At 55.6% G+C, this 114,226-nt stretch overlaps 6 protein-coding genes and 1 long non-coding RNA gene across 15 annotated transcripts; 3 read left to right on the top strand and 4 right to left on the bottom strand.

Moving 5' to 3' along the window:
• Nucleotides 7,812-11,736, bottom strand: HES4 (hes family bHLH transcription factor 4). The gene is made up of 4 exons (XM_018060566.1): nt 10,422-11,736; nt 10,217-10,312; nt 10,043-10,130; nt 7,812-9,960 (listed from the first exon to the last, which is right to left on the bottom strand). The coding sequence occupies exons 1-4, from the start codon at nt 10,527-10,529 to the stop codon at nt 9,584-9,586; spliced, it is 669 nt and encodes a 222-aa protein (XP_017916055.1). The 5' UTR covers nt 10,530-11,736; the 3' UTR covers nt 7,812-9,583.
• Nucleotides 19,507-20,623, top strand: ISG15 (ISG15 ubiquitin-like modifier). Its single transcript, XM_005690795.3, has 2 exons — nt 19,507-19,636; nt 20,083-20,623. Exons 1-2 carry the CDS (start codon nt 19,634-19,636, stop codon nt 20,551-20,553), a joined length of 474 nt encoding a protein of 157 aa, XP_005690852.1. The 5' UTR covers nt 19,507-19,633; the 3' UTR covers nt 20,554-20,623.
• Nucleotides 22,724-61,837, top strand: AGRN (agrin). Of its 5 annotated transcripts, XM_018060565.1 has the most exons (39): nt 22,724-23,048; nt 25,220-25,481; nt 43,519-43,566; nt 47,047-47,262; nt 47,591-47,815; nt 47,904-48,128; nt 48,314-48,520; nt 49,581-49,799; nt 49,874-50,068; nt 50,160-50,360; nt 50,443-50,591; nt 50,678-50,783; nt 51,483-51,599; nt 51,686-51,850; nt 52,006-52,149; nt 52,256-52,380; nt 52,456-52,561; nt 52,654-52,983; nt 53,063-53,200; nt 53,656-53,783; nt 53,920-54,034; nt 54,113-54,232; nt 54,424-54,771; nt 54,888-55,080; nt 55,189-55,404; nt 55,868-56,097; nt 56,186-56,317; nt 56,415-56,511; nt 56,614-56,778; nt 56,893-57,004; nt 57,211-57,222; nt 57,454-57,570; nt 57,727-57,919; nt 57,999-58,086; nt 58,251-58,274; nt 58,949-58,981; nt 59,267-59,491; nt 59,957-60,060; nt 60,413-61,837. In XM_018060565.1, the coding sequence occupies exons 1-39, from the start codon at nt 22,842-22,844 to the stop codon at nt 60,568-60,570; spliced, it is 6,195 nt and encodes a 2,064-aa protein (XP_017916054.1). In that variant the 5' UTR covers nt 22,724-22,841; the 3' UTR covers nt 60,571-61,837. The 5 variants fall into 5 exon arrangements, with proteins under 5 accessions (XP_017916054.1, XP_017916049.1, XP_017916050.1 ...); XM_018060560.1 differs by lacking the exons at nt 58,251-58,274; nt 58,949-58,981 and having other exon boundaries at nt 22,726-23,048; XM_018060561.1 differs by lacking the exons at nt 57,211-57,222; nt 58,251-58,274; nt 58,949-58,981 and having other exon boundaries at nt 22,726-23,048.
• LOC106502959 lies at nt 31,402-35,505 on the bottom strand. The gene is made up of 2 exons (XR_001296641.2): nt 33,806-35,505; nt 31,402-33,265 (listed from the first exon to the last, which is right to left on the bottom strand). It is a non-coding gene; the product is annotated as an uncharacterized LOC106502959 (long non-coding RNA).
• LOC102169118 (tyrosine-protein phosphatase non-receptor type 11) lies at nt 69,201-75,851 on the top strand. The gene is made up of 13 exons (XM_018060559.1): nt 69,201-69,415; nt 70,435-70,632; nt 71,308-71,494; nt 71,570-71,689; nt 71,890-72,003; nt 72,144-72,240; nt 72,453-72,532; nt 72,865-73,020; nt 73,231-73,362; nt 74,084-74,238; nt 74,345-74,412; nt 74,543-74,861; nt 75,027-75,851. Exons 1-13 carry the CDS (start codon nt 69,240-69,242, stop codon nt 75,079-75,081), a joined length of 1,857 nt encoding a protein of 618 aa, XP_017916048.1. The 5' UTR covers nt 69,201-69,239; the 3' UTR covers nt 75,082-75,851.
• Nucleotides 76,653-79,932, bottom strand: RNF223 (ring finger protein 223). Its single transcript, XM_013970207.2, has 2 exons — nt 79,332-79,932; nt 76,653-77,896 (listed from the first exon to the last, which is right to left on the bottom strand). Exon 2 carries the CDS (start codon nt 77,885-77,887, stop codon nt 77,138-77,140), a length of 750 nt encoding a protein of 249 aa, XP_013825661.2. The 5' UTR covers nt 77,888-77,896; nt 79,332-79,932; the 3' UTR covers nt 76,653-77,137.
• C16H1orf159 (chromosome 16 C1orf159 homolog) lies at nt 83,823-108,872 on the bottom strand. 5 transcript variants are annotated; one of them, XM_018060558.1, is made up of 10 exons: nt 108,764-108,872; nt 92,855-92,961; nt 92,676-92,764; nt 91,078-91,153; nt 88,870-88,956; nt 88,492-88,557; nt 86,904-87,038; nt 86,241-86,266; nt 86,106-86,136; nt 83,823-85,020 (listed from the first exon to the last, which is right to left on the bottom strand). In XM_018060558.1, exons 3-10 carry the CDS (start codon nt 92,745-92,747, stop codon nt 84,923-84,925), a joined length of 591 nt encoding a protein of 196 aa, XP_017916047.1. In that variant the 5' UTR covers nt 92,748-92,764; nt 92,855-92,961; nt 108,764-108,872; the 3' UTR covers nt 83,823-84,922. The 5 variants fall into 5 exon arrangements, with proteins under 5 accessions (XP_017916047.1, XP_017916046.1, XP_017916043.1 ...); XM_018060557.1 differs by lacking the exon at nt 108,764-108,872 and adding an exon at nt 93,336-97,204; XM_018060554.1 differs by adding an exon at nt 93,336-93,488 and having other exon boundaries at nt 84,937-86,136.

Below are 114,226 nucleotides of genomic sequence, written 5' to 3'. Positions count from 1 at the left end.
GTGCTTACTTTAACCCCTCTATGGGCTAACATATGAAGTAATATTTCAATTGGAGAAGGAGGTGGCAGCCCACTCCAGTGTTCTTGCCTGGAGAATCCCAGGGATGGGGGAGCCTGGTGGGCTGCCGTCTATGGGGTCGCACAGAGTCGGACACGACTGAAGTGACTTAGCAGTAGCACCAATATTTCAATAAACATTTGTCTATCCTTAGATGCAGAGAAACCCATTCTTCTAGAGAATATTCTTATTGCTTCTGTACCCTCCTCACCCTGCCTAAACTGCAGAGGGGTGCCGGCCACCCACAGGTGCAGTCCTAACCTTCCTGCGTTACAATCTCAGATTACTTACTCTTCAGTGTGCCCTGTTCTGGGCGCCACTTGCTGGAGTCCAACTCCAGCAGCCAGGGATTCAACCTGAAAAGATGGACGGTGTCGGCAAGTGAGACAGCCTCTCAATTTTCTTTTGGACTGCCTGTTTATTCCAAGTTTAAGATTCTCTTTTATACTTTTACAAAAACATTAGGCCAGAGGTTTGACATTTTCAGTTCCCCCTCTCCCAGATTTATTATCTCCATAAATCATTATTGCTCTTCAAACAGAGTTCCTGCTTCAGGGATTCTCTTGGAATCAGCCTTATCATCTATTATCTACCTCTTCTAATGTGTCCTATAGTTAACATTGTAACTCATGCTGCATTCCTCAGTTTACTACTTATCTTCCTAAATCCTGTTTGCCCCTAACATCCTGAGCTCACTATCTCTTAAAAAGGCTTGTAGCTATAGTGTCTCTAAAAATTCCTAACTTCTATAAGCTATAGTAAAATATGCTAACTTTACAACATTCCTTAAATCTTTAACTTCTAACTATTTTAATTATTTCTAAGCCCTAAATTCAGTAAACTCCCTTGACATGAGCATTCTCCTCACAAATAGGCTTCAGATATCAATCCCTCCCATGGCCTTAAGCTACAGCCTATGTGCTCATCCTGGAACACTCTTTTGTAAAAGTCCTTGAACAAATGTCAGTGATTAGCTTTATGAATTATTTTCTGAGCAATGCTGCAGAAGGCTTTGTGCCTTCTCATTCTCCTCTCAAGAACAATAAGCACCTTAATATTCCTTTTCAGTCAACTCAGCCGAAGAGAGGAAAAGACAAGTCAGAATTACAAGGCCTAACTCCTTCATCCCGGGATCTGTGCCTGCGGAATGAGGAGAGGGGGTCTGGGGCGGTGCCTCCATTTTGTCAGTAATGCCTAACGTGGCTCCCAACAATTTAGGTCTTTTAAAATTTTTTCTAAATGAATTTAGAATTTCTAAATAATTAATTTCTGTCAACAATGTTGTATATAGGTTTCAAAATATGTTTTGTTCTTCTTTTATTAAATTTATTCATAACATTTCTATTCTTTTTGATGTTATTATAAATTGAATAGATTTTCTTATTTCATTTTCAGATTGTTAACAATGCATGGAAATATAATTGATTTTAAAATATTGATCTTGTACCCAGGAAACTTGCTTAACTCATTTATTAATTTTAAAGGTTTTTCTTAGTGCATTCCATGGAATTTTCTACATATAAGATCATATCATTTGAAAATAAAGAGTTCTATTTCTGTTCTTCAATATAGATGCATTTTATTTCATTTTCTTGCCTAATTGGCCTGGCTAGAACTTCCCACACCTTTTGGAATTTTTTGTCTGTTTCATTTTTGTTTTGGCAGTTCTCTAACTTTGCTGGACAATCAGCAGTTAGTGCTTATCCACATCAACTGTCTGTAGATTTTTTTAAGTGGTGGCATGTACATAGATAACCAATGTATAGAGCTTGTTTGGTGAATCTTCATCTTCACTACGCTTGAAGTCACTTAGTCGTGTCCGACTCTTTGCAACCCCATGGACTGTAGCCTATCAGGCTCCTCCGTCCATGGGATTTTCCAGGCAAGAGTGCTGGAGTGGATTGCCATTCCCTTCTCCAGGGCATCGTCCCGACCCAGGAATCAAACCCTGGTCTCCCGCATTGCAGGCAGACGCTATATGCTTACATCTTTGAATAGAACTGGTGAGAGCAGAAATCAGTTTTATTGCTGGGTTTCAGCTATTTGATTATGATGTTTTAAAATGTAGTTATCTTCCAACTTCTTGTGCTTGGATCTGTGGGCTTATCATTTATGTCAAGATTGTAAAGCTTCCTGTCATTATTTCTTCAAATGTTTCTCACCTCCCCCTACCCCAGAAGCCAATGACACGTATGTCAGGCCCTTAATGTTGACCACAGCTCACTAATGCTCTTTTCTCCACTCCTAGTTTAAAACTCTGTTTTATTTTCAATAGCTTTTATTGTTATATTTGCAGTTTACTAATAGTTTCCTATTCTGTGTTTAATCTCTAATTTGCATTACTTCCACCCAATGTGTTCCTTACATCAGACATCATAATTTTCTTTTATTTGGCTATGCTGAGTCAGTTGTAGCATGCTGGATCTTTCGCTACAGCATGTGACCTCTTAGTTACAGCATTTGGGATCCAGTTCCCTGATCAGGGATCAAACCCAGAACCCCTGCATTGGGAGTGTGGAGTATTAGCCACGGGACCACCAAGGAAGTCCCCCCCATCATAATTTTCTAAAAGTTCATTTGGGGTTTTTTATACCTTCAATGTCTCCAACACATTCAGTCTTTCCTCTAGCTTCTCAAATATGTGAACTGCAGCTCTAACTACTGTCTCAGTGTCCTTGTTTATCATCTGTGACATTTCTAGGGTGCTTTAACTTGATTGAACTTTCTCCTTATCACAGGTCAGATTTTCCTGATTCCCTGTGTGCCCAGTAATTTTTTATTACTCAACGCCAGATATTAATTTCAATGTGTTGGGTTCTAGATATGAATTTTTTTTTCTGCTATGAACAATCTTGAGCTGTTCTGTGTGCAGCGTTACTTGGAAACAGCTTGAGCCTTTCAGACCTTGTTTGTAAACTTCGCTGGGCAGGCCTGGGACAGTGCTTCACCTGTGCTGAGGGTTCCTCACTGCTGGACAAGGCCCTGTCGGCCACTCTGCCACCCGCCCTGCAGTTGCAGGGTTTCTGTTCTGGCTGGTGAAGACTGGAACTCTGTGAACCCAGGGGTTGCTGTCTAACCCTCTGGGGGTCCTTTCCCTGGCCTGGAAGAGTTTCCTCACAAGAGTGTTCTCATCAGGTCTGAGGGTCCCCTGCAGCTCTCTGGAGTTCTGTCCTGGCACCTCTCTTCTTTCTGACCCCTGTGCTATGAACTCCAGCTGCATCTGTCCCTCAGGACTATCAGCTCCATCTCCTCGACTCAGGGAGTCTGCCTGGTTTCGGGCCCTGCACCGGCGCCTGAAAATTGTCTCCAAGTCGTCAGCTGGGGCCATGTAGGGCCCACTCCACTTCTTTTCCACTTCCCAAGGACCAGTCTTTCATTTTCAATCTATGTTTTGGGAATTTCATGGTTGTTCAGTGGTTAGGACGAGGGCTTTCACTGCTGTGGGCCCGGGCGATGCAGTGTGCATTGGCATCACACAGGAACCAGAGCTCCTCAAACAGGCACCTGCTCCGCAGAAATGATCAATTTGTTTTCTTCAGATGTCAGCAATGAAACTTCTTAAAGAGTTCTTCTTCAGCTCTGTAGGGGGTCATGGTGACTTGCTGCTCCTGTGTGAGTGCTTACCTGGACAACGTATCCTTGGTGCCCGTTATGTAAAATATCAGTATGTCATTTTGATATAAGATGCTTTGTCTCAAAAATGTCTATGAGGGGAGTTCCCTGGTGGCCTAGTGGTTAGTATGCTGGGTTTTTCACTGCCGTGGCCCAGGTTCAAATCCTAACCAGGGAATTAATATTCCACGAGCTGTGCAGCGTGGCCAAAAAAAAGTGTAAGACTGTATCTTTGATGTCATTGGAAAAGACCCCAGTGCTGGGAAAGACTGAGGGCAGGAGAAAGGGGCAACAGAGGATGAGATGGTTGGGTGGCATCATCGACTCAACGGGCATGAGTTTGGAGCAAACTCTGGAAAATGGTAAAGGACAGGGAAGCCTTTCATGCTATAGTCCACGGGGTCGCCAAGACTCAGACACGACTGAGCAACTGAACAACAACGAAGGTGAAACAGTCCTCAGAACTCTCTGAGAATCTGCTTCTCAGGCTATAGTCCTCAGTTTGGCTCAAATAAAATTCCCTCTTTTTTTTTCCTTTTTGATAGTTAAATGAAATTTCATTGACACATTACAGGCTTTATTTCATTCACTCCACACAATACTCCCCAGCTCCAGGCTGGGGCAGCTCCAACTTTCCTCAGGACCCTGGGGTTCAGGCTGGAACTCCTCCCAACCCAGGAAGACGTCGATCGCTAGGTTTGCACAGGAGTAAAATCTGTGTGGCAGGGAAGGACCTGGGCACAAGAAGAACCAACCCAAATACTCAGAACTCCTATTCCTGTCCTGGGAGGGACAGTCAGCAGCCCATTCCTGCCTCCTGTCTATGTAATAACATCAAGTCCAGGGGTCCTGGTCAGCCGGGCTGCCCTAACAGCACAAATCAACAATAGGAACGCAGAGGCAAATGCCAGCACGGGTGTGCGCTCCATGAGGACCTCTTCCCAGCGAAAGCCTGCCTTCTGGCCGTGTTCTCACAGGGCAGAGTGAGCGTGAGCTCTCCCTTCTCTTCCCTTTCGAAAAGGAAGGGCACTAATCCCATCCGTGACTGAATTCCCTTCCAGAGGCCCCACTTCCTAAAGCCACCACCTTAGTGGGTAGTATTCAACATATAAGTTAGCAGGGCAACGGGCAGTTTGCAGACAAATATTCAGTCCATAGTACCTGGGCTCTGCTCTGGAAAAGTCTGACCAAAGAGTTTGGGCTCCAAGTGGACAGACTGATCAGCTCAGTCCTGGGACGTCACCCTCACCTCTTAATTCAACAAAAGAAACTTCACGGGACACAGAGAGAAGAAAATCCCATGTATACACAGCCAGATGATGCCCTTTCCCGCCTGGGGTTGGTCCAGAACCAGCCTCCTGATCCAGGTAGAGGAAGAAACTCAGCCAGGTCTTCCCTAATACTTTATTGATCCTGGGCTGGCAGGAAAAGTCCAAGCCTAGGGCCCCAGAGGCCTGCGCTTTGAAAGGCCATGTGAAGGGAGGGTCAGGAGCTGAGGGACCCTGGCTGGAGCCCAGCCCCTGGATATCATGTATGGCCCAGGTCATGGTCAGCTCATATGTCAGGGGATGGACATGGTGGCCAGGAGAGGACCGTGGTGCCTCCCCACACCTGGAGCTGATGAGCCCTATCCCACGTGCTAGACAGAGTAAGGGGTGCTGGGGGATCCTAGCGAAGGGAAGTCCTCCGCTTCACCAGCCTCTGGCCCACTTGTGGGTAAAGACGGGAAGGCAGGAATTGGCCCCCACGCCCCCCACACAGACATGCAGACTTTTTGTTTGAAGCAGGAACCCAGGAGGTAAACCCAAAGTCACCAGGTGGGTGGGTGTCAGGGTCAGGCAAGACACCAAGAAGAGACCTCTGAAGCAACAGCAGCCAGTTGCCTCTTGGTCACCACGGACACCAGGCTGCAAAAAGGGTTGATGTGCCCATTGGGGACAAGTCAGTGTGGCCCTGGGGGCAGGTTGCAGGGTTTGTGCTGGGAATGGCAGGGCAGATGGGAACAGGCCTCTCTGGGCAGGGCGGTCAGCTCCCTGGTTCCCAGCATGGAGCATCGCCCACACCTGTTTTTGTTTGAAATCTGGGGCCCTGGAACCCTCAACACCATGTTCTGATACAGTGTGGCCCCTCAGTTACTGAAACAGAAATGGCCCTCAGCCCTGCCCACAAGCCACAGGGAAGGGGCCTGGGCTGTGGCTGGTCAGCTCAGGATGGGAATGGAAGGGGACAGGGGGCTGGCCTGTCCCTACACGCCCAGCTGGCACTCACAGGGGAACTGCTTCCCAATGGACATGAGTCCAGTCTGCTCTGCTCATCACCACCACTGCAAGGGCTGTTTCTGGGCCTCGCTCCACCCAACCTCTTCCACAACCCCATTATCAAGTGGGCACGTGATACTGGCGGCCCTGGGTGACCGTGGGCACATTAGTTGTATATTGCTACTGTTACTTACAATTACTTTAATTTTACATAAAACATTATTGTTAATTATAGCTGTACAACAAATTAACCTACAATTTACCAGTTTAAAACAACAAACACATTATCTCACACAATTTCTGAGGGGTAGGAGTCCTGGAACTGCTCAGCTGGGTGGTCCTGGCTCTCAGTCTCTTCAGATTGCAGCTGAGATGTCAGCAGCAGCGGGGGTCCCATCTGAAGGCTGGAAACCAGCTTATAAACCCCACACTCTGTTGGCCTCTCCATAGCAAAGGTCAGCAGGCCTCCTCCAAGTGGAGGATGTTAGAGACAGAGAGAGACAGGCCAGGATGCCCCTGCGACCTCATCTTCTACAGGACCTTACTGCTGATGCAGGTCAACCTCAGTACATTCAGAGGTAGAGTACCAGGTCGGGGCTCTTGGCGGGGAGCGGGGTGGGGGTGGGGGGTGGGGGTGGGGTTGCCTCCTGGGAGGCTGTCAACCCCAGGGCCTGTTTCCTTGCCCAGTGGTGCCTCCCAGGATAGGTATGGCCCCTAGAGCTTCAAGGGGCAGAGAGCGGCCAGGCACAGCTCCAGAATACCTCTGGGCTCAGCTTCTTTCTTGGGGGAAAGGGGAGCAGGTCCTGGAGCCTAGAGGTGGCTGTTGGGGCCTGGAAATAATCAGGCGCTCACAGGAGCTCTGGTCGGGAAGCTAAAGACTCTCCTTTCAAAAGTCAAGGCTCCCAGGAGCCCCAGGTCCTACCCCACTTGAAATTCCCAAGTGTCTGGAGTTTTATGGGCCTGGAGAGGCTGACTGCTGTCACCGTTAGGACCAACTCTTTCACCAGATTTCAAACACCTATGATTTGCTGTCTTTGTTGGTCCCCAAGCCCTGACCTCACTGGCAAGAAAGAGGGACCCAGAGTCACAGGGTTCCACAGGGCCGAGACACCCACAGAGGCAGGCAGAGCACCTGACTGCACACAGGAATTCAGCAAACATTCATTGACCCTTGGTCCCCGCCAGGAACTGGGCTGGACGGAGACTACAGAGGAACGCAGCTCCACCTGCCAGTGGAGGGGAAAAGGGGCCACACCCTCCCCCAAGGAGGAGGAAGTTCCCCACCCACTCCGCAGGCTTGTCCAGAGAAGGTGCTTCCTCTATTATTCATCAAGAAAGTCTGCAAGACAAAAGCCAAAACACAAATACTTGGGGGGGGGGGCGGGCGGTGCAGAGGAATTCCCCAGAGCCCCTCTGAGGCAGGGGAGGGACAGGCAATGGGTGGAAGAGCGGGGAGGGTGGGAGGAAGAAGAGTCCACCCCAGCTCTCCACAGACCAGGCAGGGGTCCAGGCTGTGTGTGGAAACCGCCATGGCTCCACCCCTAGCAGACGCCATGATACTGCCCTCAGCTGCCCAGGGGCAGCCTGGGGAGGGGGCCCAGCCTCAGCTGTGGTTCCTCAGACTCCCTAATCTAATCAAGGGTGACACTCCTTTCACCCAAGCTAATTAATGAGGTCTGTATGGCCTGAGCGTCCTTCTGTTCCAAGCAGGTGCTGGGGATAGGAGTGAGTGACACAGACAGGGCCCTGGCCTCCAGAGCCCTCAGAGCCTGGTGTGGCCACCTCAGGTGGGAAAGTGGGGAGAGAACCTCGAGGGGCAGGGAGGGGGCTGAGTAGGGAAGGGACAAAGGGGGCAGGGAAGGGACAGAGACAAGAGGAACTTGCCTGTCTGAGCAACAGTGTGGTTCCCTCAGAGCCGGAGAGGTCCCTGGAGGGCTGACAGGGGCCTCAGCACAAACACCTCTTTGGCGACAGCGTCTTGAGGACAGATGACCAGGAATAGGAAGTAAGGAAGTAAAAGGAAGCACAGCCCAGGAACAGGGGGATCTGGTTTGACACTGTGATTGCCCTCTCCCTGAGGAGTGATGACCCAAGCTCCAGGTGACCTTCCTGGGCAGCCCTCCTCCCTCTGGCCACCAGGTGGGGGAGCTCCCTTTTATTCCTTCAGGCCACATGGAACCCAGCTCTGAGGAGGCCTTGTCCACCCCTCTACCCACCCAACCACCTGGCTTCATATCCCAACATCCCTTGCCTTCCCCTCCTGCACTGAGCCTCCACCCCAAACAGCTCCCCTTCCCCAAACAAGCTGAACTTCTGGCTCTTGAAATGGACCCTCTGCAACTCTTCTGCTGGGAGGTCCTCCGAGGCTGGTCAGCAGTAACTCCCCCATAGTCCTGCTGGTGACCCAGTGCAGCTCCTGGCCCACATGGCTGCCATTGCCTCAAACCACTGGCCCAGACCCTGGACACCCAGGGAGATGGGCCAGGCAGTCAGAGAGCAGGAGGGGACTGGCTTGGCGGGACTTGGAGGGCCCTGCTTGGTGTGCACAGCTGAGTCCTGGAGGGCAGATGAACCTTGCTCAGGAACTGTTGGGGCCATTGGAGGAGGAGATAAGCCTCTAGCAGTGACTCATCCTCCTCTTCCCTGATGCTCCCTGGCCAGGCAGGTGGCTGGCAACCATCTGATGAAATTGGCTGTGGATGGGAAACCCATCTTGCCTTGACCTCAGAGGGCTCAGGATGAGACACTGCAGTGTGAGCCACATGACTCAACCACCTCCTCACTGGCCCTGGAGCACAGCCCCCAGCAGCAGCCTGAGGAGACCTGGGACCACAGGACAGTGGCTTCCCTGCCAATGCCCCACGCCAGCTAGGATCACTGTATTGTGGGGTCAGCACACAGCCAGTGTCAAGACAGGAGCATAGGCCTGCCAATGAACCCCCAGTTCCTTCCTACTGTCGGGGGACTCCCCTCTCAGGGGAGGACTGGACTCTGGCGGGAGGTGAGCTCCAATACAAAGGGCCCTTTGTCAGGCCGGTCGAGGGCCCTGCCTCTAGGACTCAGATGCCCTCTCCTGCTGACCCCATCTGCTAGGCAGACACTGGCTTGGGGCAGGCTTGACCCGCAGGTGCGCAAGGGTATTTCTGTGCTTCCCCGGGAAAAGGCAGGCCGTGCACCAGGTCAGAACCCAAGCTTCAGCCCAGCTCAGCCCCTGAGACAACACGTCTCTGCCTTCTAGGGGCCTCAAGAGAGGTTGCGGGAAGAGATCTGTGCCCCAGGATGATGCACGACCTCTTCTCAGCACAGAGACGCTCTGGGAAAGTGGTAACTGTTCCAGTCCTGCCTGAGCCCCCCAGGACATCTCACACACACCCTCCTCCCTCGAGGCGGTCGGCTTCAGCGCAGAGGGACACAGCCAAACTCAAGGCCGGGCGATAGCCCTCGTGGCGCACCGGCCGGCCCAGGTGGGAGCTGAATAAATCCCCACGGCCCGGCCTGGCCCGGCCCGCCCGTTCATGAGAAGACATCAACCGACTCTGCCGCTGGGCCTCGGCCAAACTGAACCCTTCACAAAGAAGACAAAACAAAATTCCCCACACGGTCTCTGGAAATAACCATTTTCTGGCAGAGTCTCAGTCGGTTCTAGGGCCGCGGCCTCACCGCAGCCACGGCCTCCAGGGCGCGCCCTGGCCCTGGGCCCCGGCCCCGGGGGCGGCGAGGACCAACCTCGGCAGGAAGATGGGTGCCAAGGCCGCCCCGGGGCGCGGCAAGGGGCAAGGGCCGTCAAACGCTGGTGGCGGCGGGCGGCCCGCGTAGATCTCGGGCTCCAGGGCTTCGGTGGCTGGGGCCAGTGGAAGCGGGCGGCGCGCGGGCCCCAGCCGGGCCAGGCAGGCTGCCAGATGGCCGAGCAGACGAGACCGCACGTCCGCAGGGACGCCCTCGCAGCCAGCCAGGAAGCGATTCACTTCGGCCAGACACTCATGGAAGCCGGCGCGATACTTGCCCAGGATGGCGGGGTCCGAGCGGAGGGCAGCTGCGGGGGTGGCAGGGACAGGCGGTCGGCGCCCGCGGCCGCAGCCCCGGCCCCTGAGCCCTCGCCGCCGCCCTCGCCTCACCTGTCACCTGCACGCGCCGCAGGCTCTGCAGGTGCCTCACGGTCAGCTCCAGGATGTCCGCCTTCTCCAGCTTCGAGCGGCGGGAGCTCTGCGGGCGGGGCCGGTGAGGGCGGCGGGCCGCCCAGGAAGGCCGGGATTCCAGGCTCCCCGATCTCGCCCCCACCCCCAACTCACCTCTTTCCTGAGGGCGTCCAGGAGGAGGCTCTGCAGCTGAGCCAGACTCTCGTTGATGCGCGCTCGGCGCCGCTTCTCCATGACGGGCTTGGAGGACTGCGGAGCCGGCAGCCACTGAGTTCTGCAGGCGTCAGCTCCCCTCTCCCTTTCGCGGCCCACCCCCGGCCCCGCGCTCCTGCCAACCCACGCCCGGCCAGGTTCCCACCTTCCGGTGCTCGGCCACGCTCCGGGGCTGGTCTGGGGTCCGGCTGGCGCCGGCCGGCGCTCCCGCCCGCGGCGAGGCCCTCAGCTTCCCCGGGGTGTCCGCAGGCATGGTGCGCCCCCTCGCCGCCCCCAGCCGAGGGTAGGCTGGGCGCGCGGTTTCCCAGGCCCTTCTGCGGGTCCCAGGCTCAGCTACCAAGCGCGTGTCTGCAGCAGCCCGGCTATTTAAGGCAGCGCGGCTGCGGGGCGTGGGAATCCCTCTCCGCGTTCTTTCCCACACTCGCGCCAGCCAATGAGCCGCCGGCGCCGGGCAGCCCGCCCCCGGCCGCTGCCCCCGCCGGCTGTCAGTCACGAGTCAGCTCCCGGCCCACAGACCCCGCTGGCGACAAAGGCGAGCCGGGGCACCCCGCCCGCGTCTGCCTCGGACTACGCCGGGTAGGCGGGAAAATCGCCGCGCCCCGGTCCCCCGTTCCGAGCGATGCGCCGGGAGGGGGCCTCTCCGGGAGGCCGGAGGCGCGAGGCTCACCTTCAGGCCGAGCGGGGACCGCGGGAAATCTGAAAGGAAAATTCGCGAGGGGCACTTATGCCCTCACGAAGAACAGGCGAGCCTCCGCCTTCCGCAAATCCGCCGGGGCCTTGGACCTCCGCGCGGCCTGCGGATCTGACCCTCGCCGCCAGCAGCACCTGCACGATGCCGAGGACACAGTGGACATGGAACAACAGCCGCTGGACAGGAGAGAGGCTGGCTGGCCAAGGTCGTGAGGAAGGCAGGGTGGCATCACAGGGCCAATGAAAGAGATGCCGCAGAGCAGATAGTGACGTCATCACAGGCAGGATGATGTCATGGTATGGAATGTAAGGATGTAACTGGTCAGGCTGGTGATGTCTCCAGGCAATCATAGGTGGTGTCTCAGGTTTAAGGTAGATGATGACACAAGCCAGATGTCATGATGTATGGCCACTGGTGATGTCACTCTCTTCTGGATTACCCAACAGTGATGAGCCAAGCAGCAGCTAAGAAAGTAGAACTCACAAAAAATGAAGGATAATTGTTACATTTCTGTTTGTTATTTCAAAGAAGCACGTGGAGGAAAGAGGGCTAAGCTTATTTTCGTGTTTGATGTTTTCACTTTGAATTCCCTTGTGGGGCACAGTCATCTTTTGAGTTCTGGGATGCCAGCCCATGGTGGCCTGGGCAGTCTTGTCTGCATCCCACAAACCTCTCTGGAGGCCCACTGTGGGCCCGACTGCCCTTGGGGCTGGGGAAGCATCTCCTGGACTCTGAACTGATGCGGGAGGAAAAGGCAAATGAGCAAAATAAATAATGACATGGTTTCCAGAGACAGTAAGAAATGTGTAGGTTTTGGGGGGAGCAGAAAGCCTTCTTTCCACTGAGTGGTCTGGATGGTATTTTTGCAGTGAGCTCTGCTGGAGAAGGCAATGGCAACCCACTCCAGTGTTCTTGCCTGGAGAATCCCAGGGACAGGGGAACCTAGTAGGCTGCCATTTATGGAGTTGAACAGAGTCAGATATGACTGAAGCGACTTAGCAGCAGCTAGCTGCAAGTCCAGAGGAGGAAGTGGCATTCCCAGAATGGAAAGGAACCACAGGACCAAGGGAGGAGGGGCAGGGACAGGTGGGAGCGGGGCTCTAGTGGCTTCAGGTCCCCAGACGGGTCTAGGAGAGTCATGCTTGGCTTTTCTGAGCAGCAGAGAGGCCCAACTGGCATCTCGGAAGGGCCACCTCCCACACTACATTCTATCTAGTGGGTGGCGATGCTGGCTGGCCACCACCTCAATACCCTTTCCCAGGGGTCCAGTCTGGGGTCCATTCTGGGGCCCAGTGCAGACGCCTGTGATGCAGGTTTGATCACTGGGTGGGGGAAGACACCCTGCCCCCTCCCGGAGGAGGAAATGGCGACCCACTCCAGTATTCTTGCCTGGGAAATCTTATGGACAGCCTGGGGGGCTACAGCCAAAAGGGTCGCAGAGTCGGACACAACTGAGCAACTGAAGGAAGGACCCTCCTGTACCTGTTTCCTCACCTGTAAAATGGGCTGCCTTTTCATTTAGCCCTGGGCTATAGTCCATGGGGTCACAAAGAGTCAAACATGACTGAGCAACTAACATTTTCACACTTTGACTGAGAAGATGAGATCTGATTTTGAAAGCCCCCAGCACATGCAAGCGGGACGGAGTCACCTGGATTCACCTCTGCCACATGCCCCACTGTACCCTCTACCCTCTGAGACACCCCCTCCCTACGTGGGGTCTTCAGAAGCCTGTTTCTTGGCCTTTCCAGCCCCAACAAGGAGCCTTCTGTCACACAGAGCAGAGTGAGTTCCCAGGGGTGTCATCTACATCCTTATGTCCTTCCCACTGGGCTGCACCCCCACTCTCTCTCTGGGCCCTCGTACCTCTGGCTGTCCCCTTCCTGACTTTTACATCTGGATTTGATCTCTGGTAGGACCTGGGACTCCTGGGGACCGTAGGGGCTCCCTTGCTCTGAGTAGGGAGGGAAAGTCCTAGGCTGCAGTGGGGAAACTGTGCTGAGAAATACTGATGTGGAACACTGCATTTTCCAAAGATGGCTACAATACATCCACCCCAAATACTCTACCTGTGTGTCCTTGGTGAGATTTTGTGATGACATTAACCAGCAAAGACAGGGGCAGTGGTGAGCTATGAATTCTGACGCTTGACTTTAAAAACGTTCACCTTGCTGTCCTGGGAAACTCACTCCTGGAAACCACTGGCCCCTCTGTGAGGAAGCCTGAACTGACCTCATGGAAAGGCCCCATGGAGAAGCCTAGTATAAGTGTTGAGCTAGGAGCCTAGAAATCTCAGCTGCCAGACAGGTGATCCCAACCTGCCACTTCAGAGCCCTCACTCACACTTTCCCAGCTGCCCCTGTGTGCTCTGTTCCACTCTTGATTCACATGACTGGTGTTACTGTGACCCTTTGGGGTCATTCGTTATGAAACAATAGTAATTGGAACAGCTAAGATGGCCCAAGCCCTGGACCCACCCCCCTCCCCAGCACCCACCTCCCGCAGCCTTGTTCCTTCCTTTCTCTGGTATTCACAGAGTCGCAGAAGCTTCCAGCACTGGCTGTCCATCTGACAAGGTGACTTTTGCAGCTATCCAAGGCCAACTATCTGTCCTCCTAGATCCAGGCTTGAGTTGGCCAAGTCCCAGTAGGCTGATGGTCCCAGGGGCATCTCTAGGGACCACTGTTGGCCAACAGGCAAGAAAGGTAGTGGGGGAGTCTGTGTGGGAAGATAAGTGTATTTTCCAGTCCAGACACTGGGCTGCAGCCTTGGATTGCGGGGCGGGGGGGGGGTCTTTCTCACATCTGGCTCCCATGACAGCATTCCACAACATTCAGACAGTGTCCCTCAGGGGCCTGCCAGATGCTGTCTGTGCATGGGCCCCTCCCAACTTCTGACGGGGGCGTGGCACCTGCACTTGCACCCTGCCCCTCAGCATTCCACAGGCACATGGGTCCCAGGATATCAGAGATACCGTAGAGCATGACCGACAACCCCATCCTCCTATTCCCTCTTCTCCTGCCAAGGGACAACAGCCTGTGGACTCAGGCAGCCAGGACCAGAGTTGCCATGTGACCAGGCTAGAGTCATTGCAGGGTCTCTCCTGGAGCATGGGAGTTGGGTGCTGGGATGATAGAGTGGCAGAGACTAGGGCTGGAGGAACCCAGGATTCAGTATAGAGAAGGAAGCAGATGACCAGGACCCTAATCCTAACCCTGAGAGGCATCTTTTATTTTTACGGGCCAGTGGACCAAGACACCTTCCCTCGGCCCTTGATGCTGGGTAGTTGGAGCATCCCCCCAACACCTGATACATGACAGCACCTCCACCAGGTGGAGGCCCACCTGGTGGACGGCCCACCAGCTCTGGGCATTGTCAACATCTTTCTCCATTATTGAATGTTGACACCTCTCCACACTGGGGAAGCCACGTCCCCCCAGTTCTGTGTGGTGACAGAGCTTCCCACCCTGTCTGCCTCTGCCTGTGATGCCACCTCCCTGTGGGCTTCCAAGGGTGCGTCTGTCCAGTCTCCTTGGACCACCACTCTCTGGAGAGGTACGCTTCGCTCTCCTTCTGCTGGTCACATCCAGACTACTTTCTTCTTCACCAAAAAAAGCCCCAGCTTTGAACCTCATCTTATTAACAGATCTCACCTTGTGAAGTCCACTGCCACCCTGAGGGGGCCTCCCCATACCTTCTGAATGTTCACTCCTGATTCTCTGTCAGTTTCTCCAGCGGCTCCTGTCACAGTCCTTGTTGACTTCAAAATTCACATGGTTGATCTTCTGGACTTCCTGGCCTCCCTGGGGCATCCTGGTATAGAGTTGGCAACTAAGCTTCCAATCCTAGGTACTGGGTGTTGACTGTAGCCCTCAGATTCCCATCCACCCTGGAGGACACGCCCACCAGGAAGCCCCGCCCACAGGGCTCAGGTCAGAGTCTGCAGTACAAGATCCCTGCTGCTTTTCCAGGGTGACCTGGGGTCCTGCCTCCTCCCTCCACACCCTCAGCCTCTTGTCTCAGGTTCTGCCTCCCGCTTCTCCTTGTGCCTTTCAGTCCTCTGGAACTTGGGGAACAAGTCTTCACCCTAACCTTTCTATCCACACAGCTGGAGCACTCTCTGCCCAGTGGTGGAGCCTGACTGAGGCACCAGCCTCCTCTGAATCTGACTGTTCTCAGTTCTCAGACCAGCATTCTGCCATCATCCTTGACCCTCAGAGTTCACTCCCAGTGCTTTCTGGCAGGTCCTCCAGTGGCTCTATCTCCCTGATGTATACACACACCCACTTCTGACCTATTGCTTTTCCACCACTGGCTGCAAGCCGCCACCAGCTTCAGCCTGGAATTTTGTAGTTCTTTGCCTTGGCAAGGCAGCCAGTCTTGGAGCCAAGTGCTCAGTGGGGGCAGGTGGACAGGAGAGGAGATTAGAGGGTCAGCAGGGTGGTCAGAAGAACAAGCCTAAGCTCCTCTCTTCTCTGGGAAGATTATGGGAAGCCATGGGAGAGAAGGTTGTGTGTAGATCACTCTGGCTCTTGGCTCCACCACAGATTATGGGGTCAGCATAGAAGCATAGTCACTCGGCTGTATCCACAGCAGCCTCAGTGGACGAGGCGCATAGATATAAGTGAGGTCGTGGATGTTCTTGGGAGAGTTTTTTGTTGTTGCTACTGCTGTTAGATGGTTGAAGGGCTTAAAAATAAAAGCAAGTATATTAAATGATATAGATACTGTTTTAAAGGTTTTAGGAAGTTTAAGTTAGTTTGTAAATGAAACCAAATATTAACCAAAGACCCCTTTATAAGTGGTCATTGTAACTTCATAAATAGGATATTCAGGTTTTTGTCTAGAACATATGTATTTTGTGATCATGTTGTTAGGTGCATACAAATTAAAAATAATTTCATTTTACCATTGAGCTCAACCTTTTATTGTTATGCAACCTTCTGTATCTAATACGACTATAAGGTTCTTTGTTAATCTGTTAGTAAAATTGTTAATATGGTCACATCTGCTTCCTTTTAGTTAACATTCACACAGTAGGTTTCCTTTCATCCTTTTACTTTCGGTTTCCTGTACCTTTATATTTCATATGATTTATGTCTTCTGTAAGCTGTGTAAAATCAGATTATTTTTAATCAAGCTGACAATCCTGGTCCTTTAGTTCCCCTGGATTTCAGACCTCTGCTCTTTAGACCTGTGAGGGAATACATTTCTGTTGTTTTAAGCCACCCAGTTTGTGGTGGCTTAAAAGCCTCCAAGACACGGAGACATGCTATCAGGGCTATCATTTTGCCTGCCTAAAGCCTTTGCTTCTAGTTCCTCTTGTCCAAAGCAGGTGACATTCAGTGAAGTAACTAAAAGAAAATAAAGGTTCTATTACTGTATATACCATATTTTTGTTATCTTTAAAAAATTTTTTATTACTTAAAGTTTTTTTGAATTGTTGTTTCATTCCTTTATCTTTGTGCCATATTTAATAATGGTCATCTGGGGACTTTCCTGGTGGTCCAGTGGTTAAGACTTAGTGCTCCCAAAGCAAGAGGCATCAGTTCGAACCCTAATCAGGGAACTAAGATCCTGCTGGCTGCATGCCATGCCCAAAACAACAACAACAACAACAAAACACAAAAAACAGAATCAAAATAATGGTTTTTTGAAGAAGACAGGGATTTTCACATTCTGTAATCTTTGTTTTGTTTGTGGCTTTCGTTTTATAATACTAATATTATTTATGCAAGGAATGAGTCAAGTTAGAAATTTAGAATAATATAAACAATATTTAAACTGTTTTTTGCATGTTAACAACTTTGGTGCCCTATAAGATTATTTTGGGGGAATTAATGATTAATTCATATGAAAACAATTTGGTTTCCCCCATTCCTTTCATTTATTTAAAATTTATTTAGTTTAAAATTTATTTTTTAAATATTTAATTATTTTTAGGTATTTATTTTTATTTTATTTATTTATTTTGGCTGCAGCTTGTGGGATCTTAGTTTCCCAACCAGGGATGGAACCTGTGCTCCTGAAGTGAACGTATGAAGTCCTAACCACTGGACTGCCAGGGAATTCCCTAAGTATTTATTTTTATTTTTAGCTAACATATGCCTGAGATGTGCTATTTGTAATAGTAAAAATGTGGGAACAACCAATATTTATTAAAAAAATATGAGACTGGTTAACTAAATTACACTTTATTCTGTAATGGACTTTGTTGCTATGGGCAACAGATGCACATACGCAGCCATTAAAACAACTTGCATAAAAGTATGAGGCCTTACAAATAGCTGAGAAAAGAAGAGAAGCTAAAAGCACAGGAGAAAAGGAAAGATATACCCATCTGAATGCAGAGTTCCAAAGAATATCAAGGAGAGATAAGAAAGCCTTTCTCAGAAGCCTTCCTCAGTGATCAATGCAAAGAAATAGAGGAAAACAATAGAATAAGAAAGACTAGAGATCTCTTCAAGAAAATTAGAGATATCAAGGAAACATGTCATGCAAAGATGGGCACAATAAAGGGCAGAAATGGTATGGCTCTAACAGAAGCAGCAAAAGAGGTGGCAAGAATACAAAGAAGAACTATACAAAAAAGATCTTCATGACCCAGATAACCACAATGATGGTGTGATCACTCACTTAGAGCCAGAGATCCTGGAATGCCAAGTCAAGTGGGCCTTAGGAAGCATCACTATGAACAAAGCTAGTGGAGGTGATGGAATTCCAGTTGAGCTATTTCAAATCCTAAGACATGATGCTGTGAAAGTGCTGCACTCAATATGCCAGCAAATTTGGAAAACTCAGTATTGGCCACAGAACTGGAAAAGGTCAGTTTTCATTCCAATCCCAAAGAAAGGCAATGCCAAAGAAGGTTCAAACTACCACACATTAGCACTCATTTTCTCACACACTAGCAAAGGAATGGTCAAAATTCTCCAAGCCAGGCATCAACAGCACAGGAACCAAGAACTTCCAGATGTTCCAGGAGTTGGTGATGGACAGGGAGGCCTGGCGTGGTGCAGTCTTTGAGTCATGGGGTCTCAAAGAGCCCAACAGGACTGAGTGACTGAACTGAACTGTGAATGAAGCAGGTTTCAAAATGTTGAGAGTAGCAGGAGGATTTTTTTTTTCAATTTTTTTTTTTAATTGAGGTGAAGCTCATGTAACATAAACTTAACCATTTTATAGTATATAATTCAGTGGCATTTAGTATATTTAGTACAACCATCACCTCTATCTAGTTCTGAAACATTTTTATCATTCCCAAAGGAGGCCTTATCTCCGTGAAGTGGTGTCTCCGCATGCCTCCTCCCCGCAGCTCTTGGCAATTACTAATGTATTTCAGTCTCTATGGACTTGCCTCTTGTGGATGTTTCATATCAGTTGAATCACATGCTTTGTGGCCTGTGTCTGTTATTTTTCACTGAGCATCATTCACACTGCAGCCTGCGTCAGTGCTCCATCCTTGGTTATGGCTGAGGAGCATTCTACTATAAGGAGGCACCACACTTCGTGCCTCCACCTGCTGATGGGTTTGGTTCCTCCCCCCATTTCAACCATTCTATGACTAGAGCTGCTGTTAACATTTGGGTGCAAGCATCTGTTTGAACACCTGTTGTCAGTTCTCTGGGCATACTCTAGGAGTGGAATTGCTGGGTCATATGAAAATTCTATTTAACCTTTTGAGGAATGACTAGATTGTTTTCTGCAGTGGCTACATAATTTCACAATCCCATCAGCAATGTATGAAGATTCCATTTTTTTGACATCTTCACCAACACTTATTATTCTCTTTTTAATTATTATTATATTCATGCTAGTGGGTGTGACATAGTACATCTGGTTTTGATTTGCATTTCCCTGGTTCCCATCATTTCCAATGATGTTGAATATATTTTCATGTGGCTGTTGGCCATTTATGTATTTTCTATTTTAAAATGTCTATTTAAGTCATTTGCCCAACTTTTAATTGAGTTGCTTATCTTTCAGTTGTTGAGTTGTAAAAGTTCCAGACGATGCAGATACTAGACTCTTATCTGACACATGGATTGCAAATATTTTTCCCCATTTTGTGTAGTTTTTCACTTTCTCAAGAGTGTCCATGAGTTCGTTTTTATAGAAAAGATACATTCTTTTTCATTAAAACAATCTGAACACACATTGTCATAAACACACAGTGATTATCTCTGAGTAGATTGTCAATATTTTGTTATTTTGGAATTAACCCTGGCAATATTTTTCAAGGTTAGTAATTTTGCAAATTGGTAAATGGAAAGTGAAAGTTTCTGATTCTTAGCTCATGTTATTACGATATGTGTGCATCTTGGAAAGGACCCGAGGTGTGGAACATGCAGGGATTTCTGAACACTCAATCCTGGAGGTGGGGATGCTATCACAGTCCCAGACCCAGCTGGTCAGGTGGAAAGCCCCCCTGCCCAGCCCACCTCAGTTCCTTGTGTCATCGCATGGGGCATGGTTTCCGTTTCTCACTCTGGGGCTGTCCTGGGAAAAGGAAACCGAAACTGAAGCTGAATTAGCCTATGTAACTCTGACGTGGTTTGCTCAGGCTTTTAAAGGGCTGAGCTGCCAGCGCTGGAGAGCGCTGAGAGCGGAGAGGCAGCTACAGCCAACCAGTGTCTGCAGAGAACCTGACACCAGAACCCACGGCCATGGTGAGTGGTGAGGCGGGTTTGACAGGTGGGGCACGTGGGCTCTGTACTCCCCTGCCTGGTGGCATCTCCCAGGAGAAGAATGCCTACATATGCACAGGCAGGTAGAGCTACTCAAAGCATCCAGTTCCCTAAGTTTGAGGGGAGGAACAAGGCTCTTTCTGAAATCAGGGTCTGGGTCCTGAAAGGTGGCTTCTGCCCAGCGGCCAACTCTGAGATCCCTTGGAATCAGCACAGGGCAGGGGGGTATTTTATTGGAGAGATGACATGAAGGTTGTGGGTAGTGGCTCTTCTGCTCCCTTGCATTCTCCAGTGCCTGGGGTCCCCCTCCTGGTGGATGGGAAGGGTGGAGAGGAGGGAGCTGCATCCCTGGGGTCTGACACTCACCCAACTGTCAGTGCTGCATGTGCAGTAGTCCCAGGACTTCTAAATCTGTGTGATGCCCACAGGGCGGGGACCTGAAGGTGAAGATGCTAGGGGGCGAGGAGATCCTGGTGCCTCTGAGGGACTCCATGATGGTATCTGAGCTGAAGCAGTTCATCGCCCAGAAGATCAATGTGCCTGCTTTCCAGCAGCGCCTGGCCCACCTTGACAGCAGGGAAGTGCTGCAGGAAGGGGTGCCCCTTGTCCACCAGGGCCTGAAAGCTGGCAGCACCATCCTGCTGATGGTGCAGAACTGCAGCGCCACCCTGAACATCCTGGTGAGGAACGACAAGGGTCGCAGCAGCTCCTATGAGGTCCAGCTGACGCAGACTGTGGCTGTGCTCAAGCAGCAGGTGTGCCAAAAGGAGCGTGTGCAAGCGGACCAATTCTGGCTGTCTTTTGAAGGGAAGCCCATGGATGATGAGCACCCACTGGGGGAATACGGCCTCACGACCGGGTGCACCGTGTTCATGAATCTACGTCTGCGGGGTGGGTAGGGAAGGGCCAGGAGGGCCTTAGGGAGGGCTCCTCATGCAGCGTAGTGAATAAAGTTGTAGCAAAGCCAAATGTGAAGTGTTCATTCCACCCTGTCCAGCACCCCACGTCATCAGCCCTCCATTCGGCATCCTTCTGGTGAGATTGGGGGAAGGGTGGAGGAGGGACTGGGTGAGGGGACCCAGGGTCACTGGGTGGTCACCAGGCCAAAGTGGCCAAGTTAAGGGACAAACCTTATGGGATCAAAATGGTGACACCACCCCCACCCTCTGGAGAAACTGAAGATGTGTCCTCAGCTCTTTGGGAAATTAACTTCTAGAGAAATAAAAAGAGGCAGGTCTGTTGAAGCCCATCCCTGTCTTCCTGTTGAGCCTCAGTCAGCCCTGCACAACTGGTCCCCACCCTCACAGCTGGGTCAGCAGATAGCACAGGGAGGGAAAAGTCCTGGCTGGGTCCCAAAGGCCACACAGTGAGTGTCCCTGGAAGTGGTGAGGGGCTGAGTCCCTAGGGCCTTCCTTGGCCAGTTGTAAGGGAGGCTCCCCCACACCAGCTGGGGGCTGAGGGCCTCCAGGACCCATCAGAATACACTGTCCAGCCTGCATTGGTCTGGAGGGAATTGCGGACTGGGCCTTGGGCACACACATCACCATTAGGGTGAGCTGCTCCTTCAGAGTTCACTTCATGGCAGGGACAAGCCAGCAGGTGAGGGAGCACCCACGATGGGGGTTCCTGTTGTTCACATGGATGGGAGGGGAACAAACTACACCTGCTTCCAAACTAGATGCTTCTTTCTGTGCCAGTTTCCCAAGTGAGTCAGCCGTGGACAGAATGCAGTGGGCAGGGAGGGGGACATAGAACCTACACCTCTTGGGCCAAAGTCCATGACTCTGGGAACACTCAGACCTCAGCTTTTGGACTCTTCAGGGGCATTTGGCTGGAGACCCAAACCCCTTTCTGATCTGTGGGAGTTTGCATCTGAGCTGGGGGACCCCCAGGTCTGGCTTGCCTGTGACACTTATGTGTAGACACGCAGGTGTGTGTGTGTGTGTGTGTGTAGGGGGACTCCTGGCTCTAGCCTCATTTCCTGGGCCCCCACCCTCACCTCTTTGTCATACTATAACTTAACAAGTGTGAGCACACCCTCTCGGTGACACCCTCCTTTCTTGAATACCTTCAGCAGGGTCTGGGCGAGGTAGGGTCCTTCTCCAAGGTGCCTCTGGGCTGCTCACCCTCCATGGCCTCTGGCTCAGAGATCTGTGGTTTGCTTGGGTGAAGGGGTGTGCAGCAGACTCAGCCCTGGAGGAACAGAAGGGATCTCCTCTCCTCCCATTCCCACCATCTTCAGCTAGGTCAGGTTCTAATTTGCACACTCTGGATCTCGGTTTATCCCCCTGGACCCAGCGGGATTGGTTGGAGAAGTGACAGGGGAGCTGGGAAGGGGGCGTGGCTGGCCGTCCATCGCTGCTGCTATTCCCACCTCAGTCAACAGGGGGAGCCCGCCGCCCTGCAGAGGGCTGGGAACCGACCCGGGATCGCGAGGTGGGCGGGGCTGCGCTTCGCTGCGACCAATCGCCGCAGCTCCCAGCCCGCATTGGTCCCCGCTGGCCGGTGGTCCCGGGCGGCCGAGCTTCCGTCCCCAGTTCCAGTGAGGGACTAGGGTCCCCCGTCAGGTTCCTCTCGCCGGGGGAGGGGCGCAGCCCTTTAGGGCGTGAGGGGCGGCAGGGCCTCGGATCCGGCAGCCCCTTCCTGCGGCCAGGGAGCCCCCGCCGCCCCAGCCCTGGCGCAACCTGGAGCCCCTTGGAAGTCCCGTCACGTCGTCTCCAGATTATGCATTAACCCGATTTCAGCCGCATTTCCTGGCGGGGGGGTGGGGGGTGGAACGTCCGCGCGAACGGGGGAGGGGCGTCCGTGGGAGTGCGCCGCAGCTGGGAGAGCACCCTCTTGCCCGCCCCAGCCCCGCCCCTCGGCCTGGCCAGGCCCACCACCCACCTTGGCCAAACCTAGACCGGCCCCCTCCCTCCCCCAGCCAGGCCTCCGCCCGGCGCCGCTTTCCCGGCGCTTTGTTTGCGGCTGCCGCGGGTCGCAGGGCGCCGGGAGGGCCGGGGGCGGGGGCGGGCGGGCCGGGGGAGGGGGGCGGGAAGGGGGTGGTGCTGCCTCAGGGCCCGCCCCCGCGCCGCCCGCGCTCCTGCCGCCTCCCCAGAGCTGCGTCCCGTCCTGTCCAGTCCCGTCTCCGGCGCGGCCCGGTCCGCGCGCTTGCTCCGGCCGCCTTCCGCCGTCCTCTACCCGCGCCATGGCCAGCCTGCGGCCGTTCAGCCGGGCCCTGCTGCAGCCTTTGCTGCTGCTCCTGGTGGTGGCCGTGCGCGCCCTGCCCAGCGCGGACGGGACGTGCCCCGAACGCGCGCTGGAGCGGCGCGAGGAGGAGGCGAACGTGGTGCTCACCGGCACCGTGGAGGAGATCCTCAACGTGGACCCGGTGCAGCACACATACTCGTGCAAGGTGGGCCCCCTGGGAATCCCCGGGACCCTGAGTCCCTTCAGACCCTTCTAGAACCCCTGGTTGGGGGCCTTTCCCCCACGATCCCGGACCCCTAGCCCGGAGGTCTTCCCATCGCGATGCCGGCCACCCGCTGAGACCCCCGCCCCGGGCCGTGGGAACGAGCCCTAGACGTTCTGCAGCGCCAGCTCCGGCTCCCGCTCCCTTGGCGACCGCCGACCCCCGGTGGGGGGGCGGGTGCGGGTCTGAGAAAACTCGCTAGCGCCGGAGGGAAAGTTCCTGCTGTGCCGCTGCAGTCCCGCTCGCGGTGCCCGGGCCCTGGAGACCCGACGGTGTCTATTCCTTCACCCCAAACCCACTCCCTTACTGGAAACAAGTGCGCCCCGCCCCCCGGAGAATGTTCGGCTACCGCGCCCCTTCCCCACTGGCCAAAGGAAAGGGGACGAGGGAAGGTGACGCTTTCTGCTTGGGGTGGAGGTGGTGATTTGGCCTGCGGTCAGTGCTGTCGCCCTCTCTGCATAGGTGAGAAGGGGTGGTCCTGAGAGAGAGGAGGGGTGCACACCTGTCTCCCAACCGCGGGGGTCCTGGTGGGGCTTGCTGCAGTGATGGGTGTGGGGTCCGAGCAGAGAAGTGGGCGGGGCCGTTGCTGAGTCTCAAGTGCGGGGGGGTGCAAGGCAGGTGCCCCATCCCTGGGAGAGCTGTATATCCCCTGGCCTTAGGGAGAGGGGCCTTGCCTGGCCTCTCCTTCAGCTGGATCTGGGAGCTCCCGGGGTAGGTCTGGTGGTTTTTTCCCCACAATCTGTTCCTAGGGAGGGCTGAAGGGACCAGGCCCCTGTTCCCCTCTGGCCCCTAAAACCACCTCCCTGACCAGAAATCGGATCATTCCTCTTCCCTGGAGATGGGGAGGGGTGGCAGCTCCTTTCAGACTGGCCTGTGCTGACTACAGCTGGGATCCCCCGCCAGGCCCCCTCCCCTCCACCACCGCCAGGGCACTTTGCCAAGTCCCTGCAGGATTTTCCCGACTTCCTCCCCGCTGCTCCTGGGTGTGGCTGGGGTGGGGGGAGGCGATGAAAGCCGCCCAGCCCGCCCCTGCTGGTTATGGGCCTTCCAAAGCCTACTCTGTATCTAGGCATGGGGGGTGGGGGAAGAGTTGGCACCCCCACCGTCCCTGGGCCACTGGGGGGTGGAGGGAGTCCCTGTAGATTTTGCAGACCCAAGGCTCCCAGCAGGAGGGGCCAGGTGGATGGGCCACTGTTAGCTTTCTCTCCCCTTTCCAGACGTCCTGGCCCCCAGAGATCCTGAAGAAAGGGGTGTCTTTTCTCAGAGACAGCATTCACGGGCAGTCCCCATGGGCCTGTTCCTTTAGGGCAGCTCATTCTTCCTGCAGTGCCTGTGGCCCTCCTGCCCCCACTGCCAGTGGTCTGTGGGCACCCCAGGGCTTGGTTTGTCTGAACAGATGCCCTCAGGGCCCTAAGAGCAGAGTGTGGAGGGTGGGGCTGCCCTGTGCTGCCCAAACTTGATTTTGTGGTTCACAGGCTGCCTTGGCAGCGCTCACTGTAGGAGCCTTGCAGGAGGAGGGGTCTTTCACCTCCTGGCTGGCCCGTGTCTTGGCCTACCCACAGGGCTGCATGGAGCCAAGCTGGACAGCAGCCTTGAGCTCAGAGCCCATCACCTTGAAACTTCATCATCCCTGTTAGTTGCTCCTGGCTCTTCCCAGAGGTGGGCCCAAGTACTGGGTGGGTTGACAGGGAGAGTAGGGTGTGGACGGCAGGCACCCCAGGCTGGATGGGTCCCCTTCCCATACCTGAAGTGAGGTGGACATTTAGAACTGGGGTGGCTGGGGTCACCTAGACCTGAGGGTTGGGGGGCTGCTTCTTGAGGGAAGGGGTGTGTTCTCAGGCCAGGTATCCTGGAGTTTAACAAGGGCAGCGGCATCTGTCACGTGTGTGTGCTTCCCTGAAGCTTCCTCCTGGGCGGGGGTGGGGGCACTGACTCCACATATCTGCCCAGGGTTTGGGTATACTCTGGACATCTGGCCTGAGCAAGTGAGGTGGGAAAAGAAGGAAAAGTCCAGGCACCAGTCTAGTGTTTGCCTCTGGCCTCGCCACCTCCCCTGGTCTACCCAGTGAGAAGAGAACCACTGACACTTGAACACCCCCTCATGTCCACTCTAGGTTCGGGTCTGGCGGTACCTGAAGGGCAAAGATGTGGTGGCCCAGGAAAGCCTGCTGGACGGAGGCAACAAAGTGGTGATTGGCGGCTTCGGAGACCCCCTCATCTGTGACAACCAGGTGTCCACTGGAGACACCAGGATCTTCTTTGTGAACCCTGCCCCACCATACCTGTGGCCGGCCCACAAGAATGAGCTGATGCTAAACTCCAGCCTCATGCGCATCACCCTGCGGAACCTGGAGGAGGTCGAGCACTGTGTGGAAGGTGTGTGGGGGGCCGAGCAGAGCACGTGACTTGGGGGCGGAGGAGAACTTGTCCTAGGCTAGGGCACATGGCATCTTGTGGTCTGACCTCCTTTTCTGGGTCCTGGCTCCCTGGTTTTCTGGCCACCTCAGCTCCAGACTCTTAACATAAGCAGCACTCCCCACCCTGGCCCTAGCGATGCCACTATCTGTCATCTTGGAGTCTCAGCCCTGCAAAGGGATAGGCCTCCCATTCTTCCCTCCGCCTCCCCAGCTCTGCACACCCCTTCGTGGAGTTCCCTGTTCTAGGAGAGAGGCTGGGACCAGGTGAATGAACACCGGTTGTTTGTGTTCTGCAGAAGCCTGAACACATGTCTAGACGGGGCCCAGATGTTGAGCCATTGGGGTGGGGCTTAACGATTGTGCTGGAGGGGAGGCTACCCTGTTATGTGTTCCCAGAGGCCTGCCATTTCTGGGAAGGGACAGTTATGTGGAGTGAGCTGCTTCTAGGAGTTTGAGGGGTTGTGGAATCCCCTAACAGAGGTGAAGTATCTTTCCTTGTCTGCTATCCCCATGTGTCTACTCTGAATGGCTCAAGAGCACCCCTCCCTCATCCTAACCTCTGAGAGATGAGCAGGAATCACATGATGGCTCACCCATCCCCTTCACCCCAGGAGAATCCCAGTTGGGGGCTGAGATCCTTGGCTGAGGAATGTAGCAGGGAGAAGTAGGAACTGCCTGTCGCCCTCACATCCTGTCTGTCCCCTTATGGCTGCATGGGGAGGGATGTATGGGAGGAGGCGGAGAGATCGCTTCCTCCCAGGGCAGCAGGAAGGGTCCCTGACTTCCTGTCCTGGGAAGGCGACCCTGTCCCTGTGACTTGCTCTGTTGGCTGGTAGGGAAGTTCCATCTTCTACCCAACTTACTGCTGTGGTGCTGGCTTGCTTTTGTGGGATCCTGGATGGTGGATTCATCTGGCCTGGGGCGGACTATGTGTGTGGGGGGATGGTGTGGAACCTGAAGTGAAGAGCCCTGTAGCATCCTGCTCAGCCTGTAGTCATTTGCTCCTGGGACTGCATCTATGGTCCTGATGCAACACCGCATAGAGATGCCAGCAGGGCTATGTCCCTGGTCCCTTCCCAGCACTAGCTTAGCTGAGGGGTCCAAGCATGGCCCTCCCACAAGGTGAGGACTGGAGACCCTGACTGTGCTTTGGAAGCTTGTACTCTAGGGGAAAGATGGGAGAGTGGCATGGAGAGGAGGCAGGTTGTGGAGTGTGATCCCCAGTTTTGGAGGATGAGTTGGAGGCTAAGGAGAGGTGGGAAGAGGGGTCAGGCTGCAGAAAATCTGTTTCTGCAAGATCAAGAAGACAAGTCATTAACTCCATAGCCGGAAGGGTCTAGTTCAAGGATCTGTGGAGTCAGAGGGCATGTGGCAGGGGGGCCACCCCAGGCAGAAGAGGGTCTGCCATCTTGCCAGGTCCTACTCTACCCAGGCCAGGCCCTGGCTCTGGATATGTCAGGCTGGGCACAGGACCCCTGGAAAGGAGGGTCTGCAGAGAGAGCCCCCAGTGAGACTTCATCTGCTATCTGCTGGCTACCCAGGATAGGGACCAGTCTAGGGCCCCAGCTCCAGCTGAGCCAGTATGGGGATGGTGGTAGAGGGGAAGCCCCCAGGGAGGGAGGGGCCCAGAATGAGAAGCTTGGGGTCCACTGTAAGGCTCTGGGGAGCCCTGGAAGTTTTGAGCTGGTGACACGGATCCCTTCTTTGGAAGGAAAGCAGTGCCATAAGGGGCAGGGGGCCAGGGAGAGGGTAGATTAGATGCGGTGCTTCCCTCTAAGGATCCCCAAGGCCTGAGGGACAAGGCTCTCAGGAGCTGGGGCCAGGCTTGAGGAAGGCACAGCCCTCTTCCCACCTCCCACAGCAGGGAGCAGGCAGGAGAAGGGCCTGCCTCTCATTCTGTAGGTGATGCCTCCCATTCCGTAAGAGAGATAAAGACCTCTGACTCCACCGCAGGCTCTCCAGGGAGCCAAGCCTCACCTTAGCATGGGGGTTAGGGTTAGGGATGGGCCGAGCTTGAGCTCCAATGACCTCTCATCTGACCCTGACCCTTTGCTGCTCCTTGGGGCCCCACAACTGCCCCCGTCCCTTGGGACCCAGAGTGAAGGCTGTGAAGCTACTGATTGTGGAGGTCACCCCAAGACCTGTGTATCTATCACACCTGTCCCCTGCCCCTAAAAGGCCACAGGAGCCAAGGTCAGGGGACACATCCTGGAGGCCCACCCCCCTGGATGCCCCCACCTCATCCCTACCTGGACCCTGCTCCCTGCAGGGGTACCTGCTGCTGGGGGGCATACCTGGTCCCCAGCTCCACTGGGATTGTCTTCCTCAGTTTCTCCCTTAGGGCCTGCAGGGTCTTCCTGGCTTCCCCAGCCTCCAGTCCCCAGGAAGCTCCTCCTCCCCAATCCTCTGCCTGGGGAGCCACATTCCGAGCATAACTGAGACAGGTATGTGTCCCTCCCTCTGCACCACTTGTGGGTGAAGGAGACTGCAGGTTTGCTCCAGGAAGGAGGGAGACCCTTCCGCCCTGCTTTGTCAGGGAAGTGGCCTGGCCTCTTGCAGTGCCAGCTGCCCACGCACCATGAGCTGCCCAGGCTGGCAGCTAAGCGGGCATCTCCTCCAGCCCTTGGCCACTATACCCTGGTCCGGACACCACTCGTACACTCCCACCACCCTCCTCTCCCCCACCTAATGAAGACTGGTTCTTGGGCCCCCCTGAATCCCCTAGGAGGGATGCAGGCTTGGGGCCCTTCCCCAGGCTTTTCCCTCCCCAACTCCGAGTCAAAAGCAGAGAAAGGAAGTGTTGTCTGCCCTCTCCGGGCCTGGCACAGGAACAGGGTCGGAGAGTCTGGCATTAGTCCAGACCAGCCCTGCCCAGTCCTGAAGCCGGGGGTCCTGGTGGCCACAGCCTAGCCTGGCCTGCCTGATTCCAGTGAACACCCTCCCTTCTTCCCTGCCACGCCAACCTTTGGGCCTTTGGGGAAGGTAGTCCTAGGCTATAGCCCAGGCCAGAGAGATTCTGGGTCCCGGGCCGCCGGCCTTGGCCTTGGTGCAGGCCCTGTGGCCTGGGAGCCGTATGTGGACACAGACACCCCCAGACAGGGACTGGCTCCACAGAGCAAAGCAGGGCAGGTAAGGAGCCCAGGGCAGGTTCCAGGGCTAGCTCCCTCAGGGCCAGAGCTGGCTGCCTTTGCTGTCTGGCATTTAGCTTCTGTACCCCCAAGTCCTGAGCCCGCCCTACTCCCCCACATTCCTCCCTGCCGAGGTGGGAGGTGGCTTCTTCCTGTCCCTGTTTCCCTCTTGCAGACGTAAGTTCTCACCCCACCCCCTCCAGACCCGCCCCATTGCAGTCCGTGGCCCCTCCCCCAGGCAGGTCCTTGGAGCAGGGGCAGGCCCAGGCTGGAGGCGGCGCGCCTAGGCTTTCTCCTTCCTTCCAGCCACTGGGGGTGGGGCATCTGCTCAGGTGGAGCGTGGCCTCCTCCTGCACTGTCCTCTCTCACCTAGGGTCCCCGGTAGGAAGTCTGCGAGAGCATGGGCTTGTGGGACCACAGTGGGCTGGCTGATACCCTCACTGGGGTGGCCCCAGGGCTTGGGGCGCAATGGGGGGTGGGGAGGGGGGTGCTGCTGAAACCAAAGGGCTTTGGATCCATCACTTCAAGGCAGTGCGCTCCTTTCCCGCAGGAGGCCTGAGCTGGTAGAAACAGCTCCTGACTTTTTCCAGACCCCACCCCATCACCCTGCTCCCCACCCAGAGAAGTGCCCCAGCCTCCATACTCCCCAGCAGATTGTAAATGGAAAAAAAAAAAGTTGTTTTGAAACTGTCCTCTCCTCCCCTGCTGTCTATACCTGCCTTCCCCAGGGCTCTGGAGAGAGTAGATTCCAGTGGGGCCTGCCTGTGGAAGGAAGGCAGAGCCATGGGGGTGCTCGCAGCCTCTCTGGGGTGCTGGGAAGAACTGGATCACCTGGTCAGGGCTAGCTGGTCTGGGTCTGGGGCTCCAGCCCCCTGCCCCGCCAATCCTTTCAGACTGAGGTAGGGAGAGTGCAGAGGGTGGGATGAGGCTGCCCCAGGAAAGGTTAGCAGGGGAGTGAGCCCAGACTTCAGGGTTGTAGATCTAGCCAACTGTTGCTTGCCCTGCACAGCCTCCTCCAGCCTGTTTTGCTTCCTTCCTAAAGGGTTAATCCCCCAATCCCCTGAGAATCAAAGCCTGCCCCCACCCCATCACCACAGGGGGGTGGAAAACAGCTGGTGAAATTGACCTCTCCCCTGCCCCTGCCCCCCAAGTCCTTTGCCTTCACCTGAAGGCCCAGGCCAGCTGCCCAGAGGCCTGAACTGCCCCAGCAACCCCCTCAGCGTTGGGATAGGGGAACTGTGGCTCCCCACACAGGCCCCTGAGGCCCAGCCCAGCAAGCTGGGGACTGCAGGCACAATCCCTGAAGTAGCCCCAATAGCACTTGACACTCCAGAGTCCCAGGAAGTGCTCACCTCTCACAAAAAGAAAAAGGGATCTTAGAAATGAGACAGTGACAGCTACCCTGATGAGAGTGACCCAGCTCATCAGAGAGCACTGTGTCCCCATAGGCTACAGGGGGCTCAGGAAGGATCTGGGCCCTGTCCTAGGCTATGGCTGGGAGCCGGGGAGGGGTGACCTAGGCCTCTGGGGGGCCTTAGGGGGGCCTTAGGGGGCCCTAGGCCTTCCAGTGGGGAGGGAAGCTCCCCTCAAAGGGGCCTCTCCCCCCAGAGCAGAGCCTGAGAACTTCCTCTGAGGAAGGCCCCCTGCTAGGGGGCTGCTTACAGCTGGACCTGGGAAGGGGAAGATGGTCCCTCCCATTTCCCCTCCCACTGAGGCATGGGAGGGGCAAGCTCTCTGTCCTCACAGGCAGCCGGCTGTTTCCAGCTGTGTGGCCTGCACTTGTGTGTATGTGTACATTTGTATGCACGTGTGCCTGCAATCTCAGGTGTACCAACCAGCACACAACAGTTCTGGTTGAAACTCCAGCTGGTAGCCTGTGGTTCCTGCCACCCTTGTATCGCAGGACTCAGCCTGGGGAGGGGACCCTGCAGATACTCTGCCAATGCGATGGTACCCGGCAACCTTGGCTTGTGTCCCAGAGTTCTGAGAACAGGGCTGTGGGCCCTCTGTGGGTCCCATCTCCTGCCTGTTGCCCCAGTGTCCAGCTTTGCTCCCCTCCCACCACCCCATCCCCAGCAGAGAGCTGGGCCCCTCCTCCTGTGGGCTCTGCCTCTAGGTTTCTCAATGCCAGAGATGGAAGGGCTGCACTGGACAGGAAGAGTCCCTGGGGTCACTTGGGTTCCCTGCCCCCTCGCACGCCTGCTGGACCCTGTGTCTGGCTAGGTCAGGGAGCAGGGCAGGTCAGGAGAGGCGGGTCTGCCTTTGATGTGAGGTGGGCCTGAAGCTCCCTACCTCTCCCCTTAGCAGCTGCCTCTGCACTGCCCCCTTTGCATACCAGGCCCAGAAGCAGGCAACCTGCTGTGGCTCCCTGAGGCACCTGTCCCTCTGGCAACAGGTACATGATTTCTGAGTACACTGGGGAGACATAAAGGCACAACATCTGGGCCAGATTATGGCCTGTCCTGACCCACGAGTGGGGAAAGGATGTGTGTCCACCTCTGTTCCTGGAGGGGGGGCAGTGAGGCTTGCTAGAGTCCACTCATGACTCCATCCATCAGTTCCTTCCTCACCCACCCGTCCACGCAGGGCCTAGCAGCAGACCCTCACGGGGTCTAGAAGAGCTGCTGCAGCTACCCATGTGGCTCTCTCCTGTCTGGTCAGTCTTTCTGTCCCTTTGTTCCCAGCTTCTCTTGGTTCCAATGTTGTAGCCACCCGTTGTGGGAAACACACTCACTCAGAAGGACAATGCAGATAGTGGAGTGCAGTTTATTACATCGGCGGGCCCAAGGCAGAGTCTCTTCTTAGCCAAGGACCCCGACCAGTTTTTCTGAAAACTTTATATACCCTAAGTGTACGTGCCCAAACCCACCTCCCCAAATTCCCTGAAACTAGTCTGAACAAAGGAAAAGAAAGATACAATCAAAGTTAAACCGTGATTCATATGCCTTAATCCTAGGTAGTTAACGTGGACAATTATTAATAGGCCTGTGATCATACCCCAATAAGCATAATAGAATTTATGATTCTATTTGGTTACACAGATAATTAGGGTATTCTTTTAGGTAACAGACAGTCTAGGAACGAGCCCTGAGGCTCTTCCATCCGGGGGTCTGGTTTTCCAGTCGGTATGTCGTTCCCGTAGATACTGGGCATAGAGCTCAAAGTCCATGGTCCAGCCCAAGATGGAGTCCTGCTTTCAAGATAGAGCCTGTTCTGTCTGTTTCCTCCTTCAGTCCCTCTTCTTGATGCTCTTAACTCATAGTATGAGCGACATTCATAGGGGTAAATTGCACCCTGACTCTCCGACCCCCAATTTGGAAGAATGACATCAACCTTTGGGTTACAAAGTTCATAATACATTGTAAAATAAAGGGTCCACAAAGCAGAACTATCAAGGCAACTATAACAATAGTAAATATAGTTTTCCACCAATCACCCTTCACCCAACATAGGACTGAAGTCCAAAAAGGAAGATTATCATCAGACATAAGTTTTACCTGACCTTTCATGTCATCTAGGGTGGCTGATATATAGCCAGATAAATCAGGAATATATATACAACATTCAACTTTAATTATAGCACAGGTCCCTCTTTGTACTGAAACTATGGTCAGTCTCAAGATGATACCAGCAAGTCCTTGTAGCAGCAGTTGATTGTAGAGCTTCATCTCTGTTTCTTCTTTAAGATGATCTTGGCTTCACAGGGATCAGAGGGGTCCCTCTGCGCAGTCCACTAGGAGTCCTCCGGGTCTGTGCGGTAAGCTCTCTTCATCTTCATGTGGTGGATCCAGGGAATGACACCTGCAACTTTAACTGCAGTAGGTCTGGTTAGAACAGCATATGGACCCTTCCAATGTGGGGCCAAGGAGTCATGTTTCCAGTCCTTGACCACACCTGATCCCCGGGCACAAATTCGTGAATCTGTTCCCCAAGGTGGAATGGCACCCTTTCTTGTACAACCTTAGTTACCTAATTTATTACCTTACCCAGTTGTTCCATCTGCTGTGAAATCTCATCTCCCCTTACCTGAGGCAAATTTGTTGACACCTGTTTTATTATGGGAGGGGGCCTCCCATACACAATTTTGTATGGAGAAGAGCCATGGGACTGTGGGGTCATCCTGAGTCTGAACAGAGCTGTTGGAAACAAGTCCACCCAGGAACAGTCAGTCTCTAAGATCCACTTGGAGAGTGTCTCTTTAAGTGTCCGGCTGGTTCCTTCCACCATCCCAGAACTCGGGGGCCTATATGCCGTATGTAATTTCCACTTGATGTTTAAAGTTTTGCTTACTTGTTATACTAAATCAGCTACGAAAGCCGGGCCATTGTCCAATCCAATGCTGGTAGGAAATCCAAATCTGGGAACTATTTCCCTAAGCAGGCACAGGCTACTTTTGATGCTCTTTCAGTCCGGGTAGGAAAAGCTTCTACCCATCCTGAGAACATACATACTATGACCAGCAAGTAATGGTAGTATCAGTGAGGTTTCATTTCAGTGAAGTCCACTTCCAGGTGTTCAAAGGGCAGCGTGCCTTTTACCTGAATCCCTGGAGGTTTCTGTTTGTGCTGAGAGGCAGGATTGACCTCAGCAGGCAGTGCAGTTCTGAGATTTTGTCCTGCATAGGGAAGAGAGGTGGGGAACCAAGAAATAGTTTCAAATTAGCTCTTCCAGTTTATCATGGCCTATATGGGTCGCTTGGTGTGTTTGGCTTACCAGAGTGGGTGCCAGCTCCTCCAGTACCAATAATTTGCCACTTGGCAATTCCCACCATCCCTTTTCAGTCTTGATGGCCCCTTCTGCTTTGGCTAGTTGGTTTTGGGCTTCAGTGTATTTTGGAGAGTCTAGTGTTAGCTCAGGTAGCTCCGCCAATATGAGAGCTTTAATAGGGGCTTCACTTGTCACCCCCAAGCCCTCGGCTGCTGATTTAGTGGTCTTATCTGCCAGTCTGTTCCCTGAGCCCGGGGGGTATCCTCTTTTTGATGTTCTCAGCAGTGTATGACTGCAGTCCTTCCTAGTTCCCAGGCAGCATCTAATAGGGTCTTAATTTCTTATTTTTAATATCTTTTTCACTAGCTGTCAAAGGCCTCTCTCCTTATACAGGGCCCTGTAGTGTGGCAAAAGCATACCGAGCCTGTGTAACTGTTTGTCTTCTTACCTTTTGACAGCTGGAGGGCCTGGATTAGAGCATATAGTTCCGCCTGTTGAGCAGACCAGTGTGATGGCAGAGAGTGAGCCTCAACGATGGGTTCTTCCATGACTATTTCATATCCCGACAGTCATTGTCCTTGTTTCACCAGGCTGGTGCCATTGGTGTACAGGACCAAATCTGGGTCCAGGATTGGCTGGTCTCTCAAGTCAGGGCTGCTGGCATATGTCCTTGCAATCATGTGAGGGCCCACATTCTCCCACAAGAAAGAGTGGCCAGATTCAGGGCCTGACAAGGCTCAGTAGTAACATGGGGGTTCTCACATAATAGTCGCAGGTATTGCGTAGTCCGGGATGTTGACAGCCATTTATGGGGGTCTCCTCACAGGAGAGTGTTGACTTCATGCGGGACTTTTACGAACAAATCTTGGACCAAATCAGCTTGGTTGCCTCCTGGACCAGTAAGACAGTTGCAGCAACTGCCTGTAAGCATCCCAGCCACCCAGTGTCAACATTGTCCAGCTGATTAGAGATAAGTCACAGGTCTGTCCCATGTCCCCATAGTCTGGGACAACACTCCTATAGCCACCTTGTCCTTTTCAGTCACGTAAAGAGTAAACGGCTGAGCAAGGTCTGGCAGGCCCAAGGCGGGTGCTGACATAATTGTACCGGGTTTGAGTTCTATTACCTGTGGGACTTGTTGTGCAAGCCTGGGGGGGCTGTCTTCCGCCCAGACCTCAGGGAATTGTTGAGTTAACTTTCTCTCTCAACTGTTTAGCCTGTCCACTTTCCCTTCTGGGAGATCGTGCAACCTCCATTCATCTTGAGGGGTTACTGAGAGGAAGAGTAAAATAGGTGGTTGGGCCCACTCGAACAGTGGGTCTTTCGTGGGGGGAAAGGTCACTTGTGCCCCCAGTTTAGACAGCAAGTCTCTTCCTAACAAAGGTACTGGGCATTCAGGGATGTATAAAAATTCATGAGTCACTTGGTGTCCCCCCATCTGACATTTTCAGGGTAGGCTAGAGACCAAAGGCTGCATTTATCACCATCTGAGACCCAGCAGCCTCTGGCTGGGTCTATTGGCATATAAAATCTATAGGCCTCGCATAGTCTTTCACAGAACTCAGAGGTTGATTCGCTTTCCGTTTGAATCACTTCGGAGGATTTTGGGATACTCATAGCTTTTCGGGCCCCCCTCTTGAGACCTTGTAAAATAGTAACCCGATAACTTTCCAGGTGGCCCCTGCCTTCCTCTGTGTTACAGTCTCCATTGGGCCTCTCATCGGTGGTGGCTAGCTCTGCCCACCGCTGTGGGTTTGCAGTACCCTCAGGTGCCATTTCTCTTAACCATTTTTAGTTCTCAGTTAGGATCCTGTGTCTGTCCTCAGTGCTGAAAAGGGAGACAAGTAGTTGGATTATGTCATCCTATGTAGGGCGGTGGGTTCGAAAAATAGTCTCCATTAGCCTAATCATGGCTTGTGGCTCCCCCGAGTAAGGTGGAGCATGTCTCTGCCAGTTTAATATATCTGTAGAGGAAAATGGCTGGTAATAATAGGCTACAGGGGGCTGATGGTAGTGCCCCATGCGTCCTGAGCTGGAGGCTGTCGTAGCTCTCTGAGGGGCATCTGTAGTGGGGTTCTTCCCCCTGTTCCTTGGCAGAGCACAGCCTCTGGCTAATTGCTGTGTTTTCTTCCCCCTTCCCATCAGTACTCACCGGATACAATCTAGGAGGTCCAGCTGAGGTGGAATTCTGGGGGCATTGACCAGAGGTCTCCATTGCTGGGATTGGAGCCTGCCGAAACGGCGGCTCTACGAACTCCTGGAGAGCTGGTGGAAGAGCAGGGGCTGCTGCAGGAGCTTCACCTGGCCCCGGATTGGGCAGTAAGGCAGCCTCCGGTCCTGGTGGAGCACTGGGAGACAGGCCCGTCATTATCCAGTATGGAGGAGGGGTCAGGTCATCCCCGTCCAAATCCTATATAATTTACTTTTTTATCATCAGACAATTTTTGTGCCATTAATATTTTCCCCTTTCCCTTCTGGATACAGAACCTTGTCTAAGTAGGAGGGTCTTGAGCTAACCCTAGCCATGAGTCAATATATGGATATTGATCCAGGTGTCCTGGCTCTGCATAGTGACTGAGGTGTCCTGTCCTCAATCTGTGACTACTGTATAGACTGCTTCCACTATTTTTAAGTTCATGGTGTTATCTGGTGGCCATCCTACTCCCATAGGGGGCCATTCAACCTCACAGAGTATGTGGAGGCGGTTAGGCTTCATCTTCACCCAGTTCAGTTCAGTTCAGTTCAGTCGCTTAGTTGTGTCCAACTCTTTGCAACCCCATGAATTGCAGCACGCCAGGCCTCCCTGTCCATCACCAACTCCCGGAGTTCACTCAAATTCATGTCCATCAAGTCGGTGATGCCATCCAGCCATCTCATCCTCTGTCATCCCCTTCTCCTCCTGCCCCTAATCCCTCCCAGCATCAGTCTTTTCCAGTGAGTCAACTCTTCACATGAGGTGGCCAGTCTCCTCCACATCCCTTCTTTAAATTTTTAATCATGCACTCCAACACAGTTGCCTTAGATTCACTTCCCCCCATCTTGCTTACCTTCTCGGACCTTCTACTTTTCCTTTCGTTCTGTCTATGAAGTTCTCAGTAGTACTATGTACTTCCCATGTACTTCTGATATTTCCACTCAATGACATTTAAATTGCCATTCTGCCTCCTTCCTAATTGGGGTGAGATCCCAGAGGGAGAAAGGGGATCAGCGTGTCTTCACCTGCTGGTCAGCACAGCCTAACCAGAACACCATGTGATCTAAGACTGTTTCTCCCTTAACTTTCAAAGTCCATTCTGCCTTGGTGGGCTTGATCAAGTGCAGATGAAAATACAGATGGGTTAAATATCCCACGTCCCAGGCCGTCTCCGGAAAAGCCAATTCGTACTCACTTATGTATCCCCCTCCTAGCCTGACAATTCCGAGGGGGTCGCACAGAGTTGGACACGACTGAAGCGACTTAGCAGCAGCAGCAGAAAGAATTTCATAGCAGATGGGACACCTCCTTGGGGAGGGCAGAATACGAGCATACAAAACCAAGTGTCTTCTCCTAAAAATCCCCTGGCAGTTGGCTTGGTAATAATTTTCCCCAAGATGGCGTGGACACCACCTCCTAAATGACCTTCACAAGTTTCCTTCCTAAGCCCTAACACACTCGTCAACCTGTGTACCAAGCAATTGTTGCCACCTGCCTATTTCAGGCTTCTGTGGGTCTGTGCCCCTTCTAGTCCCTCCCAGGGGGGTGATCTGGCCCCCTCTTCCACCCTGCCGGGTGGGTTCCTCCTCACCTGAGCGCTTAGTTCCCCTGCTGCCATCCACTACCTGCTAACATGAAAGATCTGGGCATTGAGAAGCAGAATCCTTCCGGAAGCCGAGGCACCTTCCCCCTCTAGAAGATTTGAGCCACAAGGCCTCGGGTAGTCTCAAATGGGACTTGTCTCCTCAAAGTGAGGAGTTTCTCGGCCAATGCACCAAATGTTGTAGCCACGTGTTCTGGGAAACAAACTCACTCAGAAGGACAATGCAGATAGTGGAGTGCAGTTTATTACACCGGCGGGCCCAAGGCAGAGTCTCCTCTTAGCCAAGAACCCCGACCAGTTTTTCTGAAAACCTTATATACCCTGAGTCGGGAAGATCCCTTGAAGAAGGAAATGGCAACCCACTCCAGTACTCTTGCCTGGAGAATCCCATGGAGGGAGGAGCCTGGTAGGCTACAGTCCACGGGGTCGCAGAGTCGGACACGACTGAGCGACTTCACTGTATACCCTAAGTGTATGTGCCCAAACCCACCTCCCCAAATTCCCTGAAACTAGTCTGAACAAAGGAAAAGAAAGATACAGTCAAAGTTAACCCATGATTCATATGCCTTAAGCCTAGGTAGTTAACAGTGGACAATTATCAATAGGCCTGTGGCATATCCCAATAAGCATAATAGAATTTATTATTTTATTTGGTTACACAGATAATTAGGGTTTTCTTTTAGGTAACAGACTGTCTAGGAACGAGCCCTGGGGCTCTTCCACCTGGGGGTCTGGTTTTCCAGTTGGTATGTCGTTTCCATAGATACTGGGCATATAGCTCAAAGTCCACAGTCCAGCCCAAGATGGAGTCCTGCTTTCAAGATGGAGCCTGTTCTGTCTGTTTCCTCCTTCACCAATAGGTGTCTGTCTGCCACTCCTCTTCATCTTGACATCCAGCTGGTCAATACCTCCAAGAAGCACCGCCCCCCAACTCAGACCTTTGTGCTGGACTGTGCATCTCTCTTGGCCTGCCTGTGGCCCTCAGCAGGAACACAGGGTCTCCTGACTCACGGGCACTGACCACACCTGGGTGCCACCCTGGCTCCTCCAGCTTTCTGTTTCCTCCTAGACCTGGGCAGGACCTGGCCGAAAGACGTGGATTTGGGGCTGTCCTGGAGGGGAGGGACAGAAGGTATGGATCAGCTACCTCCACCCCATCCCCTACCTCACGGGTCCCCAACTCCTGGGCCATGGACCGCTTCTGGTCGGTGGCCTGTTAGGATCCAGACCACACAGCAAGAGGAGAGGGGCTGGAGTGCTGGTGAACAAGCGAAACTTCATCTGTGTTTACAGCTGCTCCCCATTTTGGCATTACCAGCTGAGCTCTGCCTCCTGTAAGATCAGTGGCGGCATAATAAATGTAATGCATTTGAATCATCCCCAAACCTCTCCCCACCCAACTCCCAATTCGTGGAAAAACTGTCTTCCACGAAACTGGTCCCTGGTACCAAAAAGGTTGGGGACATTTGCGCTACCTTTGATTTCCCTGGTGGCTCAGACGGTAAAGCATCTGCCTACAATGCGGCAGTCCTGGGTTCGATCCCTGGGTCGGGAAGATCCCCTGGAGAAGGAAATGGCAACCCACTCCAGTACCCTTGCCTGGAGAATCCAATGGATGGAGGAGCCTGGTGGGCTCTACCTTTTCTCCAGGTGTCTACTACCCACTCTGTTCGGCTGGCGCCCCCTGGTGGCTGAAGCCTGTCTTGGCAAGCGTCCCGGCCCTGGGTTCCCCAGGCCTGCTGGTCTGGCCTTGGCCTTTGTTTCCCTGAGGCCTCACTGGGCTGGCTTCTCCTGGTCTCGTGCAGTCTCCTGAGCTTGTTTTTACTGGGCCTCTGTAGTTGGCTCTGTCTGCATGTGCAAATCCCTCGACCCCGTCCTTCGGGTCTCCGTACAGACATTCCCCACGTAGATGCTGTGGTCTAGGGCAATCTCAGCTACAGGGTAACCTCCCAGGGGCAGAGAGCCGACCTGACTCGGCACCTGCCTCCTGCACTGAGCCCACCCCCGGAGGAGCTTGGCCGGGCCTGGGCAGGATGAATGCTGAGTAATGAAGGAGGAGAGGTGCCGGGGTCAGCGGCCGCTGCCTTGCGAACCAGCCCCAACTCTTCCACAAGCTCTCACTTAATGCCACCTCCTGACAGCGCGGGGTAACCAGCAGTGTGGGCCCTGCCCGGGGGCTCGTGGGCGGGCACACAGCCCGCGGACTCAAATGGGCGCCTCCCGGCCTTAGCCTCACCTGAGGGGGCGATCGGGCAGGGCTGGACGCCGCCTCTTTCCCAGCGGCTGGCCTGAGTCCAGCAGCGACGTCCCGCTGTGAAACGCCCATTGTCTGCTGAGGCCGAGGGGGAGGGGATGGCCCTGAGACCAGACTCTAGGAGGCTGGGGGAGGGAGCCGCCCTGCCCCGTCCTCTTCCCCTCCCTCACCAGAGCGGCCAGACACCTGTGGCTGGAGGCCACATACCTGCACGCGACTGTTCGATGCACTTTACACACTAACGGGGTACCCTCAAGGGCCCAGGAATGGAGACTGGCGGAGGTCCCCACAGCAAAGGTGTGTGCGCATGCGTGGAGTGTGCCTGCCGCTGGGAGGGCGGTGCCGCCCCACTCCCACCCCATCCTTTTGGAGCGCGCCGGCCCCTCCCCTACGGAGTGAAAGGGATCAGAGGGAGGCCAGTAGGTAGGACTTTCTATTCTCTCTCGACTTCGTTCCCCATCTTCCTCTCAGGGCCAGGGGAGCGTCTGGAGGGGCCCAACTACACGCGTGTATGTGGGGGCACACCCGATGTGTGCTGTGTGGATGAGGGGCAAGTTTTACATTGCATGAAGGTGTGCAGTGTGTATGCACGCAGGTGTGTGTGTGACTGCACGGTGCCTGTGCAGACTTGAGTGAGTGGTTGTACATATGTCTGCATATGGGAGACCTGGAACATGGAGTGTGTGTGTAGCATGTGAGCACTAGCATGTTGCTGTGTTTAAGCCTAGAGGGGGTCTGATTCTTGGCTTGGTTCATCCTCTCTTCCTGGGACCTGAGCCTGCGTGGGCTGGTCAAGGCTGAATGACTTTGAGTCTGGAGATCCTAAAATAGCCGGAGTAGCCTGAGCCCTCCTCCCCCTTGACTGGATCTGAGGCCTCAATGGCCCTTTGTCTCTCTGAAGGCATCCAACCCCCGTGGGGGCTCAGACTGGAGCTGAAAGACACCAGGCTGCATGCGGTTGCCTTTACCCCAGGCCAAGCCCGACAGGGCACCCAGCACCACCGCCATGGGAGCATCTAAGGCCAGCCCATTTGCGGGCAGATTCCAGGCTCTCTGCCTGGGGGAGGCTTCCCCCAGATCCCAGGCCTTACCCCTCCCACATTCTGGTTCCCTCCCATGGCCCACCCATGATGCTCCACAGCTGCAGTGGCAGCAGCAAACAGGGCTCCTGTGCAGGCATGTGTCCAGTGGGCAAGTCCATGGTTTAACTCCTAGCACTGACTGGACCCCTCCCCAAATCAAAGGATCAGATTGCAGTCCTAGGGGGGCTGCAGTGAAAAGTAAACGGGAAATGTGTCACTGCCTGAACTCACCACACCATGTTCTGGGCTCTGGGCCAAGCCCTGCCTGGAGGAGATAAAAAGTCAGACCCTGCCCTGGGTGCTCCCAGTCTGGGGCACCGCCAGTATCAGTGTGGTGTGGGCAATGCCAGGGTGAGGTGAACGGGTGGGAGGCTCCTCTGAGGAGAGAGTGAGGATAGCCAAGGGCAGGGTCTCCGAGTAGCCTGACTGCTGCTCTGGGTGCATTGTCCCACTTTGTGTATTGGCTTTTCCTACAAGTTTTGATAGAACCCTAGGTTCCAGGGCTTCTCTGCCGTGGGTGATGGGGGACCTGGACAGGGTGGGCTGATCCCGCTGGGATTTGGCAGCAGTGTGCCGGGCCGTGGGACGGAAAGGAGTTCAAGGAGATGGACCTGACAGAACTGAGAGCTGGCTGGCAGGTGGTTGTCTCAGCCGAGGAAGGTTGGGAGGCGTGAAGAGCCCACCTGACGAGGAGGTGGTGAGCGGGGTGTGTGTGTGAGAACTCCAGGGAAGTGTTCGTGAGGCAGCTGGACACGTGGTGGGGAGGACGCGAGTGCCAGGTGGGCTGCGCGTCCTGGCCCGCTGTGACGTCACGGTCCCGACTTTCCCGGACGGCCTCTGGGGGGCGTTCCGGGCCTGCGGACCGGGCTTGGAGCCCCGACTATTTGCATAACGCTTATTTACATGGGACTCATTTGCATGATCCTCTCTCCTTGCGGACGCGAGTTGGGAGTGCGGGGATAATTTGAGGTGCTGATGTCAGTTCCTAGGGAGGGGTGGCCCACTCTGAATTGAACCCAGCCCAGTTCCCACCTGTGTATATGCACTTGGAGATGCTACCCCCACAGTACCAGGGTGGGGCCAGCAGAAGCAGAGATATTGACACGCACACGCGGTGACACACAGCCTGCAGCCCAGAACCGGGTCTTTGGTGCAGGCCGAGCCCCGCTGCGGGGACTCAGACCCTCTGTCTTTGGTGCAGGCCGAGCCCCGCTGCGGGGACTCAGACCCTCTGCCGCGCCGTCGCTCACACGCACAAGACAGCCCAACCGGTTGGGAGCGGGAGGGAACCCATCCCTGTCCCGCCCCACTCTCGCCCACCTCCTCACACCCTCTCTGCAGCCCCCCACCCCACCCCCACACCTGCTCTCCAGCTCCAGCCACCGCTCCCCTTCATCTCCCACCCCGACCCCGGCCCCCCAGGCAGACCCTGCACCCTCCCTAGCCTCAGCGCCCCACCTCTGCGCCCTCCCCGGACCCTGCTCCCTTCCAGCCTCGGTTCCCACAGCCGCCCCCCAGAACCCCCAGCCCATGCGTTCCCTTTTGTGCCGCCGCCTTCCAGTCCTCATCCGCCCCATCCTTCTTGCGGCGCAAGCCGTGACTCCCCGCGGACGCTGGGGTCCCCGGAGGCATCTTCCTTTGTCTCTGCTCCCCGCCCTCGCTCAGCGGCGCCCCTCGCCCCTCACTCACCGCCTCAGCCCCGGCCTGGGCGCGGGGAGCGGGCGCGGCCCTCGGCAGCCGGCTCTTTCTTCTCTCCGGACGCGCGCTCGCTCCTCCCGCTCGCTGCCGTCGCCGCTCCCGCCTCTGCCGGGGACTGAGCAGCTGGGACCCGCCGCCCCGCTTAGCTGAGTCCTGGGCGAAGGGCCGATCGCCGCCAGTCCCCCTCGGACCAGCCTCTCCCAGGCTGCCGGGCGGGCAGGATCCGGGGCTGTGGGACTACCGAGGCTGGCTCCGGGAAGACTGAGCACAGCTGGACCCCGGCGGAGAGCTGCCGGAGCCTCTGGCCCAAGCCCTGACCGGTGTGGACAGCAGGGGTGGTGCTGGCCCTTGGTTGTTCCTCCGAGTCCAATTTTGGGATTTCTGCTCCAGGAGAATTCTGCACATCCATTATGAGCCTCAAGGGCTGTGGAGGGGGCTGGTGCTTCCCACTCCCTGGCTGTGACTGGAGCTGAGCTTTGAGAATAGAGCGGCTGTCAACTGCCCCAGGGGTCCAAGAATGGAGAGAGTGGCACGGAAGAGGCCCAAGGGCACCCCGTGAGAAGCCCCACACCTCAAGAGTGGGGGCTGAGGAGCCTGGGTCATGCCTCCACTGCTGCTGGAGAGGGACCGCCGGCAGCGGCGCAGGGTCTCCGTCCTGGTGCGGTATTTCATGATCCCCTGTAATGTCTGCTTGATCCTCCTGGCCACGGCCACGCTTGGCTTCGCGGTGCTACTCTTCCTCAACAACTGTATGTGTCTGCGGGTGTGACTGCCTCTTGGACCCAAGTGACCCTGCCTCTGCTGGCTGAGGTCCCCTGCCTCAGCCAAAAGATTAGGGAACAGGCAGAGTTACAGAGAGGCCATTAGCTGCATCTTCTTGGAACACCATGGGTTGTTCTCTGAATGCCTGAGTCCCCAAAAGCCTGTCCATGGGCTGGGTGGACAGGTGGGAGGATGGTGGTCAGCTCTCATCCTGAGCTGCATTGACAACTTTCTTTGGGATCTGGGGAGTTGGGGCAGCTGGTTACATTGGGAATACGGGCTTTGGAAGGGCTTGGGGCTCATCTAAGGAATAGATGGTGCCTACACCTCTGCCACTGGGCCTTCCTGACAGGTGTCAGGCCAGGATGATACAGCTAGAGGGGCAGAGAAGAGCCAAGGCCTCTGTCTTTGTCTACTGCCAGGCCTTGGCCCGTCTTCATGGCTCTGAGTAGAGCCAGGGGAGGGATGTGTACAGGCAAAGGTGACAACCTCCAGGTTGGACAATGGAACAGGCTAGGGAAGGGTCAGCTCAGGGGGAGCTAACTTGAGGTTTGTTTTTTTTTTCCAGACAAACCTGGGACCCACTTCACACCAGTGCCCCCAACACCTCCAGATGGTGAGTAGGGGTTCACCTAGTGACAGACTGAACTTGGAACTCTGTGCCTGGATGGGCAGTGGCACTCGTGAGGGGGGAATCAGGAGCCATCCTTGGGGTGTGCACATCAGATGTGTTAGGAGTATCTGGAGCAGAGGAGCCTGGAGGAGGAAACCTGAGGAGTCCATAGTAGTGGACAACAAAAGGAACCTGGAGTCTGGAATCCCTGGGCCTGGCTGCATCTTGGCCTCAAAGTTGGGACTGGAGCCCCCAGCTTGTGAGACAAGATGTGAACAGAGGGGTTGGGGGCTGGGGGCTCAGGGGGAGGGTCTCAGCAGGACCAGTGATAGCTGTCTGAGGAGAGATACGGGGGTCTGTCCCCAGACTGAGCAGGCTGGGCCTGGCCTTTTTGCCCTGTTTTGTGGGCTGGGTCCCAGCCCCCTGGGTGCCTCCTGCTGTGCAGGCTGCTGTAATTAAGCTAATGTGAGAGCAGAGGAGAGGACGCTGTCATTGCTGCAGGAGGGCAGGGGTGGATGCGGTCCTCTTGGGAGACAGGGGCGTTCCCAAGTTTGCTTTCAGTGCCTGGGAACCCTGCTGGGCAGGCAGCTGCCCAGGTCCACCGAAGTACACACACAGAGGGCCATCCATAATGGGATGAGCCATGGGAAGGGGCAGGGCTGCACTGGACAGGGAGTTTGGGCCCAGGACTGTCTCCCATAATCTGTGGGCAAGAGGCCTGGAGCTGGTTGGATTTAAGCACCCTCTGTCCCAGTTATCCTCAGTCTCCTCTCCTCAAGCCCCAAGGCCTGCCATGTCTCACCTGTCATGTCTCTTTGCTTTCACACATGCACTGCCCCTCCCCACAGCCTTCTACGCGGGCCCCACACCTGCATTCTGAACTCATTCTGAACTTGTCACACGTTTGGGGACAGCTACCTTCGCCCCACCCCCATGACCATTGTCATTCCTCCTAGGCACACACACTGCACATTCTCGGCCACAGGCAGGGCTCAGGGCATCAGCTCCATCCTCCAACCTACCCAAGTGTGGGGAGAGAGTTAAATATACCCACTCTAACCAGAGGCTATAAAAAGCCACTGCCGCCTCCAGCATTGCATGTTGTGAGGGGGGCCTTGGGCAAGCAGAGAGTGAGGCTCCTGCAGGAGGCCAAGCCCCAGAGGTGACCCTTAAGGGCCACGCTGCCTGCAGGTCTCTGGGCACTCCTCCTGCCCTAAGAAGAGGCAGTTTACATGACGAGGATGAAAGTGTTGGAGGACGAGGAACCTAGTGGTCATACAGAAGCAAGTGTCCTTGGCCCAGGGGCTGGGACCTTGAGTGGTATCTGGCTGAACCAAGGTGACCAGAGGGAGAGTGAGGCTTGAGCCCAAGGGCACAGACACAGAGCAGTTGAGAAGGGAGCCTGTGGTACAGTGAGGTGACCAGGTCCTCAGCCATGGGGTCAGGACCCTGGAGAAGACCTTGATCAGCAGGTCTAGTTGAAGCCAAATAAAGCAGCCAGCCAGCCAGAGGAAATGCCCATGGATTTGGCCTAGGGATCCCCAGGGCCTTGGGCAAGAGAGGGCTGAAGGTAAAAGGAAGTGCTGAGGGGAGAGAGAAGGAGATGGTTGAGATGGAAAGTGAAAGGAGGGGTCAGAGTGGACACAGTAGTGTGCCTGGACAGAGGAGCGGCTGACGTGCTGGGAGCTCTTAAAGCTGTGGTCCTCGGGGGGTTGACCCACACACAGTGGCATCCTGGGCCTCTGTGAGCCTTTGCAAGTATTGGCCTATTTAGCTTCACAACAACCCGAGTGGGGGGGATAGGTTTATTGTCTCCATTCCTGGGAGGAGATCCTGAGGTTTGGCCAGGTGATAACTTGCCCGTAGTCACATGGCCAGTGAATCCTGGCTCCAGGATCCGATGAAGGATCTGGGTGGTTGCCCATATGAGGTAGAGTTAGGACAGGGGTGTTGCAGGGACTTCAGGCTGGGATATCCATGCTAACCCCACCCTTGCCTCCAGCCCCTGTTCATTCAGCCTGTGTCAGGTGAGGGCAGGGACTCCCAGACAAATACACAGGAGCCCAGGTGGGCTGTTGCTGTGGTGACAGCTCCAGCTTCCTATGTGGCTCCACCCTCCTTGGAATTGAGGGTACTTCCTCTTGCCCCACTTCCTGAGCCCCCTGGGAAGTGACAAGGGGGTGCACCCCTGCTCTCCATAACTTATTAATGATAACTGGACCCAATTAAACATTTATTAGATCCAGACAGCTGCAACCAGTAATGGGCCTACCCTGCCTGCGGGGTGTCATCCTGGCCAGGGGTCCTGAGGATTTCACTGCCTTGACACTGCTCAGGAGGGATTGTCCTGATGGCTTTGTAGCTCAGTGAGAGGATGTGCACTGGCAACACTACAAAGTCAGGAATTAAAATGTTTTAAGAAGGGATTTCCAGGTGGTCCAGTAGTTGACTCTGAGCTCCCACAGCAGGTGGCACGGATTCGATCCCTGGTTAGGGAACTAAGATCCTGCATCCTGCACAGCCCCCCAAAAAGTGATAAAGTGTTTACAGAAGAGAAGGGGTCTGCAAAGCCTTGTGTAGGCTTGGGTCCCTGAGGAGGTCATGCTGAGTGTGATGTGGGGCGGCAGGACCTGAGTTGGGGGCTCAGGAGGACAGGTGGGGAAGGATGAGGTGGGTGAGTGCAACGGGCCCCAGGGAAAGATTGCAGCTAGGAGGCCTAGGAGGGTGGGCGGGCTAGGAGCCACAGCAGAGCATGCCCCTGGGGAATGCTGGCTGGGGGGCATGGAAGATGGGGAAGTGGGCAGAGAAGGGCTCAAGTGGGGACAGGCCTGAGGAGAGGGGAGGCCTCTAGAGAAGCAGGAGGAAGAAAGAGTGAGAAGAGTCAAGGAGCCCTGGAGCAGGCAAGGCACTGGGCCAGGGTGGAGCATGCGACCGACCTCAGGTACTCCCAGCCCCTGTCCTACAGCTGAGTGACATCAGGCCTGACCCTGAAAGGCAGGGGAGGTGGTCCCTGGGGAAGTGACAAGGGCCAGGTGTGGGGGTGGTCACTGGAGCAGTTCCCAGGGATGTGGTGGGGAGGGCCAGGCTCTGAGGAGTAGGTCACAGTTGGATGAGGGGCTTCCGTTTTGATGAGAAGGCACTGATTCCCTGTGACAGAGTTGGCCTGGGGGCCGTCTGCTCTCTGTGTGGGGACTGGGTCAGGAGCAGATGCGATGCCCTTCCACAGTTGAGCAGAGAAGGCTCTGGTGGGAGAGCTCTGCAGGGCAGGGGAGGGGGAATTGTTGACAGGGGGAGGCTTGAGGCCCTGGCTACGATGGGCACACCAGGGTTCCTGTGAGCACTAGCAGGAACATGGGTGGGCACGCATATGCAAGGTCTGGGCAGGTGTGCAGACATTGGTCCGTGTGCGTGGTGACTGGAGGCCTGGAGATGGCAGAGGCCAGGCCCTGACCCACCCCGTTGCATCTTCCACCCCACACGCAGCGTGCCGAGGAATGCTGTGTGGCTTTGGCGCTGTCTGCGAGCCCAGCGCAGACGAGCCGGGCCGAGCCTCCTGCGTGTGCAAGAAGAGCGCCTGCCCCAGCGTGGTGGCGCCTGTGTGCGGCTCGGATGCCTCCACCTACAGCAACGAGTGCGAGCTGCAGCGGGCGCAGTGCAGCCAGCAGAGGCGCATCCGCCTGCTGCGCCGCGGGCCCTGCGGTGAGTGGGCGGGGCCCTGCGGTGGAGGGAATGTAGGAGTGGTTCCCGCGGTGAGGGGAAAGCGGGGGTGGGGGTGGTAGGGGGGGTGGGGGTGGTAGGGGGGGTGGGGGTGGTAGGGGGGGTGGGGGGCGGGGCCTGTGGGGATGGGGCTGGGGCCTGCGGTGAGGGGGGTTGCAAAGGGCTGGGCAGGGGCGGGGCCTGTGGGGGTTGGGGTGCGGCCTACGGTGAAGGGTTGCGAGAGGCTGGGTGGGGCCTGAGATGAGCGGGTATGCGGATGGCCACTGGCCAATGTACGGAGGGCCGCTGGCCCACCTTGCTCTGCCCACAGGGACCCGGGACCCCTGCTCCAATGTCACCTGCAGCTTTGGCAGCACCTGTGTGCCCTCTGCTGATGGACTGACGGCTATGTGCTTGTGCCCTGCCACGTGCCTGGGGGCCCCGGAACGCCCTGTGTGCGGCAGCGACGGCAGCGACTACCCCAGTGAGTGCCAGCTCTTGCGCCAAGCCTGTGCCCACCAAGAGAACGTCTTCAAGAAGTTCGACGGTCCTTGCGGTGAGCGCTGCCCTGCGTGTGTAGCCCGACCTCCCTCAGTGTGTGCACACAACTGGCAGTGCCCTGACCTCCATCTTCCTGCCCCCAGACCCCTGCCAGGGCTCCCTCAGTGACCTGAGCCGTACCTGCCGTGTGAACCCACGCACGCGGCAGCCAGAGATGCTCCTGCGACCAGAGAGCTGCCCTCCCCGTGGGACACCCGTGTGTGGGGACGACGGGGTTACTTACGATAATGACTGCGTCATGGGCCGAACAGGGGCTGCCCGAGGCCTCCTCCTGCAGAAAGTGCGCTCTGGCCAGTGCCAGCCTCAAGGTGGGCGGCTCCTGGGGGAGGGCCCCTTCCTGGGACTCTGCATGACCCAGGGACCTACTCATCCCCACCTTCCCCTCAGGTCTCCTGGGTCCCCAGTCATCACCCCATGTACCCATGGAGCCCCTACCCATCCCAAGGAGGTCTGTTGTGGTTCTCTTACTCTTCTGATCTCCCTGGTCCCCCAGACCAGTGCCCGGAGCCGTGCAGATTCAATGCCGTCTGCCTGTCCCGCCGAGGCCGCCCCCGCTGTTCCTGTGACCGCGTCGTCTGTGACGGGGCCTACAGACCTGTGTGTGCCCATGACGGGCACACGTATGACAATGACTGCTGGCGCCAGCAGGCCGAGTGTCAGCAGCAACGTAGCATCCCCATGAAGCACCAGGGCCCGTGTGGTGAGCATGCGGGCGGGCTCCGTGCCAGGAGCAGGCTGGTCCGGCGGTCCACGCTGCCTGTCATCACATGCCATCTCCATGCTGAATCATGCTCCTCCTGGGCTGGGGACAAGAGCTGGTTACTATGAGGAGGGCTGGCAGGGCTTTTGTCTGTTGGTGGGCTCTGGGGGTGGGATCTGTCAGGAAGTTGGCTGCAGCGCCTGGGGGGATGTTGGGTCCAAGGCTGGTGTCTGTGGGCAAGGTCCTGGGTACCTGCCTGGCAGCTCTCAGGTCTTCTGGGTCGCACGCTTTTGGGACACACAGCCACATTAGAAGCAGAGTCTCAGCGGAACTTCAGTGGGCCCGGAATGGGCAGAGACAGCGTGTCCTGTGTGCACTGGGGCTCTGCCCACCTCTCACTCCGTCCCCGTCAGTTGGTCTGTCCATCTTTCTGGTCTCTCTTTCTGCGTCTGTATCCTCTCCTCTGCCCTCCCTTCCCTCTTGGCTCCACCTCTTGTGTCTTCCAGCCTGACCTGCTGGCAGGATGAGGTACCGCGCCTGCCGCCAGGAGCCCACAGCCCGAGGTCTGCCCCCCGCGCGGCAGGGGGGGGGTGGCTCGCTGCTGCCTGGCCTTGTGGTCCTCAGAGCAAGTGGACAGACACCTCCTCCCCCGTGTGGCCCTGGGTGTGGCTCTGGGTTGTAGACTCCTCCACCCATAGAGAGACTCCCCCCCGCACATGCATGAGTCCCAGGGCTGTGTCAAGGGTCAGTGGCCTAAGCGGGCGGGTAAACCTGGCCCTCCCATACCCCTCTGAAGTCAGTCAAGAAATCCTGTGCTAGAGGGCAGCCCCATCCCACACTCATACAGGGGCCCAGGGCCGTTTGGGTCTGTGTCCCTGTCCATGTCTCTCCTGTGTCTGTCCCTTTCTCTGCTGTGTCCTGTGCATCTGGTCCTTCTCCTGGTCCACTCTTCCTCCACCATCCCCACCCTGGGTGGGAGTCTGCTGCCTGGGGCTAGGGGCTTTGTGCATTGCCTAGGAGAGCAGGTGGAGACCTTGCTGAGTGCCCATGTTCTCCCCAGACCAGCCCCCATCCCCATGCCGTGGGGTGCAGTGTCCATTTGGGGCAACGTGTACTGTGAAGAATGGGGAAGCCGAGTGTGCATGTCACCAAGCGTGTTCAGGCGTCTATGACCCTGTGTGTGGCAGTGATGGCGTCACGTATGGCAGTGTGTGCGAACTGGAAGCTTCAGCCTGTGCCCTTGGGCGGGAGATCCGAGTGGCTCGCCGAGGACCCTGTGGTCAGTGGTGGATAAGTGGGCCTGGTTGTGGGGAGGCCATCTCTGTCACCATGGTGATGGAGTCTTCTCCCCAGACCGCTGTGGGCAGTGCCGCTTTGGAGCCCTGTGTGAAGCTGAGACTGGGCGCTGTGTGTGCCCCTCCGAATGTGTGGCCTCAGCCCAGCCTGTGTGTGGCTCTGATGGGCGCACATATGCCAGTGAATGTGAACTACACGTGCACGCCTGCACACGTCAGATCAGTCTGCACGTGGCCTCAGCCGGTCCCTGCCGTGAGTGAAGCTGGGTACACCTGGTGGGTTGTGGTCCCGAGCGTCCTTCAGCTGATATCCACTGACCCCCTTCTGGCTCCACCTTCTCTAGAGACCTGTGGAGACACAGTGTGTGCCTTTGGGGCTGTGTGCTCAGCGGGGCAGTGCGTGTGTCCCCGGTGTGAGCGCCCTCCACCCGGCCCCGTGTGTGGCAGTGATGGCGTGACCTACGGCAGTTCATGTGAGCTCCGTGAGGCTGCCTGTCAGCAGCAGACACAGATCGAGGAAGCCCGAGTGGGGCCGTGTGAGCAAGGTACGCAGCTGAGCAGCTGAGGTGGGCTGGTGTGTGCCAGCCTAGGCCAGGACCCCAAGGTGACCTGGCCTCCTCCCCATAGCTGAGTGTGGCTCCGGAGGCTCGGGTTCGGGAGAGGACGGCGAGTGTGAGCCTGAACTGTGCCGGCAGCGAGGTGGCATCTGGGATGAGGACTCGGAGGATGGGCCATGCGTCTGCGGCTTCAGCTGCCAGGGCGTCCTGAGGAGCCCGGTGAGCATCCCCCGCAACCCGGCTCTGATTGGGCAGTGAGGCAGGGGCCATGGCCGCCCACACCTGCCCTGATGCCCTTCCTTTAGGTGTGTGGGTCGGATGGAGTCACCTACCGCACCGAATGTGAGCTGAAGAAGGCCAGGTGTGAATCACAGCCAGAGCTGTATGTCGTGGCCCAGGGAGCCTGCCGTGGTGAGTGAGTTTGTGGGTGTGTTCAGCTGCATGTGGGCCATGTGTGCATGCTTAAAGGTACATGTGCCCATGGGTATGAGGGAAGTGGGAGTCTGTATTGTTTGAAGTTGCTGTGTGTGTGCTGGGGTGGGTGTGTGTGAACATGTGTGTTGTGTTTGAAGTGTACAGTTTTGGTGCATATCTGTATTCATGCAACTGTGGTGTGTGGATGTGTGTGCCTGCTGCTCAGCAGGTGTTTGCTGAGCACCTACTGTGTGTGAGGGCAGCAGTGAACCAGTGAAGCGCACCCATTAGGCTCTTTCTCTCGTGGAAGGAGACCGATGGTGACCAGCAGTCATGTCTTTGTGCATGCACAAGTGCTCCTGTGTGTGTCTGCGTGCAGGGGATGTGCTGGGTGTGTGTCCTGCCACCTTGCAAAGGCTCACTAATCTGAGTGTGGCTCTGGTTGTACACGTGTACACAGGGCTTCACATCCAGCATCTGTGGTGTCATGTATTGCTGGTCCTTTGCGTATAGATATTTTCTTTCTTGTGTTGTATGAGGTTCTCACCTGTGACCCGAGCTGCAGTCCAGAGGCCCCAGTGGGAATTGGCATCAGGAGGGCTGAGTGTGATGGCTGGGGAGGTTGAGGCAGAGTGGTCACACCCAGGTTGGGCATCCAGTCCTGCCTAACACCTAAACCCCCGCCCCTCCCTGCAGGCCCCACTTTGGCCCCATTGCCACCTGCGATTCCCCTGCACTGTGCTCAGACCCCCTACGGTTGCTGCCAGGACAACATCACTGTTGCCCAGGGCGTGGGCCTGGCTGGCTGCCCCAGTGAGTACCCGAGCTCAGCCCTGACCCACAGCCACGCAGAGCCATGCACCTGACTGCAGTGACGCTGTCTTGTCCTGGCCTTGCAGGCTCATGCCAGTGTAACCCACACGGCTCCTACGGTGGCACCTGTGACCCAGTCACAGGCCAGTGCTCCTGCCTCCCGGGTGTGGGGGGCCTCAAGTGTGACCGCTGTGAGCCTGGCTTCTGGAACTTCCGTGGTATCGTCACTGATGGCCGGAGCGGCTGTACCCGTGAGTGACAGGGCCCATGGTCAGTCCCTAGCTGAATGCTCCTGCCTGTCCACCCTGTCCCTGTGTCCCTTGTCCCACCTGGCAGGAGCTGGGTCAGGCTCCGGAGCCCATGGAGAAGCCAGCACAGATCTCAGCCTCCTTCCCCTGCCTCCCAGCCTGCAGCTGTGACCCCCGGGGTGCCGTGCGGGACGACTGTGAGCAGATGACTGGGCTATGCTCCTGTAAGCCTGGGGTGGCCGGGCCCAAGTGTGGGCAGTGTCCAGATGGCCGTGCTCTGGGCCCTGCTGGCTGTGAAACAGGTGAGGACCAGATCTGGCACTGCCCTAGGCCCCTCTGCTAGGGGGTAGATCTGTCATAGGGATGGGGCCTCCTGAGCCAGTGGACTCTCCTGTGTCTTTGCTCCAGACTCTTCGCCACCCACGACCTGTGCTGAGATGCTTTGTGAGTTTGGGGCATCCTGTGTGGAGGAGGCTGGCTCTGCCCACTGCGTGTGCCCAACACCCACCTGTCTAGCGGCTGATGCTACCAAGGTGAGGGATGGGGAATGTGGAGGGTGGCAGGAGTGGGGCGGGCCCTACCCTCTACATCTTTGCCCTGTGCCTCAGGTCTGTGGGTCAGATGGAGTCACTTATGGCAATGAGTGCCAGCTGAGGACCATCGCCTGCCGCCAGGGCTTGGAGATCTCTATCCAGAGCTTCGGCCCCTGCCAGGGTGAGGCCTTACCCACTGCCCTAGACTGACCAGGAAGGCCTGACTGTGCTCTGACCCTGGGCCCTGCCACCTGGGTTCTCCTCTCCTTGCAGAAGGCATCACTTCTGGTCCGCATCAGACATCCGCATCTGTGGCCCCCTTAGCACTTGATCACAAGGCACCATTGCCGCCCCCCAGCGCCTTGCCCCTGGCTCCCAGCAGTACCCGCCACAGCCAGCCCACTGCTCGAGCCTCATCACAACCTTGGACCATGGCCAGCATCCCCAGGACCACCGCAAGGCCAGTGCTGACCATGCCTCCCATGGCCCCCTCCCCGGCAGCCAGCCTCGTCACCTCTGCCTTCGGCGAATCTGGCAGCGCTGATGGGAGCGGTGACGAGGAGCTGAGCGGTGACTTGGAGGCCAGTGGGACTGGCTCAGGAGGTGAGCATGGGCTCTGGGACCTGGGGGCAGGGCCCAGGAGGGCTGCACCTGCAGCTGGGCTCAGACTGTACCTCCCCAGGACTTGAGTCCCCGGAAAGAGACAGTGCTGGGACCCCTGGGCTACCCATGGAAAGGGCTTCTTGCTACAACTCACCTATGGGCTGCTGCTCAGATGGCAAGACACCCTCCCTGGACGCAGAGGGCTCTAACTGTCCTGGTGAGTAGGGGTCCAGGGGCTGGGGTGGAGCATGAGGCGTGGCCTAGCCATGGCTAGAGACGCCATCTCTCCTCCCAGGCCACAGGCCTGCCCAGCAGGTAGGCACCCAGGGTTTGTGGTCTTCTGATTTTATTAATAGCACACATGTGCCAGTGGTCCTGGGGATTCAGCACAAGCACATATATGTGTATTCTCGGCCCCTGCACACGCATGGGTGCCCAGGACCCCATGGCTAACGTGTTTTTCCTGTTGCAAGCCAGCCTGGGGCACTGCTCCAAGGAGTCTGCCTGGTAACCGAAGCAGTTCTGCCCTGGGGTCCCCACTAACCTCATGACCATCTGACTAACCGCCACCTGCCCTGCACCCTGCGTGGCTTGCTACTGGGGCCTATGTCCATGGCTGGTTCAGAAGCCAAGCAGGTGCCGGGCAGGACCTCACTGGCCCCTCCTCTGCAGCCACCAAGGCGTTCCAGGGTGTGCTGGAGCTCGAAGGGGTCGAGGGGCAAGAACTGTTCTACACGCCGGAGATGGCGGACCCCAAGTCTGAGCTGTTTGGGGAGACTGCCAGGAGCATTGAGAGCGCAGTAAGTGTGGGGCTGGGGTTGCAGCCCTGCCAAGCCACCAGCCTTTCTCCAGGACTGACCAAGAGAAGCGCTGGGGGGTGGGCCTTAGCTCCAGCCCGGGCAGCCTCCCAGAGCCTAACTCACTCCCCACCGATAGCTGGATGACCTCTTCCGGAATTCAGACGTTAAGAAGGACTTCCGAAGTGTCCGCCTACGGGACTTGGGGCCAGGCAGCTCGGTCCGGGCCATTGTGGAAGTGCACTTTGACCCCAGTGAGCCCCCACCCTGGTCCCCCTGGGGGGTGGAGGGGCACCCTAGGCTCCACCATGCTCAGGGTTGCTCCTCCCCAGCCACAGCCTTCAGAGCGTCCGACGTGGGCCGGGCCCTGCTCCGGCAGCTCCAGGTGTCCAGGCGCAGATCCCTGGGCGTGAAGCGGCCTCTGCAGGAACACGTGCGGTTCATGGACTTCGGTGAGTGCCTGGTCCAGCACTGCCATAGCTTGTTCCCTCCCTGTGCCCCACCTGCCCGCGGGGCCCCTGCTCCTTGTGGATCTTAATGGCGTTCCCTCCCCTCAGATTGTCCTCACCTTCCTGTCTCCCCTATCCCCGCACTGCCTTGGGGACCCTTCTCTTTCTGGGTCCTTATGGCATCCCCTCCCCAGACTGGTTTCCTGCATTCTTCACGGGAGCCACCCCAGCTGCAGCCACAGCCAGAGCCACCACAGTGGCCCGCCTGCCACCTTCAGCTGCAACCCCTCGGGCCCACTTTCCCAGTCACACAAGCCGGCCTGTCAGCAGGACCACACCTCCCCCGACCACGCGCCAGCCCCCCACCACTGCCCCTAGTCGTGTGCCTGGACGCCGTCCCCTGCCCCCAGGCACCCAGCAGCCCCGAAGGCCCTGTGACTCCCAGCCCTGCCTCCATGGGGGCACCTGCCAGGACCAGGGCTCAGGTGCAGACTTCACCTGCAGCTGCCCAGCAGGCACGGAGGGTGCCGTCTGTGAGAAGGGTAAGGTCTTACATGCCAGAGAGGGACAGGGAGGCAGAGGGGGTCAGGGTGGGGTGAGGGGCGGGTTGGACTTTGTGGCCCCCATGCCCTTCACTGCCCTTCCCTGTCTCCTGCAGCCCTGCACCCCTCCGTGCCAGCCTTCGGGGGCTCCTCCTTCCTGGCCTTTCCCACCCTTCGTGCCTACCACACCCTGCGCCTGGCGCTCGAGTTCCGGGCGCTGGAGCCCCAGGGGCTGCTGCTCTACAACGGCAATGCCCGGGGCAAGGACTTCCTGGGACTGGCGCTGCTGGGAGGCCGTGTGCAGTTCAGGTGGGTGGCGGGTGGTGGGGGTCAGGGATGGGGTTTAGGGACGGGGGACAGGGCCATACAGTGGTCCTGGCTCCGTTTGGCTGTCCTGAGTGCCTGCTCCTGCCCCAGGTTCGACACAGGCTCAGGGCCCGCGGTGCTGACGAGCTCCGTGCCCATGCAGCCCGGCCAGTGGCATCGCCTGGAGCTGTCTCGGCACTGGCGCCAAGGTACTCTCTCCGTGGATGGTGAGACTCCTGTTCTGGGCCAGAGCCCCAGTGGCACTGATGGTCTCAACCTGGACACTGACCTTTTCGTGGGTGGCGTCCCTGAGGATCAGGCTTCCACGTGAGCATGGCGGAGGGTGGGGTGGCCCCAATCAGAGACCCCCCCAACCTTGGCTCTGATCCCCAACTCTTGAGGGTGGCATCCAGTAGGTCCAAGGTCCCTGTGGGATAACACAGGGGTGGAAGGATGGGCGTGGACAATCACTGTGACCCTGGCCTCAGCCCCAACCCTTGACAGTGACCCTGATTCTGTCCTGATCCTGAGGACCCAGCTGCAGTGTGACCACCAAGGAGGGGCTGGGCTGGCCTTGATCTTTAGTCCCATCACTTGACTCTCAGCCCAGCCCCCTCCTGATTCTGTCCTGTTTGTGGGACTGCCCATCTTGTGAGCACCAGGGTAGGGGGTGGGGATGGGGAACAGCCCAGGCTCGTGGTCCCGACTGCATGAGGAACGCCAGTGTCACAGTTGGCCGTGAGAGAGGATGCCTCTGGTCTCTGACCCCTGCCCCTCATCTTGGTGGCAGGGTGCTAGAGCGGACCTCTGTCAGCGTTGGTCTTAGGGGTTGTATCCGCTTGCTGGACGTCAACAATCAGCGGCTGGAGCTGAGCAGCTGGCCAGAATCTGCGACTCGAAGCTCCGGAGTGGGCGAGTGTGGGGACCACCCCTGTCTGCCTAGCCCCTGCCTCGGAGGGGCCCCGTGCCAGGCCCTGGAGGCAGGCAGGTTCCGCTGTCAGTGCCCACCCGGCCGCTTTGGTGAGGGCAAGACGGGGCTGGGTGTTGGGGGGCTGTGTGTCTGTCAGCAGGGCTCAGGTCTCCTGGAACCCATCCTGCCTCCACCCAGGCCCAACTTGTGCTGACGAGGACCCTTGTCAGCCGAACCCCTGCCATGGAGCAGCCCCCTGCCGCGTGCTGCCCCAGGGAGAGGCCAAGTGCGAGTGCCCCCATGGCCGGGAGGGCAGCCTCTGCCAGACAGGTGGGGGCAGCGGTGCTCAGGGTGGGGAGGGTGGGAGGTGAGTGGGCTCCAGGAATCAAAGCCTGGAACCCTGTGTGACCCTCTCCTGTCCTCACAGTCTCAGAGCCGGAGGACAACCAGCCGTTCCTGGCTGATTTCAGCAGCTTCTCCTACCTGGAACTGAAAGGCCTGCACACCTTTGAGCGGGACCTGGGGTCAGTGGGCAGAGGGGTGGAAGAGGGGAAGTGCCCCCCACCCCACATCCAGCTGTGAAGTGAGGGGCATCAGGTCACCCGCCTGCCCTCCCGTGGCCCCAGGGAGAAGATGGCGCTGGAGGTGGTATTCCTGGCTCGGAGCCCCAGCGGCCTGCTTCTCTATAATGGACAGAAGACAGATGGCAAGGGTGACTTTGTGTCTCTGGCGTTGCACAATGGCCTCCTGGAGTTCCGCTACGACCTGGGCAAGGGGGCAGCGGTCATCAGGTGGGCGGGGGCACTGCAGTGGGCAGGACTGGGCCTGCGCTCAGTGTTCCTGGGGCCGCTGGCAGGTAGACTGTTAGAGCCCACCGTCTATTCACGACACCTGTTCTTCTCCAGGAGCAAGGAGCCGGTGGCCCTGGGTGCTTGGACCAGGGTCTCCCTGGAGCGAAATGGACGCAAAGGAGCCATGCGGGTTGGCGATGGGCCTCGCGTGCTGGGGGAGTCCCCGGTGAGTCAGTGTCTCCTGGGCCACCCCCCTGCTCCCCGCCTCCCTCCTCCTCCTGGGAGGCGTGCAGCCCCCGCCCCATGGCTGGCGCTCACTGGACTGTTTTTTCTCCCCTCTGTCCTGGGCCTCTGTCTGTGTCTCCTCTCTGCTCCCACTGCTCTCTGGCCCTTGCTCTGCAACCCCCACCCCGCTCGCTCTTCGGATGTCAGAAATCCCGCAAGGTACCGTCTCTTCTCATCCTGCTCATCCATCTTCTGCCGCCTCCACCCCTAGAGTAGCTCCTTCCCCACTAAGCCTCCACATCGCGGCCACATCTGTGTGATTAACTGCCTCCACCATGCTGGAGGGCGCGGGGTGGGTCACCACAGGCGGGCGGGCCCTGGTGTGGGGCTCACATCCTGTTCCTACTGGTGGGTAGGCTTCACTGCCCCTTACCCTGCACCTCCCCACAGGTGCCACACACCGTTCTCAACCTAAAGGAGCCACTCTTTGTTGGGGGGGCCCCTGATTTCAGCAAGCTGGCCCGAGCAGCTGCCGTGTCCTCTGGCTTTGATGGAGCCATCCAGCTGGTACGTATGGTAGGAGTGGGACCCTGGGGAGCCCAGGGTCGGGGGGATGGCAATGCCCTGGTACAGTTTCAAGGAAGGGCCCATCCCAGGAGGGGCCTCTGTCCTCTGGGCCAGAGGACACAGGCAGAACAGAAGCTGTCACGCCCCACCCCCCAGGTCTCCCTGAATGGCCGCCAACTGCTGACCCGTGAGCACGTGGTCCGGGCCATGGACGTCTCGTCCTTTGCAGACCACCCTTGTACCCAGGCCGAGGGTCAGCCTTGCCTCCATGGGGCTTCCTGTCTCCCCCGTGAGGCCTCCTACGAGTGCCTGTGTCCTGCAGGCTTCTCGGGGCTGCACTGTGAGAAGGGTGAGTGCTGCCCACGTGGGCCGAGGCTGGACATGGGAGGGAACCTGCCAGAGGCTGCACTCACTTCGCTGTCTCTCAGGCTTGATTGAGAAATCAGCTGGGGACCTGGACGCACTGGCTTTTGATGGACGGACCTACATCGAGTACCTCAACGCTGTGACCGAGAGGTAGTATGTCTCCTGGAGCCAGGCACCCCTCAACCCTCCATCCCATCTGCCCAGCTGCACAGGACCATATGCGTGATACTCCACACCTGCCCCTGCTCTGAACCCACCTTTGCCCCTCTTCCACCCTCCTTTCTTCTCACTGTCTCTGTCTCTTTGTTTCCAAGCGAACTGACCAATGAGATCCCAGCGTAAGTAGCCCACCTCCACTCTCACCAGTAGTCCATTTCCTGGTCCTCTGCTCCTCCCCCTCCTGGCAGCACATCCCAAGGGCGAGGGCAGAACTTTCCATCCCCAGTGGAGGAGGATGGGGGTTTGTGGGGTGCTGCGTGGGGCTCAGTTTCCTAGCTTGGAAGTAGGGAATCACCCTTTCCGAGATGTGTGTTGGATGTCAGTCTATCCCTCCACCCCTGCAGCCAGGCCCCTCACCACAGGGCAGCAGCACGGTGTGCAAGCATGTGCACACCCACATCTGTGTGCACACAATGCAAGTGTGTCACAGTGTGCATGTGAGTCCATGTGCCCCCATGTGTGCACACATGCACGTGTGTGGGTGCCTATCCAGGGCTGTCTCCCAGCCAGGGGCCCTCGGTCACTATTTCACGCCGCCCGTGTCAGAGCTCTTCCCTCTGCACCTGGCCTGGGCCATGCGCACCAGCTCTGTGTCTGCCCATGTGTGTGCACGTGTGTCACTGCCAGGCCTCTGGGGTGGGTGGGGCCAATGTTTCTCCATGGATGTTTGTCCCCCCGCCTTCCATTGGTGAAGAAGGGGTGCGGGGAGGGCTGCTGCTGGGTCCTGCCCCACTCTGCGCTATAGTCTGTCTGCCCTCCTGCTTACCTGCCTCCCTCTCTTCCTGCTTCTAAGCCCTGAAACTCTGGATTCCGGGGCCAGTCCCAGGTGAGCAGTGGCCCCTGGCCCCTGCTGTCTGCCCACTGCCTTCCCATCTCTCCGAGCATCTCTGTCGATCTCTCCCTCTGTCTGTCCACTTCACTCCTCTGATCGCTGACTTGGCCCCACCATCTGTCTCTCGTCCCACTGGCCGTGTCCACCACCTGCCCACCGAGCTGCTCTGGTGGCAACACTGCCCTTATGGCCTCTGGAGTCATCCCCCTCACCCTCCTCCCTCCCCTGCCCCATCCCCACCACCTTCCCAGAGGTCCTGACCAGCCCTCTGCCCACTAGTGAGAAGGCACTCCAGAGCAACCACTTTGAGCTGAGCCTGCGCACTGAGGCCACACAGGGGCTGGTGCTGTGGAGTGGCAAGGCCACGGAGCGGGCTGACTACATCGCACTGGCCATCGTGGACGGGCGCCTGCAGCTGGCTTACGACCTGGGCTCCCAGCCCGTGGTGCTGCGCTCCACCGTACCAGTCAATACCAACCGCTGGTTGCGGGTCAGGGCACACAGGTCAGCAGGGAGCCCGGGGCCACCAAGAATAGCAGCGGGTGGTGTCTGGACTTGCCCGGCCAGGGCATGCCTGGCCACTCGTGGCCAGGGTAGGAGTTTGGTGTGTGTGTTGGGGGCAGGGATGGTGGGTAGGGCTGGTGGTGGCCCAACCTGAGGTCACTGCCAATGAGGAGGGAGGGAAAAGAGGGTACAGGAGAAGCAGTGATGGCCAAGAAACCCCTGATTTGAAAGGGGAGTCCCTGCTCTGCCCAGATGCTGGTCTGAGTCTGGCTGCTCCTCCAGCAACACTTTTCTCACAGGAGGTCCCCCCATCCTTGGCTACTAGCTGCTCTCCTGGGGTTGGTGCCATTCCATCCTGGCCCCCAGGGTGACACTGGGTGACAGTCCCCAGGGTGTGGTGTTGGGATGAAAGGGATGGGGGTCAGGATCTGGAGCCCTGACAGCCTCCCTCCACCCACACCCCAGGAAACAGAGGGAAGGTTCCCTTCAGGTGGGCAACGAGGCCCCTGTGACTGGCTCCTCCCCACTGGGTGCCACGCAGCTGGACACAGATGGAGCCCTGTGGCTGGGTGAGTGATTGTTGGGGAGGCCAGGGAAGGGGCAGCCAAGGGTCTCTGAGGGACAGGTTCCGCCCCCTGGGGCTGGCAATTAAGAGGGGCACTGTATCAGCCCCATCCAGGACAGTGGGCGGGGTGGCTGGGCTAGGGTTGGGGTGGGGTCCTCCCCTTCTGTCTCAGCCCCTGCTGTAGCCAGGAGGGGGTAGGGCCAGGAGGCTGGAGCACACCTGCTGGCCGCCTGGTCTCCCCAGGGCACTGACAGCCCTCTGGTAACTCACCTAGTGATTTAGCCTTTCTGCCTACCAGTGCCCAAACTGCCCATCACTGAGTCACAGCCTGGGGCCTTTCCTGTGTCTTCCTGCAGGTGGCCTGGGGAAGCTGCCCACGGGCCAGGCCCTGCCCAAAGCCTATGGCACAGGCTTTGTGGGCTGCCTGCGGGACGTGGTGGTGGGCCAGCGCCCGCTGCACCTGCTGGAGGACGCCATCACCAAGCCAGAGCTTCGGCCCTGCCCTGCCCTGTGAGCCACGCTGCAGCCGCTGCCCACCCTGTTGTAATTATTTTCTATTTTTGTAAACTTGTTGCTTTTTTGATATGATTTTCTTGCCTATGTGACGGCTGGAGGGACTGCTGGCACGGCCTCCCTCCTAACCAGGAAGGTGAGCTGCAGAGATGGACTTGGTGCCGAGGGACTCTCAGGGTTAGGAGGGTAACTCGGCACATGGAAGACTTGGCTCACTCAGCAGCCTAGGGATGCGATGTGACCCTCTGCGTTGGGACACTGTGTCCTGGCCTCTCAGGCTGTGCCTGCACAGTGCCCACTTGTGCTGGCCCCTGTTCTCCAGCCTGTCGGCAGACCTTGCATATACACATTGCCCACATTCCCTCTGGCGAGGCCTGTCCCTAGAGCAGCAAGGTGCTGTGGGGTTTGGAGGGGCCCTTCCTCTGTGTAGGCTTGAGGCCTTTCTGGATTCCAGCTGAGCTGCCCCTCCTCTCTGCCTGTGCTGGGTGGGGCCAGCCTCACTGAGCCTCATGAGCCCAGGCTTCATGTGCCAATCCTGTGAAACAATGTCATTGTTGGGGCCATGCTAGCCCCTCCCTCCAGCTATGCCCACCCATCCCAGGGCACTGGAGAGCAGAGGCCAAGCCCAGGCCTGTTCAGGGCACCCTGGCCCACGGTTGGCCCTGCCCATCTACCCAGCCACCCTGGACGTGGCTGTGACCCCTTTCCACTGCCCAAGTTCCTGTGAGGAGCCCTGAGAAGGAGCAGGGCCACTTGTGATATGTGGACTGCTTGATTTTGGCCAGCATCCCCTCTCAAGGATGCAATGTCCAGGCATGGCCACCAACCTCAGAGTCTTTATGTATGGATTTTATTTGATACCTGGGGTGGCGGGCCTGTTGTCCTTCTTGTCCTGGCGCGAGGACAGCTGAGGACACCACATAGAAAACATTTTGTCCAGTTCGGGGGTGAGGAGTGGTTGTCCTTATCCAAAAGTGACCAGGAGTAGACTGGGTGTCTTACCAAGGCCAAGGAGCAGGTGCAGGGGTGGCAGAGATGGCTGTGAAGCCAGAAATGCCTTAAACTGCAATGTTAGGTCTCATCTGGTCCCATCCCCCCAGCTGCCCACACCTCTCGTGGTGGGGGTGGCAACCCCAACCCTCCTGCAGCCTCTCTCACAGCCCGGCGTGGGCTGTCAGGCTTAGAGGCTGGAGGAGCCTTATATGTCCTGTTACTAACTCCAACCTGTGTTTGTCAATCACCGTGAAATAAAGTCTGAACACTTTCAACAGGTGCTTGTGTGTATCCACACCAATGCCACTCCCCTCAGACCCGCCTGGCCCTACGCTCTCCCACTTGGCTGGTTTCTGTCCTGAGAGTGCCATGATGCTCAGCTTCATGGTGGCGTGCAGGCTTCAACCTCCTTTTGCTCTGGATGGAGGAAGGGTGCTGAGTTGGGGGCTGCTTTTGGCAAGGAGACCCTGTGCAGTGAGTGCACACACTTTTGTGCATGGGGCTGGCCAGGTGGGTCCATGAGGCCTGCACCCCAGGTAGCCTCCTTAGGGATGGCAGGTCCTGCCTTATGTGCATATTTGCACACGTATCTGCCAACATCTGTGTGTCTGAGCACAGGGTGGGAAGAGGAGCTATGAGGACAGCAGGTTGGCTATACTCAGGGTAAAGGGGGCCTGTGGGGGGTCAGGATGGGGTGGGGGGAACCCTGGTGGGTGGGGATGGGGTGGGCCTGTGCTGGGCCGGACATGAGCTGGAGAAGACACTGACTGAGGTGCTGAAGCACCTAGGGGGGCCTTCCTGCAGCATCTGGAGTGGCTAGGTTTGAGGAGCTGAGGCCACCTGAATGCAATCCATGAGGCCAAGGGTTACCAGGCAGAGGGGAGTCTGGGCTGAGGCCAGACTGGGGAGTAGGTGGCTCTGCTTGGTGTTGAATGAGGGGAGAGGAGACCTCCATGCTGGGAGGACCAGGAATGGGTGCTCTGGGAGCTGATGCTTCCAGGAGGGGCTCTCAGGGCAACCAATGCTGAGGGTGCCGGGCCTTCAAAGTTGTCAGGAGCATGAGGAGGAAGAGCTCAGGGTAGGGATTGGGGGTTGGGGTTGCAAGCAGCAGAAGGTTCCAAGCCATGGTGTGGTGTACCACTCCTGAGAAGGGGAGGAGCTGGGGTGCTGGGCAGGTGCTGAGGCTTCTAATGGTGATCCCAAAGTTAGGAGCTCAGGCAAGGAAGGGTGGAGCTCCCACGCGATTGGCCAGTGGGCACAGGGGACAATCGGACCTGGCAGGGGCATCTGTAGCAGGAGTAAAGGCCCCCGCGGTCAGAGAGGTGTCAGCATTGCCTAGGAAGAGTGGCAGAGGTGGGGAGAAGGGAACTTAGAACGGAACTTAGCAGCCCAACATAGGACTGGGTAAGAGGAAAGGACACAGTTATCAGGTGGGCTCCCACCTCCGCCCCTTTGGGGCCCTCTCTGGGACACAGGGTGGGTGGGGCCTGTTTCGCCCACTTCTCTAGCTCCCAGCCCCTCCCTCCAGGATGTGGGGAGTGCAGCCCCTCCTCCCTCAGGACAGAGGCAGAGCCAGAAATGTTCTTGGAAGGAAAGCACCCAAACGAGCAGGACCCATAATTAATCACTTTCTGTGCAGCCCCGGCCAGGGCCGCCTGGCACCTGCGCCCTCTGAGCCCGTAATATGGTGTGAACTCCTTGCCCTGAAGCTCGGAGCGACCTTAGGAACTGGTGCTGTTAACTCAACCTGCCAGCAAGGCAGCGAGACCTGAGGGCTCGGCTCCTTTAAGGGAGATATGGAGGGGCGGGACCTCTCGATGGGCGGGGCTCCCTGGGCGGGGCGGGTCCCGGTGGGCGGGGCTCTGATGGGCGGATCCTCTGGGTAGGCGGGGCCCCCTCAGAGCTGCCAGAGAGCTGGAGCCCAGCAGACATGACCTCGCGCAGGTGAGCCTGGCCACCCGGTGGCCTGACGCTGGACCCCACCATATGCGCTTCGGGCCGACAGGTGCAGACAGGGGGTGCGGGAGAGATGGGACCCAGGACGTCTCCTGCTCGTGACCGGTGGCCCCCAGGCCTGACCTGACATGTCATCTCCACATGTGACCTGTGACATCTCCACAGCCAGGGCCAGATGCCTGGGTCCTGGGACAGTGAGGCCTAGCCTTACTCTGGCCGGTGGAAAGGACTCTTTCAATCTGGGGCTGGGCCTGGGTGGAGGTCAGAAGTTCCCTGACCCTAGGGAATGGATGGTGCTCTTGCATGGCAGCCGCTGGAGCCTAGAGTGGACAGCAGGTGTCAAGTCACTGACAGACCCTCTCTCTCTCACTCTCCTGGACTCCTTGCCTTCCTTTTGGTCACCAGAGATGTTTTCCACCTGGGGGTCTGCCCTTCCCCAGTTTCAGGACTGAGAGCATCCTGGAAGCCCCTTGACCTGCAAGGTAGGCTCATCCCTTCCCAGGCTCTCCTAAGGGCCAGGTTTAGGGGCAAGATCCCTGGCAATGGTGTGTGTGCAACCTGGGACAGGACGCAGCTCTGCCCCCATGAAGAGGAAAGGTGGGTCATGTGCAGGAAGGGGCACTTCCTGCCCTTTCTACCAGATCCCCACTCCCTGGTTGTGCACACACACTCATGTGAGCTCAGACTCTAGCTGGATGTGGATGTCACTGGGGAGCCACACAGGTGTGAGATGCCTGTCACCACTTCTTAGCACTTGGTACATCCAGAACACCTCTCTCTGGAGCTGGGTGAGCCTGGAGGTCACAGGAGGGGTTGCCCTAAGACCCCGAGTGACTCCCTAGATCAGTGAGGGGCTGGACAAGATCTGATCTGTGGGTCTAGGGCAGTGCCTCAGTGGTGAGGGCCCCAGAATCCCTACAGGGGGTGTGGTGGGCCTGGCAAGGTGGCCTCTGGCAGGGCCAATGGCCCTCTAAGGCTCAGGAACAGTGGAAGTGAGTTGATCTCCAAGAGCCTGTCAGCCTAGAGCCCTGTGGTTCCAAGATAAAACATCCAGCTGGAGCTCAGGGAGGAGGGCATTTGGGATCTGTTTGGAATGACCCTCAGGCTCCCCTGAGCCTCATTTCTTGGTTCCCCAGGCAAGTTCTGGTGCTCAGAAAAGGTCATGTCTGTGTCATGTTCATGTGACCCTGGGCCAGCCTGGGAAAGCCCCGGGTGGGGCTCAGCCTGCCCTTGCCAACCCTCCTGCCCCACCCTGTGATGACCATCTGGACTGTCACTCCTCCGACCCCTGGGTCACTGCCCACAGCCCTATCAGGCCTGGGCAGGCCCAACCAAATCCCAAGCGAAACACATCCCCCCTCCTGCTTACTCCCACCCAGTGGCCCCTTCCCGTTGCCCTGTGGTTTGTGGGTCAACGGGCATCACCATCGGCACCACTCGCCCCGGGACTCCAGCTGTGGGCAGGGCTGGGCTCAGGTCTTGCCTAGCACTGAGGTTTGATATGTTGATATTGGTGCTTGGGAGGGGGCTGGGTCCTATGGGGATCTACTGAGCCCCGTCAAGTTCCCCTTGTGTTCCAGGTTGGAGAGGAAAGCATGTCTCTGGTTAATTCAGTTCTGCACAGACAGGACAGGCCTGCATAAACAGGGACCAGAAGGGGCTAGGGGTAGGGAGATGGAGGCAGACACTAACTGTGCTCTGTGGTCCTCAGCCCTGGAGTTCCAGCCTGGGGCTCTCCCCTCTGTTCTGTGTATCTCCTATCATGCTAACTGTCTTTCCTGCAGGTACTGTGTATATAGCATGTCCACAAGCCACTCATGGAACTCCCAGGTTCCCAGGGTGTCCCATCTACTGATGAGACACCAAGGCCACACAGAAAGCTGGACCAGACACTGGCCAGTGGGTTCAGGCTGGGCTCTTCTTGGGCTCCTGAGCATCAGCCAGACTCAGTTGGACGTTGAAGGGCCCAAGCTGTTTGACTCTGTGGGGAGCCCAGGGTATCCTGCCCACCCCACCTGCCCCTCTCCCGGACCTGCCTGACCATGTGACAAGGGCAGAACTGAGTCACTGACCTGCCACAGAGCAGGAAGCCTTTCGGCACAGAAGTGACCCTAGTGTGGAGATTGGAAATGGGACTTGCAGCTTCCACCTCCTCCCACCCCACAGCCAGAGCTGTGGCTGCACCAACCTGCTGGACACCTGACTTCAACTCTCAACCTAGTGGGGGATGTGAAGCCTGCCTCAGCCTGGGGTTGCAGGCAGGCAGTAGTGTGAGCTGCTGTGACCGCTCAGGATGCCCTCCCTTTAGGGATTTCCACCTGACAGACCGCAGGCAGCTTGTGGGGAGGACAGAGGGACAGAAAGTATGAGCAAGAGTCCCTGAAAGGACAGTGTGTCCTGCGCCCTGCTCTGTGGCTTGGGTGCCCCTTCTCCCCTTACCCCCACACTCTGGGCATCGTCCATCTTGGATAGGATTCGGAGGCTGCTGGGGCCTGGGGGTGGGCATCTGGGATAGGATGTGGTTCCGCAGAGTTGGTGGCCCCAGGATGGGGGTCGGAAACCTTCCTCTGGGTTCCAGCCCCCCACCACCTCCACACTGCATTGTCTCTGGCAGCAGGAGGCTTTCACCCTTTTCCTGGTGGCCTGGCCTGCTCTTCTGCGACTGGCCCTAGAACTCATCCTGCGGCAGCTCCTAGCCCAGGAAACCTTCCCTGGCAGCCTCACCTGCTGGACTACTCAACAAAAACTGCCCCTCTAGAGCCAGCATGGGAGGGAGCTCGAGACCCCAGGCCCAAAACATGCCCAGGAAGTGACTGGCTGGCAGGAAACCTCCCTCCCCCTGGAAGAGCTGAATGGGAGTGTTGGGTGTCCCTGGGCAGGTCACCTGAGCTTCTGGGCCTCTCAGAACCTCTCAGAACATGGACCCTGGGGAGCCATGGAGGTGAGAACGGAGTCTGCCCTCCCCGTGGTTCACATCTGATGGTGAAGACATGGCGGGGGATGGGGGACAGGTAAACTCAGAAGCCTGTACACACCTGTCTGCTTGCTGTTGCAGCTGTCATGCATGGAAGGAGGGGCAGAGATGCAGCTGCAGGGTGGGGGCTGGGGTGTGTCTCAGAAAATGAACAGAGAGGGTGTGTGAGCCATGGCCTGCAGGACCAGCCAGAGGTGGCCAGATGAGGGGTGAGGTCGGAGAACAGAGAGATGAACAACGGGATGGGAGGGTGCTTTCCAGTGGGGGCGGGATCCTTGAGGCAGACAGGCATCCTGAAAGCCACACAGGGCCACTGACAAGGCTTACGCAGCTCTGATGTTTGTTTTCTGAGAACCTGTCTGTCTGCCATGGCTCAGCTGGGGGTCACAGATGGGGCCTGAAATCAATACTGCAGTCCAGGCAAGAGCCGGTGGGTACTGGTCCCAGGGGAGTGAGAGAAGTGGTTGGGTCTGGGTCTGGGGAGTTTGGAAGTCAGGACAAGAGGGTGCAGCATTGGGAGAGTGCTGGGGAGTTGAGGGCAGGGACCTGGGCCATGTCAGGCAGTGACTCTCTTCACTAAGTGAGGACCGTGTGGAACAGGGCCTCAGGGGCCTTGTCAGGACTTTCGAATCTTGCAAATGTCAAGACAGAGATGCTGGAAAGCGTTGTGTCTGTGAGCTTGAAGCTCAGATCCCAGGTGGGGCCAGATCCCTGGTGTGTGGATGTGGAGACACATGGAGGGCAGAGTGGGGAGGTTCTAACACCATGGGGTCAGAAGGAGGAGGGGGACGCAGGCCAGGTGAGGTGGGGAACCAGGAGATTGTGGGGAACTCCCAAGGGGGGGTTGTGCTTCTGGGGACCTGACCACCAGTCCCAGGAGGCTGGAGGAGACCCTGAGAGCCCAGAGAAATTGTCCTGTGGGGACTTAACAGTGTGGGCCAGTGCAGGACCATCCTTTCTGTGATGGTGGAAATGATTCTTTCCCACATTCAGTCGACAGCCTCCACTGGCCACACATGGCTTTCAGCAGTGGAATGTGGCCACTGTGACCCAGGAACTGGGATTATGATTGTGCTGAATTTTGACCCATTCACCTGCACACCCCACACCTGCCCTGGGCTGAGCATCAGATGGTGAGGTATAGACAGCACAGATGGCTTGTTGGAAGAGTAAGGAAGCAGCTGAAGGCAGGGACAAACAGAGCACAAGATGGGGCAGAGGGAGGGGCAGGAGGACCTGGAAGAGGCGTGAACTGACTCCCATTCCAGAAAGATCTCAGTGGAGCAGGATGGTCCAGGGCCATCTGCAAGGACAGGACAGGATAGGGTCTGTCCAGGGCACATCAGCCCCTTCCTCACTTGTGCCCAGGTTATGACAGTGAACAGCTGCGTGGGGCCTGGAGGTAGCAGGTGGCAGAATTGGAGTCAGGGGCCCTGGTGTCCCACTGGAGGCAGGACAGGGGCAGGACTACCCTGGACACCGTGTGTCATCTGTACAGTGAACCAGGGACACACACCTCTGAACCAGACGGCGCAAGACCCTCCTGCAGTGACTTTTGTGCCTCTATGGGAGACTCACTGTTGCCGGTGGAAGTCCAGATACTGGGTTACAGGATCCCACTGGGGGGTCAAGCCAGGCCCCTGCCCTGAGATGCTCTGGGGCCCCCACACAAGTAGATTTAATCCCCGGCCTAGAAATTCTTGCCCTAACTGGACAAAAGAAGCCACCCAGGTAAAGAAAACAGCAGTTATGATCTCAGCAGTGGGCACCTGTGGAGCCCTGATGATGGCCCCCTGAACTGTCCCCCCATCTCACGGGGGTGACTGTGAAGGGTGGTCCCAGGGCAGCAGCAGGGGAGGGCAGGGTTGAGCCCCTCTCAGCCTGGACCTCCAGCAGAATAAATGATGACTCTCTGCCTTCCTGACCTGCTCCTGCCAGCTACCCAGCCCAGCTCACCCACCACCCACCACCCACCTTGGGTTCATTAATCATTCACTTCTGAATTCACGTCTGTTTTTTTAATACCCAGGCTCTGTTTTCTACCCTGGTGTACACATTGCACGGAATGTTTTCACCCCTCGTGGAACTTAAATCCTCCCGTAGGAGACAGATAAGCCAATAAATATGTAATGTATGTCAGGACGGCTATGAAGAACAATGAAGCAGAATACGCATCCAAGAGTGAGGGGAGAGGGGCTCGGTCACGCAGTGTGGGCCGGGAGCAGAGAACAGCTGGTACAGGGAGCCCTGCGGTGCACGGCCTTGTGTGGTGAGGGGCGGAGGCTGGTGGGCAGCAGCAGGTGGAGGGTGGACCTGGGCCTGTGGGCTGTGCTCTTCTCCCAGGGGCGTTGCTCAAATGACTGACAAGACCTGCCAGTGTGCCTCAGGAGAGGGGTGAAGGCGGGAGGGGCGGGGCCCCCGCGGTCCGCTGCCAGGCTGTCAGGGGAGGAAGGGAGCTCTGGGTGGCCATGGGGGATCCCGAGTGCCTTTGGCCGAGCTGGGATGCCCGGTGGGCAGTGAGTGGGGGAGAGACAGCAGAGGGCTAGAGTTGAGGTTCCTGCTGGTGTCCTTCTGGGAGGGGATGTCTGCCCTGCCCACCTGCCACTGTGGGAAAGGTTCTGCCCATTTATGTCCCTGGTCACTCCCAGCCTCACCTCCTTCCCCACAGACCCCAGACCCTGTGGTCACAGACCAAGGATGGGGGTCGGCACAGGGCGGCCCCAGTGGGCATCGTGGGTGTGGTCAGGATGGCCCAATATCTCCCAGCTCTCTCATCAGCAGCTCTCCCTCTTCATTTCAGGTGGTTTCACCCCAACATCAGCGGAGTTGAAGCTGAGCAGCTACTCATGTCCAGTGGCCAGCACGGAAGCTTCCTGGCAAGACCCAGCAAGAGCTGCCCCGGGGGCTTCACACTGTCTGTCAGGTGGGTGAGTGGTGCAGGGTGGACAGGCCTGAGGCCCCAGGGGACCTCAAGGGGTGGCAATAACCTCAGCTGAGGGCACAGCAGGGGGTCAGGCTCCCTAGTCCTCCCAGAGAGCTGGTGGACAGCATTCTGAGCAGCAGGGACCTCTGCTGGGGGCTAGACATGCAAGATCTGGGGGTTCTGGTGTTCTGGCCAGGTGGCCCCTGGGCAGGAGGGGCCAGGAGGGGCCACTTAGACCTTCAGGGATGGCTCAGTGTGGTGGGCCCTGGTCAGCAAGATGCCCTCATCCCTCTGAGGGGCCTCACTGGCCATAATTGTACCTCCATCTGATGAGGATGTTGCTCACTGGAGATCTGCCCAGAGCCCTACAAAAGCCAATGTGTAGGGAAGATGGGCAGGAGGGGCCACGACCAGCAGAGTGGACAGCCAGACCCATGTCCGCCCTGCATGAGGCAGGTCAGTCTAGAGTCTGGGGAGGTGGGGTCTTCCCAAAGCACTCCAAGTTTTTCTGGGTTTTCTGCTAAACCTGAGGCAGCAGGTGGGACGAGTCCTCGGGGTGGATTTCCCTCACCCGAGAGACAGGCGTTCTGTTCTTACCTGGGGCTTCCCCAGCCACATTGGGCACCTGGGAGAATCAGTCCAGTCCCTGTCCTTCAGAGCCCCTGGGGAGGTGGTCTGGGGTGAGGCAGAGTCTGTCCTGAGAGGCTGCCCCAGCCTCGGCCACCAGGCCAAGGGAGAGTTAAGCCTGTAGTCGCCAAACCCAGTCCTGGCTGCCCCGAGGGCAATGGGGGCAGGGTGCCTGCCACCCAGGGTGAGGCCTGAACACTAACTGGGCAGGAACCTGCAGAAGGGAGGGAGCTGACTTTGACTGTAGCTGTTCTGGGCAGAGGGATGGCAGAGGCCAAGACATCAGGGCAAGAACACCCCTGGGGCTATTCGGGAAGCTGAGTGCTCATGGGAAGGAGGGTGGTTGGTGGGAACAGTGGCCCTGATGGCAGCTGGTGCACTGGCCCTTCCAGGCGCCATGATGAGGTGACTCACATCAAGATCCAGAACACAGGTGACTACTACGATCTGTATGGAGGGGAGAAGTTCGCGACACTGGCTGAGCTGGTGCAGCACTACACAGGCCAGCATGCGGGGCTGCTCCGAGAGCGTGGCGGGGCCCCCGTGGAGCTCCGGCACCCGCTGGGCTGCCAGGACCCCACGTCGGAACGGTGAGCGGCTGCGTCTGCATCTGGCCGACATCTGTGTCTGCACTTGTGTGTGTGCGAGGGTCCGAGGGGCAGGGGTTGATGGACACGGCCTCTGGATTTCTTCTGCCCCCAGGACTCAAGGTCAGGCTTGGGCACCACTGTGGCAGAGTTGAGGGAGTATAAAGCACTCCCTCCTTAGGGGTTTTGGCCTTGGTTCTCCAGGTCCCAGGCACCAGGCACAGAGGGGTGCCTGTGGAAGAGCTGCAGCCGGCCTCCTCTCTGCCTGCCTGGCTGGTGACCTGGGGACCAGCCTCGGTTTCCCTGGCTGCACTGCGGAGGCCTGAGCCAGCTGCACCTGCTGAGGAAGCTGGGTGGGGCTGGCCTGGCCTGGCCCCCTCCTTGCTGAGGACTAGGCTGCCACCTGGTGGCCACTATGGGGCCCTGCAGGGCCTGAGGGTCCCGCCTCCTGCCACTTTCTAGGTTGGAGGAGGTTTGGAGGCTTGCAGAAGGGTTGAGAGGCGGGCAGGGCTGACCCAGGTTGGCCTCGGTGTGGGTGCTTCCCGGGGCCCACGAGGTCTGGGTGGCTGTGTGTGTCTCTTGGTGTCTGTGCCTCAGAGACTTCAGCTACCTGTGGGTCTGTGCCCCTCACCTGTCCAGTCCAGGGCCTCCTTTCTCACGTGTGTTGCCCTGGGCCAGGTGGTATCATGGGCATCTGTCTGGGAAGGAGGCTGAGAAGCTGCTGATGGAGAAAGGGCGTCCAGGCAGCTTCCTGGTTCGGGAGAGTCAGAGCAAACCTGGGGACTTTGTGCTGTCAGTGCTCACGCAGCAGCTGGACAGGGCAGACCGCCAGCCACGCGTCACCCACATCATGATCCACTTCCAGGTAAGAGGCGGGGGTGGGGTTGGGGGTGTGGCTTGGGGAGGGGGTAGCCACCAGGCCCTCACTGCCACCCCACAGCCAGATGGGAAGTACGACGTGGGAGGTGGTGAGCAGTTCGACACCCTTGGAGATCTGGTGGAGCGCTACAGGAAGAACCCCATGGTGGAGAGGTCAGGGGTTGTGGTGCATCTCCGGCAGGTATGTCTCCAGGCACCTGAACTTAGGGGTCTGAGTGAGCTTCTCCCTCTGGGAGACAAGGGACTCTGGCATAGCCCCACCAGGGAAAGAGGGCACCAGGCAGTGCTGGGGCAAGGGTGGCTGAAGGCAAGGGTGGGGGCCAGGGCGCTCTGGGGTCCACTGGGCCTTGCTAAGCTTGGACTCGAGCTTCTACTTGCCAGCCCCTCAAGGCCACAAGAATCAGCCCTGCGAGCATTGAGAGCCGTGTGCAGGAGCTCAGCGAGGCCACGGATGCCAGCGAGAAGGCCAAACAGGGCTTCTGGGAGGAGTTTGAGGTGTCGGCCTGTTGCCCACTGCCCCCCCCTCAGACTCCCGTCCTCTGGGCTGCGGAGGGGTGTGGGTCAGGGTGTGTAAGGCGGGTGTTGAGGGCTCTGGGGAAAGGTCGGGGCTGCAGGCTAAAGCCCCACTCCTCCAGATGCTGCAGCAGCAGGAATGCCGGCTCCTGTACCCCCGGAAGGAAGGCCAGCGGCCGGAGAACAAGCCCAAGAATCGATACAAGAACATCCTTCCCTGTGAGGCTGGGGCTGGGGTCACATGGGGACCAGGTCCTCACCCACCAAGTGCAGGGCCCATCTGGCAGAGGGGTCCTGGGGGTGGAGGAAGGGGTCATTCCCCACCACTGGTGCGATGCCCTCTCTTGCCCCTTCGTCCTCTGCCTCTGCTCACCACAGGTCAGCGGGGATCCCTCTTCCCTGGAGACCTGAGCTATATCTTCCCTTCTCAGTTGATACCACTCGTGTCATCCTTCATGATGTGGATGACAGAGTGCCTGGAGCCGACTACATCAATGCCAACTACATCAGGGTGGGTACTTGGCCTGCTGCGCCTGTGGCCTACATGAATCAAACCCTGGTCACTCCATTCCCCATAATAATGAGCCTGGAGCTCCTGGAGTGGTCTGTGGACTTTGGAAAGATAACAGATACTCGGGAAGGGTGCAGCAGTCTGCACTGGGTCCTCAGAGGGGCAAATCCAGAAAATACTGGATTAAATATTGGTTCTAAGCCCCTTCCACCCTCCATGGACTGTGTGTGAGCCACTTTGGCTACTTTGCATATCATTTGCATCAACTTGAATTGGTCCTCTGGCACTTTAATTCCTGGAAAGACCAGGCAGCTGACCCCACCTTCTTTCAGAGTGACCCAGAGGAGAAGCCAGGCCATGGACTGGGCAAGGTGTACATTGCCACACAGGGCTGTCTGCCGACTACAGTGGCTGCTTTCTGGGCCATGGTGCACCAGGAGAACACACGTGTCATCGTCATGACCACCAGGGAGGTGGAGCGAGGCCGGGTAGGAGCTCTAGCTCATGTTCCTTCCATCCTCCTGCCGTGTGCCCCACTGGACCTGTGTTGGAGCTGGCCCAGCTTTGCTTCTTCAGTCTTAGAGATGCTGGGACACAGCGAGGGCCCTAGAGAGACCCTGTGTGTGCCCCTCAGGGAAGGAGGGGCATGGGTGCTGGTGGTCTTCCAACATGGCTAATGCCATGCCCCCACCCCCCAGAACAAGTGTTTCCGATACTGGCCAGAGTTGCACGGCAGCCAAGAGTACGGCCACCTGCATGTGTGCAACATGGCTGAGCACTGGGCCCAGGGCTATTGTGTGCGGGAGCTGCAGGTGTGGAGGCCAGACCAGGTGAGCCTGAAGAGCCCCAGGAGCCTTGGGACCAGGGTGACGTGCTCAGGAAGTCCCCAGGTCTGCGCTGGGCTGGCCCAGCCTCCACCCAACCCCACTGGCTTTGGTGGCTTCCACATCGCTCAACCCAGTGGGCAAAATGCTGGCCTGGGCCTTGCTGGGCAGTGATCCCAGTCAGGCAAGTTCTCAACCCAGCTGTCTGGCTGCAGGGTGGCCTCACACCCATACAGGCCTCTCCTTCCAGTTCCTCCCTGGGCGTCTCAGTACCTTCGGCCTTCTTTGTATGCCACTGGTGCCTGTTCCTCTCCCAGGCACATTTCCCTCCTAGCCAGTTCCCCTCCCAGGCACATTTCCCTCCTGGCTGGTTTCCTTTGATAACCACTGGGGCTCCTGCAAGCCTCTGCGTTTGGCCCTTGTTAAATAGAATGAAGTTCCTGGAAACTGCTCCTCCCCAGGACCATCTTTCTTCCTTTCCCCAGGCACCTGGGCTGCCTGGGGCCATCTACGGGTCCTCCAAGCCCTGAATCCCATCTTTTCCTCCCACTCCCTCCCACTCTGTCTGGGTCCTGCTGGTCACTCCTTCTGGCAAACCCCGCTGGGCCTCGCCCTGTCTCTCCCCGGTTCAGTCCGTGTGCCCCTCCCAGCCAAGGGTCACAGCAGCCCGAGGCGCTTGGGACAGCCCAGACCTCCCAGCTGGCACTCACCAGCCCACCCTGCCCAGGAGGAGTCGCCGCGCACAGTGAAGCACTACCAGTACTTCAGTTGGCCGGACCACGGCGTCCCGGCCGAGCCCACCGGCGTCCTTAGCTTCCTGGACGAGGTGAACCGGGCCCAGAGCAGCATGCCGGGGGCCGGACCCATGGTAGTCCATTGCAGGTGCGACCAGGGATGGGGCGGGGCCAGCGGTACAGGTGCGACAGGGGAAGGGGCCACGGCTCTGTCCTGTCAACTGGCCACAGGCCTCTTTGGTCCGTCCCAACAGCGCTGGCATCGGACGCACTGGCACCATCATTGTGATTGACATCCTGGTGGACGTCATTCGCAGGCAGGGTGAGCAGCCCCAGGAAGACTCCGCCCCACGTAGCCCCGCCCCCTATGCTTGCCGGTCCCGCCCCTTGCATCTAACCATCCCACCTTTACCCTGCCGGCCCCTCTCCGCCCTGAGCATGCTCCTCCCCAGGGTTAGACTGCGACATTGACGTCCCCAAGACGATCCAACTAGTGCGGCGGCAGCGCTCGGGGATGGTGCAGACCGAGGCGCAGTACAAGTTCGTGTACCTGGCGCTGCAGCGATACATCCAGGGTGAACAGCTGCGCCTTCGCAAGCCTGTGGGGGCGGGGCCGGGCCGGGGCGGAGCCTGCCCTGGCATCACCATGGTGACCAGGGGCCCCTCCCCTCAGCGTGAGCGGCCGGAGGAGCGCGGCTCACTGAACCTGGGCGTCTCGCCCGCCGACCCCGGCTGTAGCCCCGGACCCGCGCCGTCCCGGGCGCCGGCGGCGTGAGTGGAGCATCAGGGACTGTGGAGGGCAGAGTCCCGGCCCGGGGCGGCGGCGGGGTGGGGGAGGGGAACAGGAAGGCCTCGGGGGCGTGGCCTGGGCTTGGGGGCGTGACCGGGGGGCGGGATCGCAGGTGGGCCCCAGTCGAACTCTGTCTCCGCCAGCAGGACCCGGGAGGCCCCCAGCCACGAGTATGAGAACCTGCAGGGCCTAGAGCCGTAAGAGCCCCTCGTGCGCGTGCCCCGACTGGGGCTGGAGCCATGCAAGAAGGCGGGAGCCCAGCAAGGCCGGCCTCCGCGTTCCTCCAAAAGACTGTTTAGGATTGTGCAGACAGGCGCCCAGCCCTGAGCGCCGCGGAGTCGGGGTGGGGATGGGGGTGAGAATGGGGGTGGGGTCCCGGGTCTGCCGCTCAGACACTCCCTGACCAGGTCTGCACGCCCAGAAATGGTGAGGGGCGGGCAGATCCCGTGGCCCTGGCACTCCTGGAGGAGGGGAGGCAGAGCTGCAGGGCTGCGGTTTGACTCAGTTTGGGAGGCCACCAGTGACCAACTGCACGTTGCAGTAAAGACGTGTGCTACATGTCTGAGGGTCAATCTGTATGTGGGACACGAGACCAGCAAGTGAGTGCCAGTTTGTTCACCAGCATTTGTGACCCTCTCCCTGCTTTCTGAGTGCCCCCGCCCCTTCAGAGTTCCTTCTCAGCCCGGCCTACAGCCGTGGTCTAGGCTGTGGCCTGCCAGTGGCTCAGTCCTCTCACATCCAGACCTAACCCAGACTGTCACATTGCAGTCATGCGTAGATAAATGCTTGTTAAATGAGGGAATATGTGACGTGCTCATCTGACCACAGCGAGGAGGGTGAGGCTCCGTGAGCGCATGACTCGTTTGTGACGATGCGATGTCACTGGCTTGTGGTCCACACTGGCACCCTCCCATTATGGATGGCCCTGTGACTTTCTGGTCTCCTCAGTAAAATCCCTTCTCAGTTCTGCATCTTTGTTGGGGCTTGGAGAAAGGGTATCTGTGGGTCCCTATGACTGGGCCCAATTCCCCAGGGTCTTTCTGAGCCAGAGGTGCAGCTGGTTGGAGCAGGAAGTCCTGGGCTTTGGGGTGAGGAATGAGGAGGCTGAGACCTATGCAAGCCAGAACTGGCTTGGCCTCTCTTCGTCATGCCAGCTTGGCGGTGCAGGATTCCTGGACTGATAGCAGTACTGGGTGGGGGATGGGTGGGGTGGCAGGACTCCCGCCCATCCCCCAGGATGCTCGCTTCACCAGCCAGGTCTGGCCCTTCTCTGCTGGAGGAACCTGAGGCCTGTAGATCGTCAGGATACGCTGGTTGTCGCCACCTCTGCTTCTGTGCACCCTTGAGCCTCGGTTCCCAGGGGTCGTGAGGTCCTGTAGCCCTCCACTCAGGGCTCTGGGCAGGGCTGTGGGATCATGACTTCTGGGGGTTGCAGCCTGTTGTGACCACAGTGGGGGTGGGAAGGACTCTGGACCAGGCCAAGGCCCCATCCCGGTACCCGCTGCCCCAGGTTCTCCCGGCCCTCCCTGTCTCCCTCAGGCAGCCTCTCAGCCCCGCGAGACAGCCAAGCCCAGAACTGCTCCAGCCCATCCACAGCGCAGGCAGGACCGGAGTTGGACCCCCTAGAACTTGGGCCACACATGCTAGGGGCTGCTGGGAGTCCAGTCCAGGAGGTGTCCTTTTCAGAGCCTTTGTGGAAGGGGCAGACTGGACTTTTCTGGAGAGAGGGGCTTAATAGTACAAGAAAGAACACAGAGGGTGAGGACCCCTTATCAATTGTGGGTACAAAATGGTTTATTTAAAAATGTACAATTCAGGATGGCAGGATGGGCACTGGGGAGCTGGGCTCCCTGCCACTGCCCTCTGTCCCCGTGGCCACCCAAGGGAAGGGGCCAGCCCTGCCTGGGGAAGCGAGGAACCATGGTGAAATGTGAAAATAAGATGAGGGTGGCAAGCAGCCTCCCTTTTCAGCAAGGAGTAGGTCCTACAGGTGATTCACAGTGTGGACAGGGAGGGGCCTTGCCAAGCTGTCTCTTCTGGGGCTCAGTTTCCCCATCTACAAGATGGGGGTTAGGGAGGTGGTCTCTGGAGCCCATAGCAATCTGATTCTTGGAAGCTCCGGGGACCATTTTGTCCACCCAATAGGACCCAGCCCCAGAGAGCGAAGGGTTGTGTGTGCTGAATGGGGTGGGGTTCCTCAGAGACGTGGGGGCTCCTCTGGGATCCTGAAGGGGTGGGCTGGGTGGGAGTGGTGACACTAATTGTCCGCCAGGGACCGGAGCGAGGAGGTGGTGGCGGCGGTGGAGGGCGGCCGGGGGAGGCAGCGCAGGCTCCCAGTCTTGAGTGCACACTGCACGGGCCAGAGAACCACACAGAAGAGCAGGAGCAGCAGGGCTGTGATGAGTGCCACGCGCCTCCAGTCCCTGCAGCGTGCCCAGCAGCGGGCCAGGGGCCCCCGACGGTGGGCGGGGCCTGGGGTGGGCACAGGCACAGCAGGCTCAGCGGGCTTGCTTGGGCCTATGTCCACGCACATGAAGCCGGGCTCCACCGGGCCAGGCACAGAGGGCGGTGGGTAATAGCACAGCTTGGTGCCCTCTAGCCACACGGGCTCCTCCTGCCGCAGGTGCACTGGCATCCGGGCCTGCAGCTGGCGGCTGGTGCGCAGCGCAGGGGCTCCAGCAGCGGGTACAGCTGTGGGTTGCCGGCAGAATGGGCAGGGCACAGCCTCGCTACCTGGCTGGCCTGTGGGCTGGGCAGCCGCCAGCCGTGCCAGGCACTCCAGGCAGAAGACATGGGTGCAGGAGAGCTCCTTGGGTGTCTTGAAGATGTTGTCATAGCCCGAGAAGCAGATGGAGCACTCCAGAGGGGAGGCCACTCTCTCTGAGCCTGGGGTGCCCGGAGACCTGGGGCTGCTGGCTGAGCTGGGGGACCTGGGCACTGTGGCTGTGGGGCTGCTCCTGCTGGTAGGCGGCATGGTCGTGTGCCACACCTGTGGGCTTGATGACATGGTTCTGGGCTGTGGGACAATGGAGACTACTGTGAGTGACCTTGACTGCTCCTTTCCTGCAAGGTCAGTCAGTCACTCTCTCCCCATCCCTCTTCATTTTATCATCTCAGAGATGCCTGTGGGCACCTCTGCGAAATACCCCCACCCCTGTCCCCACCTCAAGGTCTTACTGCTCAAGTTGTACCCCAGCGCTCCCCAGCTCCTCACATGCTTTATCAGGGGTCAGTACCCTGGGGTGCCCCAGCCTGGCCAGGCCCTGTGGACCACTGCTCAGTGAACCCCTCCCACCAGCCCTGGCCTACCTGACTGTGCCATTGGGCAGAAATAAAAATGATGATGACAATGGCCCCCAACAGTTATTGTTTATATCCGGGCTCTTCTGGGCTGGACCCTGGTCATGTGACCAAGAGCCATGGTGCAGAAGAGGCAGCTCGGAGGGGCCTCGGGGTGTCACAGGAAGAGTATGGCTCTGGGCCAGGTGAAGCTGGTTTGAACACAGATCCCAGTGTGGGTGGCCTATTTGGTGGGTGCACAATAACTGGCAGGCAGTTGTGTGAGGGTGGGCACCAGCCACCTGACAGGCTGTGGGAGACCAGGGGACCTAAGCAAGGGTCGTGGCCATGGCCTGAGAAGGGGCTTTGTCTCCCCACCATGGCCTCAACCTGCAGGGCCAGCTCATCTGGCTGGTGACAAGAGCCTGGTGCTGGCCCTCAGGGCCTGGAAATGCTCCTCACCCTTTGGCCGGTGGAGTGGGGAGGGTGGATGAGCCAGGCATCCTCTTTGGGCTGGCCCACCACCCGGGAGGGTCACACCAGCCACAGCTGCCGTCCAGGAGGCAGTGAGACGTTCCACTCCTCACCTACTGCCCTCTCCGTGGGAGGCCCAGCCTGTCTCCCTGGTGAGGCTCAGGTAACCTGCCTGCTGCCCCTTCTTGGGCCTAGGTCTCTACCCCAGGAAGCCACATGGGTCCTGCTTGGAGGAGGGCAGGTAAGGGGGGAACTCATCCATTACTTTCATGATGGACAGAGGAGGCTGGGGCCTTGGGACCTGACCACGTGATCCCATGGAGCCCATGAGCCCCCCAGAGGTGACCTGAGCCTGACTGGCTGGTCAGTACAGGAGGGCTGGTGGAATGACTTTGCAGTGACGTGCCGCAAAGGCTCAGGTATTGCTGCCACCTGACAGTGACCACTGTGAGTCACGGTGGTATCGCTGTGATGTCACGAGTGCTCTGGCATCACGGTGTGAGATGTCAATGTATTTTGGTGACAGCAGCTGCCACAGGCTAGGTACAGCTTCAGCAGGGTCTGGGGTACTGCAGCCGTCCTCCCCCAGCCGCTCCCCACATGACTGGTTCCTTGGCACTGGGTCCCACCCTTCTGAGGAGGTGCCCCACCCTGAACCTGTACTGGTGAGAGGCGAGTGCCAGCTGAGCCGGCCTTACCTGGTAGCCAGGGTTAGAGGGGCCCGGGCATGACCCTCTTGGCTGATTCGGCCAGGCTGAGGCCCTGAGCTCACTCGTCCTGGAAGCGCTGGCTTCGTCTCCTCTGGTCCAGGCTGGCCTGTGTTCCCCCTGACTAGTGTTCCTCTCCAGAGCTGTCCGTCTGCAGCTGTGCCAGCCAGGTGGGGTGTGGGACGTGTGCGCTCCTTCAGGTGTGGAGCGCTGTCCGAGGCAGGTGTGAGTTCTCTGGGCGTGGGCTCCTGGCAGGTGTATTTATATGCTCGCTTGGGATCACGCTGGCCAGGGTGTGGCCCACGGCCTTCAGGATTGGCTGGCCTCCCGTCCTCTCCCTGGCAGGCTGGGCAGTAGAGGGCGGGGAGTCAGAAGTGAGAGGTCAGAACCTGGGGTGGGGCTGGGGGTCAGTAGGCCTCTGCAGTCTGGGCAGGTCTCAGCGGGTGACTGGGTACCTGGTAAAACCTCTTCCTACCCTGCAGCTCCTGAGATGCTGGAACAGCCACTCCAGAAACAGACCTACCTGCTCACTGGCCTTGTTCAAGGTGGGGGCACCTAAGCTCCTTGGGTGGGCCCCCAGAGGGTCCTTGCAAGGAGGCCCCCCACTCAGTTCACTGACACCCTCCCCTAGCAGCCCCTGTTCCTGCCCCTTCCCCCCAATACCCACCTCATCCGTGTGGCTGCCACTCAAAAGCACAGCACCCCCCAAATGGGCTTCTGCTGTCCCCACCCATCCCTTCCCACCTGCAGCCTTTGGGGGCTGGGAGGGAACTCCTTGCTCTGGGTCCAGGGAGTGGGGTGAGAGGTCAGGCTGGGAGTGCCCGCAGGGTGAGTGAGGGGTGAGTCAGGGGTGAAGGCGTGTCGGGCAGCAAGCTGGCCACAGGACTTGTTTCAGGGGAGCATCTGCTGGAGGGACCTTAGTTTCGTAGGGAGGGAAGGGACTCAAGGAAGTGCCCACTCAGGCAGAGGATCCAGAAGTCTCCCTGGGGTACAGGGAATGCTTTCAGCAGGTCAATACTGAGTCCCAGCACACCACAGGGCCAGCCTGCATCCAGGCCTGTCTGCAGCCAGGATGGAGGGTGTGAGGGCTGTGCTGGAGGGGCCTGGAGCCTAGCCAGTGGCATGGGCTGTGACCAAGCATAGTCACCCTGTTCCTGAGGTGTCGTAGCCACTCCATCTGATACCTGATCCTCCTGGCCACAGGGTCACAGCAGGCTCTCTCCTCCACCCTGTGGCTTCGCTGCTCACCCCCCACCCCACCTTCACATACCACACCTCAGTGTGCACCTGATCTGACCTTGGGGCCCAGGACCTGAGATGGAACCCCATCATGAGCCTGTGGGGAGGGAGTGTTGGGCTTGGTCAGGCTGAGAGAGGGTTCCACCCTGGTGGGGGATGGCCCTGACCCTTCAGTGGATGGTTCAGGACCCCCAGAGGCTGCCCAGCCCCAAGAGCACTAGGAGAAGCACTGATGGCCAACAGAGGTCAGAGGTCATCAAGAGGCATTAGCAGATGGGTGCATGGAGCAGGCTGCCTGGGCCCAGACCCCAGGAGGAACCAGAGTGAGAGGAGAAGGGGGCAGCCAGGACTGCAGCCACAGGAGGTTGAGATGTGGGGCAACTTCAGGAGAGGAAGAGAGGACTGGGGCTTCCTTGTGTGCTCCAGGAGCAGGAAGAACTTCGTTGAGGGGCTTGGCGAAGGTTCAGGGCCAGCGGGGTTAGTGAGGGCCCAGAGAATGGGGAGTCTCTATGAGGGCGGGGCCCACCTGAACAGGACAGGGCTCTGGTTCCCACGGGTATCGTGACTCAGGGTCTGATGCTCCTCCAGGAAGTGTCCTGGTCCTCTGAGCACACCTCCCCAAGGGCTCCTGGGAATATCCGAGCTCTGAGATCACTCCGAGCTCCTCAGTGGACAGTCAGTGCCCGAGGCAAGGGGACAGGAATGCCTGAGGGATGTGCCATTGGGGTGGGGCCAGGTCTCACCACACAGGACCGTGGCGCTCAGGTCTCCCCTGGCCCCACACACCTGCTCACTCTCATCATGATGAGGGAAGAATATCTGCATCTTGTGAGCGTGTGGGCTTCATGTGAGCAGGTGAGCTGCTTACCAGCTTACTCCGGCTGGCTGTGTGTGCACCTGTGTGTGCGCACCTGTGTGTACGCACATGTGAGGGGAGCCTGGCTGCCAGCAGGTGACCATGAAGCTGGGGCTTACTTGCCAGACTGGGCAGAGAGCAAGGCCTGCAGTGACCATCCCTGTCCCATCATGGCTCTCAGATGGTAGGGGTCCCCAAGACCTCAGGACACCTGGGAGTCCTAGGCTGGAGGCAGAAGCTACTTTTGGCCAAATGAGCAGGGGAGAGGCCTGCCCCACAAGGCCCACTCTGGCCATGGCTCCCCACACCCAGTACTTGTGTGAGGACTGGCTTCAAGACTCTGAGGGCTTGCAGGGGGCACAGAGAACAGCCAGTTTGGGGAAAGGTCTCAACATGGGTGTAAACTCTGGCATGCCCCACAGGCCAGAGCCTGGGAGGCAGAGGCTGGGCTGCACCAGGGGCTCTAGGGGGTGCACTTGGGCTCAGCCTCCACCCCACCCTCTGCACTCTGGCTCCTGACAAGCTCAGAGTTGCCCTCTGGCCACAAGCTGACTCCTCCGGTCCTGTCCCTCCCACACCCAGCAGTGAGCCAAGTTCCCAGTCGGCCTGGCCTTGGGGGTTGGCTCTTTCTGGGGCCCAGTGCCGAGGCCCCACCAGGGCCTCTGTTCTCATGCCCCATCCTCAGGCCCTGCTCATTCTGCTCTGTGCTCCCACCTCCCAACTCTACAGCCAGTACTGCCTCTTGCTGACCTCTGACGGCTCTGGGTGCTTCTTTGGCACAGAGTGAACAGATGAATGAATGGACAAGCTGCAGCTGTGACCCCAGGGCCATGCCCACTGCCCAGCCCCACACCAAGCTCGCCTCCTAGGACATGGGGCTCCTTGTGGTGGTTGACATGGTGGAGCACTAGGAGGGGACAGGTGCCCCACCTGCCTGCTTTGGCCAGAAAAGACCCCCCAAATTGGCCTTATCTTGGCATTTTACATGAAGGCATGGAGTCCAGGTGAGGAACAGGTGACAGAGGAGGGGACTGCGCAGGGTCCCCACACAGACACCCTGTCCCTGCCAGCTGCCCCACCCCCACCTGCTTTCTGGCCTGGATACCCATCAGTCATGTGCCCAAGAGTCCAGGAATGCCCCCCCCCAACTATTTGGGAGGCCTGAGACAGTCACACCCAGGCCCAGGGTGTCCAGCGGTAGAGGGGAAGTCAGCGTGGCTGAGGGCCCAAGAGGCCAGGCTACAAGAGGCCTGGAAGGTCAGGGGCAGCATCTCAAGTGTGGGGGCAGAGGGCTGCAGGGTCAAATTCAGAGTTGAGTGTTGCTGCCAGGGGTGGCAGAGAAGGCAATGGCAACCCACTCCAGTACTCTTGCCTGGAAAATCCCATGGGCGGAGGAGCCTGGTAGGCTGCAGTCCATGGGGTCACTAAGAGTCAGATACGACTGAGCGACTTCACTTTCACTTTTCACTTTCATGCATTGAAGGAAATGGCAACCCACTCCAGTGTTCTTGCCTGGAGAATCCCAGGGACAGGGGCACCTGGTGGGCTGCCGTCTCTGGGGTCACACAGAGTCAGACACGACTTAAGTGACAGCAGCAGCAGCAGCCAGGGGTGGAGCAAAGCTGAGGCTGGGGGCTACAGGGCCAGGAACATTAGAGAAGAGGCGGCTCTGAGGTTCCCAGGGGAAGCCAAGGATCATCTTGCATCCACAGGAACTCCATGGGAACCCCACAGCCCTCCAAGGCTGTTGGCTGCGGAGGCAGGTGGTTCCGGGCCACTGTCCCCAGAAGAGGGTGGAGCCTCCCCCAAGCCCTGGTACGCTGACGCACTCCCACATGCTCAGGCCCAGGGCCACACAGACACCCCCCGGGAGGGTGCCCAATGGCTGCAAACCTCAGACCAGACAGTCCAGGCTCTCTGCCCTGCCCCCGCTCTGTCCTGACAACTGGCTAGGATGCCTGGGATGAAGCCACCAGTTGGCAAACATCCCTGTGCTCACCAGCCCCTCCAAGGGTCACCCACTCATCCTCGCCTCCCAAACGTGACAGCTGATGCTGGCCTCCACTCTGTGCCCATGTGTAACTTCCTCCTGGGGCTGTAAGCCAGGCACCACGGGTGCCCCATGGTTGTCTTGTCTGCACAGGCACGGTCTCTTCACAGAAAAACCTCCCTAAGAGGTACCCACACGCTTCCCTATTTCCGTCCTGACAACTGGGGGCCACTGCGATCTCCTACTCACATGAGGCCACTTGGGACAAGCCCCCTTCGCCCATGGCTAACATCCGCAGGGCTAGGGGCTGCCTGCAGGGTGGGGGTCTGGGTCCTCGTCAGGGGCTCCCCATCTCCCGTGAGAGGCTTCCTCCTTGCTGAGGAATAGGGAACCCTGGGGCAGTAAGAAAGGCCTGAGTGGTTTATTGACGCTAATTTCAGGTGGCTGCCGCTCATGGCCACCAGCCAGTCATCCGTTCATGTCCTGGTGACCAAGCTCACGTCCAGAAACTGCAAAGGCTCCAGTGGGAATCACGGTGCAGAAGTTGGGAGGCTGGCCACACAGGCCCTGCCTCGGGCGGCACGGACTCGGACCAGATCCTGAAGGAGGAGACAGCAGTCCCAATAGAGATTCTGGGGAGGCCAGGCCACACTCCACCCGCATGCAGCGGGTGCCCCAACACTCCTGTCTCCATGGGAACCTTGGCTGGTGCCTCAGGGTGGGGGCAGCCAGACAGGACTGCCAGCCAGTGAGGTCCTTGGGAGGCTGGCGTGATGAGCTAGTCCAGGCTTCCAGGCAGCAGTCACAGGTAAATGTGTCCCTGGGTGGACACGTCCCTGGGCAACCTTGACCTCCAGCAGTTTCAGGCCAGTTTCCATCCCCAGGTAGATGAGGACCTGTAGCGCCTGGGGCCCAGGCAGGGCTCAGATGAGGGCAGCATGCCTCTTGGACTTCTGTACAAAATGCGTTTCTGCTTAAACACAGACAGGAGTCAGCAGGAAGCCAAGCAGCTCGGTCCTGCAGCTCCTGGGACTAGGCAGCAATGCAGCACAGCCTGTGGTGCCTGAGCCTGGGGTGGGTGGGCGGTCCCCAGGCCTGTACCACCTCCATGTGGATGCAGCTGGAACTTCAAAGGCCTGGGCCTCACTGCTCTCAGAGAGGATGCAAGGAATCTGCTCACCATGGACTCCAGGGCAGAGGAGCATCTGGAGTCCTGTAGGCTGTCTCTCCCATGGGGCCCAGACCCCATGTGCCTGGCTCCCCACCTGGGCTCAAGGGCAGAGGCTGGAGTGATGCCCCGGGTTGGTCATACTGAGTGCCATGTGCGGTGAGGAAGGCCTGCAGGTGGGCGGCTCCCCTTGCATATGTGGCTGGAATCAGACGAGCCAAGCCAGGGCCATGTCTGAGCCCATCCCGAGGCCTCGCTGGGCAGTGCCCAGCCTTTGTGCATGGGGGCCCCTCTTCTGCGGTATGTGGAGTTGCGGGTGGACCTCGGGGTCAGACGTTGCTCACTCGGGCCTCCACAGAGGAGACAGTGGTGGGGCCTACATCTCTGTCCAAGGGCCGCTCACGCCGGACGTAGCGCGGCTTCCTCACTGAAATAGAGTCAGAGACAGGTGGGGTCAGAGCAGGGCCTGACGTGGCAGGAGGGCAGCAGGCTTCCCTGGGGCTCATGGGAGTGGGGGTGGGCAGCCACAGGGGAATGGGAGAGGAAGCGCACTGAGCTCCAACTCCTGGAAACCTGGAGCCCCTTGGCCAGGGCAAGGGTCTGGCTCTCCTGAAACACAAAGGTATAGGTCATGATATGCTATGGGGTAGACGGTGGCCCCCTGCAGTGTACCCATCCTAAGGCCCAGAAGCTGGGAATGTGACCTCACTTGGAGAAATGGTCTTGGCAGATGTGATTATCTGATGGGCCCTAAATCCAGCGACCAGTGTCCTCATGATAGGGAGGCAGAGAGCGGGAAACCCAGAGGGGAGAAGCCAGTGGAAGGTGGGCAGTGGCCAGAGGGCCACGAGCCCAGGGACACCTGCAATCCCAGAGGCCAGAAGAGGCAGGAGGGATCCACCCCCGGGCCTCTGGAAGGAACGGCTCTGCCCACACCTGGACTTCTGACTTCCGGCCTCCAGGACTGTGAGAGAAGACACTTCTGTCCTCTCAAGCCCCAATTTGCAGACTTTGTTATGGCCATCACGGGAGACAACGCAGGCACCTGTGCTTGGACATGGCGCCGCTCAGGAGAAATGAGGTGTGTGTTTCACCAGACAGAGCAGATCTAGCCTTGACAGAGTAGCTTCTCTGTCCCCCAAAGGAGGACGTCCCCACCTGTCCCCACTCCAGATCTCTGCATGGTGGCAGGAACAGTCTGGGGAGGAAGAGGCTGATGCCTGCTCTGTGGCTTGTGGCTGCGACCTCTCTACTCACGGCATCAACCGTGACACAGCTGACACAGTCAAACTAAAGTGCCCGTCACTCTGGAGGGGCCATGGGAGAGCTGATGAGAGCCACCAGCTCCTGGCTCAGGCAGAGCTGGGTCCTGGAGAAGGGCAGAGGGTGGCAGAGGTGACTCTGGATCCATGTTGGGAATCCTTGACACATTGAGCATCTGAGGAATAAAAGGGAAATTCTCACCAGAGACAAGGCACCCAATAGGATGCGGGGTAGGAGGAGCTGACGTACCTGAGGACTGAGGTGGGGGAATCATCACGGCCTTGAAAAGAGGAAAAGGCACAGTGAAAACTGTGGGCAGGATGACCACCAGCCCAGACGGACATGTACAGACACAGGGCCTCCGCCTGCCCACTGGGTACTTACGGCTTCGCCAGGCTGCAGGGCGGGAGCTGCAGGGAGAGCACAGGTGTCACCTGGAGGCCACAGAGCTGCCTCAGCCTGGGGTGGGGGCTGGCGCATAGCCTAAGGGAGCCTCAGCTTTGGGAGGCCTCAGCCTGTGGGGGTCCCTCAGCCTGGGGGGGCATAGCCTGGGGGACCCTCAGCTTAGGAAGGGTCCCCTCAGCCTAAACAGGTATTGAGGGGTCATCAGCCTGGACAGGGGTCCTCTCAGCCTAGGCAGGTGTCCATGTATCCCTCCGCCTGGGGATCCACAAGCCTGCAGAGGGTCCCCGGATCCAGGCTCACTCCAGTCCCCACTCCTGTGCCTGTGGGTGCCCTCAGCCTGCCCTTGAACTTGGGATGGTGTCCCCTCATCGCCTTCAATCAAGCCGCCCCCTCCCCTCCCCAGCATCCTGCCATGGAGCAGACAAGCCAGTCTGCAGAGTGTCTGCCACTGTCACCCTTCACACTGAGACCCCATGACATCCACACAGAGAATTCCTAGGACGTGCCCCCCCATCCTGACACAAGAGCCATGTGACAACCCAGTCCCCTCCAGGCTGCCTGAGATGGAGTTTTGCCCCCAGACACCAGCATCTTGGCCCTGCCCCATGCTGTTCCCCTGGGACCCCTGGCAGGAGGGGGTACCTCTGTTTCTTCCATAGAAGACCTTGGGCAGCTTGCTGGCTCGCTTGAGGTAGAAGAATGCAGCCACAGAGAGGATGAGGCCCGAGCTGATGAGAAATGTCCCCAGGAAGAGGGAGGCGGCCACCTGAGGGCCCCCTGCAAGCAAGGTGAGGGCTGGTCGTGTGCACACCTGGGTTCCCGCAGGGCCGAGGGTCCTGCATGCAGAGGTGTGGGTCTCCCCTGCACTCAGCTGACTCCCCAGGCATCAGCCGGGGAGTTCTCAGGGGGTGGGCTGTCGAGAGGTCCAGTGTCCCCAGCCCAAGCTCCCCATCTCCTCCTCATCACTTGGCACCCACTCAGGGCCCCACAGCTCTGGCACAAGGATGTACCCTGGCTCGCCTCACTGCAGCCTGTTGGCTGTCACCTGGGTGGCTTTCCCAGCACCAGGACACCAGCCATCTCCACCTCCACAGGATCAGGACAGCCAGCACACTGATGCCGAGCAGGGGGACTCTGCGTTCAGAAGCCTGTGGCAAGCGCCCTTCTGACCCTGCCATGTAGACAGGAGGCCAGCTACAGCCACACTGGAGCCTCAGGAGGGACGACTTCCAGCTAAACTGGCCTAGATTTGCCACAAAGGAAAGGGGCTCAACACTGGACTGCATGGGCCTTACCTACCACCCTCTGCTGCAGGGCCCAGCCCCATATCACAAGAGGTGGGCGCTGTCTGTGCCCAACTGCCCTAACACTGTTGTTCAGCCCACAGCAGCACAAGGCTACTTGCTTCCGGTTCTGAGACTCACAGGGAAGGCCTGAACCATTGGTCCAGGTCAACATGTCCTCTGCTGAAGGACCAGGGTCTGGACGATCATAACCCCCATCATGACCCCAACACCTCAGAAAAGGAGGTGGCCTCACTTATCCTCTTGAATCAACCTCAGGCCCAGGGCAAGTCCTGCTCCCTGACTGCAGTGGCCTCGGGTGGCCTGAGTACCACACCCCCATGGCCTGGCCACTCTGTGGCTCCGCAGGTGTGTCAGGTACGATGGGATGCCTGGCAGCAGGAGTCGGCTGGGGCCCAGAGTACCCAGGTGGCTCCTGTGTCTGCCCTGAGGACCAGGTGGCATAGTGGGCCCTTCTCTCTGCCTACAGTGTCTGTAGTCTCTTCAGAGACCTACGTCCTAGAGGAGCCCCCAGGGACAGGGCTGGGGTTTCTCAGGATGTCCTCCCATTGTGGAGAACCATACGTCTTGGGCTCCCAGGGACTGAGGAGCTTGGGCGGGGTGGTGGCTATGAGCAAGGCAAAAGGTTAAGACATGCGGCCTGTTCAGAGGCATGCGGGGACCCATGCCAAGTGACCCCAGCCACACCCACCCTTTTGAATCAACCCCAGACCCTGACTTCAAAGCTGATAAAGCCTCCAGACCATGGGCTCTGCTCTGTGAGCAGAGCGGGGTCCTGTGCAGAGCTCTTGGCTGGGGTGGAATCTGCCCTTGACTGTAGACATGGCCCTGCCGAGGCCAGCATGGGTGACTGGGTCTGCGCTGGAAACGGCTCTGATGGTGCCCTGCATCTCCCCAGAACTGGTGTGGTGAGCTGAGAAACTTACCGACATTCTGCCGCCCAGGCATCCCTGTGCTCTTGTTCACAGGGAACTGTGCACCTCGGCCGGCAACTGTGGAGGAGCACAGCGGTCAGTGCTGCTGGAGGACCCCCGGGGAGCCAGAGATGCAGCCCAAATGCAACTGTGGCCCGGAAATGAGAAAGGGAGGTGGCTGTGGAGGCAGAGCAGCCCTTGCCCCACAGCTGCTCTGAGGGACATAAGGACTCAGGGAGGGGACTCCTGGGGTGCCCACGGGGGGACAGTGGCCCAGGATGGGGGACAACAACCTGGATCCCCACCCTTTCCTCCAGAACTCGGAGGTGTGGGCCCCTGGTGAGAAGCAGGCCGGAGGACGGGGTGGGGAGGAGGGGCGGAAGGACATACGGCCTCTGCACTCAGAGCTGTTGTGGGTTCCGTTCCTGCACTGGATGCAGCTGACGCTCCCATCCTCGGCCGGGCGCCCGTAGCAGCCTGTGCCAGGGGACAGAGGATGCAGCTCGAAGCACAGCCATGCCAGCTGGCTGCCTTCAGGGAGTGCTATGCTTTGCATCTGTAAAACTACGTTTATTCCAGAACACTAGTTCACCCATTCTGGAAGTTTGGGTGGACTTCAGAAAAAGAAGCCCCTCCACAGGAACCACAGCCTGCCTTTTCTTGCCTGGGGATCCCCATGGGCCCCTTACTGGACGTCTCGGAAACGGCTTCTACAAGAATGGAATCTACAAGTATTAGGACTAGGCCTTCATTTCTTGTAAGAACCGGGCTTCTCTTCTGAAGCACGTGGACTCTTTTTCCTTCACTTGGCATTTCTTGGGAAGGGCAGACCTCAGGGAGGCATCTCAAGGAGGCCCAGGAATGTGGGGTCCTGGGCACAGACCTGTCACCAAGGCAGCAATACTCTCGAGGGCTCCCTTGGCCAGCCCTAAGGTAATTGGGCTCCTTGGCAAAACTGCCAGGGTGGCTGACCACGAGGAGGCCCTGGGCTGTGTGTGCAGGGCAGGACTAGCGACCAGACTTATGGAACAAAGGTTGATTTTATGGAGCATTATAGCACCTGGAAAAGGGCCCAGGGCCTGGCTCACTGGCTCTCCACCTTTCCCAGTGAGTAAGGAAGGTCACCGCCCAGAAAGGCCAGGAACCTTGGCACATGGGGACTCAGGAAGGGGGAATTCACCCCAACCTAAAGATACTAAGGTGAGGTCTGGAGGTGAGTCCTTGGCTAGGCTTCCTGGATTCAAGAGGCCTTCAGAAGTCCCATCTGAGAGTCTCTGTGAAGAGGCCAGCAAAGTAGACTTCAGAAGAGCCTATGTGTCAATCGCTGCTTTGGCTAAACTTCTTAATCAGGCCTAATTTAAAGAGGACAGACTTATTTTAAGGACAGTTTGTGTCACTGTGATTTCCTCTGGTGGAAAGGGGTAGCTGTAGAGAGAAGTGATCTTTTCAGTAGCAGACTGGTCTGGCTGGTGGACAGCAGACTCCAGTCCTGCTCTTCGACCTTGAGGTCCAGCCCCCATAAACTGGCCTGGATCCTGAAATCCCCGGTTCCCCGAGTCTGGCTCTGACTCTCCCAACTAACGTTTCTGCCTCTCGCCCACCTGCTGACTTGGAATCACCAAGAACCAAAACTGCCTTTTCCCAAAGCCCTGCAAACGGATGTGACCTTCACCTAGTTGGCAGTCAACTCAACAGGTCATGGCAACCTGCTGCCATGCGGGCCTTCTGGAAAGTTCCAGAGAAAATCGGGCTGTATCAAGGATTACCATGCTGCCCCCACCTGCTGCCCACGTGCAGAGGCCTCACTGCGGATGGAGCCCACCCGCAACTCTCTTTCTGACGTGGTCTATGGGATGGCCTGTCCCAGGGCTGATGGTCAGCACAGCGTGGGAGCCAGTGATTGCCTGATTCCATCTGCTTTCTTTCCCTTTTGCTGACCTCCTGTCGCACAACTTCTAACCCAAATCTCTCCATGGCTACCAACTTGGCTTTCAGTTTGTGACACTATCTGAAGGTAAAGGTTCAAGCGGGGACTGAAGGAAACCAGAATATGTCACCACTTCAGGACAGAGACTGTTTTGAGGTGAGGCAATGAAAAACAGCAGGTGCCAGAAGGGTGCTCTGACCTTCCTTTTCTTTCCAGAAGTAGGAAACAAACCCCATGAGAGCTGCCCCTTTCCCCCAACCACGAGGAGATGGGACTCAGGGGCCTTGTCACCATACCCCTCGATCCCCTTCAGCTGCCCGTGTCTCAGTCCCTTGCCCACAATCACCTCCTCATTCAATTTGATGTGTTAGCACTGAGGTTCTGCCACTTGTTTGGGGCTTCATTTCCTCCTGAGTCAAAATGTGTGTAAAACTTCACACATTTGTGTACTTTGCTGCTCCTATCTTACGTCAGCTTGTCTCAACCCAGCTGAAACTCGCTGCAGGAAACAGGCAGTCTTGCCTGCCCCTACCTCCCAGGACGAGGCCACTGTGTCCTCCTGGGGTTCTGCCCCAACTCTCAAGATGAGGCCCCATCAACCCTGCTGCCTCTGCCCACACCCCAGCCCCTCCTTCCCCAGGCCGTCTAGGCTGGTTCACACCAAAGCTCACCTGGGCCACACAGGCTAGTGCCTGGGCAGGTGGCATTGATGTCTCCCGCATCCACACAGCACTCAGGCTGCTGACCCTAGAGGGGAGACAGTGATGAGTTTCTGTGGCCAGGTGGCATGTGTGGGGCCAGGCCCAGGGTGGTATCCACAGGGGCTCCCAGAGAGCTCACCCCTACACCCAGGGCCCAGCCTCCTGTAGTCAGCATCTGGGGACTGCACCTGCTGACCTAGAGCGAGGTCAGGACACACGATCACACTGCACAGACTCTCCCTGGGACAGTACTTGCTGTCTGGCAAGCGTTTGGAGATTGAATCAACAACTGAGGTGTCTGGTTGGGACCTGCTGGGGCACTCTCCCCAGCACCCAGACTCCCAACAGCAGGAAGGAGACTCCCTCGGGCTGACCCAGAGAGCCTGTCGGGGGGTGCTGGAGCAGCCTAGTGGGCAGTGATGGACCTCTCCTCCGCTGCCCGCTGCCCTCCCTCGAGCCCTCCATGTTGCCCTCCCTCGGGGCCTCCACGCCACTCTTTCTCAGGGATCTCTGGGATCGGGGGCAGAGCTGCTACCTCTCGCCTTGTGAGCTACAGGCAGGCACAGGGCAGGCATTTCAAACATGAAGTTATTAGTCTACACTTGCAGCTGGTGGCTTTGAAAATCAAAAAACGAGCCTGCTAAGAAAGCAAGCACATGTGTTTCTGGACTGTGGTGACTCAGGAAGATAAACCCAGGCTCCCGTGGCCTCCCTGGTGAGAGGCCTGGGTGGCTCTCATGACGTGTCTGCCCCTCGCTCCCGACCAAACAGCTCACAGTCCTGGACACCTCAGTGATGCTCCTGCAATTCTACAGACACCCCCTGGGGGGGTTCCAGCTTGGCCCCCACAGAGGAAAAGTTTGCCCCAGGCAGCACTTCGGGGCAAACACGCTGGCCAGGCCCACATGCAAGAGTGGGCGGTGCGGGTGCTTCATTCACAGACCAGATGGTTAGAGGTGCCTTGAGAGGGTGTTCCAGGCAGCTCTGCTCCGTGTTTACCCAGGTTTCCCAAGACCCGGCGCAGGACTGGCAAGGAGCGCCAAAGGGTGGCCAAGAAATGGAGGGTGCCATGGGGGCCAGACCAAGCCTGAGAAGGGAGGCTCAGCTGTCCTGTCCCACCCAACCCAGCTGAGGCAGAGCAGCTGGAAGGCCCACCATCCTGGAGACGGGCAGCCGGGTGTGTGTAGACGTGGCCAGGCACCTCCAGGAACCACCACTCAGCACACCTGTCACTGACTTGGTAGTTGTCAACTGGCCAAGTTGAGCCTGGAGCGGGCATCTCTGTCTATCCCACTAGCTCTGGCCAGTGCCAGTGGGCAGCTGTGTGGAGACCCCACTTCAGCTCCAAGAAGAGGTCCAGCTGGGCAGAGGGAAAGGAGGGTCTAGCAGGCAGAGAGGAGCAGGGGCCATGGGTAGGCCCATGTGTCAGCTGCCCACCCAGAGTCACAAGCCCCAACCCTACAGGGTGTACAGTCAGTGTCTCTGGGGCTGGGACAAGGGTGGCGCCCACAGGTGGAAGGGCAAGACCCTCTGGTGAAGGGCCCACTGGCCACATGACAGGTGCTTACCGCAGTTCCTGAGGCTCTGCTAGCAACTTCCACCAGGAGGCCAGCCAGGAAGACGGCACGCCGGAGTGCCATGTCCCGGAGTGCAGGCTCTGTGAGAGAGGGGTGCTGTGTGGCCACAGGTGCCACCTGCCAGCGCAGGGCACAGTTGAGGGAGGTGGGCTGGGGCAGAGGACACTTACCTGGCCCTCTTGGACGTGGGCTGCAGACATTCAGGCCCTTGCCACCCTTGATCAGCAGTCAGGGGGTTGGTTGCTGGCTCTAGAGTGTCACAACCCTGGAGCCCAGCCTGCAAATCCAGGTGGACAGGTGAGGCCCTGCTGCTGGTCAAGCACAGCCAAACACGTCTGGGCCTTGGCCTTGGGGCTCAGGGTCCAATCAGACTTCCCTTCAGGAGCCCCTAGGGCTCAGCCCGCCCGAATCAGGATCCGACAGACTCACTCCCTCCCACTGGCTTTCCACCGCCCATGAACTGGGTCTTCCCAGAAGGGAGGCTGAACCTGAGTGGAGGGGTCAGGGGAGGTGGCCATTCTACCCGCCACTTCATCCTGTCCTCGTAAGACCCGAATTCAATTTCCAGCGTTTTCACCCAGAGATAGAACTGCCTGGCGGTGGGTGTGCCTTTGAAGGGCCAGGCCGGTCAGAGGAACATGAGCTGCCCACCTGCCATCATCACAGAAGGGCGTGTGAGCAACCTCCAGCTGGGCGACGGCACAGGGAGTCCAGGGCAAGAGCTTCTGATGGGCAGTGGGTCCAGAGAGCAAACAGACGAAATAGGATCACCGGCCTCAAGTAAACTTCCTAACACGGAAACCACTAGAAACGAGACAGCCCAGGTGATTTAGTGCTCATGCTGCCACATCTCTAGAGTAACCAGGGAAACACACTAGCCTGCACGACCCTGGAAGTAAACGTTAGTTGGATTTTTAATCAATTTCTGCAAGGTGGGAACCACAATTATAATCTGTCCCAAACACACAAAAGTCACTTCTAAAAAGACTTCTCTCTTAATAAAAACAGCTGTAGGAGGAAGCTGTGCATGAGGAAGACGAGCTCAGGTTCAAGGGAGGGTGTGTCCCAAAGAGCGCACTTGGGCCTGGGGGATGACGAGCGGCTCCGTCCACTGGCCCAGGGCCCAGGGGTCCCAGGCTGGGGTCTGTCCTGTTGCTTGCTCTGTGCTGGGTTCAGTCCAGGCTGATGGAGCAGATGGCGCTCCCCCAGTCTGGAGTCAAGTACCCTCATTAAAAACACCAGCTCTTCCTTGGGGCACCAGCCCCTTTCTGGGATGTGAAGTCCCCTCAGTGGCAACTACTGGTGTCACACGCTGCCAACTTTGATTCAGGAATCAGCTCAGCCGACACCTCCATCTGCTTAACAGACACCACTGATAGTGTGCACACCACACTGTCCCTCCTCAGACCCCACCACTACACGTGGACTGTGTCTCTTGGAATTTCGGGGGAAAAGACCACACCATCCACGCACCTTGGGTTGGGCTCCTGCCCATCAGCATGGCCGCCAGGATCTTTGAATTCCTCTGTACTTTGCCCTCTTGTGACTCAGTGGCATCCACTGTAAGGACGCTTCCCCTGCCCACTGCCTGCCAATTGCCACATGGCTATTTCCACATTTTGGCTAACGCTGCCGGAGACATTCTTGGGCCTGTTCCTGCACGGTCACTTGCCTTCTTTCTTGGGTCAACATCTGGAAGCACTGGGTCAAGGTAACTCTGGGAAGCTAATGCCCAGCTCTTCTCTGGCCATGGCTCCACATGCAGCCCCTGCAGCTCTGAGCGCCTCACCTGCTCTGGCCACACCACGTCGTGATCACACACTGTCGGGTGGGCGGTGGTTCTCTGTTCCCATCTGTGTTTCTGTAACTAGATATGGTCAGCACCTCTGTCCTGCTTGTGGGCCGCTCACACACCTTACATCTCTTGTGATGAGTCTGTTCACTTCTCTGGGCCACCATGTTTGGCTGAGTTGTCTTTCTATTATTATGTGCTAGCTCTTCACATGTCCTTTGCTGGGTATGTGTACTGCAGACATTTCTCCCATTCTGTGACTTGTCTTTTCATTTCCTTATGGGTCTCTTTAGAACAAATTAAAAATTAACTGCATCCATTTTTTCTCTAATGGTTCTTGCTTTTTTCCATCCTAAGGACTTTTTCAGATTTCTTAGCATCTTCTATATAAATAATCATGTCCTATGCAAATAAATGCAGCTTTTACTTCTTTACTTTTCCTGGAAGCTTGTTTCAGGGCACAGCATTTGGTCTACGCTAGAGAACATGCACTAGAAGGAATCTGTGTTCTGTTTCTGATGGGTGTGGCTCTATAAACACCCCTCAGGTCAAGATTCCAGGAGCACTGTTCAGACCCTCTATGTCTTCACTGATTTCTTTAGGTCTTTTGTTCTAACAACTGGTGAGAGAAAGATGTTAAAATTGCCTATGATTGTGGAATTGCTTATTATTCCCTTTATTGGGTACATTTGTAACTGATATGTTTTTCTGATGAAACCACCTCTTTATCACTAGAATTTTCTGGTTCTCTTTGGTAATACTCCTTATCTTGAACCTACTTTACCTGATATTAGTACAACCACTCCAGCCTTCTTGTGCTATTTGTATACATACACGTTTTGCATCCACTTATTTTCAGCTTGTGATTTTTATGTTTAAAGTGAATCTCTCATAGACAGCATGTCATAGGGTCTTGCTTATTACCCATTTTATCATTTCTAACTTTTAACTGGAGAGTTTAGTCCATTAATATTTAATGTAAATATCACTGTGGTTAGACTCAGGTCTACCATTTTATTATTTGTTTTCTACTTGTTCCTTTGTCTTAATACCTAAAAGATTATTTTTTTAAGAACAGTTTTGGGCTCATCGCTAAACTAAGCAGGAAGTAAGAGAGTTTCATACATCTGCTGCCCCCACATAAGCAGAGCCTCTTCCACTATTAACACCCTGCCCCAGGGAAGTACTCTGATGAACCTACATGGGCACATCACTCTTGCCTCAAGTCCATGTTTAGAACAGGGTCACTTTTGATGCTGGGCTTTGGCAAGTGTATAATGACACTATGGCTGGGTTTAAGGCTACTGTTTTGTTTTCTGCTCATCTCTCCAGTGTTTTACTTCTCTCTTTCCTGCTTTCTTTCATATTATTTGGATTTTTTTTTAAGTTCCCTTTCAATTTATCTTCTTTAGTTATGGTTCTCTGCATAATTTCATGGTTGTTGCTCTGACCCCATTTCACAGCCTGCTTAGAACACGGCAGCACGACACGCCAAGGCAGAACCTGCAGGTCCGTGGACCCCTCACCCGTGGCTTCATGTGATGGCCATCATGCGTATTTCACCTGCATGCATTACAAACTCAAGACACGTTCTGGTTTTTTTCTTTAAATACATATTGCACGTTTTTTTTGTGGGGGGGGGAGTCATGCGGCATGCAGGATCTTAGTTATCCGATCTGGCATTGAGCTAGTGCTCCCTACATACGCAGTGTGGAATCTTAATCACTGGACTGCCAGGGAAGTCCCTAAATACATACTTTAAAGAAGACGTTCCCCCAGGTATTTACTCTTTTTGATGCTCATCACTCGCATAAAGATCTGAGTTTCACTCTCATATCATTTACCTTCAGCCAGGAAAAACTTCCTTTAGCATTTCTGACAATATACAGATGATGGCAACAAATTCTATCAGCTTCCCTTTTTCTGAAAATATCTGTATTTAGCACATGCGGCTGGGAAGCTGACTATCTTTCCTCCAGCATTCCACTGGCCTTATGTGATAAGTTCCCAGTGTTTGCAGCACTGTGTGTGTGTAATCTGTTGTTTTTCTCTGGCTGCTTTCAAGATTTTTAAAGTGAAGCTTAAAGTGTTTAGTAACTTAAAAATGATGTGCCCAGGTGCGGCGGTAGTCATATTCACCCAGTTTGAGACTCCCTGAGCTTCTTTAATCGGGAGAGTCTGTTCGTCAAGCACTTCTCCTGCCCCACCGTGCCTCTCACCTCCCCTCTGGGCTCCACAGTCACTGTGCATTTCACACTTGTCGCTGCCCTCTGAGTCCCTAAGGCTCCTCTGGCTTCCCCCCATCTGACTACTTCTTGTCCTTTCCAGTCTATTATGCCCATTCAGTGAATGTTTTATTTCAAGTGTTATATTTTTCAATTCTAAATTTCCATTTGGCTGGTTTTAAAAAACATCTTCTATCCCTCTGCTGAGATTTCCTATGTTTCTGTTCACTAGGAGTGTCTTTTCCTTTATGTCACTGAACACAGTTACTCCGTTGGCTTTGAAGTGCTTGTCTGATCACCCAACACCTGAGTCATTACATGATGACAGTCTGTTGACTGTATTTTCCCTTGAGGATGGTTCACAGCACCCCAGCTCTTTGTATGTGGAGTAACTTTGGATTGCAAAGACTCTGCAATCTGTTATGTTGCAGAGACTCTGAATTCAATTATATTCCTCTGGAGAGAGGAATGGTTTATGATTTGGTGGTAGTGGTTTAGTCGCTAAGTCGTGTCTGACTTTTGCGACCCCATGGACTGTAGCCTGCCAGGCTCCTCTGTTCATGGGATTCTCCATGCAAGAATACTGGAGTGGGTTGCCATTTCCTTCTCCAGGGGATCTTCCTGACCCAGGAATCAAGCCTGGGTCTACTGCAGTGCAGGCTGATTCTTTACAGAGCTACAAGGGAAGCAAGGGAAGAGAGTTTATGGTTATGATTTAGTAGGTAATTAATTTCATTAGATTCAAAAAGGAAACCGTCACCATCAATGTTGTGATAAGCAGTGGCCTCACTCTTGGTTGAGGTGGCTTCCTACCTGCCCTGTGTATGCCTGGTTCAGGGCTTAGCCAGAAATCGGAGCAGAATTTATTTGCAGAATTCCTTTTTCTGGGAATTCTCTTACTCTGAAGCAGCTGCATCTGCCCAGTTCCTCCCCTTGTCTAACAAGTAAGAGTGCGGTCTTTCCACCAGAGTTCTAACCACCCCACACCACCGCTGCGACTGCACTGCCCTCAAAGTTAAGACGCACAAACAGGAAACACACTCTGGGCCTGCCACTTCCTCTAAGTTTAAGCTGCCCGCAGAGCCTGCCTGCCATGTCCCTTCTCAGGTGTCCTCAGGCAGCTGCTCCCCATAGCTTGTTCTTGGTTGATAACTGCCACCTGAGGGAGAGTTGCTTTGTTGGAGCTAATTCTTCTACCCTGGGAACAACTAACTGCACTGCATGGTTTTTTAATTCAAAAACCCAATGGTGGGCACAGAGGCTGTTTCCGACGTGCTGCCCCTGGTCAGCAGCAGGGCTCATGGAGAGAACTGCTGGGCCACGATGGTCTTGTCTCCACTGGGCAGGAGTCAGCCCCAGGGAAACAAACAGGGGATGGACGCCCAAACACTATTCTCGTTTAAGAGCGTGACTCCAGTTGCAAAAAGATTAATTTAAAATAGTAAGTTACACTGAACGTTACTTTAGTAGCCCCTTTCATCTCTAAAACATTCCCCGAAGGATGATCAAATTAATCATCTGAGTTTATTCTCCTATGATATGTATTTTCACAACTTAGAGATTTGTCGCAGTCTCTCTTTGCTGCAGATCCTGGATCTCCAAGGGATGTGTGTAACCACAGCAAGAACAGCAACCATACTGTACCTGCTGTGTGCCAAGCACCACTCTGAGTTCTTCACTCATATCGACCCATTCGACCTTCCAACAACGCGTACAATAGACTCCTTTTAAAGAGTGGAAAACGGGCTTGCACAAGACCACATGGCAAATACATGGCAGGGTGAGGACCAGCCAGGCCTGGTGCCAGAGCATCTATCTACCCACCACACTGACTTGGGGTCCAAAGGTTTCTCCTGAAGCCAGTGGGCACTGCTTGTTTTACAACGTTCAACTAATACATTCAGCATGTGCAGTTCTACAGAAATTCTCCCTTTTTAATTTTGGCTGCACAGAGAGACTTGTAGAATTTTAATTCCCTGACCAGGGATCGATCCCAGGCCCTCGGCAGGGGGAGCACAGTCTTAGCCACTGGACTCAGAAATTCTCAATGTAGTAAACAAAGGCATCTGAGACTTTAAAAATTAAATATAATACACCTCTATTTTTAAAGAATATTAGCTAAAGATAAAAATTGTGTTGTAGGATCTTCTAGCACAAGAAGTAAAACATGCCTCCAAGAGTACAAGAAGTAGAAGGTGGTCACTGGGACCCTCTGTATACAGATCTCACATTGTTTGTGAAGTATAGGATTAATTTTTAAGGTAAACCATGACAAAATAAATGTCTACAGGAACCCCTAAAAAAGTAACATAAAAGGGCAGAACTAAAAAGTCAATAAAGATCAAACAAAATTTTTAAAAACTTGGATTCCAGGAAAGGAGGAATAGAGAAACAGATGGAAAAATGGAAATCAAACATGAAGGTGGTAGACTTAAACCCAAACACTCTAATAATCGTACTAACTGTAAATGGACTAAATACCCCATCAAAAAGTAGAGATTAACACTACTAACCCCTAGGGAAATGCAGCAAATATACTACTCCACAACCATGAGGATGGCTGCTATCAAAAAAACCCAGAAAAAATGAATGTGGAGAAATTTCCACCACCTTTTCTGTTGCTGGGGGAAATGTTAAGTGGTGCAGCTGCTGTAGAAAAGGGCAGGGCAGTTTCTCAAATAAAACAGAATTACCATATGATCCAGCAATTACACTTGTGATTATACACTCAAAAAAATAAAAAACAGGGTCTTACACTGGTGTCCACAGTAGCATTATTCACAATAGCCACACATACACAGAAAGGGTAGAAACAACCCAGATATCCATCAATGAATGAATAAACAAAATGTGGGCCATCCATACAATGGAATATTATTCAGCCTTATACAGAAGGAAATTCTGATACATGCTGTAACATGGGTGACATAATAAAAAGTGAAATAAGCCAGTCACAAGAGGACAAATAATGTATGATTCCACTTATATGAGGTCACCAGGGTCATCAAATCCATAGAGACAAAAAGTAGGAGGGTGGGTGCCAGGGGCTGGACAAGAGGGATGGGAGTTAGTGTTCAATGGGGATAGAGTTTCAATTTGGGAAGATGGAAAGTTCTAGAGGCAGATGGTGGTTAAGTGTTGTACAATATCATAAAAATTCTTAACGTTATAGGCTACAGACTTTAAAATGGTAAATTTCATATTATGTATATTTTACTGCAATAAAATATCTAGAAAAAATGAAAATACATAATACATATAAAGTGCCTCACAAATGATAGTTATTAAAGTTATTTTTTTAATAGAGATTGTCAGATTGAATAAAAAAGCAAGACCAGATGATATGTGCTTTATAAGAAACAAGTTTGACTCTTGTATAGATATATATAAATAATATGCATAATATACATATTCTAGAAAACTCATGAATTTTTGCCTAACTAAAAATAATTATGACAGTTTCATTCCACTTAACTTAGTATGAATCGATTGCTAGGTTTCTAATTTTAAAAATAGATATGTGACAAGCAACAAAGGTTTGCTGTACAGCATGAGGAATTATTGTCAATATCTTGTAATAACCTACAATAGAAAATATAAAAAATAATATAAGTTTATGTATAACTGAATCACACAAAAAAAGAATTCTACATTTTGAAATTTAGTAATGTTTATCTTTTTGCCAGTTTTTCTAAATGTCCTATGGACATCTAATAACGTATGATATACAAAATTTTAAATATTTTATGTAGGATATAAGATTAATATAAATTAATGTAAGTAGAAATCTATATTTAAATTATTAATGACATCATTCAAGATGCTCCTATTCTTTTTTCTGCACTTGATAAAAGATTCTCAGAGAAATGTTAATATGTCTCACTATGATTATATTTTTTTCCCTTATATTTCTTCTGATTTTTGCTTTATGTATCTTTGTTCCTTTGTTGTTACATGTCAAATGGTTTTATGATGTCTATCTTCTTTGTGAACTGTACTTTTATCATTAAAACTATTCATCTTTGTTTCATTTAAAAATAAATAAAATTTAAAAAGAAGCAAATATTTTTAAAAAAGAAACAAGCTTGAAACACAAAGACACAGAATATTGAAAGCACAAGATGGAAAAGATAGTCTATACAATTACTGAGCATAAAACACTCATGCCGATATACTGATACCAGACAAAGCAGACTTCAAGAAGATAACTGTCTTAGAGAAGAGAGGGACCTTTCACAACAATAACACAGTAAATTCATCAAGAAGATAAATGAATCTTCTTGTACTGATTTGTACGCACTCAATAGAACCTTCCAAATACATGAAGTTGACAGAACTAAAAGGAAAAAGATCCACAACTGTGATCGGAAACTTTAATATCCCTCTTTCAATAACTGATTGGATGAGTAGACAGAGAAAAAGAGAAAAAGGATATATCAACTGATTCAACTTAACTCACAAGTATAGAATATGACACTCAACAAAAGTATAATACACATTCTTAAGTGGAAACAAAATATTCACTAACAGACCATATGCTAGACCATAAGACAAGTGTCAACAAACTCAAAGGGTAAAAATCATACAGAATATATTTTCTAAGTGTAATTATAAATCAATAACTAAAGATGCTCAGAAAATCTCCAAATATTTGTAAATGAAACAATAGACTTCTAAATCACTCATGGATCAAACACAAGAAAATTTCAAGTATTTTTAACAAAAAGATAAAGTGCAATCTATCAGATTTTGGGTAGGGAACTAAGCAGTGCTTAGAAAGAAATCTGTGGTTTTTAATGCCTGTATAAGAAAAGACAAATGTAAAATCATCGATCTATGCTTCCATCTAAGAAGACAGAAAAAGACGACTGAATTAAACCATATAAGGCAGATGAAGGGAAATAATAAGAGTAGAAATGAATGAAACGAAAAATGAACAAAAGTTAGAGAAAATAAGCCAAGTCAAAAGTTGGTTCTTTGAAAAGATTAATGAAATTGATAAACCTCTAGCAAGAATAATAAAAAAAATCAATGTGAATTATCTACATAGAAATTAAAAAGCAGACAGGCATCACTACAAATACTACAAACCTGATGGGACCATCAGTCAATCTTATAAACAATTTAAAGCCAATATATTCAACAACTTAGAGGAAATGAGCAAATTTATTTAAATACACAAATTAACAAAAATGAGACAAATGAAGAAGAAAATCTGAACAATCTCTTATATACGTTAAAGAAATTGGGAGCTTTTCTGGTGGTCCAGTGGTTAAGAATTCACCTTGCAATGCAAGGAACACCGGTCCAATCTCTGTCTGGGAAGAGCCCACATGCTGCAGAGCAATTGAGCCCGTGCACTGCAACTACTGGGCCTGCACGCCTAGAGCCCATGCTCTCCAACAGGAGAAGCCACCACACGGAGAAGCCCTTGCTCTGCAGCGACACAGTAGCCACCGCTTGCCACAACTAGAGAAAGCCCATGAGCAGCAACAAAGACCGAGCACAGCCAAAAATAAATAAATATGTTTTTTTAAAAAAAGAAACTGAATTAATAACATTAAAACTTCCCACAAAAAAAGCAATGAACCCAGATGGCTTCAATGGTGAAGTCTATCAAATAATTAAGGAAGAATTAATGCCTATACAACACAAAGCCCTTCAGAAAGCAGAGGGGAAGACATCTGTTCCAACTCGGTTATAAGCCCAGCAAGCAGGACTCAGACCCAGACCAGCAAAACCAGACAGAAAAAAGACAAAAACATCACAAGGGGAAAAAAAGCAGACTAACATCCCTCATGAACACAGATCCCCAAACTCTTAACAAAACATTAGCAAACTGCATGCCTGCATTCAACAAATAATGAAAGGTGACAAAACACAACCAAACAAGTTTCTTCCAGGAACATAAGATTGACTTTACATCAAAACCAGCAATCAACCACTTTAACAGAATAAAGGGGTTCTACTAAATATGACCATTTTAGCAGATGCAAAACAAGCATTTGACAAAATTTCAGGCCCATTCATAGTAACACTCAATAAACTGAAAACAGAAGGAGATACCCTCAGCATGAAGGAAGACATCCCCAAACAACCCACAGCTCATGACAGGCTGACGGAGACGAGGCCGAGGACACTCAGCCTCTGCAGGTCTTGTCAACACTGCCCGTGGCTCAAGCCAGAGCAGTAACGACAGAAAACAAAGCAGAAGCCACAAGGATTAGAAACAGGAGTGATCCTGCCTCTGTGCTCACAGCATGATTGTTCATACGGGAAATCCTAGGAAATTTTAAAAACCTGCTATGATTTGTAGGTGAATTCAGCAATGTTCCAAGAATATAAAGTGAAAATGCAAAATCAATTGTTATTTCTATACACTGGCAACAAGTGACTGGAAAATGAAACTTAATAAATATTAATATCATTCACGATAGCATCCAAAAACAATCTATTGGTGGGAACAGATTTAATTTAAAAATGTGTAAGAGCTGTACACAGAAAACTACAAAATACTGCTGAGAGAAGTTCAAGATCCAAGTAATGGAAAGATATACTATAATGGTGTGTGTATATATATATATACATATATAGGCGCACACACACACATATATATGTGTGATATCTCCGTTAATCCATGTAAATGAACTGGAAGACTCAATATTATTAAGATTAATTCTCCCCAAATTGATCCAATATTTTATATAATCCCAAGCAAAATTACAGCAGGCTTTTTCTGAGGAACTGTCACAAGACAGTGTGGACTGATGAACAGAGATTAGTGTAACAGAAACTGACCCTCACAAAAACAATCAAATGATTTGCGACAAGGTGCCAAAGCAATTCAATAGGGAAAGCAAAATTTTTTCAACAAATGATGCTGGACAGCTGGTTACTCACATGGAATAAAAAGTGAACCTAGGACTTCCTTGGTGGTCCTGTAGTTAAAAATCTGCCTGCCAGTGCTGAAGACACAGGTTCAATCTCTGGTCCCATTATCACACTATGGAGCGTGCACTCTAGAGCCCACAAGCCACTACTGAAGCTTGCAGCCCCTAGAGCCTGTGCTCCGCCACTGCAATGAGAAGCTCGCGCATCCTGCTTGCCATAACTAGGAAAGCCTGCTTCCAAACGAAAACCTACCGCAGCCAAAAAAGGTGAAACTAGGCTCACAGCATACGAAAAATTAATTAGAGACAGTTCACAAACCACCTGATGTGAAGAGCCAACTCACTGGAAGAGACCCTGATGCTGGGAAAGATTGAAGGCAGGAGGAGAAGGGGACCACAGAGGATGAGACGGTTGGATGGCATCACCGACTCAATGAACATAGTTTGAGCAAGCTCTGGGAGATGGTGAAGGACAGGAAGGCCTGGTTTTTGGCCTTCAGTCCAAACTGGTTTTTGCAGTCACAAAGAGTTGGACACAACTCAGCAACTGAACAACACAGACCTAAACACAAAACTGAATCTATTAACTTTCTACAAGAAATTACAGGAGATTATCTTTGTGACTTTTGGTTGTGTGCGTGCATGCTCAGTTGCTTCAGCTGTGTCTGACTCTGTGTGACCCTATGGACTACAGCCTGTCAGGCTGCTCTGTCCATGGGATTCTTCAGGCAAGAATACTAGAGTGGGTTGCCATGCTCTCCTACAGGGGATCTTCCTGACCCAGGGATCGCACCCACGTCTCTTCTGTCTACCTATATCGGCAGGCAGGTTCTTTACCATGAGCACCACCTAGGAAGCCCTTGATTTTTGGTTAGGTAAAGACTTTTAAATAGAACACCGAAAGCATGAACCAAAAAAGAAAAACTGACAAAATGAACTTCAACAATATTAAACACTTTCGCTCATTAAAATACACTGTTATGGTGGATATACACTCTATACATTTGCCAAAACCCACAGAAAGTTATATCATAGAGTATACTTTAATATATGCAAAAAAATCAACACCACCCACCAGGGATGTCAGGACGGAAAGCAGACTGTGGCCACCGAATCTAACTGCATCACAACGTGTGACACTAACACACAGGAGGGGACAGGATGAGAGTGTTTGGAAAATACTCTTTGGAAATTGTTAAGACCAGTGATAAGAAGAAACAGAATATAAAACACTGTACTCAAGTTGATAATTTTGTTTCTCAAGGTGGGGAGGTATATCAGTGAACAATTCTGAAACTGCTTTCTAAATACATTGGGGTGGGACAAATAAGAAAATGATGGCAATGGTGGTGAGAAGGTTACACATAAGCACTTTCGTTACAGATTACAGGTTACAGACACACAGGTGAACAGGTATATACTTACCTATCTGCTAAGAGGACTACAAGCAATGACCCCAGCAGCAATGCCCACACCCACTGCCTGGTTCCTGGTCTCTAAATCCCACTCTCCAATGAAATGAACTAGCGCTCCCTGGAGAACTGTGGCAGGACACTACAAGAGGGAGAGAAGCCGGAGTGGCTGGCAGTGTGAGAAAGGGAAGTTCTTAAAAGTAGCAGCTAGGGGCTGATGACGTCCTGGTGGTCAAGGCTGGAACAGGTGAGCAGCCAGACAAACAGCACAGAGCTGGGTCCCCTCCAGAGTGCAGACACACACCCACAAGTCCGTCCTCCTCATGGAATTCCAGACCACACGGTGGGTCTTCCCTGAGCTTAGCTCCCACCCCCAGTAGGGTGGGCTGCCTCTCCCTGCATGGCTGCCAAAGAGACTGGAGAACAGGACAAGGAGCAACTCTCCTTGGCAAGACACCACCCGAGCCAGGTGACCAGGCCAAAAGCCCCATGATGTCGTGCAAACGTCAGCTGCCCTGATGTGATGTGACAAGAGGGCCACCTCACTTCTGGGGTCTTCTTTCCAAAAATCCACAACCCCTATCCAACCAGAAGAAAACACAGAAGACAAACCCCAAATCAGGGACATGCTACAAACATCTGAGGAGTCTTCCTCATAGCTGTCATGGGATCCAGGGCAGAAAGAAGCCCTGGGGCAGCATGTGACCCAAAGCCTGGAGGGCCGGGAACAGTAACGGAGCGCTATCGCGTTTTAGCTTTCACAAATGTGCCTCGGTTTGCAACTTTTCTGTAAATCTAAAACTACTCCAAAAGATTTTAAGTTAATTTAAAAAAGACACAATAATGTGAATAGGCAAGTTCAAACAATGGACAGTAATATCTATCCATCTGTATTAAACCCCAGTCTCCTGCATTATAGACAGATTCTTTATCGACTGAGCCAGGGCTTCCCCAGAGAAGGCAATGGCACCCCACTCTAGTACTCTTGCCTGGAAAATCCCATGGATGGAGGAGCCTGGCAGGCTACAGTCCATGAGATCATAAAGAGTTGGAGACATGACTGAGCACACACACACACACACACACACACACACACACACACACACACACACACACACACACACACACACACACACACACACACACACACACACACACACACACACACACCTGTCTCGGCTTGTATCCAGGGACCTAAAGGACCTGCTTAGATGCCTTGAGTGGGTGCGACAGGTCCAGCATCAATGTTCAAGCACATGCAAACGGAAGATACAAGCAAACACCTCTGCCCACCAGGCCCACACAGCAGTCTCATGCCCACAGAACAGACATGGAAGAATGTGCACAATTCTGTCACCCAAGGCAATGCCAGGAACCCACCCAAGTGCCCTCCAGGGACCGGTATCATGCTGAGGACAACTAAGGCCACTCCACAGACCACAAGGTCTACCATGGCACCACAAAGGAATGTGGCAGAAGTCAGAACTGTGCCTGCTTCTGGGAGGTGGGTCTGGGAAGGCTTGGGAAGGCTTGGGAAGTCTCAGTCAGCCCAGGGCAGCGTAGACAAGGTGCTGCTCCTCACAGAACTGGGTCTGGGAGGCCCAAGATCTGGGTGCTGGCAGATCTGGGTCTGGTGAGGCCCTTTCTGGACTGCAGAAGGCTTCTTTCTCAAGATCCTCCAGGCCCTTCCTTGGTGTGCGAGCAACTGTGTTCCTCCTGTTGCTAGTGTATTGATCCCCTCGTGGGCCCCACCTTACCCTGAGCACCCCCAAGGGCCAAGCTGTAGACACCAACACATGGGGATCAGGGCTTCCACCCACCGATCCAGAGGACACAACACGAGGGAAGCTTTAGGGATGACAGAAGCGCCCTCTATCACCACAATGTGCCAGCTACACAGCTGTATACATTTGTCAAAATTGGTCAAACTGAATCTATGCACCTCACTTATGTGAATTATACTTAATCATAAACTGAATGATTGCAATTCATTTTCAATTTTGAAAATCTTAGCCAAAAAGCTAAGGAATTGGGTACAAAAACTTATTCAAGGTAATTAAAAATTTGGTGAGAATTTAAATTGTACCATGTTTTCTTTCACAACTCATTTTTCCTTAGAGGAATTGGTTTCAAGGAAGAAGTCACTGTGATTTCTGAACAAGTAACACAACCCACTCCAGTGTTCTTGCCTGGAGAATCCCAGGGAAGGGGAAGCCTGGTGGGCTGCCGTCTACCGGGTCGCACAGAGTCGGACACAACTGAAGCGACTTAGCAGCAGCAGCAACACTTCAGGTATCCGGGGGGGTAATTATTCTAGCCCATCAATTTCCTGATGCTGGGAAAAGCTGAGGGCAAGAGAAGGGGGCAACAGAGGATGATATGGTTGGATGGCATCACTGACTTAATGGAAACGTGTTTGAGCAAACTCAAGGAGACAGTGATGGACAGAGAAGTCTGGTGTGCTGCAGTTCATGGGATTACAAACAGTCGGCTATTACTGAGCTACGGAAAAACAACAACAATCAACTGGGGTTGGGTGCTGGCCAGAAAACCTCACGAACGCCTTTCCAACAGGAGGCCCTGCCCGGGAGATCACGGTGGGAATGCACACTTCGCCAACCTTCCCCGCGGCTGTGGCTGGAGAACGGAGAGGGGCAGGGGGCCAACTGCTTCAAAGTTCACGTTGCTGATCTTTGCTTTTGCTTCTCCCACTGGATCTCCAGCTCCTCAGCGAGGCCACCGCTCATCAGCGTCTCAGCAAGCAAAGAGCGCCGAGGCGGAACTTGGCTCTCGGGACAGAATGAGAACACAGACTCCTCGCTCACATGCTGCCCGTTCCGAAAATCCCCCCGCGCTCATGGAGGATCATCAGCGCAGTTATCGATCTGACAGCTGTACAGAAAACACTCCAGGCTGCTCACACGCTCTGTGGCCTCAGCAGCGCCGAGACGGTGCTGCCGGAGGACCCCTGGAGACTCGCTGGAAGGGGTCCTTGGTCTTGGGGACGCAGAATTCTCAGTGATGCGGTGACCAGAGGGCGTTCTTCAGGTGAATTACCGGACAAATCACAGCTTACCTCGCGGAACTGGGCAATACAGGAGAGGCGGCAGCGCCCTCGGGGTGCCGGTGACCCTTTGAGGCGCGGCCGCTCCGCCTTTGGGAGGAGCGCCCGGGGCGGGGTGGGGCGCGCATGTGCCAGGAGAAACTTTCCGGAAAACCCAGGTTTTATTTCCTCCGAGGAGCTGGTGAGATCACTGTGGCGGTTCAGATTCCGGCTAACACAGACGGCTGTGGGGGTGCTGGGAGGAGCGGAGAAGGACGGGACCCAGCTCTACCCCCGCAGGCACAGGGACCCCGGAACAGGACAAAAGGGCCACCTGGGCGCTCGGGAACCTCCGAGGAGCGCGTTACCCCGAACGCTGTGCCTTGAAACGCTGTGAGACGCGCGCCCGAACCCCGGTATCAAATAAACGGAAACTAAGCGTCAATTAAATCGTCCTGATGACAACGCACACAGACCCTGCTGAGCCACAGTGGACAATCTAGGGCGATAAACCCACTCCCTGGCCCTTCCGCGCGGCGGAGGCGGCTGGAGCCGGTGACCGGGACGCGGAACGCGGAGGAGCAAAGCGGCCGGACTCCGCGCCACCGCCCCACCCCGCCACTGCACCCTTGCCGGGGGGCCGCACCCTGAGGGCTGCCCCAGCCCCTGGCCCGCCCCCGCGCGCCCGCACCGCCCCCCCGCCGGCCCCTCACTCACCCCCGCGCCCTTCGAGTTCCTCTTTCGTACCCCCCGCCCTCCAGGCGGTCGCGTTGTGCCCCCTGGGACTTGTAGTCTCTCCGCCACCCGAGCCAGAGCGCCAGGGAGCGTGGCTCCCAGCCCAAAACTACACCTCCCAGCGGTCAACGGTAAAACCGCCCAGTCAAGTGGGTGACGGCCCAGAGTTCTCGCGAGATCTAAAGTTGCACGCAGAGCGACGTGGGAAGTGTAGTCTAGGGCCCGGATCAGGTCTGTTCAGTTCGGTTCGGTCGTTCAGTCGTGTCCGACTCTTTACGACCCCATGGACTGCAGCACGCCAGGCTTCTCTGTCCATCACCAACTCCCGGAGCTTACTCAAGCTCATGTCCATCAAGTCGGTGATGCCATCGAACCATCTCATCCTCTGTCATCCGCTTCTCCTCCTGCCTTCAGTCTTTCCCAGCATCAGGGTCTTTTCCAGTGAGTCAGTTCTTCACATAAAGTGGCCAAAGGATTGGAGTTTCAGTTTCAGCATCAGTCCTTCCAATGAATATTCAGGACTGATTTCCTTTTAGGATGGACTGTTTGGATCTCCTTGCAGTCTAAGGGACTCTGAAGGGCCTTCTCCAACACCACAGTTCAAAAGCATCAATTCTTTGGCGCTCAGCTCTCTTTATAGTCCAACTCTCACATCCATACATGACTAGTGGAAAAACCATAGCCTTGACTAGACGGACCTTAGTTGGCAAAGTAATGTCTCTGCTTTTTAATAGGCTGTCTAGGTTGGTCATAGCTTTTCTTCCAAGGAGAAAGCATCTTTTAATTTCATGGCTGCAGTCACCATCTGCAGTGATTTTGGAGCCCGAAAAAATAAAGTTTCTGTTTCCATTGTTTCTCCATCTATTTGCCATGAAGTGATGGGACCGTATGCCATGATCTTAGTTTTCTGAATGTTGAGTTTTAAGCCAGCTTTTTCACTCTCCTCTTTCACGTTCATCAAGAGGCTCTTTAGTTCCTCTTCACTTTCTGCTATAAGGGTGGAGTCATCTGCATATCTGAGGTTATTGCTATTTCCCCCAGCAATCTTGATTCCAGCCTGTGCTTCATCTAGACCGGCATTTCACATGATGTACTCTGCATATAAGTTAAATAATCAGGGTGACAATATATAGTCTTGACATACTCCTTTCCCAATTTGTAACCAGTCTGTTGTTCTATGTCCAGTTCTAACTGTTGCTTCTTGACCTCCATACAGATTTCTCAGGAGGCAGGTAAGGTGGTCTGCTATTCCCATCTCTTTAAGTATTTCCCATAGTTTGTTGTAATCCACACAGTCAAAGGCTTTGGCATAGTCAATAAAGCATGCTAAGTCACTTCAGTCATGTTCGACTCTGCAACCCCATAGACGGCAGCCCACCAGGCTCCACTGTCCCTGGGATTCTCCAGGCAAGAACACTGGAGTGGGTTGCCATTTCCTTCTCCAATGCATGAAAGTGAAAAGTGAAAGTGAAGCCACTCAGTCATGTCCAACCCTCAGCGACCCCATGGACTGCAGCCTTCCAGGCTCCTCTGTCCATAGGATTTTCCAGGCAAGAGTACTGGAGTGGGGTGCCATTGCCTTCCCCGCAATAAAGCATAAGTAGATGTTTTTCTGGAATTCTCTTGCTTTTTTGATGATCCAACGGATGTTGGCAATTTGATCCCTGATTCCTCTGCCTTTTCTAAATCTAGCTTGAACATCTGAGAGTTCTCGGTTCATATACTGTTGAAGCCTGACTTGGAGAATTTTGAGCATTACTTTGCTGGCGTGTGAGATGCATGCAGTTGTGCAGTAGTTTGAGCATTCTTTGGCTTTGCCTTTCTTTGGGATTGGAATGAAAACTGACCTTTTCCAGTCCGGTGGCCACTGCTGAGTTTTCCAAATTTGCTGGCATATTGAGTGCAGCACTTTCACAGAATCATCTTTTAGGATTTGAAATAGCTCAACTGGAATTCCTCCACCTCCACCATCTTTGTTGGTAGTGATGCTTCCGAAGGCTCACTTGACTTCACATTCCAGGATGTCTGGCTCTAGGTAAGTTATCATACCATCATGGTTGGGTCATGAAGATCTTTTTTGTATAGTTATGTGTATTCTTGCCATGTCTTCTAATATCTTCAGGGCCCTGACAGAGTAGCGGAAGCAAGGGGAGGCCCACGCTGCCCAGGATCTCTCGCATGCAGCTGTCTCTGGCATTGCCAGGAGACAGGGAAGCCAGGCTGTCGGTGCCAGAGCATCTGGCTCCTGGAGTTGGGGGCCCGAAACCCCTCTGCGGATGCTCAGCGAGGCTGCTCATTGGTGTCCACCAGGGTAGCGATTCCTGAGACAGCATGGGGTTACACAGATGTGTCCCGGAGAGTGACGCCAGACTGCGAACAGGGTCCCCACAGCGTTTCTGGACTCGACCTCGGGGCTGCTCCCCACGCTCAGGCATGGTGGACTGCGGGGCCTGGAAAAGGCCTGTGTGGGGGTTGTGTCCTCTGTGCATGATTCCCCAGGAAGGCAGCTGTTCCTGGGCTGCTCTGCTCCGCCCCCCATTCCATGCCTGCGCCAGCTTTGTCACTTTCAGGGTTTCAGGCAGAGCCTGTGGGTCGGGGAACGTGGGGCTCCCTGGACCTGGTCTGCATAAGGCTGTCCCTAGGGAAGGCTGTGCAGAGGAGCTTGGAGAAAAGAGAGGACGATCAACCATCGCCTTTTCGTGCTTTCTGGGCTGTTGGATGGGGGCCGAGCTTCCTCAAAGGTGGCTACTTGGAGAGGAGTGTCTGGGCCGGTGGGTCTGAATTAAGAGGCCTGGACCAAGACGGGCTCCCACGCCGCAGACTGCAGTCCACAGGGACACATAAAACATGGGCTTTTCAGGTCTCTCTCGAACTTCCTTATTCGATATGAATGGGGTGGATGGGATAGATTTCTGGTTTCTCTGAACTGGTGAAGCTGGTCCAACTGGTTACTCTTTCCACGAAAGCTCTACTCTGGCCTTGTGGTACCTCCCAGGCGCTGGGAATGCTCCCCAGTCTGTCCCTAAGACCATGGGGTCTAGGTGACAGGATGGTTGGCATCCCGGACTGGTTTGTTCTGACAGGATGACACTGGAGGAATGTCTGCCTGTGTGATCTCAGGCTCTGCCTGTGTATATGTCCTGCAGTCCTTACTTCTCAGCACATGGGATCACAGGTGTGCCGATGAAAGGATGGGGCCCCTGTGGGTGTCCCCGGGAGTGTCTAGTGAGAGTGGGGTGCAGGTTAGGGTCAGGATCTACAGGTGTGTGGGGTGCTGCAGGACAGCTAGCATAAGCCCACACCTGACCCTGGGGCTCCCAGCCTCCAAGGCTGACACCATCCCCACCCTCAGCTGGCTTCTGCCCCAACTGGCCATCTTGCCCGAATCCCGTGGGTTCTCTTCCCCGTGGGGTGCCGCCTCAGGACACTCATCCAAAGTTTGAATGTCCAGAGTGGAATGTCAACCGAATCTCTATTTTGTGGTGTGAGGCTACTGCTCTCCTAGGAAGAGTACTGAGGACTGGAGGCCGAGTCACATTTGTGTCTTCTCTTCCAGAGGACAGTGGTCACTGAGTTTCTTTAGTTAGAGCCGGGCGCTCCCTCTCAGGACGACCCTCGGGGGGCCTCTGAGGCAGGAGCTGATGTAGGCTCCAAGCATGACCTCATGGCACCTCGTTGCCATACAGCAGAGCTGGGGAGTCACTGACTACAGGTTTTCAGGATGATGAGACTCTTGATGGTGATGGTAAAGTCTCTCAGGATGAAATCGTGCCTGGGAATGTGACAGCTCCGTGGGCCCATGCAGTCAGGAGGAACCTGACCTGGCGTTACTGGGACGTCTGAGAAACATCGTGGGGTGAGGGTCTCTGCCGCCTGTGGCTGCTCTGTGGCCCTGCAGCTGCCCTGCTTGCCACAGAATCACTGATCCCTTCCATTTCGTCAATTTCCACTTTCTCGGTGGTTTTCTGAACTCCAGTGGAAACAGCGTTCTTCCAGGATCTTGTTACTTATCCCTGAGCCTGCCTGCTTCAGCCCCATGTGCCCCTAAAATCAGGCTGTCCCTTAATAACAAATCATCTAGTATCAGAGGGTGGTCTTTTCACTCTAGTGATTCTTAGGTCAAATGCGGGCTCCCTGAAAATGCTGCCAAAGAAGCCTGCAATGAACCAAAGCAAGTATATTCTCAACTGAGTCTCTGCGGAGTCCCCATCGGGAGGCTGGGGTCTGGGTCAGTCTGGGCCTTCAGTGGGAAGGAGGCTTGGTTCAGACTGGGTAAAGGTCTCCAGGCTGGTGGACATAGCAAGGCAAAGGGGTCTGAGGAGTCTTTTCATGGGATCTATTGAAAGCCTAGGATTTGCATTTTTTTCCATAAAGTTTCTGAAATGAACAATAAAATTATCTACAACTTTTTCTGTGTAGCAGTTTCTTCTTTTCTCTTTAATCTATTTATTAATAAATCTGTAAATCCACTGAATCCCTGTTAAGACACTAAGAGGATTTCACTTTCACAGTTTGACAAAAGCATTCAAAAATCACCGGTGGGAAAAATGTAGAAAAATAGGACAATTCTGTAAAAACCAGTGATAAAGTGAGAGCAGATCTCAATGTTTAGGAGTTTCTTGAAGTCTCCTGTGACAAGATGCCTCCTTGACACCTCTGCCTGGAAGTTTCATCTGTCCTTCATACTCATGGCCCACAGGGAACCCCCATCTCACTTCTACTTGTTGTTTTTTTGTTTGCTTGTTTGCTTTGTTTTAAACCAGGAATGGATGTTGGGTTTTGTCGAATGCTTTTTTAAAAAAATAACTATTGAGAAAAGTCTGTGTGGTGAATTACATTCTCTAACATTAAACATCAGGGCTTCCCTGATGGTTCAGCTGGTAAAGAATCCGCCTGAAATGCAGGAAACCTGGGTTTGATCCTTGGGTTGGGAAGATCCCCTGCAGAAGGGAACGGTGACTCCAGCATTCTGGCCTGGAGAATTCCATGGACTGTATAGTCCATGGGGTCGCAAAGAGTCGGACATAACTGAATGACTTTCACTTTCAATGTTAAACTAACCTTATATTCCTGAGGAAAAGCCCATCTGGTCATATGTTACCCTTTTATATATTGCTGTGTCAGTTTGCTAAAATTCTCTAAGAATGAGTTGGCTAAGATTTTTGCATCTGTGTTGCAAGGGATGTGGTTTTCCTATAAGGCCTTTGTTTGTCATCAGGGTCACATTGGATGTACAGAGGGTTAGAAGGTTTGCCAGGCTCTTCAGTTTTCCAGAGCAGGAAGCAGAGAATTGCTCTTGACTCTTCCTTAAACACTTGGTAGAATTTTTACCAGTGAACCCATCTAGGCCTGGATTTTTCTTTATGAGAAGGTTTTTAACTATGAATTCAACTTCTTGAGTGAAGTTATCTATTTTCTTTTGAACATGCTTTGGCAGTCTTTGGC

Source organism: Capra hircus, chromosome 16, assembly GCF_001704415.2.
Source record: "Capra hircus breed San Clemente chromosome 16, ASM170441v1, whole genome shotgun sequence".
NCBI classification, from domain to species: domain Eukaryota; kingdom Metazoa; phylum Chordata; class Mammalia; order Artiodactyla; family Bovidae; genus Capra; species Capra hircus.
This window is presented reverse-complemented; position numbering and strand designations above follow the sequence as displayed.

What these genes read in the sequence shown, in the direction of transcription:
- HES4 (XM_018060566.1), bottom strand. Translation starts at nt 10,529, where the DNA reads ATGCCTGCGGACACCCCGGGGAAGCTGAGGGCCTCGCCGCGGGCGGGA. An exon ending in GCGTGGCCGAGCACCGGAAG is followed by an intron (nt 10,313 to 10,421) that starts GTGGGAACCTGG and finishes CCGGCTCCGCAG; the next exon opens with TCCTCCAAGCCCGTCATGGA. An exon ending in TGGACGCCCTCAGGAAAGAG is followed by an intron (nt 10,131 to 10,216) that starts GTGAGTTGGGGG and finishes CCCCGCCCGCAG; the next exon opens with AGCTCCCGCCGCTCGAAGCT.
- AGRN (XM_018060565.1), top strand. Translation starts at nt 22,842, where the DNA reads ATGGCCAGCCTGCGGCCGTTCAGCCGGGCCCTGCTGCAGCCTTTGCTG. An exon ending in GCCCCCAACACCTCCAGATG is followed by an intron (nt 43,567 to 47,046) that starts GTGAGTAGGGGT and finishes CCCCACACGCAG; the next exon opens with CGTGCCGAGGAATGCTGTGT. An exon ending in GGGGCTGCACTGTGAGAAGG is followed by an intron (nt 57,920 to 57,998) that starts GTGAGTGCTGCC and finishes GCTGTCTCTCAG; the next exon opens with GCTTGATTGAGAAATCAGCT.
- LOC102169118 (XM_018060559.1), top strand. Translation starts at nt 69,240, where the DNA reads ATGGCCCAATATCTCCCAGCTCTCTCATCAGCAGCTCTCCCTCTTCAT. An exon ending in ACATCATGATCCACTTCCAG is followed by an intron (nt 71,495 to 71,569) that starts GTAAGAGGCGGG and finishes GCCACCCCACAG; the next exon opens with CCAGATGGGAAGTACGACGT. An exon ending in TTGTGGTGCATCTCCGGCAG is followed by an intron (nt 71,690 to 71,889) that starts GTATGTCTCCAG and finishes TCTACTTGCCAG; the next exon opens with CCCCTCAAGGCCACAAGAAT.
- RNF223 (XM_013970207.2), bottom strand. Translation starts at nt 77,887, where the DNA reads ATGTCATCAAGCCCACAGGTGTGGCACACGACCATGCCGCCTACCAGC.
- C16H1orf159 (XM_018060554.1), bottom strand. Translation starts at nt 92,747, where the DNA reads ATGGCACTCCGGCGTGCCGTCTTCCTGGCTGGCCTCCTGGTGGAAGTT. An exon ending in CACTAGCCTGTGTGGCCCAG is followed by an intron (nt 88,957 to 91,077) that starts GTGAGCTTTGGT and finishes CCCCTGGCACAG; the next exon opens with GCTGCTACGGGCGCCCGGCC. An exon ending in CCCTGCAGCCTGGCGAAGCC is followed by an intron (nt 86,137 to 86,240) that starts GTAAGTACCCAG and finishes CCTCTTTTCAAG; the next exon opens with GCCGTGATGATTCCCCCACC.